We start from the raw sequence: 134,285 nt of genomic DNA, 5'->3' as shown, positions 1-134,285 counted from the left end.
TTTAAAGCTGCTGTAGGGAGTTTTGAGAAAACGTTGACTTGGCCTGAAAATTTGAACAAGCACAACTTACAGGTCCCACCCCCTTGCTCTCTGCTGCGCTACAGCCCTCCTTCCACAGCTCGTCCTCCACAGCGGAGCCTGTCGTGAACACGCAGGCTAGTAAACAGGGCCACCGATAACAGCGGATAAAAAGTTATATGGCACATTCACTAATAGGGACTAAACGTCAACAATATGCTTTACATTGACTATGGCCTGCCCATTCTTTGACTACAAACTTGGTCCTCAAATCATTATGTATTTTGCAATACATGTAACTTTATAACGTTGCACTATTTTTTATAAGTTATAAATAGCTAGTAAGATAACGTTAATATAACAGTAACTAACATTACAGTATGTAAGTAATTATTCTAGCGATATATAATGCTAGATAAGGTGTGCTAGTACATTATTTCAGCAACATGACAAGCCAGTGAACTCGCGCTGTGCAAGAGAGGGGTGTGATCAGCGTGTACACGAGAGTGATTGACACTGCTAATACATTCCTCCTGGCTCTGATTGATTGTTTCTGACCGGGAGTGTGTATTTCTGCAAATGGCAATAGGACCACTGGGAGGAGCCAGAAGAGCTTGATTTTTTCACAGATTATCTGTCTCATATTCTACTGTCAGGACATAATGACAGTTTTTAACAAATATGTAAAAAAATATTTTTTACAAAAGTTACCTACAGCAGCTTTAACGAACAAAAAAAGGGCTTTGCGTTTCACATTGTTTCTTAATCCCCTGGCATTCAGAGAAATGAACGATATCGACATTAATAAATGAACAACAGAGAACAGTTATTAACAAGAATCGAAACAAAGGCAAAAAGTCCAAATTGACCAATGAGAAGAAAATGGAAAAGAACAGAGCTTATGTGACCATTTAAAACGACCAAATTTAAAGGTCCAGTTGTAATTGGACGAAAACTCAAATGCCAAAATGACAGTTGTCACCTTTTTCGAAAAACAGTTATCATATACGTAACTCTCTTGATGAAATTCACAAAGTAATCTCCACACCTTCAATAAACGCGCACGCTCTGATGTAGCCTAATAGGCAGTTTTTCCAGCATCCCTCGCCTCTTTTACTCTCGGCCACAAGGTCTTTCCGTCTTTCCCGGTCTGCTGAAGTCAGATCCTCAGCGAAGTGCAAGCTGTTATCTTTAAGAAACTGGGACTTCTTGGTAGCTCTCCATAAGGCATCGCGTGAGGTAAACTGCACGATGATGATGAGAGGTCTCGTTGACGGTTCTCCTCCCCAGCCGATGCACAGTGTCAAAGCCGTCAGGGTAGGCTACTTGCTCCCAGATAGCACATGTACATCACGGAGAAGTGTTTACATCTGGAAGACGTATTTTTTAGAGTGTTTGCTCATCTGCAATACGTCTATAGGACGTTTCCTGTCAGATGTCAAATAGACGTTTAGAAAATGTCTTTAAAATTTAATGATTTAGAATGTATGTTAAACTGACATCTTAAAGATGTCTATCAGATGTAAGTAAACAGCAGATGCTTTCCAGATCTTTAACAGACATCTTGCAGACGTCTGGGCTCTTGGCCTCGGGGTAAGTCTCGCCGCAGATGCGAATTACCTCGGATCTGACATCTTCCTTGTAATTTTCAGACACCCCAAACAATCTCAAGTTCCACCTGCGAGAGTATCTCTAGATCAGAAATGCGTGTTTCACATGTGTCCGCGAGACGTTCTGCTTTAAGCCTGGTATCTACATCTTTCACATTCTTCTTTAAATCTTGTACTTCGGCACAAACAAAATCTACAGTTTTCTTCAGCCCTTCTATCTTGAGGGCATTGGCGCTAATCATTCCTTCAAGCGCGTCAGACCGAGTATTGATCAAAGAGGAGAGTGTGGAATGACGGCAGAGCCAGCCTGCTCATCTGGATTTGAGGGTTTACCTTTTTTATTGACAGGTGGCTTGCTTGGAGTTACAGGGAGCGGAGTCGCATAAAGATCTGTCTCTTTACCAGCAGGAGAAACATAATCGTGGACATCCATGCTAACGTCGACAGTATCAGCATCCAATCGTTCTTTGCGTTTTTCAAACTTTGGCATGTTTGCAGCTCTCGTAATTTGATGCATTGACAACTGATGTAGCAAAAGTAATAAGATACAGCTGGCCTTTCTAAAACAGTAAAGTTTGGCCAGGAGCTCTGGAAACTTCATCTTACTAAGGTGCCATCTTGAACCCCCTCCATCCGGGAAAGGATTTATGAATGGTAGTGAACCATGCAACTGACACTGGTCACATGATAATGACAACATGACGATTGTAGTACGTCTAGATTAGTCAGTATTCTGTAAAAAAGATATGGCTTCTGTTTCAGGTCTTTTGTATGTGCCTTGTTAAATGAGCATTTTCCTCAGAACACCTTTAAAAGGAGTGAACAAAGACAAACATAACTGATGTCCATTGCACATCCATATTGATTTCTAAAAGTTTTTTGTCTTCCTCACTAATATGGGGTTAGAACTGTTGCATTATTCCAAATAAATAGATTGAGATTCACAAATATTAATTAAATTCACAAATGAATATATTAACATCAGCGTGCTACGATCGGTCAGTGGATTGTGGCTGTTATCTGATTGGCTTAAGTAGACGGTGGGTGGAGTCAGCTTATCTGTGGATTTGTCTGCATGTCTTTGCTAGAAATGTTTCAAAATCCACAAATGCCTGCTGTCAACACTTGTCAACAAGTGGATCTCTGAGCTGATGTGAGTGAGTGGAGGCGGAGCTAACTTGCATATTCATAGAACCACATTAAAGCTTTTTAAGGCATGAAGAATTTTTCTTCAAGAAAATAAAACCTTTAAATATGTAATTTTTGTGATCAAAGATGAGTTAAGGGATAAAATTGACTACAGGGGGGATTTTAAATAGACAAAATAAAATAGAAATAATTAGCTAGGTTAGGGGATCACTATCAGTTTGTGCCATAGTGTTAATGGCAGCACAAACCCTTTTACTGTCTGTCTCCGACCAAGGGGGTAATCCACCAGCCGGAAACTGAAGTCTCCCCGGGCGCCGCCATTGGTTAACAAGCCTTCACCTGCTGTTAGCATTCCATTGACTCCCATTCATTTTGGCGTCACTTTGACAGCAAATAACTTTACATCTGAGGCATTTAAAGACTGAATTTGTCCATTTTTTATTGCTAAAGAAACACGACAATGTATAAAAGGCTCCATTACCTTGTATCTTACGTTATGGCCCCGTGCAGTTTTTGTAAAAATAGGCTAACGATTGCATCATAACATGCGACTGTCGCGCAGTAGAGAAATTACCGTATAGACAGGAGCAGAAGCTCCTGTCAATCAGGGGGACGTGGAGGCATAAAGTCAAGGGAGAAGCCCATAGAGTCATAAAGTTGCTCCTGCTGCTGCTCAGCTCCTACTCACGCTCTCCGGCTCTGCAAGATTCGGAAGGGAATGATTCAGATTCCTCTTGGCGCAGCTATTAGAAGATGTACAACTGTAAGTCAGGTTGCTCACGTCACATCTACGCCGTCAAGCTCAGTTTGACTCAGCCATCAGGAACTGAGTGCTTCGAATTGACTTTTACTTTTCTCTGTTGAAGTCTATGGGGTCGCTGTGTCCATTTCTTTTACTGTCTATGTCTCCGACAAGCGGATGCAATGAGACCCGTTTCCGCTTTGTTCATGTGACGTTCTGCATAAAGCCTAGAGGATTCATTTTCCCATTTAAGAAGTACAAAATGGGGAATAAAAGTATAGATTTGGAATGCATACTTTTAAGTCATAAAAAAAAAAACCTTTTCTTTGACATAGGTCAATAAAAACCCCAGCTCATTACAAAGCTGAAACAGCACTTTTAAATGGAAAACAGTTTAATCAAGTAAAAAAAAAAAAGAAAGAGATTAGGAAAACTAAAGTGATTTTTACAGCACTTTTTCGCAGAAATGTTTTTTAGCTATATAAATTCAACATGCAAAGACTTATTTTCTAAAATAATCTTGAACATCCTTAGTCATTGACATGCCTTTTAAACTTGACGTTGAAAAATTGTAAAAATGATTAAAACACATTAATTAGCATTTACAATTTATTCATATTTGTAAACCACAAAGCAGAAGACAAGACTCAAAATAAACTTTATAGAGATTTTCCTCCCATAATTAATGGAGTTTACATTTATGAGAAAATAAATAATCCAACAAAATAAAGTCTCATGAGAGCTCAGCATCAGTCAACCATCCAAACTCATCTTGGCTGACATTTCAAATATTTTAGTAATATTAGTGATAAAGGCACAAATAGCATGAAGTGAAGATCTTGAAGTCACATATAGAAAAATGTGAGTGATTCAAGGCACCAAACGAAGGCACTAAGACGAGAGTGTACTCGTTACCACCGATTGTTCTGAGCCGACCTGAACAATGTACATTGGTACGACACACTGTACGGTCATGTTGTTGAGATCAATGTCATCATCCGCTCCTGTTGCCATGGTGACCAGTGGGGCAGCCAAGCTCACGCCCTCAGATAGAAAGGGATTCAACTCCAGGGCCTGAGGAGGAGATCGAGGCGAACCACCGCATGCAGAGAGATTTCATAGGGAAAAAGGAAGAAATAAAGGTTTCTTGAGCAGCAAATCAGCATATTAGAATGATTTCTAAAGGATCATGAGACTGAAGACCGGATTAATGATGCTTAAAATAAAGCCTTTAGGCTACATCATAGGAATACAAATTTATTCTCAAATATATTCAACTAGAAAACTGTAATATCATTTTATTTTACAATATTACCAGTGTTACACTGCTTTAAAAGCAACATAGCTACTGTCAAGCTACTGAAAAATGTAGTTTAGTAGCGTTGCTACTTGTAGTTAGCTACTCCTCAATACTGAATATTACAGATTTACTGTATTTTTGATCCAACAATACAAAGCCTTGGTGTCCGAGAGTTAAATGTAGTTTAGTAGCGTTGCTACTTGTAGTTAGCTACTCCTCAATACTGAATATTACAGATTTACTGTATTTTTGATCCAACATACACAGCCTTGGTGTCCAAGAGAGAGAGGGGAACAAAAAAATCCAAACTTTTGATTTGTTAGTGTGACATCTGATTGAAAGCATTTACTTAAAACACATTTTACACACTTCTAGAACTGGAAAAATTCATCAATGAACTCACATCCTCCATGCTCCAGAGATCAGAACACTCACTCTCCATGCTTGAGTAGTTGATTCCAGTGTCCAGAAAAACATTTGCATTCCCATTTCCCTGCCACACACACACACACAGCATCAAGTACTTTGCACTCGTACTGCATATGAATGCTCTTGTAATATCTTGTAGGACAAAAGGGAATGGCGTGCATGGGGTTTGACTCACAGTGGCAGAGGTGTGATTGAGGACCGCTGAGAGGAGCCGGATGTACTCTGTTGCAGCCTTCAGCATGTCCACTTTACTGGGCTTTCGATCTTGCGGCATCACTGGCACAATACGGCGAAGGTACGAGAACATGCTGTTCAGGCTCCTCACCTGTGTGGTGCAGCAGATGACACCATTAACAGGCAAAATTTCACAACATCTTTGACTGAACCAAAGAAATAACACGAAAATGGAGCTGAGGAACAAACTGGTCTCACGATGATTTTGGGAAACGCAGCCCTGATGAATACAATAGGGTGGATCAAGACCAGTATTTTGGTTTTTAAAGGAAGTTACCCAATAGTGAAAATTCCATAATTTACTCACCCTCCCCTCCCAAACCCATACTGACTCACTCACATTTCTACTACATGCTTCTTTTACAAAATATAAATGACTTGAAAACACAGAAATGCTTTACTGTAGCCCAGCATCATGAACGACCATCACGGAGTAATTAAAGTGAACGTGTCACAATGCATTAGATCAACTCGGAGAAAGTCAGCAAGTCTCTCTAATTAGGCTATACATTTTTGAAAATGTCCATAATTAAAAATTGTATATTTGGAATCCTGAGAGCTTCCATTCAGAGAGAGCAGGCTTAAAGGAAACAATTATGCATTACAGCTTAAAAAGTCCATGGTAATTTTATCCCTTAATCATCTTTGATCACCAAAATTACATATTTAAAAACATTTTCCTTGAAAAAAAATTCTTCATGCCTTGAAATAGCTTGAATGTTATGCAACTACACCATTGCCTCATTTAGTATATGCGGTTCTATGAATATACAAATTAACCACACCTCCACCCACTCACACCAGCTCAGAGATCCAGTCGTTGACAATCACACGTTGACGTGATTGGTTACAAGGTAGTTTGTGACGTCAGAAACACCAGCGATTTCAAACCGTGTTTTTGAGACTGTCACTGCAGTTTTAAGGAGAAAATACTCAGCAATTTGTACATGGTTTGTCTTAAAGCATATTTAAAACACCACATTGACAAACAATATTAAAAGCTTGATTTTCACCACCGGGGAACTTTAAGACCTGCCATTTGAACATTTATTTCTGTCAAAGCTGTAGTTATTAAAATAGAAATGCATTTACTGAAATGTCAACGAAGCAGGAGAACAGCGTTCCAGCTGAAGCAGGAAGGCCTTTATTACACCATCACTGGCCCTGAGATTTTGAATAGCAAATCTCTCAGGTGAAAGTCAATTAAAGATCTAAGGGACTGTTCGTTATTTATTTAAGGGGCCACAGGAGGAGATTTTAGATCTGTAGTCAAAAAAGACTTGACATGACCCTCCCCGATAATTTATTAATTACTTTTGTACTGGTTTTGGCAAAGATGTTCAGATAGCCATTCCACGATAAACGACTAAACTCCTGCTTTCTTATCTTGCGGCTGTAACGATAGACCAAACAATTTGGTATCACGATTTTTGATTTTAAAAAAATCAATCAATCAATCATCTTTTCGGTGCTGATGCCGTGGTGACGCGTTCATGTAAAATGTAAGGGTGGCGCTGCCAGTATCTTAAAGCTGCCACAAATAACCGGCAAAAGTAATGATTATGAATAATTTCAAGGGGACATTTTAATTGTTTATTAATAAACAAGTCTTTGTCAGTGTGGCTGCAAATATAAAGGTGATGATGCTGACTCGCGATCTTCGCAGTAGTGAACTCGCCAGAGAGAAATGCACATTTACGGATTACAGAAGCAGAGTCTGTAGTCTGTTTTCTTTCGTTTTGAATTATTCTGTTAAAAAGTAGACATGTCAAGCTTTCTATATATTTATCTGTAAAAGTTTTAAAGTCACTTTCAGAGCGGTCATGTCCGTAACGGAGAACTGTCATGTCAGTAAAAAATGTTCCCTCATAAATGCGAACATGAAAAAAATAAAAAGAATATTTTGTGTTATTAACAGTCAGTCTCAAACCAGGACAATTCGATGATTGTTGTGGTTATGTCTCATTTCGACATATGTGTGCTGCATGCAACAATCAAGATGTGCATTTGTAAATCCAGCTATATTTGTTTCTTATTAATTAAATCCAGGTAATTGGTTGATGAAAAATTGATTCAAATTAAGATACAATTTATACAAAACGAAATTCACTTTTAAAGAAAGGCTTTCTACAAAACACTTAATGAAGTGGTCAAAATTATGTCTGGCCATGTCTCCCGATATATTGCGTATAGCCTATACTTTTCATAATCAACATAGATGAAAAAAAAACATAATAAATATGAAACTAAATGCGCTTATTATGGCTACAACACATAGGCTACAGACTCTATTTGTACAAATTGCTGCACATTCATTTCATTCAGAATTTTGCACACAAGTTGAAAGGCATTTGTTTGTGCATAGTAAAACATATCTGCAACATTTATCAAGTTCACTGATAATTGTGGGTGCATTTATTAATCAATATGATACTAAAATCATAATAAAGTAGTAGGGTTCCAAATTCGCGCGCTGCCATTTTCGTCTTCCTTCTGTGGATTTCTTCAGCTCCTGATTGGTCAAATTCAGATAGATCGACAAAACGGCTCATTCAACTGCACAGCGCACACACCTCACGAATTCAAGCCTACAGCTCCCGAACTTTTTAGACATGTTTAAAAATGATCGTGAGGATTTAGCCAGTGAGCAAACATTACAAGGTCGAGAGGTTCGGCTCGGCTCGGCTCGGCTCTTCCTAGCACACGACACGAGCCGCAACATGCGAGCACAAGCGATTTCCACGCGATTTCTCCCGAGTGAAAAAAATCATCTGCGAGCTCGTAAAAGAGCAAAAAAAATAAATCGCACCGTGTAAGCCCGCCTTAAGGGAGTATGAATATATAAACATACGTTTCAGTATTAAATGCATTTTCTGAGAATTTATATTTCAAGTTTTGACTGCAAATGTTACGTCCATAAGGCTGGAATTGCCCAATTTTAAAGAATTTATCCTCAACAAGTTTTTTTGGGTGTAGGTCTACGTATGCTATTATGTTAACTTCAAATAATACGAATAATTTAAAAATGTGGTAGCCCTATGTCCAACACATCACACTCCACTGTTATTGTGGCAATTTCAGTAGATTTGCTCACTAACATTGTTGTGGAAACACAATAAGAATGGAAACTAAAATAGTATCGTGCTACAGCGCACATCAGCTGCAGTTCTGGCGCCTCAGTCCCATTACTATAAAACTCGTCGTACATTCACATCACATGTTAATGCAGCGGTAGAGTTACACTCACAGGACACTGCACTTATTCACAATCCCAAAAGTTCATTATTTTCTCGTGCTTTAAAGCTTTGCCGGGTAAACATTTCATTCGCGTTCTGTTCTAATGCACTTTTTTTGAGCGCGTAGCCTATTGAAGCGCGCGCACTGTCAGACAGCGCCAAACTGGATTTTTGTTGGGTCAGACCCATCTGATAGCGATGGGGGGGCCGAGACCGAGAGAGCTGTAGCTACATGGAAAGAAATATGCACCAAACAAGCCACTTTGAAATTTCGCTGTTTTGATGAATACAAAAGTTGGGTGACCCTCCCCTATAGACTAAAAATGTTGGATGACCCTCCCCTCAACAAAGAATAAAAAGACATGACCCCCTCCCCTATTTCCTCCGGTGGCCCTTTCCATAAATACCGAACGGTCCCTAAAAAAAAGGGGGAAAAAAGAAAAAGAAAAAGGAACTGCAATCTTTCTGTAAAGCCATAAAAAAACGGATTTTGTCTCGCTTTTGTTACAGTTTAAATAAAACTGGAAACTTGCTCCTAAGATGATTTTAATGCACCAGGAAAGACTAGTCTTAAAAAGATGACAATCCATCACAAAGGATAAAATAAAACACTACAATATTTACTGTAAAAACCATTCAGCCCCTTTTACACAAAATTTCAAATATTTTAGTTGTGCTCGCCTTGCACCCTAAAGTTTTATCAAAAGTTAGTGTATTACCATGGATAGAGAGTCAGTGAAGAGCATAAGATGAAATGAGAATGAAATGAGAATATTTTTTACCAGTAGCCTTTTTCAGTCAAGCTGTAAATGGAAACATGCAAAAAAGGGCAAAACATTTATTTTTAGCATTACTTTTTGAAACGTTTAAAATTAAGTTTCCATCACAGAATGGCATCAAGTAAAACAGTACCGTGACTTAACGTTACAGAACTAATGAACTAATGTAAACCTGAGGCGCTTCACTCGCCAAAAGAGGGCAGCAATGTACAAATGCTGGAAACAACTTATTAGGCTATGCTTGCTGACTGTCGTGAACTTTGCAAACACTCACCCGCAGTCGCTCCTTTGCGTTTGCAAGCTGTCGTCTCTTAACAGCTTTATCTCGGTCCTCCGTATCGAGGTACTGGCCGTCGTCCAAACGGACAAATTTACCAATATTCACGTGAACGGGAAGTGAAGGTTCAGCGCTCTCGCACAACAAAATATCGCCCATAAGCTCGCGCTCTGGGACTTTCATGAGACCCACTATGGCCCTGAACTTCCTGCCGGTCATTTCACCTGACATTCGTGTATTTTCTTTAAAATACTAAATGAGAAAATTGCTCAGCAGGCCTATAATCTAAAATAACATAAAGCAAATGTTATGTTTGGAAAAAAAAAGCCTTTTAATTGATCATACTGTAGAATCTATTGGTCTAGAAGTTGGTCAAATGACTCATTAAAAATCTAATTCTAACTAAAAGCACCTGTGCGACAAACTCCACCCTAACCGATGTAGATTACGTGCTTTTCAGTCTTCATCGCTAGATGGCAGTGCAAGGTCATATTGAATCTGCATGAAAAGTCATTTCACCCTGAATCCTTTCCAAAACGACTGATGTGATTGAACGTAAAGTTCTTACTCTGCTGGCAGTAATGTTGATATCCTGATAAAACATTTTTTTTTAATTGAATGGGACGACTGGGATAGTTGCCACGTGGGGAAGTTCCAACGCTATCTCACGACCAAAATGTGACTAAGCTTCTCCTTTGTTTCAAACTTTCAACAACAGTGTTTCAATTTTCATTGAACAACAGCAACAACAATGTAGGCCAGCTTACCTCTGAAAGCTGTTCATGCCTGTCAGGTCAAGTTTTGTAGCATACCAAAATAGCAGATTTGATTTGCATAAACATTGCATCATCATTCCTATTTTTTTGTTTTGTTGCATTTCCTCCCTTTCAATAGATAGCCTACTACAGATCCATCCCCACTTCTTGACTCAGTGAAACTGTGTTTAAAGTGTCACTGGTCATAAACATAATTCACTGAGAACAATTACACACTTACACAAATACGCTCATTAGCCTGAGCGAGTGGCATTGTGCTGAACACATACTGTTTATCTTATCACCTTCTTTCTTTTGTAAGAAATCATCCTTTATGAACCAGTTAAGTGGAAATGCATCATACTGGTGAGTCATTTGTCTGCATATACTTTTAAAAACAATATCCTTTTTTTTCAGAGAGAAGATGTATAAAAATGTGGATTAATCATAAATATTCCAAGCAAAATTCAATAATAATTAACTAAACATCTTAGTGTGGTGAAGTCTGAAAATAATCGAATGTAAACATCCTGTTCATCTTTATTACTTCCTTGTTATAATTATAATTCGTTACATTTATATAGCGCTTTTCTGTGTACTCAAATCGCTTTAACAATTTGTTAAAGGCATAAAACCCCACCTAACTTTTAGGCTATGAATGGATAACCTAATGACGCATCACGGAATCACCAGATTGAGAGTGGATAAAGTTGTCCTGCATCGGTCTTACATCATACAACATAGGGGCTACATCTGACATAACCGTTCTGTAAAGGATTTGATTCAGTGTATTATATGCTGTTGTTCCCCATAATGACAAAGAACTCTTATCACACTTCTTATCACATTTGGTTTTGAACATAATAAAATGAAATAAAAAAGAAGCAAACAATGTCTCAAACTCAGTCTGCTGGACAGTAATCAGTAATTATCTCCATAATTCACAACTATAATGGGCTAATGTCCTACTTTCCAATGCCTTGGATACAATTGTGAAAGACATCAAATTGATTTTTCTTTTCTGTTTTTGGCTGTTATTATTTAAAAAAAATGATTAATATGTAAACAACAAGAAGAAGAAGTGTTATGAAAACATTCATCACAGAAGACTTTCATATGTTGCATTCATTTCAGCAAGTAAAGATACATTTAGTTTACAGCTTATATATATATATATATATATATATATATATATGAACAGTTTTGTTTCCATCACAACATTTTTAGCAGTGTGATATTACCATCGAGAAGAAATTACTAAATCAAAATACAACAAAAATACAACATTTATTCTATAAGACAAAAATTGAAAACAGATCAAAAAGTGTGCTCACAATTGTTCATGCAAGAGACTGTGTCCCCGCAGTTATGATTTTGAGAACAACTGAGGCCGTCGTGGGTTTGGAATCTGATCAGCTGCGGTCTTACATTAATGTGCCTGTGGGATGTCAGGAACTCAATTCATGCTTATCTGATGACAGGGGACCAGCTCTCTCCAAAGACATTCTGTGAATTCATAATCATACTAACCCACGTTAGAAGGAAAAGTGGTGTAGCAGGTATTTCAAAAGTGAGCTTCAGTGAAAGGAGGAGTACTGACAACAGTCACTTGAAGAACTGATTTATTTTGTACAACACTCTTGTTGCTTTTTATTTTTTTACAAAAAAAATCTCATATTAAATAATACAGTGACATAATGTCATCAAAGTATATGCAATTAGAAATATTCTAATTAGAATCTGCCAACAAATACCATGACTGTTTTTTAGACTGTACAAGATGGTCACATGGTTTTTAATAAAAAAAAAAAAAAAAAAAAACCAACACATTTTCAGTGATTTCTGACCTTCTGAACTCTCTCTAGTTCATATCATGTCTGAGCAATATGGAAAAAATCTTTTAGACTCCCAAATGTGTAGGGGGACAAATGCAAAGTTTGAAGTCAAGACACTGTTCTAATAAAGAAGTCATAATGAAACTATTGCTGTATTATGTCATACAAGGAGACGTGCCAAGTTGCACATCTTTCAAGGTTGTGTCATACAGACCAAACAAACTAATTCAGATGAAGAGCACTTACTCTTGCAGCAACCTAGACTCCTATATTCTTAAATACATAAAAACATCATCCCATTATCCGGTTTAACCAGAGCTTTCGCTGACAAATGATCTAGAAGTATGGCTACAGTAAATTGCAATTTTTATCATGTATTTTTTAATGCATGACATGATCAAACTGCTAAAAAATTAAGACATATGCTAGCCTACAGAAAATTTTATTAAAAAATACAAAATTATAATTTTATTATATCATAAATTATACTGGGATTGGTCGAGAGTCTGGGTGGGGGGGGGGGGGGGGGGTCCCAGAGTCTGTAAAGTTTGACACGCCTTCTTTGCGGCCAATCAGCAACAAGAATCTCAGTGACGTAAAACTACTCAAATTACTAGTGTGAAGTGGGTGGAATTAATAGTGACATCACTTTGCATCATCATTGTACCGGATAGCGCAAGTCCAAGAAAGAGTTTGAGAAACTTGAAGAACATGAGCTCGCACCCAAAGTGACTTACAATCAGTTCAGCTCACATTCAACACACTTAAGAAGTTTAAGACACCCCAAGCTGACAGAAGACGATGATCGCCTCTCATTTACTGGCATACTACTTCACTGAGCTCCATCATGACCACGTCCAGAAAGTAAGTAGCCTACAGTAGCCGGCTCGCGCTAAAAGCCGGCTTATCGTCATCTCGCTTTGTATATTGACTTAATGTTAATCAGGCCGATGGATGAGTGAAGATGATTATCGGTCAGTTACAATGTTGGTTTGTTTGTTTTTATTGTAAGTCGTTTACATCCTTTCGCATCCACACGTGTGTGTGTGTGACAGCGAGGTCAGTTTTACATCACTTGACACAAGATACTATCACGATCCTACTTATAACAGACTTTGAGATCCTTAGTTTATTGAATATTCCGTTAGGCCTAACGTTATATTGATGTCCTATTCTAAATTTCCCCCACATCGTGTATTTCCCCTTACCGCATGAGTCCCGTGCGTCAGTCGCAAAACGTCAGTTTCCGCATTTTTGAAGTATGAAGAGTAACAAGTTAACGTTACGTAGTTTGGGAGTTGGGAGCTGCTCCATACCAATAATAACATTAGATGATATTCGTGTCCATAATATACTAGGCTATATTTTTAGTATATACATAACCGTATGTCTGCCAGTTTGAAATAATGGTCTATAAAAACAATGATAATAAAGGTAAAAATGATATTGGATAAACTAGCTGGGCGAGTTTTTGTGGCGCTTCCTGCCACGACGTACCTTTAACTGAGCGAGTGTTGCTCTGGTAACCTGAGACTCGAGCGCCCTGCTAGTCACGTGTGTCATCACTCATCACCTCCTGGGCGCTCGACTTCATTATGACAAAAGCAAGCAGTGACTTCTGTGACCTCTGACAAGTACTTGCATTGCCACACTTAAAAAAAGAATAAGAACTGTGATTAAGTTAATTTGATGTGATGTCCTTCTCCCTACTCGTCAGAGCAACTCAGGAATTGACAAGATGTTTTCTTACCAAGATATTTATATTTTATGCACTCCAATGCCTTCATATTCATTGTGATATACGCCAAAGCTTAATCTGTGTTTGTTCACACATTAGCAGATTGCAGTTGACAGCCCTTTTTTATATAGGCTACGTAGACTGTTTGATTGTAAACAAGACTATCAACTGCATTCCTTTATTGAACTAACTGACTCACCTTTGTTTGGTTAACTAGTGCTGCGTGAATTAAACTGCACTGGATGAATAGTTGTCTGCCAAGTCAGCTATTACCCTCAGTGTCTTATACGTTATCAACAAATGGCCAAATGAATGGGATCATTGTACAAACAACAAACTGTATGAAATTAATATACTGTGGTTAAAAGTTGCATTTCTATTTTCAATTGTCCCTGGGATCAGATGATATTCACAATGTCGAATAGAACATTCCAGAATCAAACACAAATTCTTAATACCAAATGAAGAACCACTGCTATGTTCCTCATGCCAGAGTAGAGTAGGCTATCTCTTAAACATATTAAACTCACAAATATCTTATTAGTAGATAGGGATGGGACGGTAAGAAAATTTCATATCACGATTATAGTGACCAAAAAGATCACGATTATCAATATTATCACGGTTTTGTTAAAATGAGATAGAAATGTTCAAAAAGAACTGATACACACTGAAAACATTTCAACAAGTTAATAATAAATCACTTACTCTCTCTCACTCACACACACACACACACACACACACACACACACACACACACACACACACACACACACACACACACACACACACACACACACACACACACACACACACACACACACACACACACACACACACACACACACACACACACACACACACACACACACCCTTTAAATGAACAAAATATGTTGGTTGGGCCAGGGTGACTAAACAGCAACGATCAATAGCAACGCAAACACAGCGCACATCCATGTCTCGGACCACCGCGGGCGCGATCTCTAGTTTCATTATGTGTAGCTATGTCTTGCGTCTTTGGATTGTATTGAAAATGAAATAAGAGTAATTTAGAATTAATACTGCTATAATATTGTTGTAGTGATCATATTGTCTTGACGATTGTTTTGTATACTGTAACTTACATAATGAGTTTATAAACCGGTAAGATTTAAAAACATTAACGGTAATCTTCACAATTCAATTTTTCATGTCCCTGAAATTATTTCTGTGGTAAAAATAAATTAAAAAGCTGTGTAATAAGTTTACTATGAACAAATACAATACATTATCCCTTAAATGTCACCCGTAATAATTTGAACATTTTCGTTCGTCTTAATTGGCTCAAAGCCACTTGCTGTAAAACTTTTCTTCTCGGAAGCTATGCGTTAATTACAAGTTAGATAATGAAATATTTAATCTCTAATCAATATTTTTTGTCCAATTATTTGCCGAAGTAGTTTTGGTATTGAGGTAAAAGTTAACTTGCCTTGCATTCGCTAGATAACAGTGGGTGGTTGTCACTAAGATGACTTAGCAGATGTGAGGTGTTTCCTTCCCCCTTTTGCAGCGACTTTCCTCTTGCAAGATCTGCAGACAGCTGGGTACCCATCCTCGATTAAATTGCACTCAGGACTCTTGTAAATAGCCAAAATACGACCACACCTCAGATTTTGTCCTCTTGGATGGCTGAAAAATCTCCCGAGCGCTGTCACTGCCTTCCGCCATGTCTTCTCGTGCAAAAAACAACAACGTTGCATGCTCGCGCGGCATCGCGCCTAGACTGATTCTGGCTGGACAGGATTTACTGCGAGTTTTCAAAATCACGATAATCAAACTCGGTTTTAGTGATAATTAAATTTTAAACGATAATACTAACCGTCAGGAGATGTTATCATGGTTTATCGTGAAACCGGTAATCGTCCCATCCCTATTAGTAGAGACATCTATCATGAATAAATCAAATATGTTTTGATAAATTATTCTTAGAAATATCATCAAATCAGCATTATAGCTTTCCAGAGTTATTGGTCTATATGAAAAATTATAATATTTTCATTGCATTTACGAGCACTGCAATCACACTCACATCATACATAAGACAACACACATCAGTTTAACACAGAAATAATGAAGACTTAGTTACTTTTTTGTCCATCCTTCTTTGAATTTTTCGTTCTACATTATTGTCTTCGGTGTATCAGATCAGTAATTCAGCGTGTCATCGCATTCATAATCAGATGTACCGTAGGATCAGTATCCTTATCTGAACATGTCATATATTTAATTTGAAGAAGACATGATGAAATATGCCTATGTGTGCATTGCATACACAGTGCTGGTTCATGTTTGGAGCACTAGGAATGAAATATGTCTATAAAAACTTGAAACATGCTTGCTCTGGTCCAGTTATGACTTATGATCCGCATTGCGAGTTTTGTTAAGGACTGTCTGAAGGACAACAACACAAAGCTGAACAGGCAGAGGTGAACGAAAAGTGCTGAGACTGTCTTTTGTTGACATTTGAATTATCTGCTGTAATGTGGTCTCATATGGCACATTGATTGGATTAAAAGAGTTAATTCCTATGAATAATGCAGAGAAAAGCTCAAAAATTGATGACAAGACGCTCTCCAGACACCGCACCACTCTGAATTTACGCATATACCGCAATTTTTGTGACTTTCGTTCAACTTTGCTTTTCAAATGATACATTTTTACTCTATGATGGTTAAAGTTTGCAATTAATCCGAGAATCACGTGCGTTACGAACAGGGCTTGACATTAACTTTTTTGCTCACTAGCCAATGTGGCTAGTGGTTTTCCAAAGTTACTAGCCACACAGCATTTTTACTAGCCACATTTTTGTTGTTGTGAAATTACCTGATTAAAGTTGACTATGGCGTGCTAAAATTTACTTGAACTAGATTTACAACCCTTTTAAATCTAAAACCACTGTACACACGCAAATCAAGACTAGGTATAACAATACAGGTCATTATCATTAGCTCTGATAAGGTTGTGTGTAAAGCTCCTTTAAAGCTCCTATAAAACCATGTATTAAGATGAAGACATAGCTTCTTATTGCATAATAAAAGTGGTGCATGGATGTAGAAGATTAATAAAAAATATAAAAAACTAAACAAAAAACCTTTAGCATTAGAAACACTGTCTGTTTAAATATCAGAATCAGAATTACTTTATTGAGCCCCGATGGGAAATTCTTTGTTACAAGTTGCGTTTTCTGTGTCTTTGCACACCAGAAACGTGTCTGACTGGTGTCTGCTGGTAACGTACATGGAGGGCTATCTCGGGATTCGGGCGTTGCAGCATAGACGGCAAAATAGGCTATAAGAATATTTCGTTCTGTATTGACAGGTGCAATATTTGATTTTTTTTTAATTATATCTGCATTTGCCAAAACCTATGGACTTTCAAACATAAAAATGCCATTTATTAATATGTGTTCGTGTCAACATGACATATTTTCCTATTCTATTTAGCCTGGAAACGCTTCCAACAGGCTTGCGTGTCGCGTGAGAAATAGGCGTCGGTTTTTTTTCTAGCATGCACGCGTTTTCGGCGCGGCTCGAGACGCGCGTCACGCAGGCAGTGTGCAAGTTCTAACCTGTTAACATGGGAGCCGAAATAAAAACGGACACACCACGCAGCTGAGACGCGCACGCCACGCAGCCAGTGCGCTTCAGATGCCTTTTGAAAAGACTACAATTATTCAACCCGCCAAAGTGGCTAGTTGAAGTGACTGTGTTACCCGCCACGAGCAAAATCCACCCGCATTTGGCGGGTTGGCGGGTGTTAATGTCAAGCCCTGGTTACGAACCATGGTCCCTGGTCCGTGCACTGTAAAAAATGATCGTGATTTCAACGGTGAAAGACTGTAAAAATAGACTGTAAAAAATATGCTATAGTGCAAAACTGTTAATTGGTTAATAGAAAGTTTCCTTACTATATACGGTAAATAACTGTGATAGATCTAATGGTACATTTAATGCAGGGTTCTCAAGTTTGATCAAAAGCTTGGAGTGAGATCACATGCGGTTAGGGGAGGAGCCTTAATGGAGCCCCGCCCCCTCCCATCCCCGCCCCCAATTTGACCCATTGTTCATAATAACCAGCACAAATTGAAATTATAGCAGTTGGTAAATCTGATAAATGACAAAGCAATTCATCACATCAAATATAGGCCTACTCTTTAATGTTATATTTCAAAATTACAAATAACAAATTGTTTCAAACAGTTTGGAAAAACAAATCTTTTTGCATTTTTCCGTGACATCTTTGAAAAATACAAATGCAATAGCAATGATTAGGCTATGATTAGTATGTTTTGACAGGATATAAAATATTACCCAGGGCACTCTGCTTTAATACACGTAGCCTTAATGTAACTAGAAAGACTATTAATACAGTATAATTTAAAATAAAATTAAGAAATACATCTTAATTCCTTCCCATAACATTTCCCTTAGTTTCAGATAACTAGCCAAACTGAGTCAAAGCTTCTGGCCTGGTTGCAAAGTAGTTGTAGAGTTTTTGACTGCATCAATAATGTATATGAGGGGCTATATATTAAATGTTCTAGCCTAAAAATGTTAGGCGAGCTTTCTTCCAACTTACATTCTCCATGACGACGTGTGTTCGCGCGATGTTGCGGTGGCCGAGAATATGTCCGTCAACTTCCGTACGTGTGTTCGCGGACTTCACGCATCTATGTTGCCTAGTAACAACGCAATCTGGCCGAGATACAGACGCGCTGGCGGCAGGAAACTTCACTTTGTGTGCCTGCGCCTCGTATACAACGTTATGTATAAAGCTTGCAGGACAACTTGGTTGGCATTGCCTTTTCAGCGTGAGAAATACACTGTGTGGCGTGTGAGCGTGTGAACTGGTTGAATTGCGTGTGTCTCACGGCCAATGCGTGAGACTTGAGAACCCTGTTTAATGTAATTTTACTGTAAAATACTGTTAGATTTACAGTTTTTGGAAGTGAAAAAGGAAAAATTCATTGTATAATTTACAGTGAAAAAACTAGGGCTGCACGATTTGGGGAAAATGTCATATTGCGATTAATGAGGTCAATATTGCGATTGCGATATGCGATTGCGATATAATAAACAAATGGTTTCATGAGTCAACTTGCTTGGTTCTAAAGTAAAATGCACACACAGATTAGTGATCATTCTGTGTATTAATGTGTATTTCTCAACTCAAACTAGCAACAACAACTAAATGATTGATAACACCTATAATGATCAATAAACCATTGATGTCTGGATAAAAATGACGACACCCCCCACATTTTAAACGTTAATTATAGCCATCCAACATTACAGTGATTCCATCAATACAATTGAAAGCTATCAACTTTTAAAATATTTATTAGGCTTAAAAAATAATAATAACAGCTTTTAAATTAAATGAACTTCAAACAATCCTCACATAAACCCATAATAAATGCCATATTTATACTGTGCCCTTCCTGTCTTAAAGTAACAACAGGTAGTTTTTTGCTCTCGGGCTCCCCCTACAGTTGGGAAACAGTATTGTCCTCTACTACTGTCGTAAACTCTGTCATCCTACATGCACATGCAATTGTTGACAACCAGGATAGCCCTGAACACTGTAGGAGGAGGTCACATGCAGGCGTTCTGCTTGCGTCGCGTGTGAAATGTCTTCATCCCAGGTACAGTGGCATATATTTCAGCATGTCATATGAATATAATTTCATGGGTTTTATTTTTTTTTCTAACGACAAATGATCGCGATGCTCACGTTTACAAGCCAGCGTCATTATAGTAGCCTAGTCTATTGGTTACCGTTTTACTGGATCTATATGATACTTCAATGCAATGTTTGAGTGGTTGATAATAACCATATATCGTCAATATTATAATATCAAGTTACCATAAATGAATCTGCAAATTTTACAAATCGATTTGCATTATAGCTTGAGGCAAGACAATTAAACAAATATCACAGACATGTTAGGTATCCTAAAATATGATTTTATTAATAATCTTCCTCCTTTCTTTGTACATGTTGAGTAGACTACACTTTTTAGGTCAAACATTTGCTATTTGCATTTCATCGATTGCAAAGTTCAAATCAGAACGAGAATACTAGCGATAGCTAACCATCAAAAACTAGAATATCGTTTACTAGCTACCAGATTGATAATTCGCTACTACTCTAGCGAATTAGAGAGGTTAGAGAGAGGCATTCTTTTTTCGATGGGGGGTTCGATGCTCCCTGCACACGCAAGGTCTCTCGCTCGCTTTCTCTCTCTGCCGTCCGCGCGCGTTGGAGCACAGTCTCTGTCTCGCGTGCGCGCTCGCTCTAGATTCCGGGAGATTTGAACTAATTTGCGGTATAACTTGTCGATCACGAGTGGCTCAACAGGTAGATCTATAGATAAACTCATCTTTCAGGGATTTGACCGACCGGGTTGACAATTTAGCGTGAGAAACCGGGGGTGTGGCGTACGTGTGAGCGTGTGAAACCAATCAAATGCGGGTGTCTCACGGCCAATGCGTGAGAGTTGGCAGCTCTGCAATGTTGATCCTCGTTCTGCCTTTAACGCGATCACTTTCTCTTTTTGCTTTGCTCCGATAAAACCTTTGCTTTCTTGTTTTTCTGTGCTGCTTCGGCCATCACTATAACATTTGGCTCGCAAGTCCGATTTTAAGGAAGTGGGGGTGGTGGTGGAAGTGACGTATATGCCGTAAAGCAGTCGAATTTTGTAGTTCTCTTTGTTCGCCGGTTACTACCCGAAACCCGAAGTTTAAAAGTACGATTAAAAACGCTACAGACCCCGTCAGGCTATGGCAGACGTGTCATTCAACCTATTGTAAGTCGATGTACCATCACAAGAGACTTGGAAATATATTATGAAGGTTGAAAAGTTACCTGTTGTTACTTTAACAGGTAGGATTGAGGATTTATATACAGATTTATATAGGCTACAGAAATTGAATAAAGTTATCAAACAGTCTGCGCTGCATGAATTATAAATTATATATATATAGACTAATCCTTATTAAACCCACAAAACTTCTTTAGTCAAGAGCAGAGTAATTTTCTGTTCCCTTTGTTCTTTGATTAACTTTACTGACGGAACGCTTTATTCGCTGCTGGCCCTTTAAGAGCAGCCGTTGCCGAGACGCGGATCTTATGGCGCTTTTCCATTAGCTGCTACCAGTACCAGCTCGCCTCGACTCGACTCGCTTTTCGCTCCGTTTTCCATTGCAGAAAGTACCGCCACAAATAGTACCCGGTCGTCATAGCGACGCATTTCGTTCCTCGTTGCCCCATCAAGCTCTCGCTGGATCCTCTCTTCGGCAACCAAACAAAGGAATGTCTGCACCTCCTCGTTTGAGCACGGCGTATTCTTCCGAGTTGCCATAATAATAGTAGTAAGTTTAGTAACTATCTCTGGCCAAACTATTTAAAAATGGCGGGGTTATTCTGGATACTCCATCTGGCGCGTGCAATGATGACGCAGATTCTCTGTGACCAATCAGCAGTCGGCATTGTTTTCACGTCACATTTTAGTATCGGCTTAGCTCGCCTCAGCTCGCTTGGAACCTCGCCGGAGGTGGTACGAAAAAAAGTACCCGAAAGCAGGTACAGGTACAACTTTTACACAGTGGAAAACCAAACAAAGGCGAGTCGAGTCGAGCCGAGCCGAGCCAAGGCGAGCTGGTACTGTGTAGTGGAAAAGCGCCATTACACGCGCCTCATTCTCTCACAAGCACAACTCTTTTTGTCCATCATTAGACTGCTCTTATGTTATGAAGATAATCGACAAAACGACATTTTGGCATAATTGTGTGTGTTATTGTTCGTTCAAGCTCGAAAGAGAACTGTATTCTGGCACGCGGTCTGTGCATGCGCATTATACTGGCGCGCGTTTTTCTGAGTCACAATCAGGACATTCACAGGCAGCGCGCTCTCTTTTGACTTATTGTCGTGCAAAATGGTTTTAAGGCATTTGCACGAATAAGAGCGGGATCATGTAACACTAGTCAAAGGATGACAAAAAAGAAGAGATGCTGTGTTCATATACAATCGCTGCATTTTGCGTTATATAATCGCATAGGTTTGACATCGCGATTGCGATTCGATTAATCGTGCAGCACTAGAAAAAACGTAAATTGGCATTCCCACAATTTCCTGCGTGACACTTCACATTTGATGTATTTTTGTTGAAATAACTGTTTCTTCATAGTTTTCTTAGTTTTTTTCTAATCAGTTATGTACATTAGGGTTTTATGTTACATGTAATGTTGTTAAATTAGTGTATTGCATTTTTTAAATGTCATGTGTGTTACCATGATGGTGTTTAATGTTTGTGCGAATGACACTGTGCAGCTTCAACATACAGTAATAGTATTAACTTTCTTGTGGAAGAACTGCTTGAGCCTTGATTGATCATGTGACTCCCATCACTGTTGTGATTGGTGGTTTTCAGTGTATTACAATGGTACAAAACAGATATTAATACTTCAATATGTCGGAAAATTAATATTATTGCAGATAATGAAATACGGTTTATTACTGTAAATTTTTAGTTAAGTCTGTAAAACCAATAACGTTGCTATCGTATTTTTAACGGTAAAGTTCTGGCAACCACAGCTGCCGGTATTTTACCGTAAAAATTATGTTTTATTTTTTACAGTGTACAGATCAACAACAATACTTGACATCTCACATCCTGAGATGTGAGTTCTGCAGAACTTTATTCTGTTATTCTTTATTCTAGTAGTTCTACAATTTGAAGAATGTTTCAACTGCTTTTGTCTATACAATGAAATTCAGTGGGGCTCGAACAACACTGGACCTCATTTACATTCATTGTACGGACAAAAAAAAAAAAGACAAAAAAAAAGAATTCCATTATGAAGGCTGGGATACAGTCATTGTAACATTCTTTCTATTTTCTTGTGGTGGAGCAAGAAATGTACACATCAGTCCTTGGGCGGTCCAGATTACGAAATGTCTAAAATTACCCTGAATCATCCTATTACAATTATAATTTCATAAAAAGAATACCCTTGGGACTGTTTGGTAAAAGTCATTCAATATTGGCTTGGAAAAGTAAAGTTTAGTTGACAAAAGGTTTAATGAAATGAAACTCACTCGTTTTTAAGTTTCGAAATGCTGTTCGAGGCCAATGTGGTTTCCATTACACGAAGAGTAGATGTTAAAACTTCATGCTGATTTGTACTCGGCTTTCGCCATGGGAGTAATTTCACATGGGAGTAATGTGAATAAGAGCCCTGTCTAAGGTTGAGCTTTAAAAGAACTTGTATAAGCAAATGTGGTTTAAGCTCTTCTGATTTATGTTGCAACATCTTGTCTTTGTTGTATTTGTGGAGCTGTCTGTACATGAATGCAGTCAAAATTTCATTATGATTCAGATTCCTTTTAATGCCTTTAATGCATTGCACGCACTCGGACCTTTTTCATATCCTCACGTAATTACACACTTGTCTTGCGTTCAAGTGTTCTGAAACGTCTTGTGCAAATTATCAGAGTTTCCGGCCTCTTAAGGGTTCGCTTTTCTTCTGTATTGAAAATAGCCTACATTCTGAAACTCATTAAAGTGTCCTTGCATGCGTTGGAGTCAAAAGCAGGTGAAATTGGTGGTGTTGAAATTGGCATGTAATTGGAAAGGTGTTCAGTTCAGCCCCAAATAGAAATGGCCCCAGGGCAAGACATGAATTGAAATAATTACCCTTTTTAACTTTATTGTAGACCTATTGAACAGTGTTCTTAACTTATGCTACAGTAGGGTGAAATAACCCGGAATATTTTTTTAACGTGACTTTTTTTCTGACAAAAAGTGTCAACTACATACTGAATACAACCGATGCAGCTTAAACCTCACACCTCTGATATCTGATGTATGTCAGTATTTTATTTGCACTGAAAGGCTTTAAAAAAACTTAAAAAACTTTTTATTGTTGTTGTAAAGATAAATGAATATTATTAATTTTATATTAATATTATTTATATCATTCCATTGAGTGTAATGATCAAGATATATTTTTCACTAAATAAGCACAACGAAGTATATTTCATCATTTTTAAGAATCTGCTCTTCAAATGTCATCGAAATGAATCATTGAATCAGAGTTTTAAATTGATTTTTTTAAAGCAGATTTGAGTTGATTCACAGAAATGAATCAAACGTAACAACTGCAATGCTGTGTTTGCTCTTGAAGTTTAAACCAGGATATAATAGCGTCTATCTCTGTCTTAACGCGATAATTATAAACTCGTTTATCATAGCACTGTGTACTGTTACATCCAGTATGTCATGGACAGGACCTTGAGACCAGCCTGGGCTTAGAAAAGTTTGATTCCATAATGCAGATTGTATGTGTGTGTGACTTTATATACACTCACCGGCCACTTTATTAGGTACACCTGTCCAACTGCTCGTTAACACTTAATTTCTAAGCAGCCAATCACATGGCGGCAACTCAGTGCATTTAGGCATGTAGACATGGTCAAGACAATCTCCTGCAGTTCAAACCGAGCATCAGTATGGGGAAGAAAGGTGATTTGAGTGACTTTGAACGTGGCATGATTGTTGGTGCCAGAAGGGCTGGTCTGAGTATTTCAGAAACTGCTAATCTACTGGGATTTTCACGCACAACCATCTCTAGGGTTTACAGAGAATGGTCCGAAAAAGAAAAAACATCCAGTGAGCGGCAGTTCTGTGGGCGGAAATGCCTTGTTGATGCCAGAGGTCAGAGGAGAATGGCCAGACTGGTTCGAGCTGATAGAAGGGCAACAGTGACTGAAATAACCACTCGTTACAACCGAGGTATGCAGCAAAGCATTTGTGAAGCCACAACACGCACAACCTTGAGGCGGATGGGCTACAACAGCAGAAGACTCCACCGGGTACCACTCATCTCCACTACAAATAGGAAAAAGAGGCTACAATTTGCAAGAGCTCACCAAAATTGAACAGTTGAAGACTGGAAAAATGTTGCCTGGTCTGATGAGTCTCGATTTCTGTTGAGACATTCAGATGTTAGAGTCAGAATTTGGCGTAAACAGAATGAGAACATGGAACCATCATGCCTTGTTACCACTGTGCAGGCTGGTGGTGGTGGTGTAATGGTGTGGGGGATGTTTTCCTGGCACACTTTAGGCCCCTTAGTGCCAATTGGGCATCGTTTAAATGCCACGGCCTACCTGAGCATTGTTTCTGACCATGTCCATCCCTTTATGGCCACCATGTACCCATCCTCTGATGGCTACTTCCACCATGTCACAAAGCTCTAATCATTTCAAATTGGTTTCTTGAACATGACAATGAGTTCACTGTACTAAAATGGCCTCCACAGTCACCAGATCTCAACCCAATAGAGCATCTTTGGGATGTGGTGGAACGGGAGATTCGCATCATGGATGTGCAGCCGACAAATCTGCGGCAACTGTGTGATGCCATCATGTCAATATGGACCAAACTCCCTGAGGAATGCTTCCAGCACCTTGTTGAATCTATGCCACGAAGAATTGAGGCAGTTCTGAAGGCAAAAGGGGGTCCAACCCGTTACTAGCATGGGGTACCTAATAAAGTGGCCGGTGAGTGTATATACAGTAGTCTGCACTGTCAGTGCCTCCGGAGTCCTATTTGCCGTTTATATTTACATGATATTTAATCAAACAAGCTTCTTGTTTCATTAATTTTCACATAAATTGTGTAATTTTGTTGTTCTTTGAAATAATCAACAAGAAATATATTTTTGATGTTCATGTTTAGGATCAGTCACAGTTTTTGAGGGGAACCTTTAGCCCTGTTGAACCCTGTGTATTAGGCGACAGGTTGATTTGTTTCCATGTGATCTTGGCACCATATTTCTTATCGTGGGCAGCTGTGTGAATGATTCTGTCCCCTTGTGGTGTCAAATGTCATACAGTATGTAAGATATGAAACTCATAAGGCTGTTTCTATAATAAGTTCTTAGCATTTACCAAGACAGGCCATTTCTCCTGCTGAGGTGGAATGTTTGGGATTGTGAATGCTCTATGCTTTTGTAGGTATCTGTATGAATTGCGCCTCAGGACAGTGCTCTGTTCATGCTATTCACCAGGGCGAATTCATCACAGCGAATCGAACCGTTATTGAGCTAAAATTGCGAACAAAACTAGTTCCGTTGTCATTCATTGCCAATCATTAAACATAATGCTGCAGACCTTGGAGAGAGAGAGAGAGAGCTGCAATTCTTTTACAATCTGGAAGGATGTTGCCTAAAGAGACTCTTTCTTCATCCTAATATGACGGTTTTTGAGAGCTCCTCTAATGAAGTCAACATCTGACCTTTGAGTGAAATCTAGTACAGGACATTCCAGCTTCCCTTTCTTGTAAAAGATTCTTCAGCTGGTATCAGGACTATAAGAATAAACAGATGGTCTCAAGTTACTGTTGGCCTTCAAAGAAAAGCAGGTCTTTGTGATTAGCAGTGTCATACAGTGTTTATATATATATATATATATATATATATATATATATATATATATATATATATATATATATATATATATATATATATATATATATATATATATATATATAATGCAGTATGTAATTCCATTCTGAACGGAACCATAGGCACAAAATGTGAAAGACAGACTTTCGGTTTTATAAAATCAAAAGCTAAAAGCTAAAATACAACAGCATAAAATAGCACGTTCAGCCTTACTGATTACATTTTTAACAGAAAGTTACTCTGTGTTCCAAATGTAATCAGTAAGGCTGAATGTACTATTTTATGCTGTTGTATTTTAGCTCAGATTTAATAAAGTCGAGTATGTCTTTCACATTTTGTGCCTACAGCTATGTCCAGAATAGGGATGTGCCTACTGCATATATCAATTTGGCAAACATATTAGTAATTTGGTTATTCAGTGAAAAAAAGTTTAAAGTTGCGATATCCAGGCCTGGAAAATACGCTCATACCTAAAAATGATTTCCAGTTCTGTGAGTATGCATACCTAAAATATTTCATGCCTTTTTGTGAGTGCTTTATGAAATCATTTCAAATAAAATGCTTACCCATTTTGTGAGATCCCTGGTTAGTCTTATTCCATGTTTGCAGAAAATTGGTGGAGAGTTAATGTCATGTTGCAAAGTTATTATGAGTAGTATAGTAGTTTGCCATTATGATCATACCCCATGCCATGTTGTACATTTGAGAATATGTATTAGTGAGATTTGTCAAAAACGTTACTAATAAAAAGGGTATGATTATGAGTAAAACGGTGTTGTTCAGTAGAAGTAAATGTATTTATGTAATTAGACCTATATAAAAAAGAAAATAGGAAAATGTAGTCACCCTTCATTTGGTTTTCTCAGGTGGATAAGTACCTGTATCACATGCGACTGTCTGATGAGAACCTGATGGATGTCTCCAAGCGGTTCAGAAGGGAGATGGATAAAGGACTGGGCAGAGACACTAACCCAACTGCAGCTGTCAAGATGCTCCCCACCTTCGTCCGCTCCACACCTGACGGCACAGGTGATGATGAGATTTTGACCTATACAGATGGAAAAAAGCATCATCAAAATAGCCTAAGACATTAAAGTTGAGCTTTTTACAATCACAAAAGGTATCTGAACACTAACGCATTTACAAAAGTAGTATGAATTCAGGTAAAATAGGCCACTTTTAGTCCAATTTCCAATAAAGTGCCCCAATTTAGCTGAATCCATTGAATTTCAATGCATTTGAAAAGTAAGAAAAATCAAACCAAGCAACACCTACAAACAAAGAGCTTTTCTCGGAACTGACTTTAGTTTTCTTTTGACCTTTCCCCAACTGACCTCAAGGTAATTTTTTAGATGTATAAAGTCTGTTCTCCCCAAGTTCACATAGGCCTAGTGTCTTAGCAGAGTAACCACAGGTGGACACTACCTCTCAAAACCTTGGGGTGGTGGGTAAGATATTTTTTAAGTATTGAAAGAGGTCTCTTATGCTCACCAAGGTTGCATTTTTTTTAGTAAAATAGTAATATTGTAAATGTTATTACAATGTAAAATAACCGTTTTCTGTTTTAATATATTTAAAAATTTATTGAATTTTCAACAGTCAATACTCCAGTCTTCAGTGTCACATGATCCTTCAGAAATCATTCTAATATGCTGATTTGCTGCTCAAGAAACATTTTTATTATTATCAATGTTGAAAACTTAATATATACTGCTTAATATGTTTTGTGGAAACCGCTTTCATGTTTCTTTGATGAAAGTTCAAAAGAACAGCATTTATTTTAAATATAAAATCTTTTGATCAGTCTTTGATCAATTTAATGCATCCTTTTCAAAAAATCGTATTGACCCTGAACTTTTGAACAGTAGTGTAGGCTAGTTCCTAAACTGGATTGTGTTATAATTTCAAACTGAACAAACATCTTTTTGTGAAAGGTTTTGCTTAAAATGTTATTCATGATGATATGTAATGTATGTATGCATGTATGTATGTTTTGTAAGTGTGGCTTAAGTATCCATTTTAAGGCATTTGCATGTCAACAATTTTTATTACTAATTCTTAATCTAATTATAATGAGGGAAAAAAATGAATTGAATATTGGGAATGAAAAGCATTTGTACCCTGTGGGAATGTGTTGGCGTCAGGTTCCATGCGGGTCAAGTCATGGCTGGAGGTATATTGTTGTCTTTAGTGGCAAGCATCCTGTGGACTACATATTGTTCTGTCCAGTTGTGTTATTATCAGCCATCACTGTTGATGTGTTTGAGTGTGTGTTTCTGTCACAGTGACTGACACCAACCCAACGCTGTCACTGGCATCTGAGAGTGTTTGACTTTGCACGTGGGATGAGACAATGTCTCAAGTGGAGTGTGAAAAGAATAACTGTTCTCGGGTTCCTGGAAAAAGTGCCTTCACACAGAAAAGTAGTCATGTGGGTATGAGCCACAAAAGGGTGCTAGTAGGAAGTGTTGCCAAGGGAACGATATTGATCAATGAGACTAAGGTGGGATTGTGTCCAAATGAATGTTTGCCATCCCCGCTTACTCAGGGACTTTATTCTCATGTCATGACTCAGCGGTTGCTTTCTCTTGAAGAGATACATTTCTTGTTGCATGGTTGTAGATTTAAGCAACTTCCTTCTCGCAAAACATTTAGTTTGCACAGGCTATGCTTTCCGTATGTCAATTTGAAGTGAGGGTTGGGTGCATGAAGCCTGTTGTTATACTGACATTGTACGTTGAGGCAGAAGGTCACACCTGTACTGACAGACATCTGTCCTTACATTGAGAGTTTAACAAATTCTTTCTGAAAGACCTTTTATGTGTGTTAAGCATAGAGGCCATATCGTGTGAAATCCTTGGAAATAAAAAGTACTGTGAGCTTTAAAAAATCTGGAATTGCTCCAACACACACAGAAAACGCTCAGAAATGTAGCCCATCCAGTTATAAAGAGGTAATAATTAGTGTGCCGGCATTTTAGTACCACGTTAAACAATGTAACTTTACAAAAATAAAGTCAAAGTGTTGAGAAATAAATCATAACGCTTAATCTAGTAATAATTTTAATTATTCGTTGCAAAGCACTTTTCTTGGCACTCAAAGTGCTTTACATATTAAAGCAGGAAGTTTGCTCAACTACCATCAAACTGCTTTTTTTGACCGTATAGTGTCCCCATCACTGTACTGGGGCATTAGGACCCACACAGACAACAGGGTGAGTGGAGCGCCCCCTGCTGGCCTCACTAACACCTCTACCAACAGCAACCTAGTTTTCCCAGGAAATCTCTTATCCAGGACAGGTACTGACCAGGCTCAACCCTGCTAAGCTTCAGTGGGCAGCCAGTCTTGGGCTACAGGGTGAAATATGCTGGCATAATGCAGGTTTAATAAACAAGTATTGTCTGAGAACAGCTTTGTTCTCATAACAAACAGATTTTTTTGGTAACTTTTTATTTTAAGGTGACGGTTACATGTACTTTAGTACTATAGTAATAATAGTAAATTATGCATAATTACAAGCAACTAAACCTAACCATAACCCTATAGTAAGAACATGTCGTTAATTAATATTACTCAGTACTTGTTTGTGTAAATAGACTGTAACAACATCACCTTAAAATCGTAATCCTTTTATTCTCATAATTTTTATTTTATTTTCAAAATACTGTTTGTTCTGATGTTTCTGATGAAAACATGGACTATTTGTAAAATATTAATGTTGTAAAATTCTTATAATGTGATTATTCTTGAACCATGACCCCTTTGTTCTTGTAAAGTTGTCTTTTATTCTCGAAATCTATTCTCTTGAGTTAAATTTACTTTAAATTTGCTTGTAGAAACGGGCGACTTCCTTGCCCTGGACTTGGGAGGAACCAATTTCCGGGTTCTGCTTGTCAGAGTGTCCAGTAATGGGAAGCAGAAGGTGGAGATGGAGAATCAGATCTATGCCATTCCAGAGAACATCATGAGGGGAACCGGGACAGAGGTGAGGAGTGTGTGCGCAAGCCTGTGTTATTCTTTCTTATGCGGGTCTTCCGTTTTTTTTGGTTTTTTTTTGGGAGTGTTTCTTACTCAGGATCTCATTCTTGCCTCAGCACATATTTAAAAACCTGTCTTTGAAAATTCTCATGCAGAAAGTTCTAATCTGAAAGTTCTTATGCAGAAATCATGATGCATAAATCTTGATTCATTATTAGGTGTATTATATTTAGAGGGATACAGTATATCACCTGTCCTACAGTATGTGAAAATTCTGTAATTTTCCTCACCCTTATCTTGTTCCAAACCTGTTTGACTTACTTTCTTCTGCGAGACATAGAAAAAGATATTTTGATGGTTGTCCAAGGTTTTTTTTTTTTTTTTGGCTAGACACAATGGAGGTCAATGTTAACCCAAACCGTCAAATTTCAAAATCAGTCAATGATAACAGAATTAAATTTTTTGGGTGAAGTATCCCTATTCCAAAGTAACAAATATGATTTATATGATGTACATGTGTGGTCTGGTAAAGGTTCTACAAAACTTTTCTGTTGCTCAAACAGCAGAGGTCATGGGTTCGATTCCCAGGGAAAGCAAGAACTGATAAAAATGTAAAATGTGTGCCTTGAATGCAACGTAATTCGCTTTGGATAAAGGCCTCTGCCAAATGCATTAATGTAATGTATGTAAATAACAATCTGGCCAACCACATATATCTAGGCCAGACAGTCTAATTTAGAGGATGCACCTGAACGTTTTGCATGAACGTTTAACACCTAAGAACAAAGTAAATGAGACTCTATCTCTGCACATGAACATTTAACCAATTAACCATAACGCACAAGGCATCTGTTTTTATCTCGGGGCCTGTTTGAAAAATTATTTTAATTATGCATTATTAAAGGGATAGATTATTAAAAAATCTTTCTTGAATTTCTTTCTTCAGCTGAACACAAAAAGGATATTCTGAAGAATGTTGGTAACCAAACAGTTAATGGGGCCTATTGACTTCCATAGCAGGAAAAATAATATATCTTTAAAACATTCTTTTTTGTATTTATCTTGCAATATGTGTTGAAAGCTTTTGTTCTCACTTGAAGTGTCTCTCTGCTTGAAATAACCACTTTAGGCAAAGGCCAAATGAATGTGTGTCATAAGAAAATCATTTTAATGCACATTCTTTCTTCTACACACTTAAGCAAAAAAAAAGAAAAAAAAAAGAAGCAATTTGAGATACCAGAACTAACTTTTCATCATGATGATCATACAAACTGCCATACAAATAAAAATAATAGCTAAAAACTAAATAAGGTAACTGTTGTGCAGAACGAAAATGCACATAAGTGTCTCTTAGGTGGCTGGGAACTGAATCACGTCTGGTGTAAAACTAAACCAATGTTTCCTCACATACTTCATCCCTACTTCTCCGTGTTAGTTTGGCAGTGGATGTGTTCACTGTTTGGACTTCAATCATTGCAATTCGGCCACAAGAGTCCTTCATAAGAGTGCATGACCAGAGGGTGGAAGATATAGTTGGAACCCAGCTGTCAGAAAATGATGAGTTGCACCTGGTTCCTCACACACACCCCATGGGATTATGGAGTTGTGATTTCAATATAGAATGTATGACCTGAGGAGACTGCACGACATATTGATTGTCTGTCCCCATTGGATTTCCACATCGGAACTTTTGAATTTCGGTAGCTTTTCTGAGGCTTGTTTCCACTTTAGTTCAATCTAACGAGCTTTTCATTTCAAAACAATTATACTGTGCTTATGATTTGGTAGCCTTCAAAAATGACATACTTAAGAGATGAAAATAATGACACCTTTAGACTAACTTTTTCCTTTTACATAGACTTTTGATCCACATAATTTGTTTGCTATTGAACATATTGGGTCACTTTTGACTGTAATGGGTTCTTTTTTTTGTAATACTGTTTTTATTCCATTTTCTTAAACACTTACACAACAATGTACATCACATGTCTGTAACATCACATATAATGTAAAAAAAAAAAAAAAAAAAAAAACACCCGGGCTCATATTACATGAAAAGTGCAATAGCACAAACCAACATTGGATAATAAAGTATGTACTTTGGAAGTCAGAGTAAACAATACACTGCAATCAATAATAGTCACAGATAAGAGAAATAAAATAAAATAAAATAGGGTTAGTGCAAATTAAAATATATTTTCAAACGGATATAATACCTAATCAAGCATTTTGTTCCTCCTCTATTATATTGTTCATATCCCCATGCTCAATAAATAATAAAAAGGGACTCCAAATCCTCTTAAATTGGTCTTCTTTACCCTTAAGAATATATGTTATCTTTTCCACTGCAATGCATGAAGATATTTCTCTTAACCATCGAGTTATAGTAGGACTGTAATGGGTTCTTAATCTTAGCTAAGCAGTGCATTTAAAATGTAAATTTAAAAATCTGTCTTTTTTTCTTTTCTTTTCCAGCTCTTCGATCACATAGCCGAATGCTTGGCCAGTTTCCTTGAAAAATTGGGCATCAAAGAGAAGAAGCTGCCTCTAGGCTTTACCTTTTCATTTCCTTGCCAGCAGACTAAACTAGATGAGGTGAGATGAGAGAGACATTTTATTAAAGGAGGAAGAATACTTTAAAATAAGGAGCTCTTCAGCAAGAATGCCATGTCTCCATGGTTGCCCTTATTTCTGTGCAGAGTTTTCTGGTGTCATGGACCAAAGGTTTTAAGGCGAGTGGAGTGGAGGGGAGAGATGTTGTGGACCTTTTGAGAAAAGCCATCAAGAAGAGAGGGGTGAGTGTATGAATCAGTGTGTCATGCTTTTACATGTTAAAGCCATTGGTTTAATAGACCCTGTCCCAAATAGCTCACTTCATATGCACTTACTTACACAGTGGCCAATGCGTGCGCGTTCGAGCTGCACGAATAATCGTTAAAAGATTGCGATCTCGATTCAAACACCCACGGAATCTCATTCCTAAATGACAGCGATTAGCTTGTGTCTATTAAACCTTTGACTAAATCGCACCGGAACATTCAGATCTGCTTTGACTCTGCCGCTGACCCAGAGAGAGAGCAGTTGTCATATATAAGTAGAAAACAAGAGCAAACGTCACTCCTCTCCACACAAAACTGCACTGGTTGCCAGTTGCCGCTTGCATCAAATTCAAGTCACTTTTGCCTACAGAACAACCACTGGCTCTGCTCCCATTTACCTAAACTCATTACTTCAGACTTAAGTGCCATGCAGAAACTTGCGCTCTGCAAGTGACGCCGTCTTGTGGTGCCATCTCAAAGAGGCACAAAATCTCTTTCTTGGACCTTTTTCTGGTCTGTTCCCTGCTAGTGGAATAATCTGAAGATGCTTCTTTTTCTGCAACACTTGATCCATTAATACTAACACTTTATCCTCTATTCTACACTCACCTAAAGGATTAATAGGAACACCTGTTCAATTTCTCATTAATGCAATTATCTAATCAACCAATCACATGGCAGTTGCTTCAATGCATTTAGGGGTGTGGTCCTGGTCAAGACAATCTCCTGATCTCCAAACTGAATGTCAGAATGGGAAAGAAAGGTGATTTAAGCAATTTTGAGCGTGGCATGGTTGTTGGTGCCAGACGGACCGGTGTATTTCACAATCTGCTCAGTTACTGGGATTTTCACGCACAACCATTTCTAGGGTTTACAAAGAATGGTGTGAAAAGGGAAAAACATCCCGTATGCGGCAGTCCTGTGGGCGAAAATGCCTTGTTGATGCTAGAGGTCAGAGGAGAATGGGCCGACTGATTCAAGCTGATAGAAGAGCAACTTTGACTGAAATAACCACTCGGCACAACCGAGGTATGCAGCAAAGCATTTGTGAAGCCACAACACGCACAACCTTGAGGCGGATGGGCTACAACAGCAGAAGACCCCACCGGGTACCACTCATCTCCACTACAAATAGGAAAAAGAGGCTACAATTTGCAAGAGCTCACCAAAATTGGACAGTTGAAGACTGGAAAAATGTTGCCTGGTCTGATGAGTCTCGATTTCTGTTGAGACATTCAGATGGTAGAGTCAGAATTTGGCGTAAACAGAATGAGAACATGGATCCATCATGCCTTGTTACCACTGTGCAGGCTGGTGGTGGTGTAATGGTGTGGGGGATGTTTTCTTGGCACACTTTAGGCCCCTTGGTGCCAATTGGGCATCGTTTAAATGCCACGGCCTACCTGAGCATTGTTTCTGACCATGTTCATCTCTTTATGGCCACCATATACCCATCCTCTGATGGCTACTTCCAGCAGGATAATGCACCATGCCACAAAGCTCGAATCATTTCAAATTGGTTTCTTGAACATGACATTAAGTTCACTGTACTAAAATGGCCCCCACAGTCACCAGATCTCAACCCAATAGAGCATCTTTGGGATGTGGTGGAACGGGAGCTTCGTGCCCTGGATGTGCATCCCACAAATCTCCATCAACTGCAAGATGCTATCCTATCAATATGGGCCAACGTTTCTATAGAATGCTTTCAGCACCTTGTTGAATCAATGCCACGTAGAATTCAGGCAGTTCTGAAGGCGAAAGGGGGTCAAACACAGTATTAGTATGGTGTTCCTAATAATCCTTTAGGTGAGTGTAGGCCTATATCTATTATCTTTCTGAAAAAATAAAAAAATAAATAAAGTACATGTACTGCGTTAGATTAAACTGGGAAGGGTCATAGCACTTGCATATTGTTGTCCTATTATTAGTTTAACTGCTTCTATTGTTCTCATTTGTAAGTCGCTTTGGATAAAAGCGTCTGCTAAATGAATAAATGTAAAACAGCTTCACAAACAGTCTTTTCAACCTCACAGTATTATTTTCTGTTTTACTATAATTGAAATTATCACAAAAGTGCTGGGATAAGTTTTATAGTTCGGATGTTAACTGATGTCTATGGTAGCGATCAAAATAGAGTAAATCACCTTTTGAAAGTATTATGTCACTTCAAATAACGATTGTATCGATTACATCTTACACCACCAGATGGCGACAAGTGACTGTTAAAAAATGTATTTGTCATTGAATCATTCATTCAAGAGATTCGTGATTCATTCAGTAATAAACGTATTTGTGACCCATGCTGGCAAAATGAGTCAGAATGAGCAAATTTGCAAAAAACAAGTGCTTGTTATTGTGCAAGTGCATGGATCATATAATGTTATGCTCCATTAGCAAAGTCGGTTTTGAGAAAAATCCATTAAAGGAGAACTCCGGCGCAAAATTAACCTTTGGTCTAAAAAAACATTGGTACCTAGTCAACCGTTCTCTGAGATTTGTTTTCATGATAATAGAATGTAAAGAGTTTTATCTCTAAAAACTGTTTAGCGTATAACGCTAGTAATGGGGGCATCTATTAAGTAAAAAGAAATCGCTAGTTAATACCACTAACAAGACTCAAAATAGCCCCACACGACCACAGTGACATAATGAGGGTCCCTACATGCAAAACGAAGCAGTGAGAACTTTGTAAGTGTACAGACCGTTTAATAAGAAGATATTTTATGAAGACAGTCCACTTTGTGTATACAGACAGGAGCCATCTTTGGAAAACAGTCTCAACTAATCAAACCACGAACGACGTGCTAAGTGAGCTGAACTGTATGAAGTTCAGTGAACTTCTGAACTGTATGAATGGCGGTCGTGGTTTGACTAGTCGAGACTGTTTTCCAAAGATGGCTCCTGTCTGTATACACAAAGTGGACTGTCTTCATAAAATATCTTCTTATTAAACGGTCTGTACACTTACAAAGTTCTCAATGCTTCGTTTTGCATGTAGGGACCCTCATTATGTCACTGTGGTCGTGTGGGGCTATTTTGAGTCTTGTTAGTGGTATAAACTAGCGATTTCTTTTTACTTAATAGATACCCCCATTACTAGTGTTATACGCTAAACAGTTTTTAGAGATAAAACTCTTTACATTCGATTATCATGAAAACAAATCTCAGAGAACGGTTGACTAGGTACCAATGTTTTATTAGACCAAAGGTTCATTTTTCTCCTTTAAAGTTTTCTGAAGGTTCCAAAAGAAAATCACTTTGCAATCATACCTTAAAATCGCTGGTAATAACACCAAATTTGACACACACCAAGTCAAAACCCATATCTAAAGGGAAAATATATTCAGCTTTATTGAAAATATTTAGATACAGAATATTTAACATCATTATCCAACAGATTTTTCTGCTTAACAGTCAGTTTAAAAAAAGCGTGTCACTGGTTAAGGCTAACCATATAGCAATCCATGTAGCAACATTTAGCAACATCATATCAGTAATAACAATAATTAACAAATTGCCAATCTCATGTTAACAAGTTTATTAAAAAGACTAAATTCTGTGAAAGAATATTCATGATTTTTCCTGCATGGATGTGTTAATAGTGATCAACACAGCTACAGTAGCAAAGTTCATTTTAATACAGTCATGACAGATTCATTTTGTATCTATGCCCAACCATTGTTCAAGATTTGCTACATTAATGTCCACAATCATCTTGTTTTGGCGATGGCACATTATCACTGAGGTTTAAAGCATTAGCACCGACTGAGCACTCTCACGATCATCCAGTGAAGAACGAATCATTAAAACTAAAACGTACATCATCCCATTTAATAAGCCGATACTGCTAGAAAGAATTCGAATTGTGTATCTAAGTGTTCCAGTGGACCTATTTGTACCCAACCCTTTGCTGCGTTTCAATTGTCAAAAGTACGGACACGGGTCTAATGGCTGACAACAAACAACAAACACATCTGTTGTAACTGTGCTGCGGAAGATCGACAAGGAGAGTTGTGAAAAACCATCTAAATGTTGTAATCGCACAGGTGATCATTCAAAACATCTGCATCAATGTCCCATATGGATCAAAGAAAAGGAAATACAGAAGGTTAGATGTACAAAGAGCATCAGTTACGCCCGAAGCAAAGAAAATGGTGGCTGCTGCCCCTATTTTCAATTTGAATAAAACTTTTGCCTTTGCTGTCAAAAAAGCTGTAAGAACAATATATTGCCAGACAGATATCACCTGGATGCATAAAGATAAACCCCAAACTGTTAACTACAGTAATCTTATCTCAAAAACGAAAAATACAGGGATTCAGAGTGAGACTCTTTCAAATCTGACTTCTCAATCAGAGTTCAACAACTGAGAATCAAAAGGCAAATAAAAATAACAGAAAGGCAAGCTCTTCACAATCAAAAGATGAAACTTCAAAGACAAGACAAATTGAAGATGTCAAAATGAAAGAGAGTGAACACCATAGTAGAAGCCTATGTCCTAAAGGCAGAATTAGGACAAATGTTCCTATTCTTCCTATTAGGTAATGGGAAATGTTATCATCCAATGGAGCTGTCGTGGTGTCAGGGCTAATTTTACGGAGTTGCAGCGTTTAATTGCAGTTATTAATCCTCTTGTTGTATGTTTATAGGAGGTACAATTTTCATTAGATTGTACTTTTTCCTTTAATAGTCATAGTCACATCAGTATTAACAGCAATCTACAGGTGACAGCAGTACGATTGACACTGCAGAAAACCATTACAGTCTGTTCCACTTACATTCCTCCTGATTTAAATTTGACACACATGGATCTAGATCACCTTGTTACTCAACGGCCATCTTTCCTTTATTCTCATGGGAAATTTTAATAGCCATAACTTTCTGTGTACTTTCTGGCAGAAATTATTGCAATACAAAAGAAAAGATGATTGAAGATTTTATAGATAATCATACCTTATGTCTTTTAAATAATGGATCGAATAGTTATTTACATCCGGGACATGGAACATATTCCGCAATCTACTTAACAATCTGTCAGCCTGAACTATTTTTTAGACCTATCATGGAAAGTACATCACGACCCTTGTGGAAGTGACCATTTTCGAACAAAAAATCTAGATGACTTCCATGGTTTGATGATAAATGGAAGGATGTTATAAAAGAGAGGAAAAAAGCTGAAACATTTTTCTTCAGACTTTTCTTCTTATCAAACTCAAGACGAGTAGAGCACAAGCAAGAAGAAATAAATGAAGTTAAAAAGGAAAGCTGGAGAAGATTAGTTTCAAGCATGTCAACAAGTTCAAAATATGGAGCTGCTACTAAAAATAAAGGGCAAAAGCAGTGGTCCTTAAATACAACACATCAAACAGCATGATTCACTCTTGACTGTCTTCCTGCTTTCCAAACTTTTCATGCTCAACAAAGGAGGGGTAGAAAATAAACTTAAGCTTGTAGCGAACTAGCTCTATGAAATATGAATAATCAATCATAACTTGTTATAATTGATTATGAATATTTTGGATCAGTTAATCGGGTTAACTTGATGTAGCTACATTAACATTACAACCAATTACTCTGTTCGTCCCGTGAACACTCAATATTGGTTATTAATTAATTAATAGAAATGTACATTTCCGGGGCATGGGAAATGCCTTTCTTATTGAGTACTACTAAGAGCAAGTAGTCAAGATCTATGATTAGTGACTCCAGATATGAGAGACCCGGGTTCGAATCCACTGTGAGACACCAATGTGTCCCTGAGCAAGACACTTAACCCCTAGTTGCTCCAGAGGCGTGCGACCTCTGTCATATTTAGCAATTGTAAGTCGCTTTGGATAAAAGCGTCAGCTAAATGAATAAATGTAAATGTAGATATGAGCTTGAGAAACGGACAACTTTACGTGTGATATGAAAAGACTTTATTAACTAGACTAAACGTTTAAACAACATACACAAACATACATGCATACAGTTTACCAAGGGAAAGAGAGCTGAAGCAGAATACAGGAAAGCAAGAAGTTATAGCATTGTTCAGCAGATCAACAGCCTGAGCAAACCGTCAGTTTAGTTCTAACACGCCCTTATTAAAAAGAGGTAAGGATACTTGATGTATCAATTAATGAGACTAAGTTTGATACTTGCATGTCTCGTCCATTTGAATTAAACTGTCCTGATGCAATTTGTTGAGGCTCCAGTTGATCTTTGCTGATGTGGTCTTGATGAGAGAGAACCAGTGGTAGTCAGAGGATCTTTGGTGAATGGAAAGACAAGGCCGCAGCCTGGCGCAAGCTTGGGGAGTCCTTGAGAGACTTCTAGTTCAGCCTCATCTTCACGTTAGGATTTCTCAGGAAGGCCCAAGAGAGTCAGAGAGCCAGAGGCTAAGAGGACCAGAGAGGACAAGCGAAGAGCTAAGAGGACAAGAGAGCGCAAGAGAGCTGGTGAGGGTGCAATTTATAACCTGAGAAAAGTCCAACCTCTCAGGGTTGGCTCGGCCAATAAGAAGGGTGGAAGTTCCAGGTGGGAATTTGGTTTATTGCTCTTTGTTTTAAGGGTGCTCGTTGCATGTGCACGCTGGAGGGGTGGTGCACCTGCTGCTTATTATATGCGGGTGCCGCGATGCAGCGCAGCTGATGCAATTATTGCATGCCAATGTGCATTGGCTCGTTTTAGTTACACTCGAAGTAGATTGGGCTCTCTAGCGAGATTCCCATTCGTCGGTCTCTGACGTAACGCCGAGAGTGACCGACTGAAAGGGAACTTAAAACAGAAAACACATAAGTTGGTAGGTCAAAAAAAAAAAAAAAAAATTCAAATAAAAATTTGAGGGGGATTTTTTTTTTTTTTTTTTATAAATTAATGTTAAATTCAATTAATTAGACATACTTTTTAAATACTACCTGAAAAACCTGTAAAGCAATTTTATTTTATTTGTGTCTTTGTTCTATTGTATTTATAATCCGTGTAGTTTGATCATTTCTTCTTAGTTTTCCTCATTCTTATTTGATAGTAGTCCTTTTTCCCCCTAAACATAGCAAATACCGAAACGTACTGAAACCGTGACCCTTTAACCGTGAGTAATGTGAACCGTTACACCCCTATTGCAGACGTAACAAACAATGTAAATATTGCTCTTGAGCACATATTTCTGGATACAGGTTTTTTTTTAACCAACATTTATAAATGTCATTATTATTATTAAGAATTGTTTTACCTCCATAAGGTGTAGTTACAAAATCTACCAGCAGGGGTTAACTGAGCCATGAAAACCAGCCAACCCTTCAAGTCCATTTTCGTTTTAAATTCACCCTTTAACCCATTAAAATCGCAGTTACATATAGCTTTACGTGACTCATTGCTGTATTTGACCTTTTAAAAATTTTCAGCTTGTTTCAACCAAACAACATTTTTATTTGTTCTCTCTTCAGGACTTTGACATTGACATTGTTGCTGTGATCAATGATACCGTTGGCACCATGATGACCTGTGGCTATGACGACCATCACTGTGAGATTGGTCTCATTGTCGGTGAGTCACTGACTGTCTTACTTTTGCACTCATATTCTAGCTGATATTAGTGGGAAATATCATCCAGGGTGTCAGCAATTATTGTCAGGCAAATGATCTGCTTGGTGTGAATGAAAGGTGCTTTATTCAGACACAGACATTTTGTTCTGTCATTTCATTTGTTTAGGTTATTGGTTGAGGGAATACAAAAGCACGCATTTCAGGCATTTTATAGCCTGTTCAGGCCTATTATTATGGCCTAACAAAATTATTTTTTGCGCCATCTTGACAATTATAATCCTCACACTTCACTTAACGAACTAATTATTTTGATTCATTTTCCCCAATAGTGTGTCAAATATGTGTAATTATAGAGGCTAGAGCAGATGCTCCCTGAGTCTTTCACACCAACTTTGTATGCCATGCACAGCCTCAGTTATTATACTAGCTAATTTGTACATCATTTTAACAGTCTTTCACATAAGATGACAATTACAGTGGGCTAAATGTATTCTTGGTGATGTGGAAATACAGCCGAAGAGCGAGAACAGCTGAAAAGTGTGGAAGTGGTGGTAGTGAGCAAGGTGTTTTAGTGGGATTTTTTCAGGGCTGCTCAGTGGGATTTTATTTCTGTTAATTTTCAATTTCACTGGACCTTGGAGCAGTGGAAGAAGGCCGCCTGGTCCGATGAGTCCCGTTTTCTTTTACATCACGTAGACTGCCGTGTACATATGCGCCGTTTACCTGGGGAAGTGATAGCATCACGATACATTGTGGAGGGATGACAAGTCGCTGGAGGGAGAGTGATGCTCTGGGCAATATTCTGCTGGGAAACCCTTGGTCTGGCCATTCATGTGGACGTAGATTTGACACGTGCCACCTACCTAAACATTGTTGCAGACCAGGTACAAAAATTGTTGACAAATATTTTTGTTGTCTAATAGCCATTCAATGACCATAAACTCAGAAGTTAGGAAAATTAACTCTACAAAAATATGCACTACTCTTACTAAGTTATTATAACATTATTATCATAAAAATTGCATTATATGCAATTGTTGACAAATCAGTGGTTAATTTAAACCTTTAATATTATATGTACCAGCTTACTGTCCAGCCTTAATAAAAACACAGTACCAGTCATTAGTTATGTTTTCATTCAAAGTTGCGAATTTAAAATTGGAATATCATAAAGCATTTGTGAATAAAGCAGAGCTTCCATCCCATGTGCTCAAGAAAACAGAATTGTCTCTTCTTGGGAAATTGGCCTCTGTGTCTCTTTTTTTCCTACAATCATAAATTACTTGCGTCTCAGAGAGTACAGGGAAACACAATTAACGCTGTCATGTTTTCTTCCATTCAGATGCCAGAGTTAAATAAAATCATTTTGATGACAGAATTTGGCTAAGGCATTTCAGTATGTTCAAACCAACATTTGAGACGCTGTGCAATGAAATCGGTTTTATAATCACTCCAGTTATCCAATTACATCTATTGTTGAGGCAAAGTCACTGAAGTTTGTTGTTGCGAATCGAGGGATTTTTTTCCATATTATTTTATGTGCATGTCTTCTTATCGGATGAAAAATGTATCTGCCTCAATTGAGCGCACAAGTGTTTTTATGCATATTTTTAGAATTTATGCGCATTTAGCCATTTCCATCCAGAGTTTTTTCATGGAATATTCGAAGATGTGCATAAAATTAGGTGGATGGAAACCGCTATTTGTTGCCAGATACCACAGGACACCTTCAGGGGTCCAGTAGAGTCCATGTCTCAGCGGGTTTGCGCTGTTTTGGCAGCATGCGGAGGAACAACAGCATATTATAATAGTTAAATTATATTTATATTAGCGAATTAATAGAAATATAATCCAACAATATAAATATCCTCACCTGATTTAATATAAACATACATGCATTGAAAAATATTTTATTCACTTAGTAAAATGTAATTTATTTAAACTAATTTTAATTGCACATCTGTTAGAAATATACAAATGTGATTGCTGATTTAACATTTTGGTTGGGGGAGTAACTATCTGTTTGTCCAGTCATTAGTTTTGAAGTCCAAAATTGTCATGGTCATTTTCCAAGCTTCAGAATGTTTAGGATACAAATTAATAAGATGACAAGAGCTGTTACTATCATGCAAATGGGGAACGTCCTGTATATTTGAAGGCAGCGGGTTTATTTTGAATTCAAGGACAGTGTCGAGAGACTACAGTAAGCTTACTGATAGCTGGGCTAATAAAACAAGCTTACCCAAGGCTTACCTTGTCATCTTCCACAAAGCCAGACTAGCACTGTTGAGTGTACTATTGATATAATATATTTGAACATCATGAAGATCTAATGTAAATTCGTAAATTCCCTTGTAAAAGTAAATTCCCTTGCCTGCACCTTTGAACGTGTGTTTTTATTATTTAACGATTTGTAGGAATCTGTTGAGATGGTGCTTAGAAAACACATGGACTTCAGTGGATTTTAAAGAGGAATTGCATTGTAGAAGATGTGCGTGACTTACTTTGTTTGCATTTGCATTCATTTTAGAATATTTGCAGAAAGAAATGGTTACCGTTTTAGCCTTGGTAGTTCACACCTCAGATTTAAAAATAAATAAATAAATAAATAAATAAATAGGTGTGTGTAAAAGTGGAGTGTAAAGGGTGGCAAGAGGGGAGACAACCAATAAAACACAGACCAACAACAACATGCTCATTTTATAGACGAATATTAATATATGTGCAAAACAAACAACAAAACAACAGTTTGCTGGGGCAAAATAATGTATTTTAATAATACAACCCCATGACTACAAACTCTAAACTCTGTGGGGATAGAGCCTTTGCCGCTATGGCACCCAGATTATGGAATGCTTTGCCAACCAGTATTAGGTTTGCTGAGAATGTGGACAGTTTTAGGGGACAAGTGAAGACTCATTTATTCTTAGAAATACAGTACCAACAAATCAGCATAGCAGATGTAACAGTTTTACTCTGGTTGTGTTTGTTGTTCTCATCAAGAAAGATAATGTCGATGGAAGAGGTCTCAGGATGCTTTATTCGCTGCAGAAATAGACTGAGCACAGTGAATTATTTGGGATACACATCTCTCCCATTATACGCTCGTTAGAAGAGCGAGAGAAAGCACACCCGATCCCGTCAATGGCAAATGTGCTTCTAAACATGGTGCTGTTAGCACATCGCACACCAGTTGTTTTTTTTTTTTTTTATAGTTTTCATGTGCATCACCAATATGTGCCCCTTATAAAACTTTCTGCATGAATGGTTCCCAATAGAATTATGTACATTGTACCTTATAACTAAAATAATAAGTTCATTTTATACTTTTTGAACAATCTACACAGAGCTATGGTCTATATAAAAAATTAGGTAGAAGGTCTATAATAAAATTTTCATTACGTTTACGAGCACTACAATCACAACAAATGACACACATCAATATAAAGACACAAGAATTCTTTGAATTCTTGGTCTACATCATTGTCTTCTGTGTATCAGAATAATTAATTGTGTCATCGCGTTCATGATCAGACGTACCGCTGTATCATTGTCCTTATTTGCACAAATATATTTAATTTGAAGAAGACATGCATGAAATGTGTGCACATAAACGTTGCTGGTTCATGTTTGGAGCAGGAGAGTATATGAATTATGTCATAAAAACTTGAAACACGCTTGCTCTGTTCCGGATATGAACTGATTAAATTCAATTCACCTTCGTATAGCGCCTTTCACAATACATGTTGTGTCAAAGCAGCTTTACAGAAAATGCATGTCTACATTACAGTTTAGAGAGATCTGTTATCAGAGGTGACTATGTCCAAGTTATGTGTTTCAATCACAACAAATGACACCCATCAATATAAAGACACAAGAATTCTTTGAATTCTTGGTCTACATCATTGGCTTCTGTGTATCAGAGTAATTAATTGTCATCGCGTTCATGATCAGACGTACCGCTGTATCAGTGTCCTTATTTGCACAAATTTTTTTAATTTGAAGAAGACATGCATGTAATGTGTGCACATAAACGTTGCTGGTTCATGTTTGGAGCAGGAGAGTATATGAATTATGTCCATAAAAACTTGAAACACGCTTGCTCTGTTCCGGATATGAGCTGATTAAATTCAATTCACCTTCGTATAGCGCCTTTCACAATACATGTTGTGTCAAAGCAGCTTTACAGAAAATGCATGTCTACATTACAGTTTAGAGAGATCAGAGGTGACTATGTCCAAGTTATGTGTTTCAGAAATGTAAATATACAATGTATATGTACATTTCTACATTTCATATACAATGTATATATGTATGTATATGTATTCATTTAAGGCAGAAACAATGAGCTCATTGAAGTAATGAATACATGTTTGTTAACAAATGAATAGGATATATAGTAAAATGTAGCATTGGTGCATGATTCCGAGCTTGCTTCATCTGAAGTCTTCGCAGGAGTTTAGTTGGCGCTCTCTCTTCACAGGTGTTGGGTCATCTGAAGTCTTCATAAGAGGCTGGATATAGGCAGCCAGTGTAGAGATGATAAAATTGGTGTTATATGATCATACTTTCTTGACCTAGTAAGAACTCTAGCAGCTACATTTTTGACGAATTGTAACTTGTTTATTGAGGATGCAGGACAACCACCTATAATGCATTACAGTAATCTAGTCTCGAGGTCATGAATGCATGAACTAACTTTTCTGCATCAGAAACAGATAGCATGTTCCATAGCTTAGCAATGTTTCTGAGGTGGAAGAAGGCTATTTTTGTGACATATAAAATATGATGTTTGCTGTCTAATAGAACACCCAGTACATCCTTCTAAATGCAAATTGTATTCTGTGTACAGGTTTCTGGTCCAATAAGTAGTACCTCAGTCTTATCTGAATTTAATAGAAGAAAAGTACAGGTCATCCAATATTTTACATCTTTAACGCACTCTGTCAACTTGGATAATTTCGATATTTTATCTGGTCGTGATGAAATGTATAACTGAGTATCATTGGCATAACAGTGGAAACTAATTCCATGTTTTCTTAAAATATTACCAAGTGGCAGCAAATATATTTAGAATAGCAGAGGGCCTAACACCGATCCTTGTGGCACTCCATTTACTGACGTTATCTTAGATTTTTCCCTGTTTAAAAAGACAAAATGGTAACGGTCTGATAGGTACGATCTAAACCACCTTAATGCCTGTCCCTGAATACCAGTGTAATTTTGTAGTCGATCTAAGAGTATTTTATGATCTATAGTGTCGAACGCAGCACTAAGATCAAGTAAAACTAGTAATGAGAGACAGCCTTGGTCAGAAGCTAAAAGTAAGTCATTTTTTCATTTTAATGAGCACAGTTTCTGTGCTCTGATGGGGCCTTAATCTAGACTAAAATTTGTCATAGATATATTTATTTATTTTTTGTTAAAAAGAGAACAATTAAGCGGACCCAATTTTTTTTCTTGTATTTTAGACATAAATGGAAGATTTGAAATGTGTCTTAATGAGAGGCTTAGTAACTGCCAGCTTAAACGGTCTTGGGACATGACCTAGAGATAAATACAAGTTAATAATATTGAGAAGCTGCTACAGATAACAATTCTTTCAGTAGTTTAATGGATATTGGATCTAATAAATGTGTTGTTTGTTTAGATGCAATGATACGTTTATTTAGTTCTTCCTGTCTTATAGTTGTAAAGCACTGCAATTGTTCTTGAGGGGTGATAATTGAGGCTAAATCATAAAAAAAACCTTTCAAAGGTTGTACATTTATAATTGTATTTATGATGCTTTCGATTTTCTCAGGGAAGAAATTCATAAAACCATTACTACTAAACTGTAATGGAATAATTTGGTCAGGTGATGTCTGTTTATTTGTTAAGCTAGCCACTGTACTAAATCAAAATTTTGGATTGTTCTGGTTATTTTCTATTATTTATTATTAGTGCTTTTAGAGCCTTTTGATAATGGGAAGTGCTGTCTTTCCACCCGATTCTAAAGACCTCTAAATTAGTTTGTTTCCATTTACACTCTAGATTACGAGTTTCTCTCTTGATGGCGTGTGTTGTACCATAGTGCATTACTTTTCTTTCTAACTATTTTTATCTGATCGGTGCAACAGTTTCTAATGTACTAGAGAAAATGGTGGACATACTGCTAGTCATTTCCTCTAATTCAGTTGTGTGTTTGGGAACAGTGAGCAGCCGAGACAGATCAGGCAGGTTATTTGTGAATCTATCTATAGTATTTGGGAGAATGGTTCTTCCTTGCCCATAACGTGACACGACAAGGCAAATTTCAGCAGTACGTAGTATGCAAGTTATAAGGTAGTGATCAGTGACATCATCACTTTGTGGTAGAATATCTATATGAGTAGGATTGGTTCCATGCGATAATTAAAATCTAGTGTATGATTAAAACAATGAGTGGGTCTAGGGACGTTTTGTAGCTCTAGTGACGATTTGTAGCTTTGTAGCCCGTAGCTTGGCCTGCTTCTCTAGTAGGTCGCGGATCTGCTTCTCCACGGCTTCCAGCTCCAACTGCACCGTGTGCAGTTCGAACGTGTTCTCACCTGCATTCAAAGCTAGACACACATCCGATACATTCGCAATTATAACAGAAAAACAGTAATTTCTTAAATGATAAGAGGGTAAACAAGACAAGTGATAGTTCGAGACCACGCCAGTGATGCTAGCGGGCTACAGCTAGTTGCGGATGTTTGATACAGAGTTGGATAAAGTAGCGATATCAAAGCAATCCGATTGTTTTTCGATATAGAATATTATCGGTGATATGTTCACCCACTGTAAAAAGAGAAAATATAAAAATTGGTATAAATTGATGCAAATTGATAGAAAAATTTGGGGAAATCTCAGGAAAGAAGAAGGTATTTGAAACAGGGTTTCCACAGTCATAGAAAATCTTAGACCTGGAAAAGTTATGGAAATGTATATAGTTCATGTAAATTTCTGTTTATGCTCTGCATGGAGTCTCCGAAATTTCAATCCTGCATTGAGCCTTAATCATTATTTTCTCTTTGTGGAGATATTTATACATAAAAATGTTACGAAACCCCCCTTTTGTCAGCATGGGTCAGTTCTCTTCAAGAAATGACTTTAAAACTGCCTGTTAGAAGTTTCAGTTTAAAAAGTCCATTTAAAATAAGACAGAACTGCTTTTTTTAGGCTACTAATATGACTGGAGTCTTCATTTCATAGTAGTTTACTTTATTATTTATTTATTTATTTGTGTAAAACATTTTTATGAGGGAAAAATTACTTAGTGCTCCTTTAAAATGCAGCACACGTTTGCATGCAACATGCAACACATGCAACATGTAAAATTTCCAGGAATCTTCAATGTAAACAAGTTGCGTGTGTTTTACAGGGACGGGCACCAACGCGTGCTACATGGAGGAGATGCGGCACTTGGAGCTGGTGGACGGTGACGAGGGTCGCATGTGTGTGAACATGGAGTGGGGTGCTTTCGGCGACGATGGCTCCCTGGATGACCTCCGCACTGAATTTGACCGAGAGATTGATGCTGGCTCCCTAAACCCCGGCAAACAGCTGTGAGTGACAGTCCTGCACCTGCCACTCCCGACAGTTCTTTTGTTGACACCAAAAGCCATTGAGGCCTTTTTTCCCTAGAGGGCAACTAGGCAATTACGGAAACCGTTAACAAGGTTGTCACCATGGCGACACCAAGTCACAGGTGGTACGCATTCTTGAGTATGAATTTGTTTTTAGAAGGCAAGTGCGAACGTAGTTGGGTAGACCATACTGTATGCTCTTACTGCAACAGCTAGAAAGTGAGTCACATCATTCATTGTACGTTAGCCTGATTTCTGACGTTGTGGGTCTTGGGTGTTTTAAAGCTAATGTTCCTGTCCCTAATTGCTGGGACTCAACGTGCGCTTTCAATTCACTGTGAAGAACCAGCACTTTGAAAGCTCAGAAAATGCAGAACTAATCAAATACCATTATGCTACGAGTGCTTGTGGCTGAGCTCTCTACATGCCCTCAGTGGTGGAGTATGGCAATCGATTGCCTTATTATATATGCACATGCGTCTTTTTAGAGCTGCTTAACAGCAGAATTTTAATTTCTCATTGTGACGTACGCCATTTCTTTAGATTTGCAAGTCACTTTTATTGTTCTCTCGCATTCACTGCTCTCTGAGACATGAGGAATGTTTAGACCAGGGGTTTTCAAACTTTTTGTGTGTGGACCACTATTTGTAATCAAGAATTTCCGCGGACCACCTCATAATACACATAATAAAATATGTCTACACACAGTCCTACCTTAAAGTGCGTATGTCAGGTTAAATTTGTAATTATGATTAACACAAAATAGTTAGGGGCAATACACGTTTTACAAGTTGTTGTATTGTTTTTGTATGATTTTCGATACCTAAAGGCCGAATATAAGATGAAAAAGTTTGTTATTTTCAGTACTCACTTAAAACTGCTCCTCCCCCCAAATGGATCGCTTGACGTCATAAGAGGGAGACGTCTCCGGTCGCTGAGAAAGTGAGTTGTGTTGATAATTGTACGAGTGATAAAGTGAGAGAATTAGTGATTAGGACATTTATTTATTTAGTTAGCTATTTAAGTTAGGTAGTTAGTTAGGTATACGCAGGCGTATTTTCACGATGGTGAATTACTGCGTTTGTGCTGGGTGCAAAAACACTGTTAAAACCGGTCACAGAGTCCACTTTTTCCCAAAAAGCAGGTCTGTGTTGCGTGCCTGGGTCAACTTTGTTCGGACCAAACGCGCTGACTTCAGTGCTGCTTATCCAAGACTTCGGTCATTTGCAGCGCACATTTCTTCCAGTTTTATGTTTCCACTGTTCGATCGCGCCCGCGTCTCTCTCTCTCTCTCTCTCTCCTCTCCTCTCTCTCTCTCTCTCTCTCTCTCTCTCTCTCTCTCTCTCTCTCTCTCTCTCTCTCTCTCTCTCTCTCTCTCTCTCTCTCTCTCTCTCTCTCCACTTCAGTGCTGCTTCACACACACACACACACACCAACATAACATATTCCAGCATTACAATCTTGACATCGCAGCCTGTTCATTATAGCCACGGTCCACGGAGCTTCAGAGCTAAGGCGGAGCTACATACTGTCCCTAAATAACCCACGTATTTAACAGTAGTTCCGCATTAATTAATTTGCACGCGAGTTTTATTTATTTTTTTATACTCGTGTATATTCATACGCCCGTACCGTTTCGGTTCAATACGTATACATGTACCGTTCCACCTCTAAGTTATGCCTATATACACCTGCCCAACTCTCCACTGGTTCTCTTCACACCAGATATTTATGTTTCTTCGATAGAAATTATTTAAATTTCTGTTTGGCTCCTCATCTGTCTCACGCCTGCGAGGCTCAAAATTGTATGGCTGTGGGCCATCGCAGGTTTGAGGGGGATTTTGGATCTCCTTAGACTCAAAACTCTCCATACTTGAATAGAACTTTTTTGGAACGTCTCCCTCTTCTGACGTCACAGCTCAGCTGTGTTTTAAAAATATGATCTTGACGGAGATCTTGACAAATGGCTATAAAGCTTACTGTAGGGCAATTACAGTAATAATTTTAGTGATAATTACATTTTCACTCAGACATCTAACCCTTATTTAATATATCTAAAAAAAAAATTTAACCTGACATACACACTTTAATTAATCCACACCTCTAAATAGGCTTACTAGCACTAAAACTATAACTGGTCATCACATCAGTACAACAGGCTTGTTAAAAGAAAGTTAACAGCACACAACGGCTGCCACATATTTAATTTATTTACCGTATTTACTCAAGCGCCCGAGGGCATAATCAGGTTCATTTGAACAACAGGCTTATTTCCATAGCAATGGAGTATGAAATCTATACAGTAATAAGAACACTTGGATATAGTCAACATTTCAAAACCTTTGGTGATTTTAGGGGATTATTAATCTTCAGAGTTTTACAAGTCCTCAAAGTAGGCGTGAGTTTGTCCACTTAACAGCACATCCGCAAAACATTTCAGAAATGCGAGATCAAGAAACTAATTGGAAATTAAAATAATAACAGGCCTTATTCATTCCATTTATAAACATTTAGTTTCATATAAACTACCTATAAAGGGCTATGCGTGTGATGTGATAATGAGAACATATTTGCCTCTGCCTCTTTTCTCTTCAGAGAACCTGTTGCTATCCACCGATCCATGTTGTGGTTCTAACGGCACTGAACTTGAAAGTCACGGCAGAGCGCCACTGGCCTATTTTAGTAATCACACAATAACTTGACAATTTAATTTAAATTTTATATAAATATAGGCTACATATTCTTTTTACTTTTTTTTACTTTTTTTATGTGAATTTCCTGGTAAAATGAAGGTAAAAAAAATATTTTATATTTTATTTTGCCTTTCCACGGACCACCTGCAGTACCCTCACGGACCACTAGTGGTCTGCGGACCACAGTTTGGTAATGGCTGCTTTAGACTATACCCAGATCGAGTACTGCAAACATGTTCTTGTCCCCTCCCGGTCACCGTAACAACAATGAAAAAAACAACAACAACTGAAATTTATTTTCATTTGTGCTGTGCAGTGAAGCACAATATGAAGTCATCATTTACTTACTGTACATTTTCCAGTTTATTTATAGCAAAAACATAATTGTTTTTTTCTTTCTTATTTTCCTTCATAACTGACAGACTACTACAAATCTGCCTCCTTTTCATTGTATAAACATCTTAGACACTACCAGGGTCGCTAAGATTATTTAAAAAAGCTTTTGACAGAAGTCAATTATGCTCACCGAGGCTGCATTTATTTGATAAAAATACAGTAAAAACAGCAAAATTATGATTTTAGAATCTAATTTATTCCAGGCAAAGCTGAATTTTCTGCAGTCTTCAGTGTCACATGATCATGATCATTCTAATATGCTAATTTGGTGCTCAAGAAACATTTATTATTTTTTATAAATGATGAAAGCTGTTGTGCTGGGCACTTATGTGGCTACTGTATTGAAGGATAGTGCACTTTTCAAATAAAATATTTCACACAAATATGTTTGTTAGGTTAAAATGAAATGTTATGCCCTAATGTGGCTGAGGGAATGAAGAAAACACATAACTTAAAATAGATAAATCATTCTGCTTATACTACGGTTACCACACCTCAAAACATTGTTCAGATGATGTATTTGATATTTGTATGATGTATTTGTATAAGATATTTGTCAGGTTTTTGTCCTAATTTCTTTATTATGCATCTCATCCCAAGCCTCCGTTGCTAATTCCAAAACCTCATTTTAGAGCTAGTAACGGAGGCTTCAGCTATTGATAGTAGACTAATGCAGTTATCAATGCAGTTATGAGAGAGAGAGAGAGAGAGAGAGAGAGAGAGAGAGAGAGAGAGAGAGAGAGAGAGAGAGAGAGAGAGAGAGAGAGAGAGAGAGAGAGAGAGAGAGAGAGAGAGAGAGAGAGAGAGAGAGTGAGAGAGAGAGAGAGAGAGAGAGAGAGAGAGAGAGAGAGAGAGAGAGAGAGAGAGAGAGAGAGATCAAGCGTGTATGAATGCGTCTCTCAACAGTGTTTGGCAGCAGCGTCTCTAATAGCAAAACTGTTAGTTCATCTGCTCCAAGAACAGCGCCGTTATTACCTCGCTAGTGAGAAATTACATATAGCTTTTAAGTTGTTTAAACTATTTTACTGATAAAATCATCTGAGCAGCACTGACAACATGTTTCTGTTTGAGTGTGTGTTCGTACTGTATGTGCTCGTTTGAGTGGGAGAGAGAGAGAGTGAGTAGGCTATGTTGTCCGTAAATGAATAAAATTTAATTTTGCAGCAAAAAACATGGAAATAATAAAAAATTTAACCCATTTTTTACTGTACTTATTTGCTTGGTCAGTGTCATTGTGGGTTTTGGTTCTTTTGCTGTCCTTAGAACGTTCCTGAACCAATCAGATTCAAGCGTTCAATAGCCCCGTAGTATAAAAATTAATAATCAACACTAGAATGTACCCTGTGAATTTACCCTCTCTTTCTTTTTCTTTCTCCACAAATATTTCCTACACCCCTGAAGCATCCTGGGGTTAAGCGTCTCACTCAAGTGAATAATAGTGATTGGGTTCACTGGTTGCCCAGCATAGGATCAATAACCTCTAGGCGACCATCGTCCCATACCGCTAGGCTTGCCGCGATAGACGGTGTTGACGGTGTTACCTGTTTTAAGCCCCATCACCGGTGACATCACTTTCCCACCGTGACACCGCGATGTCTTGACTTTTTTAAAGTATTCGTTTTTGCTAAAAATATTTATTTGAATTAATTAAAAATAATAATTATCAATTATTTAGTTCAGAAGAGAGCATACATTATAATTAAAAACTGAACTGCGCAGTGCCTGCCAAGAGCCAGTCACGGCACAGATCAGCAAGCATCAGGAGTCAAATTCCATTTAGCACGTGTGGAGATTTTATATTCGTCTCTTATTTATTTGGTTTTATCTTATTTAAACTTTGTGTAATTTATTTAGGCCTATTTTATTTTCTTATTCGTTAATAAACGTTTTATGGTTCTTATTTGTTTGGGCCCACAGTTTGCCGATTTTCACTTTTTTTCAGCCTATGCATGGGGTTATTTTTATTCGTTTGTTATGCTAATAAAAGTTCGGTCTATAAATAAAAGTTTTATTATCAGCGAGTTTTGAATTGTCAGCGCTGAATTGCCAATGGACGCTTATTTCGAAAGTGAAAGTATAACGCGCAGGGACGTGCACAGGGGGGTTGCTCAGGTTTGCCCGGGCAACTGCCCATATGCCCTTCTCACTCAAGTTGCCCTTCTCACTCAAGTTGCCCTTCCGAGAAAAAAATTAAATCGTACAATGGATGCAGAATTTCACGTAGGCCTAGATTAAAAAATCGCAAAGCCTCATTCACTTCCATTCGGGCACCGAAAGTGAAAGTCAGTATGAAGGGCAAACGCTGCACGCGACCATAGACTGCATGCGACCGGCGTAGGGCCACGCAAATTACTTAAGGCCACGCCTCCATCTCGTGTCATAGTCATAGCGCGCCGTCAAATGTGTAGCTACAACATCTACGACAAAATGAAGCGAAACTATCCTTCTGGTCACGAAAAGAGGAAGAAGAAAAAAAACCATGAGAGTGAATTGCGGGAACAACAATCAGGTAAACTTGTGTTCTCTCCTCTCTAAGTTTGATGTCAGCAAAGTTTGATGTTTTTCGGTCTTGCTAACCTAGCTGGGCAGGCAGTGCGTCTCTTGCATCACTTTGTGGCTGACAAAAGTGAGAGTAAAATACAATTATTTATTACGTTTGATTTTGATAAACGACAAAGTGCAACGGTGTTTGTTTACTGCAGCTCGGAAAACATAACCGCGTCGCGTGTGTTATCGTGCGTTCATATGCGCGTTGCCTAAATGAAACTCGCATTTTTCAAGCAGAAATATGTGGAGACCAGACATACTGTACAATACATGCACGTGAATGATGCCACTCCCAATCAAAGTACACATTATACTTTCAAAACAAGACACTGATTATCTAGTCTCAGTGTAGTTAAAAACTCTAAACAACTGCACTAATTATGCAAGATAGAAAGCAATGTATTGACAATTTGACATTGATTGACTATTGATTTATAGGCTATATTGAATTAAAAATGTTGATTAGCTGGACATACTGGTCAAAATGGATGCACATCCCTCAGTAAATAATAACCATAAATCAAGAATTGCTTCAACATGCATAATAAAAAAAAAAAAAAAAAAATCATACTGATGCCGAAAATGCCCAGGCTGTAGAAAGAACCAAAGTTAATCCCAAAAGCCAAAGCTCAGGGTTATTATTTATTATTTTCTTCTTATTTATGTTTACGTTAATATTCACTTACTTAATAATATTCACTTATTATCTTAACATTCTATAGAAAATACTCTATTCAATAAATATTGTGTGTTTGAACCTCATTCTGTTCTACACTCACCGGCCACTTTATTAGGTACCCCATGCTAGTAACGGGTTGGACCCCCTTTTGCCTTCAGAACTGCCTCAATTCTTCGTGGCATAGATTCAACAAGGTGCTGGAAGCATTCCTCAGGGAGTTTGGTCCATATTGACATGATGGCATCACACAGTTGCCGCAGATTTGTCGGCTGCACATCCATGATGCGAATCTCCCGTTCCACCACATCCCAAAGATGCTCTATTGGGTTGAGATCTGGTGACTGTGGAGGCCATTTTAGTACAGTGAACTCATTGCCATGTTCAAGAAACCAATTTGAAATGATTAGAGCTTTGTGACATGGTGGAAGTAGCCATCAGAGGATGGGTACATGGTGGCCATAAAGGGATGGACATGGTCAGAAACAATGCTCAGGTAGGCCGTGGCATTTAAACGATGCCCAATTGGCACTAAGGGGCCTAAAGTGTGCCAGGAAAACATCCCCCACACCATTATACCACCACCACCAGCCTGCACAGTGGTAACAAGGCATGATGGTTCCATGTTCTCATTCTGTTTACGCCAAATTCTGACTCTAACATCTGAATGTCTCAACAGAAATCGAGACTCATCAGACCAGGCAACATTTTTCCAGTCTTCAACTGTTCAATTTTGGTGAGCTCTTGCAAATTGTAGCCTCTTTTTCCTATTTGTAGTGGAGATGAGTGGTACCCGGTGGAGTCTTCTGCTGTTGTAGCCCATCCGCCTCAAGGTTGTGCGTGTTGTGGCTTCACAAATGCTTTGCTGCATACCTCGGTTGTAACGAGTGGTTATTTCAGTCACTGTTGCCCTTCTATCAGCTCGAACCAGTCTGGCCATTCTCCTCTGACCTCTGGCATCAACAAGGCATTTCCGCCCACAGAACTGCCGCTCACTGGATGTTTTTTCTTTTTCGGACCATTCTCTGTAAACCCTAGAGATGGTTGTGCGTGAAAATCCCAGTAGATTAGCAGTTTCTGAAATACTCAGACCAGCCCTTCTGGCACCAACAATCATGCCACGTTCAAAGTCACTCAAATCACCTTTCTTCCCCATACTGATGCTCGGTTTGAAATGCAGGAGATTGTCTTGACCATGTCTACATGCCTAAATGCACTGAGTTGCCGCCATGTGATTGGCTGCTTAGAAATTAAGTGTTAACGAGCAGTTGGACAGGTGTACCTAATAAAGTGGCCGGTGAGTGTATATTGTTGTACTTATTATTTGACTGTTTTGTTTAATGGGAGGATGGGAGTGCTGAAGTGTCAGGTGTGACTGTGGCAATGGCAAATGGTTTACATAGCTCACGACATCAGAGGGCCCCTTAGCAGAATTTTGCTTAGGGCCACAGGGAGGTCAGGATCGGCACTGGGTGTAGCAGTCGATTCTGTTCCTTACCGGAATTCCTGTTCCCTTTACGCAATCATACTACAAATCATGCGTAGTTGCCCAGATGAGCAAAAAGCACAATTGAATGTACGGGAAGCCAAAAGGTTAAAAAAGGATTGTATTTTTTCCGAAATCTAAGCGTTTTATTTTATTTTATTAGAAGCGAGTTTTTCCCCATCTGTCAATTCAATCCAGATTATTTATTTAAAAAAAAAATAATAATAATAATAATAATTAAAAAACAATAAACAATAATATGAGGAACTCTTTTTCTCATGTGTATTTTGGTGACATTTAACATATTGTTAATACATTTTGTATACTGTTTACAAAGTTGTATATCATAAACCTGTCATCTTTGACGTTTGCAATCTTTATAAATAATAATAAGACCATAATATGAGGCATTGCGTTTGGAAATAAACACGATCAGATAAGGCAATTTGTATGGGCAAAATTCAACTGAATATATTCCTTCATATAGCCCGTGAGTTTTGGGGGGTAGTGCCCTTTTTTCAGGTCAGAGCAACTGCCCCACAAATTCCCTTGCACGTCCCTGATAACGCGCACGCATTTAAAAGCTATTTAACCCCCCCGCCCCGCCCCCCACGGTGACACCGGGATTACCGGTGTTGTCACACGTCGAATAACCGGTGGGAAATTTTCCTCACCGCCGCAACCCTACATACCGCCACACTGCATCATGACATGCGTGTTTATCGTGGTCACTCATCAGCCTGACTCTACGTGCTGTGTGTTTTGTTTTCATGCAGGTTTGAGAAGATGATTAGTGGGATGTACATGGGGGAGCTGGTCAGACTCATCCTGGTGAAGATGGCCAAAGATGCTCTGCTGTTCCAGGGACACACCACTCCAGATCTGCTCACCACCGGCCACTTCCAGACCTCCTTCGTCTCTGCCATCGAAAATGGAAAGTTAGTACCTTTTTGTTCTTGTATGTTTCTAGCTCTACTAAAATGGCTGCAGAAGTAAGCCAAAATAAAGTTAGTTAAAAAGGTTACACTTTACAATAAGGTCTCTTTTGTTAACATTAGTTAATGCATTAGCTAACATGATCTAACAATCTATTTTTTTTACAGCACTTATTAATCTTTGCTGATGTTAGTTAGTTAGATTCTTCATAGTTTGTTCATGTTAGTTCACAGCACATTAACTAATGTTACCAAAAACAATTTTTTATTTAAAGCTGCAGTCCGTAGCTTTTTTGGGGGGTTAAAAATGATCCAAAATACATATTTGAAAAAAATACATAACCAGCCAGTGTTCTAAACTATCTGCTTGCCTTGGCTCGATTCAAAGCAGTAAGCTTGTAATAATGTTTTTAATTCCAGTGGTACTGGTGGATTTCCGCGGGAGATTCGAGCATGTCTTTACTTCATTACGTCACATCTGTACACATAAAGAAGGAGTCTCGGCTAGTAGGCTATATTGCGTGTGAGGATGTTGGAGGTGGAGATTTATAGCCTTTTCTCACAGCACTTGATATTATTAAACTTATCAATTTGATGGCGGATCCAGAAAGGTTCAAACGACAATCACCAGTGACAACAGATTCACCCGCTGTAAAATGCAAAAGACTTCGTTCGGACTTCGGAGTGGCTACAGAGAGAAAGAGACTGCAACCAGACCCATGCGAAAACAAGGATAATATAGGAAGGACATTACATGTTGTCACGCAATGCTGACGTTGTTAACAAATGCTGACGTTGTTAACATTAACAATTTGAGAACGAAGTATAATTTGCATGGTTTTGCGTGATATGATTAGCGATTTTTAGATTTAATCAGCGCGATTTACTGCAATGTCAGAACCTGAACAAAAGTGGATGTTACTAGTTCAGATGACATTTTCCGGTGAAAATTATTATGTTGATCATACTTCCAAAAAGAATAATCTGTGATTCTGAATGACACTATCCAAACCGGCACGGCGACTGACAGCTGCACACTCTCCTCAAACATTGTGTTCGTCCACGCTGTGCCGTGTCGAAGTACAACTCACGTAAAGTTGATAATTCTGCGAATAACTGGAATTTGCAGATTTCGTACAGAGATGGCGACAAATAGAAAAAACTGCAGACTGCAGCTTAAAAAAAATTATTACTAAATGTTGAAATTAACATTAATTTTGACAAATGCTGTAGAAGTATTGTTCATTGTTCGTTCATGGCATTAGTGTAGTTAATGTTAATAAATGAAAACTTGTTAAAAAACATGTTAAAGTAAAAAAAAAAAAAAAGAGTTAAATCCTGGGGCTGTATTCACAAAGAATTTTATGAGTTTTTAGCTTAAAACCTATTCACAAAACTCTTTAAGAGCAAGTTTGACTAAGGAACTCTTAATATATGAGTAAGGCGGGGTTGACCTCGTTTCTCTGGATGATGTCACTTTTTTTGCATATATGGCTACATGAAATGCAAACCGTTTGTGTGTGCGTGCGTGCACGCTTGATTTCTATCCTGGTGGGGACTTCAACCTGAATGCACACTGACTCATGGGGAGTCGTCTTGTCACAGTGGGGACTTAAATTGAGGTCCCCATGAGTAAACAAGCTTATAAATCATCCAGAATGAGTTTTTTTTTTTTTTTTTATATAAAAATGCAGAAAGTTTTCGGTGATGGGTAGGTTTAGGAGTAGGGTTAGTGTAAGGGGGCTGAATATCCAGTTTCTACAGTATAAAAACCATTACGTCTATGGAGAGTCCCCACAAAGATACAGATTTGTGTGTGTGTGTGTGTGTGTGTGTGTGTGTGTGTATAGAACATTATCAAGTGTTGAGAGGCTATAGCATACATTATGTTTAACATAATCAAGTATTACACTCGCATCTAATTCTATTCATTATCACCTAATCAATTAAATGGCTAACAATTTTCAAAAACACTGTACGCATATAGTGATGTATAATACAGAACCACCAAGGATAAGACAAAGAAAGGAAAACTGGACTACGTTTAAAACTAAGAAAACACTTTTGCGATACAGATGATACCTTTGTAAAAGGTCGATGTCATTGAAATATTATTGTAATGTTATTGTCTGCGTCAGGAGGAACTTTTATCCTTAAGATTTTTTGTGAATACAGCCCCTGTTTTTAAGGTTGTACTTTCCTTACAGATGGCATCAGCTGATTCTTTGCCATGCTGCTCATTATTTTCATTGTTATATTCTATGTTGTCAATTTTAGGTTAAAAAATAAAATATTTAATCACGATTAATCTCAGAATTTTTCCACAAATAATGCGCCTAAAAAAGGCCTATGTGTAATAGTGTTGTCACGATACCAAAATTATTGTTTCGATACCGATACCAAGTCAAGAATTGCGATTTCGATACTTTTTCGATACTTTTTCTGAAAAGGGAGAAACACTCTCAAATATCATTGCTGTGCTTTATTTTAAAACTGGGACAACATTCCAATCATAACACACTAATAAATGAACATTTGAACAGCAGATAGGCTATAATAACCATTTGAAGAAAATATGAAATATGAAAAATATAAAAAATAAATTAGAGCAATGACATTCTCAGCCACTGACGATTCTGCTTATCGATCCGATTCTTTAACGATTCTCTTATCGATTCATGATAGCATTGTGTGGAAAAAAGTAGTCATATGCTTTTTCGGGGGGAAAAAACAAGTGTTTTTATTTGTTTTATGTAATTTATGTAATAAATGAAACCTTATTACAAAGTGTTAACGATTAGTTATACACCGATTCAGACAGATCAGTTGTTTTAACCATTCATTAAAACGAATCGGTTCAAATGAGTCATTAGTTCGCGAATTGGACGTGTCATTATCGGACGTGTGCGCGTTGTGTGATTATCCAGGCGGTTACATCCCACTGTCATCACAGAAAACATTTCATGACTGGATAGTTTTTTTCGTTTATTTAAAGTGTGGTTTATGTCAGCTGAATGTGCGGAACGATTCAGAGAAGATAAGGCAACGTATTTTACCACAATTTACACCCAGCGGTAATTCAAAAAAAAAAAAAAAAAAAACTCCGAATGCTCCACATGAAACTTTAGTCTCCCGACCTTACCATCGTGTCGAATTATTTTGATTAATATGTGCGAGGGAGAGAGAGAGAGCAAGACAGCGCTTAGTTTTGAGACGGTGAAGCCTTGTTTATACTTTCGCCCTGGCTCCGCAGAGAGAGTGCGCGCGCGCAACCGGGGCTCGCTCACTCTCTCTCTCTCTCTCTCTCTCTCTCTCTCTCTCTCTCTCTCTCTCTCTCTCTCTCTCTCTCTCTCTCTCTCTCTCTCTCTCTCTCTCTCTCTCTCTCTCTCCTCTCCTCTCTCTCTCTCTCTCTCTCTCTCTCTCTCTCTCTCTCTCTCTCTCTCTCTCTCTCTCTGCTCGTTCAGTTCACGCGCCCTGTCACACGCGCATGAGGAGAAAAACACAGACGTCCATAGGGAGGCACTGGAAGCGTGCGTTGCACACACCAACATGCAATACTCTCTTACAAATCTGGAACGCGGTCATTCTTAGAAGTATCGATACTAATAAATTTAGGTATCGTGAAGTTTTTAATTTCCGAGTATCGCGATACTTTTGAAGTATCGGTGCACCGTGCAACACTAATGTGTAATTATTAGGTCTGTAATTTGTTTAGCGGACATTCATGATGTAAATTTATACAACAGTGCTCTTTACAGTCTCACAAAATGTCACACTGAGTAAATGTGTTAAAGCGTTAAACATTTTTAATTAAACTACTTTTTGTTATGCAATGGAATGTAATTTATAAATAACTTTTGTATTATAATTTTGTATTCCTTTGTGTGAAGAGTTTGCTTTAGGTGTATGGGTAGGATTTACATTTAGTATTGAACTAACTTTAAAAAAACAGTATTATTGGTGACAGTTGTTTGTATGCTGCTCCAGAACTCAGTTGGGAGATCACCTCCCACAGAAGTAATTAGCTTCTCAAAATAACCTTATTGCCAGACCCACCATCAAGTCACAGACTGAGCACAAATGAGTGTTAAATTTGTACTGTGGGTATAACATTATTAACCTTTTAAGATTATCAGAATTTTTGGAGTTTGAAGTTGGCAGAAAAGCAATGTGCTAATTGAAATTTAGAACTACAATTGTAAATTGTATACAATGAAAATGTAATTAAATTAAACTAGAGCTTAAAGTAATTATGCCACCTGGGATGCACATTCTTGATGTATTGCTTAACTTCTCACAAAAACTTAATTCTGAGTTCTTCTTACCAAGAAACATACGTGTCTGTGAATATCTACTGTCGGGTCCAAATTCTCAGACCACAAGTGAAAATATTTTTTTTGTTCCTACAAAAAAGATCAGCATGACAATTTGATTGAAAAGTTGAATTATACAATGTTTTAGCTTTTGATTTAATGACAGCAACACAAGGACACAAACTTCACAAGTTAGATCAAAACAATAGGTTACTGTCGTAACCCTGGTTCTCTGAAACATCGAGTGGAGAGATCCACCTATGGGAAGGGCATCCGTACCTGACCTCTGCAGAAGCATCCAATTGCACCAAGTCTGGCAAGACAGACAGAAGCGCGCAGCCAATGCCAGGTAAGGCCCCACCCCCTTACCTGAGGGCATATAACGCCTGCAAGCACTGCTGTTCTCCAGGAAGTATATTCGCTTCTTGTGCAGCAAGCGGGGCAAAGCTGGTGGATCTCTCTACTCGATGTTTCAGAGAACCGGGGTTACGACAGTAACCTATTGTTCTCTTTCATAATCACGTGTTCGAGATCCACCTATGGCAGAGACATGGACAGCTCCCCGATTGCCCAATACACTCACAGTGAGGTTCTGTAAGCCAGAGAAAGACGGTCACCCAAAGGGACGGTGCCTGACACAATCCCATAATCATGAACCCACCATACAGACGCACACACATAACTGCTGTGTACAGGCAGGACATGAAACGTTTGTGGCACACACAAGAGAAGGAAGGGTTAAGACGACCCCACCCCCAAAACAGAATGTGCTACCGAGGTTCTAGTGACATCCAGCCTGTAGTAACACACAAACGTATGGGGAGAAGCCCAGCTGGCAGCAGATCAATGTCCTGTAGCGATACTCCCCTGAACAGAGCCCAAGAGGCGGCTAAGCCCCTCGTGGAATGAGCTCTGATGTCCCCTGGGGGCTGCACTCCCTTAGATTCATATGCAAAAATTATAGCGTCCACAAGCCAATGTGAGAGGCGTTGCTTAGATATGGGATTCCCCTTGCGAGGGAATGCCCATGAAATAAAGAGCTGGTCACTCTTCCGGAAAGCACTGGTCCTAGCCAAATATGTCTGTAAGGCACGGACAGGACACAGGGCATTCAGCCTTTGATCCTCCGCAGATGAGAAAGGTGGAGGGTAAAAAGCGGACAGCTCTAACCCCTCCGATGTGAACGCAGGGAAGCATTTCGGCATAAAGGCCAGATTAGGCTTAAGGAAAACCTTATCTCCACCAAGAGAGAATTTAGTGCCCGAGGAATGAACCGAGAGTGCATGCAGCTCACTGACATGTTTAGCTGATGCCAAGGCCAAGAGCAAAGCTGTCTTGAAAGACAGCAGTTTTAGGGAAATATTTCCCAGGGGCTCAAAAGGGAATTAAGACAGAGCCTCCAGAAGCCATGGAGAGGTCCCATTAGTGACCGCTCTTCTGATGACTGGCAAAGAGCGCCGGGCACCCTTCATAAATCTGCGGATTAGAGGATGCTTCCCAACCGTTGAGCCCTCAAAACCCACATGACAAGCAGAAATCGCTGCCAGGTAGACCTTAAACGTGGAAAAGGACCTGCCCTTATCCATGAGGTCTTGAAGGAAACACAAAATATCAGGAACTGCACACTGATATGATGTGAGACCACGCCCAACACACCACTCTTCGAACACTTGCCACTTACAGCCATATAAGGACCGCATAGAAACGGCCCTAACATTCTGTATAGTAGCAACTACACGCGGGGGAAGTCCTAGTGCGCTTAGGTTTGTCCTCTCACGGGCCAGGGCCAGAGAGCCACCCTGTCCGGATGTGGGTGATAAATCTCCCTGTTCGCTTGGGACAATAGGTCTGTATGAAGGGGGAGGCGCCACGGCTGGGCATATAACGAAGGGATTATCTCCGCCAACCATGGTGCCTTGGGCCAGTGTGGGAATTATCAGGCACAGGGGAGTAAAAGCAAACAGCAGCACTTTAGGCCATTGGTGGGCCAGTGCATCTACCCTGAGGGGTGCGTCCACGTCCTTTAGTGAGAAGAACATAGGACAATGGTAGTTTTGGAGGATGGAGGCGCTAATCTCCCCTCGATAGAAGGTCCGCGCCTCTATTCAGAATGCCTGCTTAAGGTATCCGCGTGCTTAAGGCCCAAGCAGACCACGCAGAACGGGTGAAGGTCCTTCGCGGCAATCAGCGCACCACACGCGGCCGGTCGTCGCAGGACTTTTTTTGGCAGCATCAGGCAATGACTGCAGTCATTGCCTGACTGCAGTCATTGGAAAAATCCGTGGCGGGCAGCCGTGGAAAGGGAAACAGGTGAGAAGATGCGAGAGCGTGGGAGGCTCTGAAGCAAACACAGCTAAACTTGGTAGAAAAACAACTGTCACGCCTGGCGGAGGCTGATCTGGCGATTTGTCCTCCTGCAGACACGTAAGGTGAGCAGCGTAAATCCAACCAAGCTGTATCAGTGCAGAGATCGCAAGAAGCGAATGTCAACTGGAGAACAGCAGCGCTTGCAGGCGTTATATGCCCAATGCTCAATTTGTCTCAATTTTTAAAAGAAGTCTCTTATGCTCACCAGGGCTGCTTTTATTTAATCAGAAATGCAGCAAAAACAATAATATTGTGGGATATTATTAAAATTTTGAAGAAAAATGTAATAATATAATTTTAATTTATTCCTGAAGGGCAAAGCTGTCCTTATTATTCCAACGTCACATGATCCTTCAGAAATCATTCTAATGCTGATTTGGAGCTCAAGAAACGTATCTTATTATTATATCAATGTTGAAAACCATTGTGCTGCTTAATATTTTTGTGGAAACAGTGATACATTTTTTTTCAGGATTCTTTGATGAATAGAATGTTCAAAAGAACAACATTTACTTGAATTTTATTTGTGATGTAAACGTTTTTACTGTCACTTTTGATCAATTTAAGTCATTCTTGCTGAATAAGTCCTTTCCTTCTTTTAAAAAAAACCTTGCAGTTACTGAACAGAAACTTTTAAACAGTGTCCAGAAAGGTTCCAAGAAACATTCAAAATCTTGCAACAGTGTTCATTATACAAGCATCTTTAATTCTCAAAGCATCTTACATCTTTAATATAATCTTTAATAATACCCTGTTTCTGTTTTTTAGAATAATAGTTGCTGCTAGGAAGGATTAATTAGTTTACTGTTTATTTGTATTTTCTTTTTTATTATTATTCTAATTTATGTTTTGATTGCAATGTAATTAGAATGATAGCTGTCGGGAAGAAGAAGCGCTTTAGCGCTTAACTGCAGAACTGTCCCGCAGTAGTTTCGATTTGCGCCATTCACATGCAGTAGGTGTTTGGTTTGCTAAGGATATTTAGATTAATATTCATTCAAACCTCCAAATAAATCAGAATCAACATTGCCTCTTCTGCAGGAATAACGAAGGTCTGGTGAGTGCAGAGCAGGTGTTGAGAGGACTCGGACTGGACCCGTCCCCTGAAGACAGTGTGGCCACGCAGCGTGTGTGTCAGATTGTGTCTACACGTGCGGCCCATCTCTGTGCTGCCACGCTGGCGGCTGTGCTACGGCAGATCCGAGATAACAAAGCCCTAGAGAAATTGCGCACCACTATTGGCGTGGATGGATCGGTCTACAAAAACCACCCACAGTGAGTCCATTCTCCAGTACTTGTGTGCGCTTGTTGTGGTACCAAATGATCACCATTTTCATACACCATTGTATTTACATGCCGTTGTATTTACAAGAATACCATGGCGAATGTATTGTAGATGTTAGATTTCCACCTTTTTCTGTTTCTTCTCAGTTGTTCAGATTATTCTAACTCAACAATATACTCGAAAGCTCATTATTGTAAGGTTGTACCCCTGGGTAATGCGTTTCAGTAAAGCTCTTGAGGATGTAATTAAAAAAAGTTTTTGCCACGTGTTTAACAGTAAAGGAGAAGGAGCGAGACAGAGAAAGACAGTTGCACTAGCCCCCAAATATGAAATTATTTTTTAAGCAAGTGATACTCTAAATAAGAAACTAAAACTCCCAGTGGCGGTAAGTGTCTAAATGAGAAAGTCAATGAGTCATTAATTCGATTCGTTCACATTATGAAATAAATGTTTTTCTCTAAAACACGTTGCCCACAATCATTGGCATCCCTAGAATTTTTTTATGAGTAAAATATCTCTGAAGTATATTCCCATTAATGTTTACCTTTTTTTAGCACACCAGGGTGACTAGGAACATGAAATTGTCTAGCTATGACTTCTTGTTTCACAGGAGTTTAAATATGAGGAAACACAAAGGCCAAATTCCCTCAATCATAGTTCTGATGTGCATCAAAAGATTGTTGAGCATCACAAAATAGAAAGTGGCTGTAAGAAAATAGCTAAAGAATTGAAAATCCCCATTTTGACCATCAGGGCAATAATTTATATATATAATAATTAAAATAATTAAAAGTTTGAGTGGCCAAAGACTCTCCAAAGATCACAGATGGAGAATTGCAGAGATTACTTGAGTCTTGGGGGTCAGAAAGCCTAAAAAAAATATATCAAACAACCCCTACATCAACACATTTCAAGAAAAATCCTCCTCGCTCCTCCCAAAAAATAAACTCCAGCATATTCATTTGTAAGACACGACCGGAACTTCAAAAGGGACCGGATTCTGTGGTCAGATGAAACAAAAAAGGGCTTTTTGGCAGCAAACCTACCAGATGTGTTTGGTGCAAACAGGGATAAAAAGTACCCCATGCCTTCGGTTAAATATACTGCTGGATCTTATATGTTGTGGGCCTATTTTTTTGCCGGAGGTCCTGGACATCTTTTTCAGATACATGGTATTATGGATTCTATCAAATACCAACAGATACAAAATCAAAACCTGACTGCCTCTGCTAGAAATCTTATAATGGGCCGTGGTTGGATCTTCCATCAGGTCAACGGTCCAAAACAAAAATCAAAATCAACACAAAAATGAGCACAAAATGAAGCTTCTGCCATGACCGTCCCAGTCCCCTAAACGGAACCCTATAGAAAATGAGTGGGGTGAACTGAAGAGAAGAAGCACCAACATGAACTTGTGAATCTGAAGGATCTGGAGAGATTCTGTATGAAGGACACAGGGCCTTGAGTCAAGTCAAGTCAAGTCATCTTCATTTATATAGCGCTTTTAACAATGGAGATTGTTTCAAAGCAGCTTTACAGAGATAAACATACAATTTACGGTAACAGAGATTGTTTTGGCTTTATAGCGATTTTGAATAATGTTATTTCCGGCTAAAGTTGGTTTTGATTGATTCACTTCCAGCAAAATTATCATTTGTTATTACATTAGGGGCCACTAAGACGACGGCGTTCTCTCTAAACAGACTTTAAACGCGAACCTGTGACCGGATGGCGTTCATATGCGCATTAAAAATTGATTCTATAGTTATATTCGTTTGAGAAAGTATTCAAACTTTTTTTCACATTTTGTTATGTGAAATTAACATTTTGTTCTTTTGAGAGGGTTTGTTACACTTACCAACTGTTATTTCTGAAATCTGGCCCCTGACTGAGCCTGTTTTTTTCTCCACTACTGTAACCAGATGTAGTTTTGGTTCTGTGCCACTGTCGCCTTTGGCTGGCTCAGTGGGGGTTTAAAAGAAAATTAATATTCAGAAATATTAACGATTTAACTGCATTGACTGATTGGATGAGAACAAAATCTGATCTGAATTGAACTGTCATACTATCATACTCCCTAATTGAAGACTGAAAAAGCTGACAGACTAAACAACCTCTGTTGTAATGGATTGACAAGAAAATAGACTGACCATCGACTAATCTAGACTGATCTTTAAATATGATTTAATTTGTTAAAAAACATAGATCGTACTGTGTCCGCATTTATACTTTATTTCTCATTTAAGTGTTTGACAATGCTAGAAAAAATGTTGTTTACAAATTGGCCATGGATAATCACTGTGGCGATATTTTAGATCCGAGCAGAGCAGGGCGACGGTTCTTCAGTTTATTCATGAACTCATTGTCATTGTCACACAAGAGCCCATTTCAATAACTCAGTGGCTCTCCTGAATGTTGTCAGAGAGTTTGGCAAGGCCATAAGCGCAGCAGGGAGTTGAAATTCTGGGGGCTTTTAACAACCACCCGCTGAGACACAGCTGCATGCATCAATTTTCTCTGATTCCTCAACGACTATGTAAGTGAAGTGTATGACTGAAAAATTACTGAAAATCTGTTAGTTGGTGATGTGCTGTGCAATTATACTTAAAGACATTTTCCTGGAAAAAGTGTTGATGAATTTTTATTGCTGTCTTGGAATTTCATTTATTAATATAATAACTCATTAATTTTCAGTTATTGTTGATAATTTTATTTTAAAGGAACTTAACGTCTGGTAATTTTTTTTATTTAACATCTATCTATCTATCTATCTATCTATCTATCTATCTATCTATCTATCTATCTATCTATCTATCTATCTATCTATCTATCTATCTATCTATCTATCTATCTATCTATCTATCTATCTATCTATCTATCTATCTATCTATCTATCTGATTAATTAATCGAATTAATCACAAATTATTCATCAAATTTGACTGAGAAATTACCCCCAAAAGATCATTTAAAGTCATTATTGCGTTAAATGAGAAAAGCATAACAGACATTGCAAAAACTTTAGAAAGAAATTTGATTCAACATAGAATTTATTACACATAAACTTTTAGGCTACAATGGCCATGTAAAAAATAACATCCGAATTGCTATTTAGATATATCTACAGACCAAAACCGTTTGGTCAGCATTCTTTAAAATATCTTCTTTTGTGTTCCGCAAAAGAAAGTCATAAAGGTTTCAAATGTCATTAGGATGAGTAAATGATGACAGAATCTTTATTTTTGCGTGAACTATCCTGTCTACTTTCGATAAGAACTTTACCTTGGTGTTGTGCAGAGCACTTATTTACATGCTTTATGAAATTAAAGCAATCTTCAAGCATCAACGTTAATTAGTTGTGCTATTTTAAGCTGGCACACTCAACTTGGGTTCACAGCTTTCACCACCTTGGGTGCTAACACATGCATTCATAGAAAGGGATCATGCTCGAACATTTTCTAAAGGTGTGGATGGGACTTTCAGAGATGACTGTACTTCTTTGTCAAGATACGTCTGTGTTGATTGGCTGTGCACAAGTGCCATCACGTGACAGTCATATGCAGTGGGGGGGCATGAGTGAAATTAGATAAACGTAGGGGGGCGCATGTCCTAAAAGTTTGAAAAACCCTGTATTAGATTTTGCAAACTGCAAAAGAGGAAAATGTTTCATTTGATGAGCCATATATCATAATTTTGACTGTTTTCTGACATGTTCAATTTAAATATTCCTCTAGCGATCTATCTTCATTTCAGTCTTGCTTCCAGTTTAAGTGGTTATTGAGTAACTACTTGATAGTAAGAAAAGGTGTTTTACCTCGATGTATGCATAGTTTTATATACAGCAGCTGCAATGGTAAGGGATTTTCCTTCAATAATTCAAATCTTGTTCCTAAATTGTCTGTTCCCTAGGGCTAGGCTGACTCAATATAGTTTTAAATGACTGATAGTATCTTTAAGCTTTTTTTTGTGTCAAAATGTTATGTTTTGCCAGAATTCCTTTATATTATAATTGATCAGAATTTTTTAACATGCCCTTACATCATTTTTACTTTAAGTTAAATTGAATTAAATTAAATTAATTCAATTTGAAGATCATTATGTTTGCAAGTCTAAGGCTTATCCGACTTTTTTTCTCCAAAAAATGAAAAATGTAAAAAATCCACACCATCACACATTATTCCAAAATCCACTTGAAGATTTATCAAGACCCTGGTCAGATCTTTATTCCAGGTTTTTTTTTTTTTAGTTCATATATAATTTAACTGAAGAATCACCAAACTACAATTACAAACATTGCATTACCACTCAAAGTAGTACTTTGAATGTATTCTCTACCAACTATTTTATTATGAACTAATGTTATTTTCTCCTGTTCCCCATCTTGTACATCTTTCACATTTTCCTCTCACCTTTCCTTTCCTTTCTTCTTCTTTCTTTGCTTTTAAAGCCTCTCATACACAAACACACTCTTTTGCTCTGTGGTTTTTCCGGTAGGTTTGCCCGGCGACTGAATAAAATGGTTCGATCATTGGTGCCTGACTGCGACGTGCGTTTCTTGCGCTCTGAGGATGGCAGCGGCAAGGGGGCTGCCATGGTTACAGCCGTGGCATACCGGTTGGCAAAGCAGCATGCAGAACGTCAGCGTATCCTGGACACCCTACGCCTCAATCGGGATCAACTCCTGGAGGTGAAGAAAAGGATGGAAGGGGAGATGAACCGAGGCCTGGCTAAAAACACACACCTTGCAGCCACTGTTAAAATGCTGCCCACCTTTGTGCGCTCTACACCGGATGGAACAGGTTAGAGTTAGAAACCGATTTTTTTCTAATAATTTGTGCAAACTAAAAGAAGTCAAAATGCCATGATCTTTTATTCACCCCCGTGTTCCAAAACCAGATTTTTTTTGTGAAAGCAAAACATTTTAACAATTCATAAAACAGTTCACAGTAGGGGTGTAAGAAAAAATCGATACACTTGAGTATCGCGATATTTTATTTTGCAATACTGTATCGATTTTCAAAAACGCAATATCGATTTTTTTTTTAGTTTACGTGCAAAAATATTCATACTATTGCCGTGGTTCGCGTTTATGTTGTGTTTAAATCCCTACCACTAGATGGCTAGAATGAGACGCACCACTAGTGTCCTCGCCTACAGTGTCTATGATTTTGATTAATATGCGCGAGGGAGAGAGAGCAAGACAGCGCGCGTGTTGTTTGAAGACGTGAGAGTGCGCGCGCGCGGCCGGGGCGCTCTCTCTCTGTCTCTCTCTCTCTCTCTCTCTCTCTCTCTGCTCGTTTGCGTCCTGTCAAGCGCAGCAGTCTTTCTATTCTACATCACTCACCGATAAAAAAAGGCTTTGGCGGGACACAAATTTGTTTTGGCAGCCGCTAAAAAGCGGACGATTTGACGGGTTTTAAAAGATTAAATACAACCCGAAACTAAAAAACAGACCCCTCCTCTATTTGAGACTGGCCTTTATTTACCCAAACCTGTCGCCACATCAGGCGTGTAAAAGAGACCGGCGTCTATATGGGACTCGCTATTATTTGAAGTTTTACGGTATGTGTTGGATGTACCCTGTATGAATAATAGTGCAAGCATTTTTTTAATGACAGATTGCCCCTCAGATTGCACCTTATGTGTTATGCATTAGCCTAGATGTCACAGTAAGGGGCTATGTATTTTCTTTAACTGACTATTTATATATTTGTTCCTCAATGTTTCCTGTAGGAATTGGGGATATTCAAATTAATTAACCAATCATTAATACCATTGATCAGCCCTACCTAACGTGGATGTTTTTTCCACTAAGAAACAAACATTGTTATGTTATTTTGATTTATACTGTGAAGCTTTGATAAAATTGTGAAAAGCGCTATATAAATATACTTGACTTGACTTGAATTGTGTTCGTGTTTTTGCAACACAAAACGTGTTGGATGTACCCTGTGTACTAGGAATAGTGCAAGCATTTATTTATTTTTATTGACATAGACAGATGTCTTTTCTTTTTTCAGATTGCACACATGTGTGTATGTTATGTATTGTGACAGGGGCTATGTATTTTCTTTTATTAAGGCCTACTTGAGCATATACAAATTTGCTCACTAAGAACCTGTGAACCACAATCCCAAACTGGCAGTTTGATTTTCTGTGTACTGAATTGTTTATCTAAAGTAAACTTGTTTGAATTTTATGCACATCATGTCTTTTTTTTTTAAATAATACTTTCTAAAATTGTAGTCCTACTTTAAAAAAATCGCAATATATCGCCTTATGCACAGTATCGAAATATATCGCAATATATTGAATCGTGACCCATGTATCGCGATACGTATCGTATCGCCAGATTCTTGCCAATACACAGCCCTAGTTCACAGTGAGCACATCTGTCGAGCTCTAAAATGAACATAAAACACGATGAAAGCACAATAATTGTGCTCCATATGACTACAGTATATTCCAAGTATACCGAAGTGTGAAGAACATACCAGAATTTACTGCAAGTTGCCTAGGATTCCAAAATGGTTTGATTGGTTTTTGCACATTGTTTATTTATTTAGCATTTACCTTTTTATTTATTTTGTATTTTGCTTATTGAGTGACTTGGTTTGCATTTTACTTACTGATTGAATTGTTTTACATTTTATGTATTTATTGATTTAATTTGCATTTGATTGATTTATTTGTTTGCAGTTTAATTATTTATTTATTTGTTTTACATTTTACGGAACACTTTAGTTTAGGGTCCAATTCTCACTATTAACTAGTTGCTTATTAGCATGCACATTACTAGGTATATTAGTACTTCTAAAGCACATATTAATGCCTTATTCTGCATGATAATATTCTACGTCCCTTAATCCTACCCAATACCTAAACTTAACATCTTCCGTACTTACTATTAATAAGCAGAATTTAGGAGTTTGAGGCAATTTGTTTGCATTTTACTTATTTATTGATTTGTTTAGCATTTTACTTATTCATTGATCGCTTTTGCATTTTACTTATTTATTTGTTTTGCATTTTACTTATTTATTGATTTGTCTTGCATTTTATTTTATTTGTTTTGCATTTTACTTATTTTATTTTTAATCTGAACATTTATTCGACTACATACAAGCTCTGGTGAATTTGATTCATCGTTGTTGTTGTTGTTTTCTATCCTCCTTGAACCCCATTGATAGATGTTGTCACTATGAACTGTTTAAGAAAACCGCTGCAAAAATGTATGCTTGTGTGCTCGTGGAAAAAAATACAGCAACAGCTTTGTAGTTCTGATCACAAATGGGAATGTAATGCATGCAAAATAAGATGTCATTCCATCTTGCCAAAGAATAAAAGAGAATTTGGAGGGGAAACTATTCTCAGAAACTATTTCTGAGAATGTTTTCCATGCATAATTTCATAAAATTCTATCCCTGACTGTGTACAGTATGTGGGCAGAGATAAATCATACAGAACAGAAAGTGTTCATGGTAACATAAACTGCTCCCCTGTCTTGCCTACACTTGACCACAGGATCTCACTTCACTCCCATGATAGTACCTGTATCACGTTGCTTCTTGTTTGCATAAAGAGCTTCTCGATTGCCAGTGGACCCTCTCACCTGTGTTGCTTCAAATCAGTCTCTTCTTTAAAAATAGTTTGCTTTAAATAAACAATATGATTGCTAACATTAGTGAAGCAAAAACACTTTCAGTCTCCTTCACCTCTCACTGTAGGTTTTGAAAGACTACTTGAAATATACATTTGTGTTGCTCTACAGTGGACATGTATGAAATCGATGTCTTGTTTCGTAACAGAAAGTCATATTTTGATTTGAAACCCCATAACATGTTCCTGAGATGTTTATTTATTTATATAAATCCAAAATGTGTCAGTTTGAAATAATTACAAAATATTATCATATTTCCATAAGTGTTGAATTTGATCACTAAATTAATGTCAGTCATTTTTAAAGTCCAAGAAGAGGCAGTTGTCATTGTGAAACGCCCTGAATCTGCTCTTTACAGGACATCCAGACTTTTGACCAATGCAGGACAAATAAAATAATAGATACACTGGACTGTATGTAAGACCTTGACTGGGATAAGACACAAATCAATTACCCCTCTATATCTACCCCTCTAAAAATTTGATTGGTGTGTGAGTGCACGTCTGAACAAGATGATGTGTGCTCTATCTTGTGTGTGTGAGAGTCATTTCGGTCTCTGAATCTCTTGTGCATGCTCTACAGAGCGTGGTGACTTTTTGGCACTGGATCTGGGCGGCACAAACTTCAGGGTGCTCTTGGTGCGTGTTCGAAATGGAAAACGACGGAGTGTGGAGATGCATAATAAGATCTACACTATCCCCCAAGACATTACGCAGGGCACCGGCGAGGAGGTACGCCCACTAATCATATTCCACATCATTAAAACCCATTCAAGATTTGAATTTGGTACATGGTGGATTCCTTTCATTTACAAGGTTTCTTTTTGTATTTTTTCTCAACTGAGCTGCTGAATTGAAATGAAAAACTAATACATGATGATATTGTATGTTTTGGATTGCAAGTCAAGCACACTAGAGGTAGTATGCACCTAATAACGATATCCCTGTTTTTGAACCTGAAAAACACTCACCTTTTTGCAATTTATTTGAAAGTGGTCACTGGCAGCACTCAAGTGCTACTATCCTGTTGTCTGCTGCATAGTGGTGTATTGTAGGATGGAATATCACATCCAGTCACTTTGCAGCGTAACCTGTTCTCTTGTACTTCCTTGATTTTCAATTCCATATTGGCATGACATTAATGGAAGTTGCTGTGACAAGTACATGTCATGGATAATGGACTTTGTTCATGAATGATCCTTTGTCTTCACCTACGTATGTGTGTGTCTGTGTGTGTGTTTATGAATGGTTCTCTGCAGCTGTTTGATCACATTGTGCACTGTATAGCTGACTTCTTGGAGTATATGGGTTTGAAGGGGGCATCCCTGCCTCTTGGTTTCACCTTCTCGTTTCCCTGCCATCAGACCCGACTGGACCAGGCAAGTACACACATACACATACTTGTCTATCTAGCTATCCAAATGAGGACAAACCATAGACTGATTTTGTTTCCAAATAAAGTTAAAATGAAGTATTTTTGGTGATTTTAACATTGAAAAGTGTATTTTCACGAATAGGGTACAAAATGGAGCTTAAACTCTTAAAAATTAAGAACTAAAATTGGTAACTTATAAACTTACATATATATATATATATATATATATATATATCGAAGTGTGAATGTATGTGTGTATATGTATGTGTGTGTGTGTGGTGACTTTTTTAACTGGGTATGTCAAAAAAAAGTGCCCGATGCAGATACATTGGATGGGTTTATTACAAGCGAGATGCTCCCGTTCGCTCTATAGTGTACAGAGTCTCTTACTCTCATGCCATTTTAATATGTTGGACCTTTTGCGAAAGGGCCGTTTGCAAAATATGCTGTATTTTTGCAATTCCGACTAGTGTCGTAGAAACTACAAACTTCACCTTTAAACGGTACGGCGCATCAGCTGAGGACATACAAAAGACTCAGATCTAAATCAGAGATGACAAATAAGAAACACCATGGCAAGTGTCAATTTAAATGCATGTCGGAAGTTGTTGTTTTTTAAATTAAGAATAAAAAAGTATAATATAATAAATATTAGTAGCCTGTAATATATAAAATAAGTAAAATATAATTATTATATAAATATAAGAATAGTACATACAAATATAAGTATTCTTTACAAAACAAGTTGAAATAATGCAATGACTTTAACAAACTCATAGACTATCGATTAACAACATTTTGATAGTTACAGTAGCCTAGGTTTGTCTTTAACAGTTTATAGTGTAAGTTTTAGATAAAATAATTTCCCTGTGGAGAAAATGAAATACTGAAAATAATTTCAGTTATGACTTTAAAAAAAAAATTGATTTAGTTTTGTATCAAATGCTTTGTGATTTCCGTTAATCGAGATCTGGCAGCAATTTTTCTGCTTGGGCGAGCGGTTCTTCGACAGCTTTCACTGCGCATGAAATCTCCCATATGCCAGCAAAACAATGAGAACGTGGGACAATGATGACGATACATATCAACCGAGCATAGGCGCCAAAATTGCTTCTTTTTACCTGTAAAACTTACTCTGTAATTTTATATTATATAGTAGACAGTGTAATGGGTCTCTCTCTTTTTTCGCTTAAAAAAAAATATAATGGGAGACCAATTTGTACCCTATTCATGGAAAGTTGCACATGTATTATTTAAGTAATTTTTCTTTTAAGATGATGTATCCAAAAGTTTTAGAAAAACTCTCTCTCTCTCTCTCTCTCTCTCTCTCAAAACAAAAAGTTGTCTACAGTGTTGTCCTGTGTCCACTATATTCCCATCTCTCTTCCTCACAGGGTATCCTGATAAAGTGGACGAAGGGCTTCAAGGCCTCAGGCTGTGAGGGAGAGGATGTGGCCACACTGCTGAAAGACGCCATCCATCGCAGTGAGGTCAGCACTATCACTCACCGCTGGTGCTCTACTGCTGCGAGAGCAATTTCTGCAGTTATTAGTCACAATTACCCTGCCTTTTATAGCAAGATGTAATTAGTAGATGTTCAGTCAGATGAATCGTGTCCTGAAAGACAGTGATGGTGGATTTGCTCTGCCTTGCTGGTAATACTTCTCTCTCTCTGTATGTCCTTTATTCCTCACAGGAATTTGATTTAGATGTGGTTGCTGTGGTGAATGACACTGTGGGGACGATGATGACGTGTGGGTACGAGGACCCACAATGTGAAGTTGGACTCATTGTCGGTGGGTGTGATTTCTTGGCCTATGTGCCTCTGATTAGCCTGTTTTTTCTAGATGACTTTAATGTCGCAAAAGGTTTAGTGATTATCTAGTTGGCTCAATAATTATTTGAACAACAAAGTCTTAATTTAAATATGCATTAGAGCTTAAAGCTAGGTAGCATACAAATTATGCATTTTGCAGAACCAAAACTTTTTTGAGCCATTTTTTGCAATTAGCTTTAAGCAACTGGTGTCAACATGATTTTTAGAAAATGCGTTAAGTCGGATCCCCTCACTGGTTTGACTACCGCAAAGTGCCCAAATATTTTTTATTCAGATGTGTGCTTTTGCTATCTTAATTATTAAGCAAGTCGATATTCTGATCATATTTTTTTCCAAGCACATTTTTCAAATTCCAAGCTGCGTTAATCTTAATCTTAATTTTGTATGTAATAATTTATAAGTGATTATATAATCGTTAACGAGGGCTGAAAGTGAAAAACAGCTTATATTCAGAAGTTTTTTTATTTAGTGGGTTTTCTGTTAAAGGTTAACAAAGGTTAAATGGGACCTTTATATAATAAAGTAGATAATAAAGTATATTTAACTCACACTGAAAATGTAGCTTTGCTTTCCATTTTATTACTTTCAGCACACTAAGTACTTCGATACCACAGCAAAACCTACTAGCCTAACTAATAAAGTTCAAACATTATTAAAGGCTAGTGAACAGTCAGTAATACACTAATTACATGCATAGATAAATACTGTATAACAAATAAAGTAAGGTCTAACTGTAGTGTATTCAGATACAGACATGTAATAATTAGGCCTAAATGTAAAATAACAATATAGTACTCACTGTATGAATTAAATATAGATTAATCTTTGTTAAACTTTGTTGTCTCATTAACATTAATGACTTAGACAGCAACAGGTATTTTTTAGGTTGCTGTCACTTTAAGACCGAATGCACGAATCCAATATAATGATCCACATCCAATTTCTTTCTCAACTGCACAGCGCCGCTTCAAGTCAAACACACCATTGTGTATCTGTCTACGGCACACTTAAATGTGTTTCTTTCTTCACCCTGTAGGCACAGGGACTAACGCATGCTACATGGAGGAGATGTCAAACATTGAGCTGGTGGATGGAGATGAGGGCCTTATGTGTGTGAACATGGAGTGGGGAGCGTTCGGGGACAGTGGAGAGCTGGGTGATGTTTGCACAGAGTTTGATCGAGCTGTGGATGACCAGTCCACTTACCCTGGGAAACAGCGGTGAGAGTTCAAAACTAGATCCCTTTATGCAATGTTGTCAACGTCCCGTTAGAGAAATGTCCATATCTAATGGGGTTTCAGATCCAGGTGCAGCTCATGTGAAAGTCTGCTGTTTGAATCACCCGAGGTTTTTGCATTGGCTTCCAGTCACACATGAAATAGATTTTTAAAGTGCTATTACTAATTTATAGATGACTCAATCAAAATACATTACGGATATGCTTGCAGGATTTAAACCTAATGGACCTCTTAGATCATTCGATTCAGGTCAGCTTAGTGCAATGCCAAGAGTTCATTTTAAATATGATGAAACAGCGTTTAGCTACTAAACTGCCCGCAGCTGGAACCAACTTCAAGAGGATATCAGATGTCAGTGTCCCAAAAGTAGTCAGACTCTAGTCTAGACTGTAAATACATCTTTTTATTTTTGCATTCTCCATCATAGGAATAGTCAACGCATTCTCATCCATTGGCGTCCTATAGCGTCAATATAACACGCACTGTTATGGGTAGGTTTAGGTCTGGGGTAGGATACGGTTATGACGCCTTGGGATCTGTGTCTCATATTCACGCTAAACAATGCCATGTGCGTTGGATTTAGACGAGCGTCACCTGTATGACGCCTTGGGTTCTGCGTCTCATGTTGATGCTAAAGGATGCCATGTGCGTAAGATTTCAACGAAATGTCCAAAGCGTCACATGTATGACGCCAAAGGATGAGAACGGGCTGGAATAGTTTACATGTACAGTTTTTGTATCTAATTGTAGCTTGAATACATGTTACATATACCTAAAGGATTATTAGGAACACCTGTTCAATTTCTCATTAATGCAATTATCTAATCAACCAATCACATGGCAGTTGCTTCAATGCATTTAGGGGTGTGGTCCTGGTCAAGACAATCTCCTGAACTCCAAACTGAATGTCAGAATGGGAAAGAAAGGTGATTTAAGCAATTTTGAGCGTGGCATGGTTGTTGGTGCCAGACGGGCCGGTCTGAGTATTTCACAATCTGCTCAGTTACTGGTATTTTCACACACAACTATTTCTAGGGTTTACAAAGAATGGTGTGAAAAGGGAAAAACATCCAGTATGCGGCAGTCCTGTGGGCGAAAATGCCTTGTTGATGCTAGAGGTCAGAGGAGAATGGGCCGACTGATTCAAGCTGATAGAAGAGCAACTTTGACTGAAGTAACCACTTGTTACAACTGAGGTATGCAGCAAAGCATTTGTGAAGCCACAACACGCACAACCTTGAGGCGGATGGGCTACAACAGCAGAAGACCCCACCGGGTACCACTCCTCTCCACTACAAATAGGAAAAAGAGGCTTGTTGCTTGGTCTGATGAGTCTCGATTTCTGTTGAGACATTCAGATGGTAGAGTCAGAATTTGGCGTAAACAGAATGAGAACATGGATCCATCATGCCTTGTTACCCCTGTGCAGGCTGGTGGTGGTGGTGTAATGGTGTGGGGGATGTTTTCTTGGCACACTTTAGGCCCCTTAGTGCCAATTGGGCATCGTTTAAATGTCACGGCCTACCTGAGCATTGTTTCTGACCATGTCCATCCCTTTATGGCCACCATGTACCCATCCTCTGATGGCTACTTCCAGCAGGATAATGCACCATGTCACAAAGCTCGAATCATTTCAAATTGGTTTCTTGAACATGACAATGAGTTCACTGTACTAAAATGGCCCCCACAGTCACCAGATCTCAACCCAATAGAGCATCTTTGGGATGTGATGGAACGGGAGCTTCGTGCCCTGGATGTGCATCTCACAAATCTCCATCAGCTGAAAGATGCTATCCTATCAATATGGGCCAACATTTCTAAAGAATGCTTTCAGCACCTTTTTGAATCAATGCCACGCAGAATTAAGGCAGTTCTGAAGGCGAAAGGGGGTCAAACACAGTATTAGTATGATGTTCCTAATAATCCTTTAGGTAAGTGTAGCTACAGTAGACAGAAAATAAATAAGGAAGGTAGTCTTGCCATTGTCCTCAAATCACATTTACACTTGTGCACATTCATTCCAAAAGGGAATGAGATATGAGTGTAATGGCATGATTTTCAGTGAAAATGATTTTGGTCTATTTTTCTGTGTGTTTACAAACACATGACTATTTGCGTTCCAGGAAGAAATAAACTCAGACTTCTTTTTAACAACATAAATACTAGTAAATTATGTTAATTTAGGTGAACTGTCCCTTTAAGATTCTGGAAAAAGTTGGATGGATTGATAAATTGGTCATTAAAAGTTGTAGTCGGAGATGCGTGGTCTAAATGTTGTCTTGAGATCATGCCAAAGCATCTCAGTCAGGTTGCCAAAAGGCGTATTTTCTTCTGTTGATACCATTTTGTTGTTGGTTTACTCATGTGCTTTGGTTTGTTGTCCTGTTGCATCCTTAAGTGTCTGTTGGGAATCATTTGGCAGACAGATGGCCTTACATTCACCTGCCAAATGTCCTGATAAACTCATTATTTTTCCATTGGTGATGGCTAGCTGTCTGACCCTGAGGCAGCAAGCAATGTCGCCCCAAACCATTATTATGTTTAAGGTGTATTTTTTTTGTGATTACAGTCAGGTACTTTTTTGCCTTGCCACTGTACTTCCATTTGAATGTTACACAAATAGACACTATTTAAAACGTATAGCCACAAGACTGTTAATGTATTAAATTATACATTATACAAATTGCCATTCCTGTGCAAAGTTGTAATCCAATATTTTCACTCATCACTTCAAACTTTTGCAGCAATATGCATTATTGGGGGACAAGGAATAATTTCCTTGTTTCTTTCTGTCACTTTCAGGTATGAGAAGATGATCAGTGGGATGTATCTTGGAGAGATCGTCAGAAACGTACTCTTGCACTTCACTGCCAAAGGTCTGCTTTTCCGTGGCAAACTTTCAGAGAGACTGAAAACTCGCGGAATCTTCGAGACCAAGTTCCTGTCGCAGATTGAAAGGTGTGTAAGAACAGTACTGCCACAGACAGGGCCGTAGCTAGAGGATTCGGGGCCCCCTGAAAAAATATTGATGTGGGCCCCCGCCACCCTCCACCAATATCATATACTGTACAATAGATGAACATGGAGGCCCACATAACAGAAGATGGTGATGTTGTTGTAAAACCTTTATTTTAAAAGTTAAATGTATATATAAAAATTACAACTAATAAAAAAGCAAGAAATTGTTAAATAATAATAAAACCAATTTTTTAAAAGTAATAAAAAAAATTCCCCATCAGTCTGTTATAATTCATAAATCAAAAAGTAAACATTTAAAAAATTGACAAGAATGCAGTCTAATTCAAAAAATAAAAGCATTCATTGTCTTATTTTTTAATAAAGATAATATGGAACTGGTAATATTATTAAATAAAGCGAATACATTTATTCATCCAAGTGCAGTGTGTTTTATTCGTGTTTTCTCGATGTTTTAAATATCATCAGCCGGCAGGTCAGATGCATAATGCAATGCGTCATGACTTGTGTAATTTTTTTAAAACTCTAGTTACAATACTGTAAAAAGACAGGAATTTAGACCACGTAATCATTCGGTCGATTGCGGCGCGCACCGATAATAAAAAATGACTGTACACGGTAGACTGTAGACGGAAGTTTTCTAATTCCCAGCGAAATAACAATATATAACCGGTCTTTAAGAACGTCTTGATCGACTGGGATACAACCACTCTCCTTGCCTCCCTCTCCGTCTTTTCCTGGCATTTCTGGTTCCCTGATTTGTTTTCTTTTCCCCGACATTTTTCAGTCAGTCAGTCTCCTGCTCTTCCACCAACTTCATCGTTAACTTCAGGCTGCCGCCTCAACTCTGATTGGTTCTGTTCACGAGCTGGGGCGGGACTTACAATTTTATTGGGTCCATCTGATGTTTGTCACTGACTCTGACTGAATAATTAATACATACTTTAGGTCGGACTAAACCATTTTTATGGAGGTAAGAGAAGCAGATATTTGGAAAAATATTTACCCAAATTGCACGTTTTTGTTGTTTTCATTTAAATCTCAGGCATACAACTAATATAAATATTAGAATTATTCATACTACAGGGGCCTAAATAGTATAACTGCTGGATTTGTTGGGGCCCCCTGGGCAGCGGGGGCCCCTATAATTGTCACCACCTTTCACCCCACTAGCGACGGCCCTGGCCACAGACTGCATGAATTGTTAACATTGGTGTCTGAGCCCCAGGGGCTTCTCTGTTGTAAGCATGCTGATTATGTCCAATATTATTTGATGAGCCTAAGGCGTCTTGGCGCATATAATAAGATGTGCTGTTTTCTTTTATGCTTAATCATAAAGGTAATATTCCAAGCGAGGACTGCCTGCAAATTTTGGTTTGATTTGACAATTCTTGCATATCTGTGCTGTAGTATTTGTATTCCATATTCCTCAATGTAACCGTAATGTTTGTTAACCTTGATTTAATTTACTACTAATTTACGACATGATCTACTTGTCATGTAGGAGGATATATGCAATACAATTTGCTCTGTGACTATTGATTATTAAAGGGGTCATATTTTTACATTTTTATTTTCTTACCTGTGTAATATTGCTGTTTGAGCATGATATAGGTCTGCAAAGTTACAAAGCAGAAAGTCACTCCAAAGAGAGTTATTCTCTACAACAGTAAGCCCTGTTTTAAAACTTCCTGAAACGCATCGATTGCAGTCTTGAGTTCTCTTCTGAGAATTTTCACGTCACAATATTCCTCATTTAAATAATTCCCGCCCAAGACAAACGCGGAAAAAGGGCGAGGTCTGTTTGAGATCCGTTAGTAGTGTGTTGAAAGAAACTTGTGGTTATGGTCAGGGGTGTGACATTTCTGAAACATGCTCAAAGCGGTTGACCAATCACAACACACTGGTCCAGCCGACCAATCAGAGAAAACTGAGCTTTTCAGGAGGGGCTTCATAGAGACCTGAACTAAACAGTGTTACAGACAGACTGTGAAGAGAGGTGCTGCAATAATGTAAAATATGTGAACATTTTTATTTTAGTAGACACTTTGAAAAGGGTCCCTTTTAACAATTGCCGTTTTTTTTTCACATAGCAGAAAAATAGACTTAAAATACTCTGTTGATTTTGATCGTACATATAAGTGTTATACATCAATCGATCCTGTTAATTGTCTATTATTTTTCTGTATACTCACAATAAAAACAAAGTTTTGTGCTTTTTGTCAAATAAAGAAAAATAAACATGAGTTTTGCCTTCTCTCTGTCAGTGCAGTCCATTCTGAAACACGTCCGAAAAATTAACTCTAACTCTGCAAATACTTGTCATACAGGCACGAGAGATTTTTCTTTATGAAGCTTGAATTCTCTTCTTTTCAATGAAGTAATTTATATAAAAAACAAATATTCTCAGTTTATGTAATCTGTATGAAAAGAGAGTGCTGTCAGAATTTTTTTCCCCAGCTCATTACACTTCATTACGCGTTAATCTGACACGCCCACGGAGGACGCGCGCTATTCAAACGCAAATGTTGAGGCAAGCCATGACAATGCCCACATCAGCCGTTCCACCGCGGCGGTAAAATGTGTGGTGTTTTTGCTGCCTTTTACCGCTAAGAGGCGCTACAATCATAGACTCTGAAAAGTGTTCGTTTATTCTTTCTAATGCGTAATCTGCCGCCGCACCGCGGCTCATTCAGAGCGATTAAAAGCTGGTAGCAGATGAATTCAACAAGTGAAACGTAGTTAAAATAATTCATAATCACAATACTGAAATTAGGCTACTGAAATGAAATTGAATAAATAATGAAAACATAAAACATTGCAATAAAAACATTTACAGACGTACAGACGATAGCTCAGTGGTTAACGAAACAACACGAGCTTCGAGGAGCTTCAAACGACCCGAGATCGAATCTCAATATAGCATACATGTTGTTAACCGATGTTGGCCAACAGCGTTTATATTTTACCTTCTTGATGCTTAAATAGCTAACTGTTTATAACTGTTTACTTATTTAAAGTCAAGAGTTTTGTTTAATTATCATAACATAAATTTGCTACATTCCTGGAACCGCAGCGCTGCACAAACGACAAAAACTGATGAAGGAAGATTGTCAGCCGATTGCATCAGAAAATGAAAATGAAGAAGCTCGTCTTTAGTCTGCTAAATTATTGTGTAATGTAAAAGAACACTAAAATTACTTAAGTTTGAAACCAAGTTCGAACATTTCAAGGTTTAAATAAAGTGTCGGGACAGTTTTTTTTATTATTTAAAACAGGGTTGCATCGGGTTTGGAGTTTATTTCTTTTGCGATGCAAAATAAGAAACACTAGGCTAATCTTATTCTTGCGACATTTTAAATTTGTATTGCCAAAGAAATGACAGCTATATTAAACAATTAAAACAGTAGGCCTACAAAACGAAAATTGTCCAAAGCAACATAATTAAATTAAAACATGCGTTTTTCTTTGCCTCTCTCGCGCTGAATCTCTTTTTAACAAGTTTATTTAGTCTCCCTCGCTCTCCATGAAAGAGGAACATTAACACCTAGGCCTATTGTCCTGCGCGCACGATACAGCACTGAACTGTCCCTCCAACCCCCCACCGGCTATCGGAGTCTGAGGCTGATTTAACACAAAGAGAAGTCGCAATTCACACTTAAATCGCTATTCTAGACAGTGTTGATAATGAAGGAATTAAATGATTTAAGTTACATGTAGCCTAGTGATATTTCTGTCATAAAAGTTTATTACTAAATATTTCATTATTTCAATAATTGATGAAATAAAACTGGTTTGGGCCAGCTTTTTCCAAGCAAAACTAAATATAATCTGAAAAAACGCATGTTAATTTGTTGTCATGAACAAAATGTTCAACTCAATATTAAAGTCTACAGGGATCTTTGGATCCTTTCAACCAGGCATGCAATTTGTGAATTAAGTTTTTTTTATTTTTTTTTTTATTCAAATAAATATCGAACCACGGTGCTTTGTGGTAATGCTGCTAAATTAAATAACATGTATAGAATAATTATGAACCTAAATGAAACAATATCGCAACATTTCGACAAATACATTATTTGATCTGTTTTTACATTTTAATTCAGGGCGATTTAGCCTGCTACATTTAATTAGAGCGAGATTTTCACCCTTGTCATTTTCTCATTGGGAAGCGCTTACAGGCTACATGTTTGAGTACATCCTCTGTACCTCTCGTTTTCATATGGATTACATAATCAGATAACATTTATTAGCCTGAATATTTAGACATTTAAAGGCTTTAGACAGAGCCGATTTCTTATAGTGACTGAGCTGAAGTGGCTTTCGGTTCATTTTTGTGACGCGCAGTTCCCGGAGACAGAGACGACAGATAAACTTTTGTCGTTAGCAAAAGTTCGAATAAAACCCGACTTTAGAAAAATGCACAGGGCCACTCGGCGTGGTCTGCCAAAACACTTAATTATAAACTTCAATATTTCATTCAAAATAATCTCAAAACGCTTTGTGAAATTTTGAAAAGCCGTGCATGCATTAAGGCCACTTGAACTAATGAACAACTGAAACGCTGGTTTTATTGTTTGTCGTTGTTTAAACGTGCTTGTTGCATATCTCTATTTTATATTTGATATGGTCTATTGGTGAAGTAGCCTATAGCATTGATTACTGTGGAGGGAGGGGTGTGGGGATTCAAATAATTCAGCAGAAGCAGGGATGTTTAGACCAGAAGGAAATCCCCGTCCCCCCTGGCAAATCACACTTTACTTAAAACCATGTTTTTAAAAACTCTAGGTTGTAGGGAATCAAAATAATAATAATAATAGGCCTAAAAATATATATATATATATATATATAGGCTATATATGTAAAATTACTTTTTTTACAGAACTGCTTTTGAAATTACGATTGGTAGCCTCGTACGATTGGTACAAATGCAACGTCGTTCTGTTGGATACTATTGTTCCTTAGTGTAAAATGGAAATGCATGGTAATTTTATTTTATAAATATAAGCAAAAAACTGTATGGTGTAACAGAGTTTTAGAGCTAGACAAATCTCTCTGCATTAATAAATATAAAATTTTCAGTAGACCATATTTGACCGGGATTTGAACCCGTGTCATCTTGATGATCGAACCGTAAGTTCTACCGCTCGGCTATGAATTTTCTCACTGAGAAATGCCCAAACGTTTGTTTCTCACATGAGCGAGAAAACGTTTTGTCGTTAGCCTGTGAGTGTAGGCCTACTTTAGCCTACATGAATAAAAGTAGACCTTTTACAGTTTTAAAAGATGATATCTTATCTGTATGACCAACAATTACGCAGTAAGTTCTTTTAGCTGTTAAAAATAAATCCAAATGAACTCGCCGCCGCGTTTGTCAAACTCTAATTCAACATGCCAGAATAAAGCCAGATTTTAGAATAATGCATAGCCACTCGGCGTGGTGTGCCAAAATACCCTAATTATAAACTTCAATATTTCATTCAAAACCATCTCAAAATGCTTTGTGACATTTTAAAAAGCCGTGAATGTATTAAGGCCACTGGAACCAAGATCGTAACTGAAACGCGCTGCATGTCTCAATACAGGAAGCGCTGGTTCAGATTGTATTGTTTGTTGTTTAAACGTGCATGTTGCATATTTAAAAATATTTGTTTAAAAATAAATGTTTCTTGTAGGCTTATTTGTAAATTACCATAACTTGTAGAATTTCATCCTTACTGTTAATTGACATTAGCCCCACTTACGTTTTGATAAATGTCCCTTTGCGCCACCTGGCGGTCATTTCGCGAGCGACTTTGAAATGCGACTGGTTTATTTTTATTGTATTGGTCTGCTTTAAAAAATAATACTTTATAAGACATTTATGGGAAAAGACTATTTTCTTTTCAAGATGTTTCCAACTGTAACTTTGAACCAATTCTGTAGACTGGCCCATATAGCATTTGACCAGGATTTGTTTCCAGGTATGACTAAAAATGTGCTTTTGGCTTTCATTTATATTTTGATTGTTTGTATATATATATATATATGTGTGTGTGTGTGTGTGTGTGTGTGTATATATATATATATATATATACACATGTAGGCTATATATATATATACAAGAAAGAATGCAATTACAATATATATATATATATATATATATATATATTGTCCTTACATTCTTTCTTGTGTGACACCCCTGAATGAAAGGCTCATTATTATGCAGGGTCACTGTCTGAGAACCACTTAATTATTCATGATAGGGGTTGGGCCGTTCCGCCCATCCGCATATTGCCTTGGCAAACAAAAAAAATGTTTTTCACAATTTAAAACAATCTATTGTTTTATGTGAATGATAAGGAAGGATGATTTTTAGATCATTTTGAAGCAAAAACTCTAGGCAACAACGCACATTAGTCAAAAGTCTTGTGGACTCATATTTAGTATGTTTTTTGTGTCCTTATTTCAAAAACTTTATTTTTTATTTTTTTCAATAACCACGCATAAACAATATTCTCTCAAAAATACAAACATGTACATACATGTTGCTCACACATTATGGTAGTCCTGTTTGTGCTAAATAGAGTGTAATTTCACCTGTGCCATTAATATGTTTATAAGCAACTGAAAAAAGCACAAATGTCAGAGCATGTCAAAACATCTCAAGGACCCCAAAAACACCTTGGTCCCCAGAGGGTTAATCATCATAATGAATATTTTTCTTTCTCACAGCGATCGTTTGGCACTGAGGCAGGTCCGTTCCATCCTGCAACACTTGGGCTTGACCAGCAGTACGTGCGACGACAGTATTCTTGTGAAGGAGGTTTGCAGCGTGGTGTCCAAACGGGCGGCCCAGTTGTGCGGAGCCGGTCTGGCTGCTGTGGTGGACAAGATACGGCGGAACCGTGGCCTCGAGCAACTCAACATCACAGTAGGAGTGGACGGCACGCTCTACAAACTTCACCCACAGTGAGTGACCACACAGCACGATGATGGGATAAGACCGTGAATCTCTTTTGCAGTTAATATTTGCCCCTGATTACTTAGGCAAGGCAAGGCAAGTTTATTTACATAGCACATTTCATAGACAATGGAAGAAATTAAAATAATCAAAACAAATAAGAATAATTAAAACAGTTTAGAATAAAAAATAAAATAAAGTCATTCTGGTCCACGCCAATTTGGGTCACAACTTCTTTTATTTTTCCCTCGGAATCATTCCTGATGCATCCCTGGCAAACAACCCTATTTTTTGTTAGTATCCCTAACTGCCTGATTTACTAAATTCGGGGATCCCCTATCTGAGATGGAAGAGATTGAGCCGGTTTACGGTGCCACTGGACCTCTAGCCCAGGGACGTACTCTGCTGGGGTGGTGCTACACCAGTAATGCCCAGCGGGGGCCCCACAGAGCACGCTTCGTGTGCGCTGTCTGCTGCCGTTACCCTTAACGACGCTCTCAGCGACTTCTTATACTGTCAGCAGTATAATTAACTTACTCCTTCACTCGCCTCATCGGAGTGAAGACTCTCCCGCTCTCCTTCAAAATCTCTTCCAGAGATTATAATAAAAAAATATACAGTATATATATAAAAAAGAATTAAAGCAGTACAGTAAAAACAGTCGGACGAACAGTGGCACAGTGCTCATTCAGTAAATGCATAGCTAAACAGATGTGTTTTGAGTCTGGATTTGAATGTGACTGTAGGAGCACATCTGATCTCCTCTGGAAGCTGGTTCCAGCTGCGGCTGGCATAATAGCTAAAAGCAGACTCTCCATGCTTAGAGTGAACCTTTGGTATTTCTAGCTGATGTGATCCTAATGATCTGAGTGATCTGTTAGGTTTATATTCAGTGAGCATATCTGCAATATATTGAGGTCCTAACCCATTGAATGATTTATATACCAGTAATAATACTTTAAAATCAATCCTAAATGTAACTGGGAGCCAGTGTAAAGACCTGAGGACTGGTGTGATATGTTCATATTTTCTGGTCCTGGTCAGAATCCTGGCAGCAGCGTTCTGTATGAGCTGCAACTGTCTTAGTTAAATTAGTGGTTTTCAAACTATGGGTTGACATTCTACTTGTAGCATGTGGGCTTTTGTGAGGGGCGTGAGAATTTTTTTTGCTTATGTAAGGCAAGAAAAATGTACCAGAGTAGCCTGAAATGAAAGATTGTCAGTGCCCCATGACGCTTGTTAATGTAGCAGAGGCGTTAAAGCTGAGCCATAAATCACAGGCGTTGCTGACCTTTTTGTGAGGTCTTGAGCTTCTATCTGTAACCGAGGCCAACTAGTAAGAGCTGGGCGAGTAAACCTCACTCCCCTGGCCTCAAGAGGTGCACTAGCTACTGAGGCTAGAGATGCAGGTTCAAATCTCGCCCAGAGCAGGTCAAATAGGGCCCGGATGGGAGTGAGGTTTAGGGGGGTGAGTGTAATGGAGGGCCAGCTAGTTAGAGCTGTGTGGGTAAACCTCACTCCACTGGCTTCAAAAGGTGCAGGAACAGATTTAATTTAGGCAGAACTATCCCTTTAAATAATGTGCTATCTTGTAGTTCCTCTTAGAGTTACTGGCTAACTTACCAAAGCCCGTTTTTACTAGCCAGTGTTTGTTTTGGACCCTGTCGATGGTGCTTACTTTATGGTAAATATAATTATGTGATATATATTTATATATATATATATATATATATATATATATATATATATATATATATATATATTTATTTATATATATATATACACACACTTGTAATTTCTTGTCAAAATTTATAGACTTTCAGCTGTTTGCACTGAACAAATTAAACGAAATATTTGTTGTGTTGAGCTATTTCAATTACTTTTAAGTGGTTTCCCCAAATTCAACTAAAAATGCAACATTTTAAACTATAGTACTTAGTAGAACACCCTTTTGCTGTTATGACCCAGAGCATATGAGTGGAGTGGTGAGAATCTCAGCTCCTCGCTCACGGAACTGTTCACCCCTCCGCTCCCCCGCTCAAAGCCACATCAGGCCACTCCGCTCATTATCGCTCAGCGCTCAACGCAGTTTGCTTCGCGCTCCACTCAAATCGCCCCCCGCTCGCTCCAAAAAAGGAAAAAAATCTGCATGTATTTCACTTTTAGCTTAGACCACAGCTTACCTCCCAAAGAACTAAAGAGCAACAACAACATTTTCCAAATAGAAATGTTTTCAAATTACAAATTAGGCCTAGCCTGTGTAAGAAGGAATATAGCCTACACAAAAAGTCCTGTGAAATTAAACAAATAAATGGACCTAATAATATAAATAAATGTTATAAACAAAAATATACATAAAAGTTTTAAAAGTAAATTAACTATTAGGCCAGAATTTTGATAACTGAACTTTTGCGCAAAGCGTACGATTAACATTTAAATTGGCTTTTAGGCTTATCCATTGTACACACAAACTGCTGTCAAATTAAACAAATAAATGGGCCTAATAATATTAAAAAAATATACATAGACGTTTTAAAAGTAAATTAAATATTAGGCCAAAATTCTTATAACTGAACTTTTGCCCAGAGGATTACAAATTAAATTGGCTTATGTTGTCAAACTTTAAAAAAAAAAAAAAAAATATTAATTGCTTTCCTTATCTACAGTTCTTTTGAGTTCACCTTCAAGAACACAAGTTTGGACAATATCTGAGGCTTCAGACTCATGCAGTGGTTTCTTGACAGCAGGCCAGAAGCGGAGAAAACCCTCTCTGCGCTCGCAGACCCGCTTGGGATCCTGAACACAATGCAAGTTACTTTAGCCAGACGGGGAAAGACGTGGAGTTTTCTTTCCAAAATTGTCTTCTTTTTGAACTCCATTATTGAGCCGAGTTTTGACTGAAAATAGTCTACTGTTGACTGTGCGAGACAGGCTTGACTAAGCATGCTTTAGACTCGTGGTGTGAGCGGAGCGGAGAGGGAAATAGGGCGACGCTCCGTCCTTTTAAAAATGCCGCTCTGCGCTCTGTCCAAGATCCGCCCGCTCGGCTTCAGCTTCCTCACTGACAGCATGACGTTTTTCCTAGGATTTACAGATGCATTTTGCCTTCCACACGCTGGTTTCCAGTGCCAGAGGATGCAAAGCAGCCCCAGAGCATCACCGAATACCACCATGCTTAACTGTAGGCAGAGTGTTCTTTTCAGCGTATGCTTCATTCTTCTTCCTCCAGACATACCGCAGATCCAAAAGGGCAGAAAAGTTCCAGTTTTGTTTAATCGCTCCACAGAACAGAATCCCCAAACTTCTGTGGCGTATTTATATAATTTTTAGCAGTTTTCTTGTGTTTTGGGGTCAGTAATGGTGTACGTATTGGAGTTCTGGCATGGAAACCGCATGCGTTTAGTATGTGCCTTACTGTGAAAGTTGAAACCTCAGTGACTGTTGCCACCAAGTCTTGCTGCAGGTCTTTTGCAGCCACTCAAAGATTTTTCTGAACCTGTCTTCTCAAAAATCTGGTTGCAGCCATTGATAGCTTCCCTTTTCTGCCCCGTAGCATAACCACTGTTCCTTTAACTTTGAACTTGTGAACTATGGTGTCTCTAGGAACCTTTATCTTCCTTCCTTTATATTATCTTTTTGTATCCTGTTCCTTGTTTGTGAAAGGCGACGGTACCTTCTCTTATCTTTTTGGACCATTCTTTTGACTTAGCCATATTTTTAACATGCAGTCAAACATGACATTCAACAAACCTAGGCCCTGTCCACACGAACAGGGGTATTTTCAAAATCTGCGGTTTGGCCGTTCGTCCACACGCAAACGCTGAAACCTAATCTTTTTTGAAAACTCCTGCCAGGGTGAAGATTTTCAGACACTCCGGTTGCAGTGTTGTCGTGTAGCCGGTGGAACCAGAGATTTTGGCTTGTGACGTCGGAGTGCGCGCTTTTATCTCCTTTGTTTACATGAGGCGAAATATTGCTGCTCATAGGGCTTATGACGTGGGCAAATACATGCACAGTTATCCCATTATATTGAGGAACAGAGATGTCAGAATGTAATACTACGCAGGTCACTGCGTATTACAACTTCTGATTGGCCAACATGGCTTTACTGTTAGGGTTATATCGCCACCTGTTGGTTTGGCATGCTCTTGACAGCGGTTCATAGCGTGTTTTTTCTTTTTTTTTATGTAGAGGGAGAAAAAATCTGTTATAAAAAAAACCTGTGTAGGTGTAGACTAGCCCCTAGCCAGTTCACATATTTCATGTGTTCTAGCTCAAGCACACCTGGTGCACCTAATGAAGCCCTTGATGAGTTGCATCAGGTGTGCTTGAGACAACACCTTTTTTGCAGATTTGTGCTGTTGTGAGGGATTCTATTCAGGGGGTTGAGTAATTTTGAGACTGCAGAAGTCATGAAAAGTTAAGTTGCATTTTCAGGTGAATTTGGGGAAACCACTTGAAACATTTGTTCAATTTATTTTGTTTGATTTGTTCATTGCAAACAGTTTAAAGTCTGTACATTTTGCCAATTAACCTGATTTGCAAGGGGGGTTGAATAATTTCGATTACAACTCTGTGTTTGTGTCTCTGTGTGTGTGTGTGTGTGTGTGTGTGTGTGTGTGTGTATACACAGTATGCTTCCTTGTGCAATGTCAGGAGTTTAATTAACAATTTGATGTAAGTGTCAATGACTGTATACTTTCGATCAAATGACTACAAAAACAGCCTAAACCTTGCTGGAGGAATGTACTGTGCTTTTAAACATTGTTTTAAAAAGTTTAAAACTTTTAAACTTTAAAAGTAGTTATATTTTTATTTTATTATATTATATCATATTAAGGCAAGGCAAGGCAAGGCAAGTTTATTTATATAGCCCATTTCATACACAATGGTAATTCAAAGTGCTTTACATAGGAGGAAATAATTAAAACAGTTTAGAATAAAAAATAAAATAAAGTACAGTAAAAAAATTAATAGAAAAAGAAGTGCAGATTTTTTTTGATGTGGGAAAACAAAAAAAACCCCAATAAATGCACAAAAGAGCAGATTTAGCTCATACTCAGATTTCCTCATTCAGATGTTTTGTTTTCTCCTCTTTTGTCTCATCAGCTTTGCCACCATCATGCGGGAGACCTTAAGAGACCTGGCGCCCAACTGTGAGGTCACTCTCGTCCAATCAGAAGATGGCAGCGGAAAAGGTGCCGCCCTCATCACGGCTGTGGCTTGTCGATTAAGAGATACGGGAAAGTAGTGACTGAACGGAATAATATAAAGGGGAAAAGATAATGTGGAAAAAAGAAAATTACGTACTGAGCTTCCAGATTTTTCTCTTTTTTTCTGTGCAACAATATGGCCTTACTGAAACAACACTCCTGTCTGTTCAAGAATGTATTTTATTTATTTTTTTCATTTTTTTTTGTTTGTTTGTTTTGCTTTAGGTCATTTATTGCAAGGGCTTGGAATGTGCCGGTGGGGGGTTGTTTGTAGAAAAGGGAATATCAAGCAGAAGAAAAACAAAGAACTAGTCTAGATCCTCTTGCACATATATATTATCATATTGTTACTGATTTGAAAAAAGCACAGCGATTTTATTCACCTTTTGACTTGTGAATGATGTAATTTATGTTTGTACCTAACTAGAGTCCATGCATGTGATTAAAGGAATAATTGTAAGTGAAGTAGGTGAGTAAACAGAATTGTTATTTTTGGGTGAACTGTTCCTTTAAATACATTTATTGATGATTCTCAAGTGAGGATGTTCTTTAGTTTAATCTTAATTTGTGTCGTGCTGCTCTTCCTGTTACTAAAGCACAGTCCCGCTGCTACTAGACTGACATGAAGCTAATCTCATTAGTTTTCTGAACAGGTCCAAGTGCTGGTTTGAGGAAAGCTGTCAGGTGAGGTGCTTTTAAGAGCTAACTTGATGGTGTGAGCTGGAAAATTTACTTTTATGTGCTGGACTGTACGTTTGTGCGCTGACCAAACTGAATTTGGTCTTTTATAATATTTTTGATCTACTAAAAAGTGCATGCAATCCAAAACATACAAACTGAAGTATATAATCTTGCGCTCTTTTTTTTAAATGCACAATATTCTGTAAATTGCGTTGGCACATTTTGGGTTAGAAATGACAGGTGAAATTATCACCGTTACATGTCAAGAGAGACTCACACTGTGAACATGAATGCATCAAATTGTGTCTTCCCTTGCAGCCCTGGTGGGATATTTATTAGTGATGAATGTCGCCATTGCTGATCAGAGCTGTGCATCACAGTTTATCATGTTGTGGATAATGTCAGGGTGTGAGGTGTAATTTTCTCACAGCAAATATTGAACGAGTGCCATTTTATCAGACTGTCAGTAATGAACCTTCTGTAAACTTTTAGTCTAGTAATCAAATTAGATCAAGTTGGTCATTTTATTTTCATATGATTTCACTTATCTATCTCCTTGATTGAATTGCTTGTAGGTTTGATTCATTTTACAGTGTAATTTCTGCAAATTCAGACATTATAAATAAACTTAATTTTTTTCATTACGACAAAAGAATAATTGTGAAGGATCTTTTTTCTATACCACTAGGACCAAAGATGTTAGAAAATATTCAATAACAGTTGTTCATATGATTAATGCATTCGAAATCACATAAAATTTTGTGTAAAGAGCAGGCCTAAATTTTAAATTGAACACATACTTACTGTAGGGTTAGAGTTTGGTTGAGGGTTAGTTGCATGTGATTATGCATAATAGTTGTTACTACAATAAGTACATGTAGCATATAACAAAATACACAGTAAAATGTTACCAAGTGTTTCCCTTGAACGACACGAGTAATTAATAAATAAAAATTCATTTTGTTTTGAACCTAAACCTATAGTCGTCCATATGCTTCTGGCAACTTGACAAATAAACAAATAAATATCTGCATCTTGAATGCTTTGATGGTAGCATCTTAAAAATACAAATTTATATCCAGACGGTGAAATATTCATAAATCTTTTCTCGTCGCGTTAAGAACTTTGGATGCTGTGGTTCTGTCATTGCTGCATGCATGTATTTTCTCAAAACACTGTCACTCACTTAGATTGATTCGTATGAATTTATGAATAACAGATTTTCTGTTCAGTATTCCTGTCCATTCTGTGCCTGTGAGCAGTCTACTTATTCTGTCCATTCTGTGCCTGTGAGCAATCTACCTATTCTTGTAAGGCTCCATGGACAATAACTCATGAATTCTAAGGTCAAATCAGGTCTGATATGCTACAGCTTTCAAATGTTCTTTGTGGCACCTGTACCTAAACACTGCCTTTTGCAGGGGAATTTTCACATATTCAGTGTGTCCGCGCTAAAGGCCATTTCAAAAATGCAATAGGCAAGCAAAGGTGATGTCCATCGCATATGTAGGAATGACCTTTAACACCTGGTGAATGTCTCTGTAAGCGTTGTATTTTGGTTTTAAGTAAAGCCCCCTGCAACCAACCCCACATATATGCAAGATACTCAAATGTCCATAGAGTGTTGTTGTTTTGTAATAAAGGTTTTTGAGTTTATTAATAATTCATAATTTAGTTTCTTCATCACCAGGGCTTTTTTAAATAAAAGGTTACCAATCAAAAGTTTTGGATCAGTAAGATTTTAAAAGAAGTCTCTTCTGCTCATCAAGGCTGCATTTATTTGCTTAAAAAAAACCCAGTAATATTTTGAAATATTATGACTATTTAAAATAACCGTTTTAATATATTTTAAAATGTAATTTATCCCTGTGATGCAAAGCTGAATTTTCAGCATCACTACTCCAGTCTTCAGTGTCACATGATCCTTTAGGAATCATTCTAATTGAAGATTTGATGCTCAAAAAAACATTCATTATTATTATCAATGTTGAAAACAGTTATTTCAATTTTTATTTCAGGATTCCTTGAAGAAGAAAGTTCAAAAGAACAGCATTTATTTGAAATAGAATCTTTTGTAACATTGTGTTATTTAACTTTTTATGTCTTTACTTTGTCTTAAATTATGTCTTTAACTTTTGATCAATTTAATTCATCATTGATGAATAAAAGTATTGATTTCTTTTATTTCTTTCCCCCAAAAAATAAAATAAAAATTATTACTGACCCCAAACTTTTGAATGGTAGTGTTTAATGTTACAAAATTATCTGTTACAGGATTATCTGCAAGCTTTCATAATGTACTTTTTTTAATTAATTGCATAACCGAAAGTCCAACACGATCTCATGAAACTGCGTATATACCACAAATTAAATTTCTTGTGCTATTTATACCCCAAAAATGTTTTTTTTGCGTGCATATGCTACGCACTCTTGGGATTAGGGGTGTTGAGTGCGTGTAACAACTATAAATGAGTCTTCCGGTGTAACCAGAGAAGTCCTGATATCCAACAGTTGTTTGATGCAAGAAGGAATAGAACAGAATCTGCTGAAGTTACTTTGAGCTCCTCTTCCCTCTTAAATCACAAATCCAATGAATGCCATTCTGCTACTGTTATTTAGAGTGTTTTTAACTTTGCTACCTAATTATTGTATCACTTCACTTCGCTATCTTATCATTGTAGCTCTTCAGAGACTAAAACATGTGTGAGAAATGTAATAATTCCCATCTATTCCTATTGTGTTAGGGGTCAATTTGATAGGCTTTTTTTTGTCATGACTTTTTTTTTTGCACTGAGGTGCAAATAACTACAAGTGTAAATAGTATCTAATATTATTTATACTGCACAGTCAAAAAAATCTGTCAAAGGATGTTTTTGGTTGTTAGGTTTTTTTAAAATCTCAATTACTAGAGTGTTGCAGCATTGAAAAGATGTTTGAAATCCCCAATACACTCACAAGGGCTTGAGAACCAGACATACAGTAACAAAAGGGCAGAAATAGCAATAAACTAGGGAGTTTCCTTTGGACCATTGAGGAGAGGAGTCTTCAATTTCAAGTAAACATTGAGTCTTGAATTTTTACAAGTTTTCATGCATTTCATATTTTAGTGTAAGGTTACAAAATTTACAACCAAATTTGTACAGCCTTTCCAAAACACATCTATGTTTCTATACTTTGCATTCACGTTCCTGACCCTAAATAGGAAATATTGACAAAGTTGTAAGATACATATAATAATAGAGCCTTTAGCTTATGTCCTCTGTGAACTGTAGTATTAGTCAGACTAAATTGTCATTATTCTTTACTGTAATATCTAATCCATATTCAAACAAGTTTCAAAACACAGTTTAAAATGAATCCCTCTATGAGCACTGCATGTTTTAAGGACTTATTTCTCTGAGCTTTATCAATCAAAAGGCACATGGTCCTTTTCTTATCCAACATTAACTCTTTCAATATATCAACATGTTTCACTTTATCGCATAATACTGGTGCTTTAGTTTTCTCTATTCAAGGTGTTTAGTGAGAAATGTTGAGGAGACGGAGGGCTATTGTGATTTATTTATTACATTTTCTTTCATAACTTATAAACATTATAAACAAACAGTAATGATACTTTGTTTTGTATTAGGAAAGACATAGGATGTTATGTAATGTCAGAGTATTGCTTGCACAAAAGCACTTTGTTGAAGCTTTTGAATTGACTTTCAACATGAACCTATACTTAATGAGTACAATGACAGCAGCCAAGTCATTTATTTATTTATTTTATGTCACAATCTAGTCTAGTCTATTCTATCTGTGCAAACTAGAAATTCAAGTTATCAAGACAATTTCATTTAAGTTACTACAACTTAAGTTTAATAAAAATGAAATTAACACAGAAATCTGAGTTTAAATTATACATTTAGTGTATATAATGATCAACATTATTGTCAACAGAACTCAATAAAATAATGTTTGCAATTTAAACGGGTTCCCTGAATTACTTGTCCAGTTAGTGTGTTTTCTGTAGCTGATCCAGTTCTGTATTCATGAGCTCACTGCGCACTCCAAGGCCCTTTGTGTCATGTATTTGATGAAGGATTTTATAAAAGGTTACACTAAACACAAAAGGGCCACAATGGAGAATAAATCTGGCCGAACAGTTGAGGATGAACTCCTCTGAGACAGAACCTTGGATTTCCTTGACTGCTCTGAGACAATCCATCCATTAAAATATCTGTTTGTTGAACTCCAGAGATACTTTTAAACGCCTTGCTTGATTTCAAGCAATTGTGATGCTGTATTGTGCATTTGCGACTGCTAAACCCTCAGATCAAGAATAAATATTCCTTAGTATGTATTCAGTGTAAATACAGACACTTCGGGGCATTAGATCTTGTTACAGTGGGTGTGTGTCAATCAGCTCCCGTCATGAATCCGTATATCATGTACACAAATTTGGGCACTGATAAGGACTCTGGTTTACCTCACATTGGGACTTTGATGATTCTACTTTTCTGCTAGTTGTGACATTTTTGACATTGAGCCCGTTTACCACACTGAATTTTTTTTTGCTACTTTTGGGTTTGGGTGTCATATATACAAATTTACCTGACTGCATTGCAGGTTATTTTTTTCAGGCAGCAGGGTGAAAAGACTCAAACAAACAAAAAACATTGGAGACCACTTACAAAAAGGTTAGGTTAGTAAGGTATAAATCATATATAGGCAATCATCCAAAATATGGGGCCACAAGTAAAAATGCTTATGTTTGGCAATTTTCTAGTTGCATTTTTTTTTTTTGTATTACAAGTTTCTCTATATACACAACCATTCAAACGATTGGAGTCAGTGAGATTTTTGAAAGAAATTAATACTTTTATTCAGCAATAACTGACAGTTTATACATGATTTATATTTCAAATAAATGCAGTTCTTTCAAAGAATCCTTAAAAATGCACTATAGTTTCCACAAAATAATAATAATAATCAGCACAACTGTTTTCAACATGTTTCTTGAGCAGCAAATCAGCATATTAGAATGATTTCTGAAGGATCATGTGACACTGAAGACTGGAGTAATGATGCTGAAAATTCAGCTTACAACACATGAATAAATTACATTTTAAAATACAGTAGTCAACATTTGAAGTCGACCAGAAAAATGTATCAATGTTGTCCTAAGAACGGGTATTGTTTAAAATTCATGTATAACTTTGATGAAAGGTTTTGATCCACTTCAAATGTTGACTACTGTATCCTAAGAGATGTAAATTGTAATAACATTGCTGCTTTTACTCTATTTTAAATGGTAGCTATTTTATATATATATATATATATATATATATATATATATATATATATATATATACATATATATATATATATATATATATATATATATATATATATATATATACGTATATGCAAATTATATCAGCATACCAATTTATATGAACAGTTGAATTGAAAAAGGAATTTCAGAATGTCTTAAATTTTTAAACTGAAACATTAAAACTATTTCCAGGCTTGAATTCAATTTGGATGAATATCAGGCTAAAATTTGTTTAATGGACCATATATCTCAACTGGCACTGATATTTTGATGCACATGCAACATTATAGGCTAGATTTGAATATGTATATGTGATTTAGATATAGTTCTTTGATTTGACACATGCTGCGTCCCAATTCGCCTACTTATGCCCGTACTGTTTTGTGAAGAAAAACTACTACTTTGAGTATGTAGCAGAGGAGTAGGCAAGCTTTGGGACATACTACTTTGTCATAATTGCATCTTTAACAGACAGCTCTGTCACTTATGCTCCATTCACACCCTGTCGTAATTACTGTAGGCTCGAGATGACGACAACACATGACGTTTTGCTCGCGTCCTCTGCGTTTATATGGAGACACTATCAAATCTGCAGCGTTCAGGTGGTACAGTGGTGACGTGGTACAAGAAGGAGCTCTCAGAAATGCCACATCTTACAAGCTGTAATCACGAGCTCTACAACAACTATTTACAAGTTGAAACCTCGAAATTACCGTAATTTTCAACATGGCATGAACGCACATTCAGTTGTGCATCCTGTCACCGTTTAAACTGCCCTTTCAATCATCTTGTCACAGTTAAAATCCTCCACATTCAACACAATTTAATTTAATACCGTTTTGGAGAGAAATGTAGTATCACGTTGATCTGCCAGTCGTGGGTCTTTCATGCAGTGACTTTCCTCGTGTGTTTGCAATTTGCATAATGATGCCTTTAAAAGTTAATGACCAAACGCATATTTAAAAAAGTTCACAGTGGTTCGATATACTGATTATTAATAACTCAAAACCCCTTTATCTAAACCTCTCTACATAACAGTCGGACTCACACATCTTAGATGTTAAGAGTGTGCAGTGCACGGATCTGCACGTCGGATTCTAAACGGTAAAGACCATCCGGTATCTGTGGAATACTCATTTTGACATAGCCTATGATTTGGGGACACTCATTCTAATTTCGAAAATATTTAGAAGGGATAGGATGCAGCGGTTAAAACAAGGAAGCACCAATTATTTCATCATCATGTGAGTGTCTCTAACAGTGACAGTCCCAGAATCCTCCCAAACCAGAGGTGTGTTTATCGTACAGTCATCATTCTGATTATCCCTCCTGAGATAGTTGCACAAACCTGTTTTTAGATACCTTTAGTTTATAAAATGTTATTTTATGAAGTCAATGAAATTCAGTGCAAGAGGAGCTTTCTTGTTGATGCCAGATGTGTAGGTTTGAATCTTATTTTTCGAAAGTTTATCTCTGTCACTCACTCACTCACTCTCTCTCTCTCTCTCTCTCTCTCTCTCTCTCTCTCTCTCTCTCTCTCTCTCTCTCTCTCTCTCTCTCTCTCTCTCTCACACACACACACACACACACACACACACACACACACACACACACACACACACACACACACACACACACACACACACACACACACACACACACACACACACACACACACACACACACACACACACACACACACACACACACACACACACACACACACACACACACACACACACACACACACACCTGACCAGGGCTGCTGTCCACTGGGAGATTAAGAACATAGACTCCAGGAGGTATGGTAGAATAATGACATGGAACTGAGGCATAATGAGGGGACACAGGGGAAAACGGGCAAGTTTCCATCCTTTTCAGTCTTGGGGGCAGGATCCAGTGGAAGTCTGAAAGTTGCTGATTATTTCACTGAATACTGAGCAGAGGCTGCGATCCAGAGCACAGGATTAGAAGTAGGGTTTCATCCCAATGCAACGAGAACCCTGTCTGGAATAGAATGACTGCATTTAATTGAACCATATAATTCCAGGTAGTTTAGGAGAAGCACCATCGTTATGTGCACATACAAGGCACGGATCGTGATGACAACAAAGCTGTGCCTTTGTTTAAATGTGATGCAGCGCACAAACAGGCTTCTCGCCTTCAGAATAGGCCAATCAGTCTACTGTCCTCAATGTTTTTTTCTGAGTTTCAATTTACAGAATGTGCCATAATTTGCATCTATTGAGCATCTCTTAAATGGAAGGACTTCATTTTAGTTGTCACACAATAAGATGGCAGATGGCAGCTTTCAAAGTACTTTGCACAGATTATCAGGAGCATGTCTCAGAGTATTTCAGAGTTCATTGTAGTCTTGTCACCTAGAACAAAAACATTTAATCTGCTGATTTTTCAACTTGACTTGCAACTCAGTGGTAAGGTTCTGTAAAGCTTCCTTTAACCCTCTGGGGTCTGAGGTGTTTTCTGGGCCCTGGAGGTGTTCTGACATGCTCTGACATTTGTGCTTATTTCTGTTACTTGTGACATTTTCATGGCTAAAGTCTAATTACACTGTATTCAGCACAAACTCTGCTACAATATATGTCAGCAGCATGTATGTAAAAGTTTGTAGGTTTGAGATAATGACATTTATGCGTGGTTTGTGAAAAGAAAAAATGTCACTGAAATAAGGTCATGAAACCCATACTGATTATTTCTTCACAAGACTTTTGACAGTAATTGTATCACGTAGCCTAGAATATTTGCTTAAAAACTATGTGAAAATCATCCTGCATACTCATTCAGATAAAACAATATATTGATTAAAAATTTGTAAGACATGTTTGTGAAAGAAAGCTATATGTGAGGAGGGTGTGAATCATCATGAATATTGATGTGTTTCACCCCTGAGAAAGATAAAGACCCTCCCATAATGGCCCTATCATGTGCTATCAGGCCCTATCATTATGAGAAACCTTGCACAAAGAATGAGGAGAGATTTAAAAAAGAATGGCTTTTTGATTGTTTGGATTTATTTTAGGGCCGGGACTCGATTAAAAAAAAATCTAATTAATTAGAGGCTTTGTAATTAATTAATCGAAATTAATCGCATTTTAATCGCATAAATATTTGACCTGAGATCTGTGAGAAGTAATTTTTTTCACATGGATTTTTAGTATACCATTGAATAATGACTGCATACATAAGCTTAAGCAACAAAATATTGTTTATTTTTGTTCAACCAAGTCCAGCAGACCAGTGCAATTTTTGCCATTAAGTGTAGCAATAGCATATTGCAACAAAATAGCATATTGCTACACTACACTAATAGCACTACACTAATAGCCATAATAGCCATTAAGTGTAGCAATAGCATATTGCAACAAAATAGCATATTGCTACACTACACTAATAGCAATAGCGAATTCCTTGTTGCATAGCTTGCACACAACCATGCTCTTATCGACGCGTCCATCCGTTCGTTTTTTGTAACAACATTTCCCAGCCACCGGCCAACCAAAGCGATCTCGTCAGCTTCTTCGTCATGAACGCTAGTTGGTGCGCCAGTATAATCGGTCCGCCGAAACTCATCTAGTGAGAAACGTTCCGCGGTGCAAAAATAAGTGCGATTAAAAATATTTTTTTGTGTAATTAATTAACGCGTTAAAGTGTGTAATTAATTAATCTTAATTAACGCGTTAAAGTCCCGGCCCTAATTTATTTACAACACAACATAATCCAAAGATAAACAATAAATGACAAAAAAGCACATTAGTAAACACACTGTTCTAAAGACAGAGACTTGAACAGTCACACACCGTTGTGCCATTCCTGAAACATAGTACACCTGTCATTTCCAATGTGTTTGATTTTTCACTTTACCATGTTCATGTACAGAAACTCATGTGAATGTTGAAGTCAGCAGGACTTATCAGTGGCACCTGTAAAAAAAAAAAAAAAAAAAAAAAAAACCCCGCTGTGAACATGCTGATATCAAGAGAAACTATAGGGCTGCATGAATTTGGGAATACATTTTAGATTTTTCTGGTTAAAATTGCGATTTAAAATGTACAAAATACAGACACACACACACACACACACATATATATATATATATATATATATATATATATATATATACACTGTATAATTGAACACCTGGTGTGTTGTGTAGTGCTGCATACAATAATAATAACAATAGCCTAAAGCAGGCAGCCTATAAATCGTTAAAAAGGAACATTTCAGTAACACTACACTAGAGAAAAATATATGGATTATCATGTTACTTCAAATGTTTCCATTCGTTATGAAATGAGATTGAAGTAAAAACATGAAGCCTAATGTTTGGCGCGTTTTGCTTTTCAAACAGCACAGCGCACAGCGTGATTGACTCAAACTCACAGCGCGTGCAACATTTACTGAAGCACCAAACTATGAAACATTATTATTACCATATTAAACATTTCTACGTTTGAGCAGATATCCACAAACACAGTATTTAACAGTAAACACGGGTCTAAACATTATATTATTCACCATATTAGAGTGAACACTCATACTAGCCTACTTTTAACATGCTGTGTTTTATTATCGAAAAACATCCTCATGTCGTACATGTAAATAAATTTAGCATTGCAAGGTTGCCTACCTTTCTAGTTCACATTTCAACATGTTTCTGTCTATATATATAGATACATATAGATGTACGACATTAGGCTTTATGTTTTTACTCCAATCTCATTTCATAACGTACATTTTAGTCTGGCACCAGTTTAACTAGTAGCTACAATGTAAAGTTTATACAACAATAACATGCTTACTATTATGAGTGAAAATGTCTTACCTTAAAAATCTTCTCATCTTCAAATAGTGTTCTTCTAATTCTTCTAAGGTAAATCCAAGGTAAACAGCACAGCACAAACACAGTCTTCCAAATTCGATGAAAAGCAGAGGAGTACGTTACTAGAATCTCTGATTCTTTGTTTTTGAGGTGATGGGCGTTTACAGTTCTGCATTCCTTCACGTGGACTTTTTGCATGTCAATCATGTCACATTAGAGTTAATGAGGAGCGTTTAAGAAACTGTATGTCGTTGCTTTCATAAGGATTACTTAAACAGAGAATATTTGTTTTTGATATAATTTACATCATTTAAACCTAGAGACTCCAAACTTTGTAAAGACATACGTCTCCAGTCTGTGTGACAAACATTTGCTGAGTTACAGTTCATTTTCTGTCGTGTTTCAGAATGAGCTTCACATTGAGAGAGACGGCAGAAAGCGCATCATGTTTATTTTCTTTGTTTTACGAAAAACACAACATTTTGTTTTTATTATGAGTGTACACAAATAAAAGAAGACATTTTAACAGTTTTGAATGATGTATAACACTTATATGTAAGATCAAAATTAACAGAGTATTTTGAGTCTCTTTTGCACTGATAATAAAAAAAGTGAGCTGGTCACGCCGACCCCAGAGGGTTAATTCTCTTGCAGCTCCACGGAAATTACTTCCTTGATCACAAAGAAACTCATACGGCCTACCTCTCCTGGATATGAAGCGCCGTAGGGCCATTAGAAAGCTGTCCACATCTAAACTGCTCAACAAATCAAGATGCAGACATCGGGTGGTCTGACACTTAAACAGAATGCCCCATCTCTTCTCCGTTCTACGGCCAATATAGGGTCCAAAACAGTCCATTCCGGTGGACCAAAAGAGAGCTTTGAACAACCGGAGCTTGGAGAATGGGAGATCTGCCATTTGAGGGATAGATGGCTTAGCTCTCCACTTCCTACATTTCAAACAAGACCACTGATGTTTACGGCTTGTCTCCCTCTAATTATCCAATAATTGTGCCGAAGTTCTGAGAAAACTCTCTCTGGTCCAGGAGGGAAAGGTTTCTCGTCACAGTCCTTGATAATTAAATGGGATAATGGATGACAGGACAGTTGTCGAATCGGACCATAGGACAATTTTTATCAAAGGATGAGTCAATTCATTCTGCAGCACCTGTTAGAGCAGCGCTAAGTTCAAGATGAGGGATGGATATTTGCCTTTTGGGGGCAACTCGATATCTTGCCATGATGAAGTAAGTATGTACCACACCCTTGTCAGTTTCCATTTGCAAATAGGCTACTGACCCATATGCGCTCTCTGAGGCGTCGCAAAAAATATGCACCTCTCTGGATGTGATTTGGTTGGAAGGTAAAGTTAAATAACAACGAGGAAGCTGTATCAATGATAGGTCGGGGAGCTCGGTTTCACAAGCCTTCCAGGCCTGTTGAATAGGATTTGGCATAAGGGATCATGCCAGCCCCGGGACTTCATCCAACATTGTTGTATAATGACTTTAGTTCGCATTGTAAAGGGGGTTATGTAACCCAAGGGGTCATACTGACTGGTGAGGACTTTATATATGTTGCGCAGGGTTGTTGTTTTATACTCCACAGTTTGGGATCGATGCCCTAATGAATCAGAGGGACAGTGCCAACTCAGACCCAGAGCTCCTTCTTTAGGATCCGAACGGTCTTGATTGATCCACAGTTCAGCACTCTCAGACCTGGCTTCAGGAGGAAGATGTCTGACAACATCAGGCTGGTTACTTGCCCACTGTTTGATTTCAAATCCTCCACTCATCAGTAAAGAACACATTCGGTTAAGGAAGTTCTTAGAGGTTTGCACATTTGGGAAACTATCTAAACAATTGTCCACATAGAATGACTGAAGTACAAAATTCACTATATCTTCATATAGTTCTTGGTGATCATGGACATGCCTTTGTAGAGCATATGTTGCGCAACATGGACTACATACTGTGCCAAAGGGCAAAACTTGCCATTCGCAGATGTCTGATGGATTTTATCTCTGCACATTGCGCCACAGGAAACATAGAAGAGAACAGTCTTCTGGTAGTAGCCTAACTTGAAGGAACATAGAATTTATGCCCCCACTAATTGCCACTGGGCTCTGACGAAACCGGAGTAAGACACCAAGTAAGGAAGGGCCCAATTGTCGACCAGGAAGAAGTTGACTGTTAAGTGACACACCTTTATATTGATAGGAGCAATTGAAGACTATTCTTTTTTCCCCCCATTATGCTCCGCAATATGATGAGGAATATACCATGATTCATTAGATGAGTCATGAGGAAGTTCCACTTTGGAAACCTAATAGGACTCCTCCAATTTCTTGGTCATACACAGCATCAGTTTTAGGATTTCTTTAGAGGCATCGCTCGATACATCTGAGAGAAGATGTTCTATAATTCAATGTTAGGCTGCATAGATTAGGTCAGCCGGAACTGGGAACACTTCCCTTAAATCCTGATGTACTCGTTACATCACAAGAAGAATGGCATCTACGCTAATTTTAGTGTCTTTGTTTATCCCGAGGTTTTCCCGCAGCCTGCCGGACCCAGGCCGTTTACAGATCTGACAAAGGACCTTCGCCTGGACTCGATGACAACGCAGTGCTGAAGTGCCAACTAGCCTCTCCCTATGGAGGATCCCTATACCACTCTACAGATAAAGCGTTGTGAAATTTCGGTTTGCGTACCAACCCTGAAGTGATAAAATAAAATAAAATTCTGTATCAAAATTTATAGGCAAGACAAGTAGTTTGTTTAGGCATGGTTTGTAGGGAATTACAAACTTGCGCACATATATTCAAACGCACATAACTATAGAATCAATTCTTAAATGCGCATGTGAACGCCATCAGCATTTATCACAGGTTCGCGTTTAAATTCTGTTTAGAGAGAATGGTGTCGTCTTAGCGGCCCCTTATTTAATAACAAATGATCATTTCGACGGAAGTGAATCAATGAAAAAACTAACTTTAGCTGGAAAATAACATTATTCAAGAACCACTATAAAACCAAACCAATCTCTGTTACCTTACATTATATGTTTATCTCTGTAAAGCTGCTTTGAAACAATCTACATTGTTAAAAGCGCTATATAAATGAGGATGACTTGAGAAGACATAACTGCATTTGGTGAGGCTCGTAACCTTATGGCGGAGGCAGCATGCAATAACGGAGTGGCATATCTTTGCACACCATCCACATAAACTCTTTTAGACCATACAGAACTGTTGCCACTGAAACTGCATATTAACGCACCAGTGGGGCTCGACAGCCTTAGTCAAACGGGTTGGCGCGTATGGTTGGGTTGTTGGGCAAATACTGTGTTTTACGGTAGGTGGTATGCCATATGGAACCGTTGCCACTGAAACTGCATATTAACGCACCAGTGGGGCTCGACAGCCTTAGTCAACGGGTTGGCGCGTATGGTTGGGCTGCGGAGAGATTGTGAGATTGTGGTTAGGTCTCAGCAGCAGGAGGGATGTAAAGGTCAGTAAGCTGGGCTGAGTTGAGTGGGGGATGGAAGGGGGGTGACTCTGGGACGCAAGAGTCACTGTCTTCATGTTTTTATCATCTACGCTCGTGTTATGGAAATCATTATGAACAGCAGCTATGCTAATTATTTTCCCTTTTTGCTTTTCTGCTGTTATCTGAAAATGGCGTTCGTCAGCTCCAGTTTGTATCCAACCTCTCACGGAGACTTCAGATGCACCAATCACAAAGCCTGTGAAGAGACGACTCAACGCCTGCGATATGGTGGACGGCACTGATCCTCAACAACTCGTCTCCATACCGGCGTGATTACTTCGACTTCCAAAAAGATGGAAATGGATAAATACTCTAAATGTTCCGATCCAATCTGACTTGTAATGCTGCCCAAATCATACACTGTTCCTTCGTTGGCCAGAGGAGAACTGGCCCTCCGACTGAGTCTGGTTTCTCCCAAGGTTTTTTTCTCCATTCTGTCACCTGATGGAGTTTTGGTTCCTTGCCACTGTTGCCTTGTCTTTTGGCTTGCTTAGTTGGGGACATTTAATATTCAATAATATTATTGATCTGCCTTACTTAAGGTGGACGTTGACGCAATTTTCTTTTAGAAACAAACTCTGTTGTATTATTTTCATATTATCACTTTGAAGCTGCTTTGACACAATTTGTATTGTAAAAAGCGCTATATAAATAAAGGTGACTTGACTTGACTTGACTAGACTTGAAGGCCAACAAGTCCATAGCTTCTTGGTCCTGCTTGGACCTAGTAATGACTTTCTCATTTCTGAAAGGAAGGATGTCTACTTTCAATAATTTCTCCACATCATGGCAAAGTTCTTCTAGTGGATTAGCGATGGGAAAAAGACACTGCATCTCATCAGTGTTACAAATTGGTATTAGGCCTTGAAGTACCCAGCCTAACCTGGTCTGGATTGCGGCTGGGGAGTTAGAAGGCCCGAAATACACCTGATCAATTGGATTTATCAGGTGTGGGTAGTCTGCACCAATAAGAATAAGTGGTTAGACATTAGCGAAGGCTGTAAGGGGTAAGTCTTGAAAATGTCTGAAATGTCTCTTCAAGATCTCAACAGGATAAGGCTGTTCTGCCAGTCCCAATCTGGCAGCAGAAAAGGCATTGGAAATGGAATACTTCTTTTCTGGATTGGCATTTCAAGTGTGTGACGTCCCTGAGTCTCCTGATTCTATTGGTCCACCTCATGGGAGTTCCTGATTGGTTTTCCTCATGCTAATTGTTAATTAGTTAGAGTATATAAGAGTGCTGTGCCTTCTTAGGGGAGGGCACTCTTTGGGGAAACTCTCCTCATGAGTGGCTTCTGGTATTTTCTTACACATGGAGCGTCAAGATATAATTGTTTGTTATCTCTTTGTTTTCCCTTATCCCTAGACTTCTGTTTATTATTATTATTATTATTATTGATTGTGGTATGTTTAATCCAATAAAACACGCTTTTGATTGCAACGTTCAAGTGTGATCCCTCTTTTGTGTTGCGGCTTGGTACGAGCTGGTCGTAACAAGTGCAAGAGTATCTTGACGTACAGTTCTAACAATTAGGGACTCCCATTGAGGCCCAAAGAATCAGATGCTCGAGGTAGCAACATGGTACGTTCTGATCCATCATTCAGGATGGCATAGATTTGCAAAGATTTGCAAGGATCTGCAAATCTATGCCACTTCAACAACTTTAAGCAGTACCTTGCCAGAACCTCCAAGGCGACTAAGATATAATGTACTGTTATCCTGGTCACGACAATTGACTCCATGAAGGATACCAAGATGTCTGCCTTTGCACTGTGGACAGGGTTTTTTCAAGTCACAGTTGACAGCTAGATGGTTAAGCCCGCATCTCCAACATCTTTTGTTCTCTCTAATCCATGCATCCTTCCTGGTATCTTCTAGAGATCTAAAAGAGGGGCACAGGCCAATTAAATGATCTCTACTGGAACAACGTACGCATGAATACTTGGAACTCCATTCTCCATCTCTCAAATTCTGGGGTTGCTTATTTGTGGATCTTGGCACAACAGAATTACCGTTGACTCCGTACAAGACTGTTTTAGTGTTAACGTAGGTCTTTGGTTGAGTTATGCATGAATACACGTGAACATCTCAATTGTCAGTCAAGCAATGAATTAATGCATACATTAAATAATTATATTTTATATACTGACAACAATAAGAAACATGAATAAATGAGTAAAAGAACAAATAAAAGTAACCATCACACAATAAACAAATGCATATACAATTCAACAACACATGAAACAAATCTTTATTCAAACTACAAGCATGTATTTACAGGTGCTGAACCCCACATCCTACTGCTATCTCAACACAGCGGTTCCCATTCTGCGGCTTCATTCTGATGAATTCACCAGAGGTGACCGTGCCTTCGTGCCGGAGCTTGTTGCTGCGTTGCGCTGCGCTTCACAATCTGAGGCGATAAGGGCAGATAGAGAGATGGAGCGTCTTATCCATGGCACCGTTTCCAGGATTCAGCTCTGGGCTCCTCATCCTTAGTGCTCACACCAGTCTGAATAAAAACATGTTTAGTTACTTTATAGATTTGTTATTTACAGCACATTTGTCTAATGTCAACAGTGTCGACAACAGTGAATTAACGTTATCCTATAATAATGCCACACATACATCACTCAGATGTCTTTTTCAGTAGTTTAACACATAAGGAACCGTGTTTACTCACATTTGAAAACCCCCGGCAGATGCTTGAGGTAGCAACATGGTACGTTCTGATCCAGGATGGCATAGATTTGCAAGGATCTGCCTTTATAATGGAGAAGTACTTCAACAACTTTAAGCAGTACCTTGCCAGAACCTCCAAGGCGACTAAGATAGAATGTACTGTTATCCTGGTCACGACAATTGACTCCATGAAGGATACCAAGGACCAGCGTCGCTGATCTCCGTGATGTTTGATAATGACGTATGCTCTCGCGTGGCCTCCTGGGATAGAAGAGTATCCATCGGTTGAGCACTCAAAAATCGGGCCGGAAGCAGTAAGCCATCCGGGAACTTCTCCCCTACTCTTTTATGAATACTGATGTTTCGAACGTACTGCTTCCTTCACGTACTGTTTTCGCCTACTATATAGTAGGAAAGTAGGCATATTCAAACGCACTTAAGTCCGAATCTCGAGATAATTAGTACGTCACCCAGGTAATTCTCGCCTACTCTTTTGGATTCATACATTCTTTTTCGCTCGCCTACTCTTTTTTCCATACTAAATAGAAGGGAAGTATGCTGTTTGGAACGCAGCCGTGGGCTACGTGCCAGCTTTGCAGGTCATGCATTCTGCTTCACACGGATCCCGACCGAGACGAAACCGGAAAATTTACATTTGGGCTTTTTTTACGCTGTTCAGGAACCATGTGCCACTCTTGACAAGCAAGGGTTGTTTTGTGTCTCTTGACTGTTGCCGTGGTACTGAGGGTAATGATTGAGATGCAGTTTGACCATCAATGTTTACGTTACGTACATGACCGACTGACCAGTGCCGTGCGAGAAGGCAGGACCTAAAGCAATGCAATAACGCACATCAACCCGGGGCCTATAGCTCTGTACCATGATCGTAGTTGAACAAACTCAGGGTTACAGGATTAGTTTCGAGTTGACAAAACCAAACCAATCCAACCAGGCTTTGTTGGTACCATGATGCTGATCATCAACTTTCTCCATCAACTCAGGCTTTGATCCTGAGTTTAGGAGTTTGGGTGGCGAACAGCCAATCACATGCTGAGAAAGAGTGAAACTGCAATTCATTTCTCGCGAGAGAAGCAACGCGATTCACTTCTATTTTCTGCAAAATATTAAGAGATTGAAAAACATTAAGAATTTAAACAAATTTACACAGCGAGAACACAATAGCTGTCTATGAAAGAGGACAACTAAAATAAAAAGTCTTTCTATATCAGTGCAAGTAAAAGTTGTGAAGTTAGTTTATACAGTTAAGGTATAGAGAGAATTGAACATTTATGCTTACATGTAGTCATTTTATAGCTTAATCTATTAATTCTAAAGCGTATTTATATTGCCTTTATATAATTATGCCTTTAAACTGTGTATAATAATAATAATTGATAAACAAAAATTTTACATGTGTGATCGATTAAGGGTATAATAAATCATAAATAAAATCATACAAAATTATTATTCTAAATAAGCATTACTAAAAGCCAGACGATTTGGTCTTTAAAGTGGCACTTGGCAACTATTTCAACTTAATACAACCGTTTAGAAATCATTTGGATGGTTTAATAACCTGTTCTGGGGAGCGGGGCCGGCGCTCCGCACACGCACATCACGCACTGCGCGTAGGGCACCAAGTGCTTGGGGGGGCACCAAAAAATCTGGGTCGTAAAAAATCATCACAATAGGCTACTAGTATAAATAACAAATAAAATATGTCTAAAGCATGTTAATATACAAAAGCAATACAAAAATAATATAGGCCTAGACCAAATTAGTCGAGAAAAAGGTGAATCTCCTGTGCCAGTCTCCCTCTGGTGCCCCCCCTTCCCCACCTCCCAGTGGTCTGTTCGATTATGCCTCAATCAATGTCAAATTTGGCAGACACCGACCTCAGACATGGCCTCGAAAAGGCACCAAGAGTCAGGGGCGGAAAAAGAATAGACAGCGGGATGATACTCGCGCGTCGCTTGCAGGTAAGACAATGTTTTAAATAAAAATGTTAGTTTTGTAGCGCGGGCGCCCTTACGTCGTGTATGTATGTCCAGGGGGGCGTCGCTAGTAGTGCAAATGAAATTATCCGGGGCTTTTTTAGCCCGGAATATTGAATCTTTTATTTTAACGGGGGTCCGGGGGTTTCTCCCCCGGAAAAATTTGAAACTTGGGCTGTTTAAGATGCAGTTAGTTTGTTTGAGAAGAAAAGGAAGACCGCTTAGATACGTTTTTTCGTTGTTGTTCTATGCGGATAATGCGGTCATTTTCAAAAGGGTTAATAGGCCAAGGCCCAAGGGCGACATCTGTTGGTGAAACTACAATTAGAAAAAAAAAAAACCCCACAGTCTCAGTGTTTGTATATTTTCATATTCACAGAGTTGTCAAATTATTAGGGCTGGGAAAAGATTAATCGCATCCAAAATAAAAGTTTGTGTCTACATGATATATGTGTGTGTACTGTGTATAATTATTTTGTATATATAAATACACACACATATGCACGTATATATTTAAGAAATATTTGCATGTATATACTGTATATATTTATATATAATTTATATTATATATAAATTTAAATATTTTATATATAAATAACAAATATTTCTTAAATACATAACATGCAAATGTGTATTTATATATATATACAAAATAATTATACACAGTACACACACATATATCATTCATGTAGACACAAACTTTTATTTTGGATGGGATTAATCTTTTCCCAGCCCTACAAATTATGTACAGAATTATTATATTGTGCTTCATCAGACTAAGAAATTCTGAATGGTTGTCATTCCTTGGGTGAGTGGGTGGGTGGTTGGGAGTTGGGGGTGGGGGGCACCACCAAGCATTTGTGCTTAGGGCACCCAAATGGCTAGCGCCGGCCCTGCTGGGGAGAATGGTGACTTTCCCCGCTCCCCCCAGCGTCCCCAGGCGGAAAACCAACCTTGCAACATGGGGACTAACGTCCCGGTAAGTTGGAAATTGGAAGTCTCGTGAGAAGCGAGAACGAGCTAGAAACACAACTGCTTTATGGCAATTCTACATAATTCTATGATACTGTGTATGATGTATTACCCACCTCGGTAGACATTGCTCCACATGATAAAGTTGGCTGGGTCCGATAATAACAACTGCACATAAGCATTAAGCAGCGGTAGAAAGCGGGAAAGCCGCAAGTGAGTTTTTTTATGACAGTGTTGTGAAAATATACGCCGCACAGCTGTAGGGGGAGCTCGATGAGAAAACATGCGACAACAAAAGTGAAAATCAGCCAAGAAATGGCTAGAGTTGCCAAGTACCCCTTTAAAAAGCATTTGCTATGTAGTGACCTTTAATTTGGAGTAGAAACAGGTGAATATCACATCAGACATGTCATGTGTCACTTTGCTCACAGCTGATTGGTCCAAGTTCGGTTTGCAACTTCTTACCTGGAACATAATCTGCCCCGGACTGTTAGCTGTGGAGCATAAGTTACTATGGCGAATCGATGAACACTGCTAAAAGCCAAACCACTATCATGGTGCCTAAAACCCAGGGTTGGCGCAAACTAAACTGAAACATACCTGGCTAGCCACCTAAACCGGCTTCATGTATAGGCCCCAGATCACTTGTTTATTGGATCAGATCACTTGTTCTTTTTGTTATAAAGGTTTACAATATCTATAGTTTTGTTTGCATCAATTGTTTATCGTTCATGTAAACAGTACATTCAGATTCATCAATATTAATGAATTCAGTCCGATTGAAACAAAATGTGTGCATGTAATTGTAAACATAATGAATGGTGACAGAATGCAAAAGTCGAGTCCCGAACATTTTGGGCGATCTAGAAATCGACATGTCCGGGAAAAAGAGGACGTATGGTCATCCTACCCTAGTAACTAGCTGAGAGTGAGGAGTCGGGGTGGTCTGAGGAGTCAGAAAACTGTAGTGGAACGAAGGTGAGTCGGCTATACATACAGTATATAGGCTTCCAATCGTACTGATTGGGTAGATCATTTGAAAGTGCTCCTCCCGAACTTTGTTAATATAACATAATTTGAAATTTCGGTTATTATTATTATTATTAATATAATATAATTAATCAATTATATTATTATTGATAATTATAATAAATAATTAATGTAATATCGTTATTATTTATAATTAATTATATTATATTATATAATTAATTATGTTATATTTATATTATTATTATTATTACTTGCTCTCTTCATTTGTAAGTTGCTTTGGATAAAAGCATCGACTAAAATGTATGTAGGCCTAATGTAATTACGACATGGTGTGAACACACTTAGTTCAAATGTTACGTTTTTTTTTTAACTATTAGGCAAGGCATTGCAAAGCCAATACTCAAGAGTTTGTCCCGACAAACATTCCATTTTTGTAGTTATAATAAAATGGATGCTTTTTTTCTTTTTGTTATAAAGGTTTACAATATCTATAGTTTTGTTTGCATCATTGAATCTTATTTGCTGAAATAAAATGCCATATGAGAGTTTGTTTACCACTTTCAGGGCTGATAAGAGATCAGTTTGCTCTGTGAAGTCTATTTTATTAGAATCTTGAGCTTATTTGAAAATTAGAAAATTAGAAAATGTGAGAAATTGGAGTGAAGCTTCAAACATCATACTGAATGAATCTGAGAGCACACCTTTTTACCTTTCCAAAAATATGCTAACCAGCCACATTGTCTGTGATTATAAATCGTTTTACTTCAATTGTTTTTCAGCAATACAGTGACATGTAAAATCACACTTTCATAGCCCCAAATTGCTTCTGCACCTTCACATGTGAGATTCAAACACCTTTTCAGTTTTTCATCTATTTCTGTATAAGAACTGTGACTGCATATGCCAGAGGATCCGTGACCTTTTTTCACTGACAGTGTTTTCAGTTGTGTTTGGTTCTTTTATTTTAGAGGAGAGAACAACACAAAGGACTTCAGCCAAACCAAATGCTTCTGTCTCCTAACAGTACTCTTCCAGGCTCAGTGTGAGGTCTTTAGAAAGGTAAATACTGTGCACAAAGCTTCCTTCATCTCAGCAATCCCAGGTTGTGTCAGGGAGAAAAATATTTCGTTAAACGAACTGTAGGTTTTGCAGCACACTACCTACTGTGAAGCTGCAAAATAGTGATTGGAGGCCAGCTGGGATTGATCTCACAGGAACATGTTTTGGTAAAACTTTTCAATATTTTCGTGAGACAAGCCATTCCTTATATTACATTATTACAGCGCCTTTATATCTTACATTGCAATGTCTACCGTTGTAAGAATAAATTTTATTACATTAGCAAAAACGTCTCGGGTTACATATGTAACCCTTGTTCCCTGAGAAAGGGAACGAGACACTGCATCGGTGACGACACTATGGGAACGCCCTTCAGGGTAGCACGTCTGAATTTATGAATGAAAACTAATCCAATCCTATTGGCGTTGCGTGATGACGTAGCGTGTGACGGCATATACGGATGTGTACAAAAGCACGCCGGCACACAAGAGTCAGCTTTGCTATGAAGCAAGTCACTCCAGGCGGGGTAAGGCGTGGCGAACCGACCCAGACAGTGTCTCGTTCCCTTTCTCAAGGAACAAGGGTTACATACGTAACCCGAGACGTTCCCTTTCGAGGGAACTCGAACTGTGTTGGTGACGACACTATAGGAACGAGATACCCACTATGCTACAATGAACCCGCCTGTGCCAGTGTGAAGCTGTCTCCAGGCACAACTAGGACGAGAGCACTCGTGCACCGGGTGTGGAGGGAAGGTCCAGACTGTAGAATCTCATGAATGTGTGCGGAGTTGCCCTGGCAGCCGCTTCACATATATCATGGATAGGGGCCCCTGAATGGAGGGCTTTGGAGGACGCCATGCCTCTAGTAGAGTGAGCCCTCACGGCCATTGGTGAAGGCGAATTGCGCACCTGATAGGCCAGGGAAATAGTCTGAACAATCCAGTTGCTGATAGTTTGCTTAGAGGTGGAGAGCCCTTTCTTGGGGGACCCGAAACACACTAGCAACTGGTCCGCTTTCTTCCACTGTAAAGACCTCTGAACGTAAATGCTCAGTGCTCTGACAGGGCAGAGCAGATGAAGTCTTCCGTCTTCAGCCGTCACATGAGGTGGGGGATGAAACGCCTGCAGAATTGTAGACCTCACCAGAATGGCCGGCACCTTAAGGATACAGCCCAAACTGGGGTGCAGGATGGCCTTGACTCTCCCAGGAACAAACTCCAGGCACTGAGGAGATACCGAGAGTGCCTGGAGATCTCCTACCCTCTTAAGAGAGGTGATGGCAAGGAGAAAGGCCATCTTGAGAGTCAGGTTCTTGGCCTCGGCCGACTCCAGGGGTTCGAAGGGGGCCTCCACCAACGATTCGAGGACCACTGCCAGGTCCCAGGTGGGAACCCTGGTGCGAGTCGCAGGTCTCATCCTCCAGGCCCCACGGAGGAAGCGTACGACCAGCTGATGCCTCCCCAGAGGTCCATCACTCAAAGGAGCATGGAAAGCCGCAATGGCAGCCACATAAATCTTAAGTGTGGATGGGGTAAGCCCAGCAGAGAAGCGGTTTTGGAGAATCTCCAGTACTGAAGCGACCGGGCAGTTAACTGGGTCCAATTCACGCTCTCTGCACCAAATGGAAAATACATTCCACTTTAGGCCGTACAATTTCCTCGTGGAGGGAACCCTGGAAGTGAGTATAGTCTCAACCACTCCCGATGACAGGCCGGCTTCTAGATACTGTGCCCCCTCAGGGGCCAGACCCACAGTTTCCACAGCTCTGGCCAAGCTCTGGTCTTCGTCGTGTTGAGCCTCAACCCCAAGCGCTGAATATGGCAGCACCCGATATTGGTATGCTTCGCTCCCGATAGCAAACCTCAGGAACCTCCTGTGAGATGGAAGGATGGAGACGTGAAAGTATATTGGTGCCCGCCAATATACTTTTGATTGACTATTGATTGACAAACTAATCCTCGGATTGAATTTGACTCACGATGATGGGGATAGTGAGCATCTTGAACCTGAACCTCCTCAGATACCGGTTCAAGTGCCTTAGATCTAGAATTGGACGCAACCCTCCATCCTTCTTGGGAACTATGAAGTACCGGCTGTAGAACCCGGACTGGTGGGGGAACATGCTCTATGGCCCCTTTTTCCAGCAGTGAGTGAACTTCCTGTTCCAACACCAGACCCTGCTCTGGGTGCACTAGCGTGTCCCGAGGCGTCAGAGACGGCGTGATACTGATGTCAGCTTCCTGAGGGCCCAACGAGAGAGGGGACCTTGATCGCTCTCTCTCGGGGGCGGCCCTCCGAGGTCTTATAGGAGTTAGGACCTCTTTCCCTTCGCCTTCCTAGACTGAAGGACGGTCCTCAGATCCGTCTTCTCGGAAGGCTGTGGGTGAGAGCGCCGCCTAGAGTCCCAAGCTCTTTGAGGGGTACCTCTAGAAGCGACACTCCCCTTCTGGCTTTGGCGGTAGGAGGAGCTGGATGACGGCTGTGGTTGTTTCTCTCTAACAGCCGCCCTCCCAGACCTTGACCGGCGAGGGAGATATTGCCTAAATGCTTCACTCTGCTTTTTGGAATCTTGAAATCTGTCGACGACAGCATTGACCGCCTCACCGAACAGACTAGAGGTGGCAACGGGTGCGTCAAGGAGGAAGGCCCTGTCCTTCTCCTTGATGCCAGAGAGTTTAAGCCACAGATGCCTCTCCGTGGTTACCAGTGCTGACATGGAGCGGCCGATGGCACGGGCCGTCTCCTTGGTAACCCGGAGAGACAAATCTGTAGCTTTACGGAGCTCAGCAATATCTTCCAATGTAGGGCCCTCGCCTTGGTCAATGTCTCTTAACAGGTCGGCCTAGTACGCCTGCAAGATGGCCATTGTGTGCAGGCTCGCACCAGCCCGACCCGCCGCCATATAAGCTCTGCCCACCAAAGCAGATGTAGTATGACATGGCTTGGTGGGCAGTGCCGGTGTTTTAAGGGATGATGCAAGGTCGGGTGAGAGGTAACTGGCCAAAGCTTCCTCAACCCGAGGCATCATCCCATATCCGTTTTCTCTAACCCGCATAATGTTACTGTAGTTTAACATCGGGGGGTTAGACAGGCGCGCTGAGAAGGGCCTGTTCCAGGATTTACACAACTCATTGTGTAAATCCGGGAAGAACGGTAGAGACCGCCTTGGAGGCTGTGCGCGGTGCTGCAGGAAGTGCTCATCGAGTTTGCTTTTGACTCGCGCTTCCTGCCTCTCTTGTGGCCAACTAATATTCAGTTTGGCCACAGCCCGCGTTACAACATACAAAAGCTCATCATAACTGGGCACAGACTGGTTGGGATGATGTGTCTCATTTAGATCCCCCTCCACGATGTTGAGCACGTCTAATTCCTCGGAATCAGACAGCTGCAGCACCGGGTCTACATCCCGATCGGGAGAAGCCGCAGGGCGGGCTTCTGAACGGGGGATAGGGGAATCTGAGCTTTCAGATGAGGATTGGGAAAGTGCCTCGGCAGTCCTCATCCCCTCTGAAAGCTCTGGGGAGCACACATCCGGCCATCCTCAGAAAACAAAGCCAGACGGGAACGCAGCACTCTCATAGAAAGAGACTCGAGGTGGCCGCAAGCAGCCCCCTCGAGGTAATGTAAAGTGGGACGGGAACACACACTTCTTAAACTGCTCGGCCATTTCGATATATATATAGTATAACTTTCAGACAAAACAACACTAAATAAGACAAACTGTTTTCACACACACAGAGCGCTTGCTGAATAGCAAAAAGCTGACTCTTTTGTGTGCCGGCGTGCTTTTGTACAAATCCGTATATGCTGTCACACGCTACGTCATCACGCAACGCCAATAGGATTGGATTAGTTTTCATTCATAAATTCAGACGTGCTACGCTGAAGGGCGTTCCCATAGTGTTGTCACCGACGCAGTTCGAGTTCCCTCGAAAGGGAACATTGACAGTGTGGAATTACATGCTGTTACACAAAAAATATAATTCTGTAAGATTTGTAAGTGTTTTTGAGAGTCTCTTATGCTCACCAAGGCTGCATTAATAATAAAAAATACAGTAAAACAGTAATATTGTAAAATATGATTACAATTTAAAATAACTGTTTTCTATTTGAATATATGTTAAAATGTAATTTATTCTTGTGATAGCAAAAAATTCAGTCTTCGGTGTCAAATGATTTAATGAGAAAAAGTCTAAAAGTTTATATCTCGCAATTCTGACTTTATAATCTGCAATTCTGACTTTTTTATTGCAATTGCGAGTTTATATCACACGATTTTATAATTTGCGATTTTGACTTATTTTTTCAGAATTGTGAGATATAAACTCACAATTGCGAGTTATACAGTCCAATTCTGAGAAAAAAAGACAGTATTGCGAGATGTAAACCCACAATTGTGAGATAAATAGTTTTTCAAACAATTGTGTCATTATTTACTTACCCTCATGTCATTCCAGGCCTGTTTGACTTCTGTGGAATATTATATTTTTTAAATGCCTTTAGTGTTTTTTTTAAATGCTTGGTTACCAATATTCTTTAAAACATCTTATTTTGTGTTCAAACATCTTATTTTGTGGAAGGAAGGAAGGAAGGAAGGAAGGAATTTTATTCCATGTCAAACATGGAATAAAATTATGATAGAAATGTCATTTTTGGGTGAACTGTCCTTTTAAGACATAGAGGTGGTAAATGCCAATGCAATGTTTACATGCATCTTTATTGCATTGACAGAACTGATCACCTAATTTTGGATTCATAAAGGACATTTTTGGAATTCAGTGTGCTTTCTGATCTAGGTTTAGGACCTCTAAAAGCAATTCTTGAAATCATTAAATTGATCAGATATCAGTCAATAGCATTTCAAAAGCATTTCATTTCTGTAGTATATGAGTGGTCGGTATTTCTCTCCCTTAGTGAAGCTGATCTGTAGGCTCTACAGTAAATGCTTCATGGCACATTATTGTACATAATATGATTTTGTTAAGAGTGATAGGCTGCCATGAGCAGACTACAATAAATGTATACCTGCTGATACAATCTGTTAAAGTGCAAGTGAGAGGTTCATACCTCTATTAGCTGATTGAGCCATCTCCATGAGTGAGAAATGCAGCCATGCAGATCATATAATTAGGAGAGGTTAATGACCAGGAAAGATGTGCTTTGGTAACCTTCTATTTCAACAATACTGTGTTTGGTATGCAGACAATCTTAGCTCTCCTTTCACTTCCTGTGAGCTGTCCTCTTGATAATTACTCTCTTTCTGCAATGTGCTTATTAACATTTTCTGATAAATGCCTTTCTGAAAGAGATAAAACCTCATCTGTTTGCGTAAGGAATGAGAACACAGTCTTGTTGGCAGGGCAATGTTGATGTGAAAGTGGAGGTTATATCAAAATAAAGCTATTATATAAAGGACAGTTTCCTCTTTGCACTGTATGCTGTAGGGAAAGAAGCTTCTCAGCTATGTGAATTGGCTATATGAAAGTGTCAAAACTTATAGTGATTTTTTCATGGCCGCTGTCACATGGCTTTCTCGCTTGGGGGTTATCCAATCCTTTATACAGAAAAAATATTTTGTTAGGTAAGCTGAAAAATGTGCTTCATGTGGTAACATCTGAATAACCTGGAAACTGAAGTATTTATTTTTAAAAGGCTCAATGAGAGGAGGTTAACCTTCAGAAAATCAGCACCTCACAAGGTCAAACTAAATATTCATGATTTTGTCATTTTCTCGAAATGTCATTAAATTGTCAAAGCATACAATTAAAAATAAAAACTACATCAGAACAGGTTGCAGAATGGGTACATTAAGCCTAAATTAAGATAATTAAAAAACAAATTAAAAAAATCGTTAAAGCCAATGTTGGTTTACGGTTTCTTGTAAACATATACTTCTCATAATAATAATAATTAAAAAAAAATCTTTATACTACACAGTATGATTGAGTCAACTGGAGGCAAGTTGAAATAGAACCCATGTGTAGTTTATTGATATAATCCAAGGTAAACAAGACAATGACTGAAGACAATGACAGCTAACACACACATTCTACCTTCACTCTGAGGCAGAAGTCTCAAAACTCAACCTTTCCAATCACCCTACTAACTGTCTACTAGATCTTATCCCCTCTCATCTCCTTCAATCCATTTCTTCTTCAGTTGTACCCACACTCACTCATATCATCAACACCGCTCTTCACTGGTACTTATCCCACAGCATTTAAGCAGGCTCGGATAACCCCACTGCTTAAGAAACCCACTCTATATCCAGCACATCTAGAAAATTACAGACCGGTATCCCTTCTTCCATTCATTGCTAAAACACGAGTTGTCTTTAACCAAATCTATACTTACCCCTGAGAAGAAATGAAAACAGTTACCTGATTCCTTTACTTGAATGTCTCAAGGATATTAAAGCCTGGATGTCTTTTAATTTTTTACATTTAAACGAAGAAAAAACTGAGGTCATTGTGTTCGGACCCAGCCGGGTTTGTGATTCCACTCCCGTAAACCTTGGTTCCCTGCAGCAATATGTAAAGCCAGTAGTCAGTGAAATTGAATAAAATTGACAGTGATTTTAAACTTGACAAGCAAATAAACACGGTGGTTAAATCCAGTTTTTATCATTTGAGGCTTTTATCTAAAATTAAACCTGTTTTATTCTTTTTGAGCACGTGATTCATGCTTTTATTTAAACCAATTTGGACTACTGTAATGCACTTCACATTGGCGTGAACCAAACCTCCCTTTCACGTCTACAGTTAGTCCAAAATGCAGCTGCTCGCCTGTTAACAGGAACCCGGAAACACGAGCACATTACTCCCATCTTGGCCTCGCTCCACTGGCTCCCTGTACAGATTACATTTTAAGATTTTAATGTTTGTTTTTAAGTCACTAAATGGGTTGGCACCTCAGTACATCTCTGAGCTCTTGCACACTTACACCCCTTCAAGGTCACTGAGGTCTGCTGATCAGTGCCCAGGACCAGGCTGAAGACCAGAGGCAACCGCTCTTTTTCAGCAGTTGCCCCCAAATTGTGGAATGACTTACCTCTGCACATTAAAGCTGCGCCCACCCTCCACACTTTTAAATCGCGTTTAAAAACATATTTTTATTCCCTGGCTTTTGATTCACCACGAGAGCTGCTGTGGTCTTCGTTGTCGCTGTAATTGTTGATGTTATTTTTATTTTTTTATTTTTTATGTTTTATCTCTGTAAAGCACTTTGGTAACCTTGCTGTTTGTTTAAATTGTGGGATTTGGAAGTCTCACCTTTCTTGGACAGAATAACCTCCTGAACAACAACCAGTCTGGTTTCAAAAGCGGACACCCAACTGGATCTGTCTGCTGCTTTTGACACAGTTAACCACCAGATCCTCCTGTCAACCCTCAAGACAAATAAGGGCATCGCAGGAACCGCACTCCAGTGGTTCAAGTTACCTCTCAGGTAGGTCTTTCAGGGTGTCATGGAGAGGGAAGGGGTTCAAGTCGCAACATCTAGCTCAGGGGTGCCCAACCTTTTTTGACCCAAGACCTACTTTTCAAGTAGCCAACCTCCCGAGATCTACCAGTCCAGTGTCAACATCGCAAACCCACACACATCGTTTTCAGCCTGCAGTAACTAATCTCACAACACTTTTTCTTAATAATACGTTTATTTTTTATAGTGCCTTTCAAGAACCCAAGGTCGCTTCACAAAATAATATCAAACAGTTGACAGACAAAGAGACAAGCAATCTGCTTATTATAACAATTAAACAAGCAGAAAAGCAGATGGAGACAACCAATAACAACAAATAATTAACATGAAAAGTTATATAATCAAAGAAAACATACACTTTGATAAAGAAAGCATGTAACATAAACTACTAGACATCACAACACAAACCCTCCCTCTCTCAAACACACACAGACAAATTCCTCTCACACAGTTGCCAGTTTGCATAGTGCTCTCTCTCTCTCTCTCTCTCTCTCTCTCTCTCTCTCTCTCTCTCTCTCTCTCTCTCTCTCTCTCTCTCTCTCTCTCTCTCTCTCTCTCTCTCTCTCTCTCTCTCTCTCTCTCTCTCTCTCTCTCTCTCTCTCTCTCTCTCTCTCTCTCTCTCTCTCTCTCTCTCTCTCTCTCTCTCTCTCTCTCTCTCTCTCTCCCTCTCTCTCTCCACACACACACACTCTCTCTCAATTCAAATTCAAATTAGCTTTATTAGCATGACTGTGTAACACAATGTTGCCAAAGCATCAACATATAAATAATGAAACAAACAAACAAACAAAACATATATAGATCATGTCATAAGTGGCATAGAAATAAATAGATAAATAAACACAATCAATCTTAATAAATGAATAAATACAGTGGGTCACTCTAGAGAATTAGCTGTTTCTGGCATTGTGACTAGCTAACACATATTTAGCCGCTAGTGCAGCTGTACTATCATCTTCTCCAAGTAAGAAGGACATTTTTTCAGTGTCACTCAGTTCAAAGAATGATGGAATCAAGGTTTCAAATCTGGGCAGAAAAGTGTCTCTTACATTGGTATATTTTGAACAGAAGAGCAGAAAGTGTTCCTCATCCTCTATGTGCTGTAGATCACAGTGTCTACAGATCCTCTGCTCTCTCTCTGTCCATGTTTGTCTATGTCTTCCTCTCTCTATCTCTAGATCATGGTCACTTAATCTGTATTTGGAGAGGATTTGTCTTTCTTTAAAATGTTTAATAAATAGATAACTGGCCAATTTAGTAGTTCTATTGAGTCTCGAGTAACATTGGAGTTTATTTTGGAGGTCAAAACTTGCTTTTAGTGATTGATCATGAGTGTCTTTTAGATGTGTGTGTGTTTCTTTAACAATAGTTCTGGGGCTGTAGCTGTGGTCAGTGGGGAGTGTAGTCTGATGGACGAGTTGAAGAGCGAGTGTGTTTAGAGGATGAGGTTCTGCTGAGCTTTCATTGGCGAGGAGGGCTTTATATTGGACTGACTCTGGATCAGACTGATGGAGGTGATACCAGAACTGAACACATCTCTTCTGGATCTCGATGTTCAGCGGGTACAGGCCTAGCTCAGCCCTGCAGGCGGCAGTGGATGTGTTTCGGTGAACCCCTAAAATATTTTTGGCAATTTCCAATTCTAGTTTCTCTACTGATGTTTCATTTAAATTTAGTACTGGTCCCCAAATTTCACATCCATATAAAATAATTGGTTTAATTATTGAATTATATAATTTTATCCAGGTTTTAATGGGTAATTTTAAGTGCCCGCATCGTGATTTTATTGTATAAAAAGCCCTCCTAGCCTTTTCACTCAATGTTTTGACAGCCAGACCGAAGCGTCCCAAAGCGCTGATGTCGATGCCCAGATAGCTATAGCTCGTGCTGTGCTGCAGGACTTGGGGCCTCATTTATAAAACTGTGCGTAGAATCCTTACTAAAACTGTGCGTGCGCCCGAAAGCCAAAAATGGCGTACGCAAAAAAAATATTCCGACTTATAAAACCGTTCGTACGCCAGAACCTGCGCAGAATTCACTTTATAAATCCCAGCCAGCGGAAGATTGTGCGCACATGCGTCTCCACCCCGAAATAACCATATATGGAGCTTACAACGCCTAGTTTTACTATGCATATCCTCATCTGCATATCATTTGCATATGATTATTCATCCACGTGATAACATGTTTAACGGTACAAGACATTAGGAAAATATGAAATATGGATGTGCCTTCACATTACATTAATAAAAATCATTTAGTAGCCTATCCTTGCCTTGTTTTTGAATAAATTAATCAAATAGTATAAAATACATTTCAGAGAAAGTTTTTCTCAATCTTTTCCACTGGCCAAATAGTATTTTTTATTGATTTATATTTTTAATGGACAGATACAGATAGGCCTTATTGTGCATAATTTCCACGAAAATATTTTCTCAGACAATCTGCTATGATCATGATAAGCAATTATCTCTGTAAAACATTTAAACACAGCATGCTACAGGAAAAGTGTTCAAAAGCATCGCATCCACCACAAATATTTCTATTGATTGAATATAAAAAAAATGTTGTAACTTCTCAGTAATGATTTCATGTAATTTAAGTGTTTAACTCAATTAATGAGAATGGAATATTTAATCTAAATGTTTATATCAGGAGTAAAGCTTGGTTTAAATAATTTTTTTATTTATTTAAACTTTTATTGTGAACATGCACTGTATTTATGATTAGGACTCATAATGAAGATTTACGGTTTTACTTAATCTGCCGTTAGATAGCCTACACATTCGTCAGTTTCACTAAAGGCCCAACGCGCTCACTGGCGCAGACATTTAAGAAGGGATGGATATTAGCTTCAAAGTGAAATAATATTTTTATTATCTTTCTGTATATGTATCATTTTCTTTAAATTTTCTGTCTAAAAGTGACCAAAAAGACATTTAACTCCAGCTCACCATCGGTGTCGCCAATTCCCTTTGTCTCCAGAATGTGCGTACGCGGCCAAGAGCATCCTTACAGTGCACACTTATTACGGCAAGTTTATTTTTTATAAATCCCGATATGTGCGTGGAAAAATACGTACGTATTTTGTGCGTACGCAACGTTTATACATCAGGCCCCTGGCCTTTATACAGGAACTGGTGTTTGTGTTCCTGAGATTTGGCCTTCTTCCGGAACATCATGACTCTGGTTTTGTCCAGATTGACTGTCAGGGCACAGTCATGACAGTATTGTTCCAGCAGGGACAGGCTCTGCTGAAGGCCCTCAGGTGTGCGGGACAGCAGGACCAGATCATCTGCGTACAGCAGACATCTGACCTCTGACCCCTGACCCCTGGCCTGTGTGTGGTGTAGAGTGAGGCCTGTGCATTAAAAGTACCATTTCAGCAATGAGAACATTTCAGAGCCAAATCAAGATAAAGATGTGTTCTGGTGACTGGCGTGTTTATTGAACCAATCAGATCAGAGTAAATCAAGTGTCAGCGAGAAGCTCGTTTGATTGGCTACATGATGAAGGTGGACCCGCCCTCCTCTTCGCGCTTGCAAAACTCAGTGAGTGAAAGAATCGTGTCAAAACTGTGAGCGCAGAATTCGGAACTGTGCAAACCAGGTTACTTCGGGAGCATTTACCCTACGCACACAACAAGTAATTTATTTAGACAAGTCCAACGTTTTATTTTTTTACGCCTACAGATTGGTTTTACACTTTCAATCCGGTTTGCAGTTCTTTAAACTGTTGTTTTCGGTTGCAAATCACTGTTCACAGGCTTGCAATGATTTTGGCCGTATTTCGGTGAAATAAATGTGGCAAAAGTGTAAGCGCGGAAAAATGGAAGTCAGAAGAGTACAGATAATGTTTATTTTGCGTTAACGTGAAGCTGCAGTTTCACAACACATTAATTACACTTGCGAAAACCAGCAAAACGTTGCAGTTTTTTTTCTCTTACGCTTGAAACACAATTTACACCTTTACAAATCTTCTCTTGCACATGCAAATTTAATTTACGCTTGCAATCTTATGCACACTTTCACAAATCTTACCCTGCGCATGCTATTCTTTTAGACATCATTTTACCTTCATAGTTAAGGCCACAATCGAAACATCAACAAATAAAAAAAAATCGACTGGTTGGGCACTGATGATCTAGCTACTGGGGTGCCTCCGGGCTCAGTGCTTGGACCACTTCTCTTTTCCATCTACATCACTAGGATTTGTCATTCAGAAACATGTTTTTTTCCCATCACTGCTATGCTGATGACACACAACTCTACCTCTCATCCGATGGTAGCTGCTCGTATCTCAGCCGGCCTAACAGATATTTATTGCTGGATGAAGGCCAACCACCTTCAATTAACCCTGCGAAGACCGAGCTGCTTGTGGTCCTGGCCAACCCAACATTCCATCAAAACTTCTCCATTCAGCTGGGTTTGTCAACCATAACTCCATCCAGGACAGCCAGGAACTTTGGAGTTGTGATTGATGATCAGTTGAACTTCACAGACCACATTGCTAGAACTGCCTGGTCCTGCAGATTTTCCCTATACAACATAAAGAGGATCAGACCCTTCCTATCAGAGCATGCTACACAACTACTTGTCCAAGCGCTTGTTCTATCCAGACTGGACCGTTATAATGCTTTCTTTGCAGGCCTTCCAGCTTGCAGTCTCCTCTGCAACTGATCCAGAATGCTGCAGCAAGAGTGGTCTTTAACGGGCCAAAGAGAGCGCATGTCACACCTCTCTGCTCGTACTGATGTTTTCCTAAAGAACAACCACTGGCTCTGGACCCCTATACCTAAACTCACTACTTCAGACCCATTTACCCTCCAGAAGCTTGCGTTCCGCAAATGAACGGCGTCTTCTAGTGCCAACTCAAAGAGGCACAAAATCACTTTCACGGACCTTCATGGACTGTTCCCTGCTGGTGGAATGACCTGCCTAACTCAACCCGAGCTGCTGAGTCTTTTGCCACTTTCAAGAAACTGCTGAAGAGATCTCTTTTGTCAAAACTTGACCCATTAATACTAACACTTATTATTCTATATCTATTAAAAAAAAACTACAAAAAACTTGCTACGTGTACTGTGCTGGACTAACTGTTGTTAGTTTGATTGCTTCTATTGCTCCTCTCATTTGTAAGTCGCTTTTGATAAAAGTGTCTGCTAAATGAATAAATGTAAAAAAAATAATGTAAATGAAGTAAACTTGACTGAGAACACAACATAGACATGAATATAAACATGAACTAGACTTGAGGTTACACTAACTGACTAACGGCAGAGGTTACAACATCAAGACACGACAAGCCAACAATGGAAACTTGAGGGCTATTAATACAAAAAGGACTAACGACTAACAAGAAACACCTGAACACAATGAAAAAATGACGCCTGAAATAAGGATCCGCCATAATAATAACAATCCGCCATGCAACATGCGCACCTGCTCTTAAAGGGTATGTTGGATGACGCTCTGATTGGTTTATTTCACGTTACGTCCAAACCACACCTATGACTAATGAAGCTATTTCAGACCAACCCCTTTTAAACTTGCGTTGGGCGCAAGAGTCATTTATCCCGCCGGTAAAATAGCAACAGCGCCCAAGACCCGCCCACAAAGTTACTTGCGCTTCGAGCTTGATACTTGCGGCCATGCAGCCATGCTGAGGGGAGTGCATGCCAAATTATGTCTGTGACAAAAAAACGTCAAAAAACGGCAGTTTCACTGAAATGCCAAAAACCCTCCCCCTTCGGGTCACATACAGTTTTCCCTACGGCCACTGCTCAAAGGCTTTGGAACCAACAACTTCCGTGGAAGGGGTTCCTTTAAGGGAATATGGCCAGGGAGTCCAAAGGAGTCCCGTCCAGTCACTTTCTGAGGGGGACATGAAGTCAACCCTACATGCCACCAGGGAGGCTGACCTGGTCTAATTTAATGACATAGTTTTGGCAACAACCTGTCTGTTTCCTAAACAGAGTCTCTAACATATTTTGGCTCACCTGTGGAGGCATCCAATAGGGAGGACTGCAGATAGAGTCAATGATCACTCACAGACTGGATCATAGAGACGGGCATCCTGGAGAGTAGAATTCAGCATAGCGCTTTCTAACCCTTGCTTCAAAAACATGTGGAGGCTGGGCACTCTGAAAGGTACCCTAATAGGGGAGCGGCTCCAGCTCTAGGGCTGATCTAACAGAGAGGCCTCGTGAGAGTCCTTTGACCTTCCAACCAGACTTAGGGAGCTAAGTATTCATACAGAACGATCCTCAGGTAGATTCTGGAGCACTATACTCAAAACCTGATAAGTATTGACAAGGCTCTGGGCAAGGTTTTGCCATTGCAATGCTAAGCATCCAACTCGTTGGGGATCCGCCTTCAAGGGGACCTGTCACAAGGGGAGTACTATCAGCATGACCCAGAGGAATGTATCAGGGTCGAGGCCTATTATCTTGTCTTTTTTACACGACAGATTTTACATTCTCAAATAAACCCAAGGAAATGGAGGCCACAATAAGTGGCCAACGACATTCAACCTTATGACTTGAATTATTTTATTCAAGGTGCTCAGCGAAAAAAAAAATCCTTTTTCAATTTTTAAGGCCTAGCTGGATAAACTAGCTACAATGCTCAGCTCGGGCAGAGGCCTGAGCATACTGCTTACTTTCTAGAGAGAAAAGGCCTGATAACGCCCATGAGAAATCTGCATGGGAGGCTTTTTGAAGATAGCCTGCTACCTATGCTGCTATCTACCCTGTAACACCACTAGCATTTTTACATCTAATGCAAAAGGCGGGTCTTGGCTAGACGACTCTTGTAGTAAGAGGAGGCCAGTACTAGGAACAACTAGATTTACAGAAATAATTAATCCTGATGGGCTATAGCTCTAAGGAACCTAAACTCAGATACCGAGAGGCTCGAGGCGAGAATGCTTAACAAACCGCCACCAATTTCCTAGTTACTAAGCCTAAGCCAGAAATCGAGGCGGCCCTGTGAGGGCCAACACACAAATATAAAGTGACTGAAGTTCAGAGTTATAATGTCAACGACTCTCTAAAGTGAGAGGAGAACTGCTGCTCTAGTATAAGGTGGCTATCAAGGTGGCCCGAAGAGGGCCAATGCCTGACTTTGTAGTTCTATCTGGAGCTTGACAGAGCTGTGGCCTTAGTAGAATAACTCCCGATAGGGAGGAAGCCATCTCACACAAAAAAATGTCTATTAGGTGCTCGGATGAACGGTGGCCTCACTAGAGAATTTTCCAAACAGCCAACCTGTTCACTACTACAGATTGGTACTACCCGTTATATAAACCTGACGACTCTAACATAATCATAGATAGAACACATCACATTTTTGTATTTTGCACATGTCTGTACAGCTAATGTGGCTAAATTGTCTTGAGTGTACCCATGTTCTTGTATGTGTTTTTATGTTATCTGAGCCGGTCTTGTCAAAGACAAATTTCTGTCACTTGTGACAGACAATAAAGTTTTCTTATCTTATCTTATCTTATCTTATCTTATCTTATCTTATCTTATCTTATCTTAAGAGGAGTCCTATGGGAAGGGTATGCATAGCCTACCTATTTATGGGAACTTCAGGGCCCTATGGAAACTATATTTAACACCCCCTTAATACTTCCTTACAGGGAACTGTGGCCTATTATTCAACCTCACTAAAAACTCACGTAAAGGGAGAAGACCTACAGAGCTCAACCTGCTGCCCATAGAGCGATGGCCTAAACGACATTCACAAAATGGAGGCCTATCACCAAAAGAGCACGAAAGAGCGCACTTCCTACCAAACCTGACTCCAGACCTACATAAGGGTTCCAAATTGAAGGAATAACTCATAATAGGTCCAGCCTCAGGCTGATGCAAGAAGCTCTTGGGGTGAGTGATTTAAATGCTTCAAATCTGTCAGCAGATCAGCCTGGTATGCTTGCAACACCGTCATTGTGTGCAAGGCATCACCAGCCAGACCAGCCACCGCGTATGCCCCGCCATTTAAGCGTGCTGTCATATTTTAGTTGCTTAAGAGGCAGGGCCGGATCACTTAGTGTCGATGCCTCTCCAGCCGTGAGATGGTTTGCGAACATCTCGTCAATTGGGGCATCGACACATACAAGTGTTCGCGTATCCCCTCAACATCAGCGTAGTTCGCTGATGGCGATGAATGCGCGGTGAATACGGGTTCTTCCTTTCCGATCTAATTGTGTAGATCCGGTAGGAATGGAAAGCTCACGAGAGCTGGAGCTTTATGGCTGGAAAGAAACCATTCGTCAAACCAACGACAGCAGAAGCCTCGTTGAAGCACATTCCATAACACTCAACAGCTTAACATAGGCGGTGCAGGGTGGCTGTGAGGGTTTGGGTTGCATATCCTCTTCACCCTCATCAGCCATCTCCTGCTCTCTTAGGCTGGTTGTTTTTATACACAGCAGAGCACTCGCTGCTGGATCAGAGGATGTTAGTGACAACACATCCTCATCCTGCAGCTCACTCTCGTGAGTCTCTGAAGGGCATGAGAGATTAACAACTCTCTCAACCTCCTCAGCGAGCTCCCTCTGAAAAACCCCACGATTCCAGTCTCTGCTCTGCCTCAGCGCGAGCGGGACCTGAATCGCCTGGTACAGATGTCTGTCGCTCTTGCCTCGAGAAGAGAACAGACGAGATGGGATTTTTCTCAAGGGAAAAAAACTCACAGTCGCACAAGCAGATCCCGCAGGAACTGATCATGCATGCTCTGAGCCCAAACAATAAACACACAAGTTGTGTGTCATCAAATATCAATATCTTAGACACGGATGCACACACTTCCTGAAGCATTTTTCACAAGCCATGATTACATTTTTGAAGTTTTTAGGTTACAGCTTACAAACAAAACAGTCCCTGAAGACGAAAAAGCTGTTGACATGTTCTCCAGGCTCCCCTTATATACTTCCGGGTCGCACTAGTGATGATGCCATAGGCTGTCGCTGGCCAATAGAATTGCCGTGATTAGATAAGCGTTTCAGACACCGGTTCACGCGAAGGCGTTCCCCATAGCGTTCTGACCAAGCGTGCCGCACAAGTCCTGAAAAGTGAAGCCAAAACGTCTCGATCGCCCCCCGGTGGCTGGTCCTAGTATAGGTCATAAACCCCACCTCCCCATGTTATTTAACGGCATGTGAGACCAACTAAACAATTAAATAACACTTCAAATATCGTTTTACAGTAATTTACTGTAGTTTTTATCACGCTGATGTAATTTCAAGTGTTTGTTTTTAAAATAAGTTTGTTTTTAGATAGTTATTTGATGCGGTGGTGGTGACGTCATGATTGACAGCTGTGATTGACAGGTTCTCTGAGCGAAGTAGTCACTGAAGCACCAACAGACTTTTTTAGGGATCTTCGGAGGACTGAGAAGATTGGAGCTTTAAATTTAATATCTAAACTTCTATAATTAATTTAAAAAAAGTGCAGGAGCGTGTGCTTGCGATTGATTCTGCGAGAGTGAGGGCGGGGCCTTGAATTCACGGCTTTACTTCCTGCTCACTATACTGCACATGTCTGGTCCCGAAATCGCTACTGCGCAGACTCAAGTTCCAAGATGTCAGCGCCATATCGGGATATTGGCGGCTTCAGTTCTGACCAATGGAAGAGAGCGAAGGGGGCGTCATCCATCTTTTTTTAGAGTCTATGGTTCTGACACAGTGAGAGTTCCCTTTGAAAGGGAACAACCACAAAAAAGAGTGACCTATTTGTTTGATACTTTTTTTTCATACAATACCTTTAACAGGGTTAAATGGTTGAGCTTGACAAATACATTCAACAATACAATAATGTGTAAAGTTGATAAAATGGAATATGATTATTTATTTGTTCTCCTGTACTGCTAGTAAAATAAACCAAATGATGATACATCTTTTTTTTAGAAGGGTATTTTACTGGTTTGATGCCAAAAAATGGCAGACAAACAGCTCATAATCAGATACCTGGTGGATGGTGGATGTTTGAGTAAGATCTGAACATAGATGATACACTAAAATGCAGCAACTTTCCCCCATGATACAAGAAAGCACTCAACCATTTTCTATCATTAGTTCATGGGCACTTATCTAGATCTCTGTTCATGATGAGGCTGGAGGCTTTTTTGTGTGTGTGTGTGTGTGTGTGTGTGTGTGTGTGTGTGTGCGTGTGTGTGTGTGTGTGTGTGTTGCCAGTGTGTGTTTGGGGCTGAGTGGTTACATCTAGAGATGGTATTATGAAAGTTACTGATTTGATCCCTGAAAGGCGAAAGCTTTTAACTGTCACTATGAGTAAAGTACTCAGAGCAAAGCAGATTTGTCCTTGCAAAAGTGTATTGTGTGTCACTTTTTTGATAAATTTGTCAGTTAACAGCATATAAGGAACGTCTCGGTTACGTATGTAAGCCTCGTTCCCTGAAGGAGGGAACGGAGACGTAGTTGACGTGTCGACTGATTGGGATCACGCTTAGAGAGCCTGTCATCTTCGAGTACTATTAAAACGAGCCAATGTAATTGGCGGTCGTGAAATGAAGTACACACTCCGCCCCCACGGCACGGGTACAAATACAAATACTGTGGAAGTGGATGCACGCACTAGTTGTTTTTCACTGAGGAGCCGAGTAACTCGGAGTTACGCTCGAGTTACGCTCGAGTTATGCTGGATCACTATTGCAGTGGTCCAGCAATAGTGGTGACGGGACTATGTCTCCGTTCCCTCCTTCAGGGAACGAGGGTTACATACGTAACCAAGACGTTCCCTTTCAGTCGCTCACGTTCAACGTAGTCGACGTGTCGACTGATTGGGATCCCACTTAAAACGCCATCTAGTGCTGCCACCTTCCAGTGCCTAGACAAAAGCCTCCAGATCCCCCCGCAATTAAGGCGGGGAAGGGACAGGGCTTAGGCCAGGGAAGTCACTGCTGTTCCTACAGGACCACTGGGAAAGCGTTCCCTGAACATGGAAGGAAGGGACTCTACGGAAGCCACATCGTGCCCGAAGGGAGGTAACATGTGGAGAATACACGTATGAACTGGGCGGATGACCGGGCAGTAGGGGTGTAACGGTTCACAAAATTCACGGTTCGGTTCGATACGATACACTTGTGTCACGGTTCGGTATGTTTTCGATACAGCAAAAAGAAAGAAATGCCAGAGAAATTTTCCTTGATTTAAATTTTTTAAATTATATTTTTATTAAAACTAACATCATAAAGTATGATATTTTTTTACTTTGAGCAATGATTAAGCTATACTTGAATTTTCTTAGGAGCATATAAAACAAAACAGCTAATTCAATTCAAACAGCTATGAAATGTAATATTGTAGTAGTTACAAACAAAGATTTATTTTAGTTCAGATTAACATTTGAGGGCACCAATTGTATTCATAATGTCGAAATAAAACCGACATAATGTTACTTGAAAGCATTATAGCCTACTATTCCTGCCAAACTTCAATGGTTACAGTTAGTAGTGTTACTACAGGTAATCCATGGTGAATGTTGCTGATCTGTGGACACAGTCCATTCATAGCACAATGTTTCTTCCTGGTTTCCATGTCAGCGCTGTTTGATCCGTTAATAATGGAGAAATGTGAATGTTTCTCACTAGATCTCGCAGCGATGTTATTACTTCAGTGGCGAATTAAATTTTTTTTTTTACTGGACAACATATGGAATGTCACTGGGGTGGCTCCAGCCTAAACAGGAGGGAGACTCAACCGAACAGTGACGGCAGAGCAGGCTCTGCCAAGGGAAGACACGGGCTCGCCGCAGGGAGCCGTACCGTGGAAGAATACACATATGGGATCGCCGTAGGGATCACAGCATATGGACCCAGCCTAACACAGGTACCACCAGTGCATACGAGTGATAGGCCTGGCTTCGGACGTTCCGCAATGTCCGTTGCCGAAGGGTATGGAGGAACTCGACAGGGTTAAATTGCATAAATTGCGCACATATCCAGTCCATAGGAGGGGAATGGCGCAGCAGGCCGACACTGTCATGAGCTGGGTTTGTTCTCTCTCTCCTTCTCTCTCGCTTTGGCCCTGCCTGTCTTTTCCCACCTGTTCATTATTGTAATTAGCGCTCGCGCTGCTTCTCTGTTACACCTGTTATCACTTTGTTCTCATTACCTTCTCTCTACTTCTAGCGTTTGTTCCCCTTGTTCTTTGTCGGATTATTTCGTGTGTACGTGAGTCTTGCCTGTGTGATATGTTGTCTCGATGAAGAATTACCTTTCATTGTCTT

The 134,285-nt window shown here is 38.8% G+C and overlaps 2 protein-coding genes across 3 annotated transcripts; one reads left to right on the top strand and one right to left on the bottom strand.

Moving 5' to 3' along the window:
* Positions 1–4,403: 4,403 nt before the first annotated feature.
* Positions 4,404–10,078, bottom strand: figla (folliculogenesis specific bHLH transcription factor). Its single transcript, XM_056254696.1, has 4 exons — positions 9,772–10,078; positions 5,424–5,573; positions 5,223–5,312; positions 4,404–4,593 (listed from the first exon to the last, which is right to left on the bottom strand). The coding sequence occupies exons 1-4, from the start codon at positions 10,003–10,005 to the stop codon at positions 4,411–4,413; spliced, it is 657 nt and encodes a 218-aa protein (XP_056110671.1). The 5' UTR covers positions 10,006–10,078; the 3' UTR covers positions 4,404–4,410.
* A 2,933-nt stretch (positions 10,079–13,011) lies between these two features.
* Positions 13,012–92,768, top strand: hk2 (hexokinase 2). Of its 2 annotated transcripts, XR_008807437.1 has the most exons (19): positions 13,012–13,228; positions 27,478–27,640; positions 30,448–30,596; positions 33,065–33,184; positions 33,289–33,384; positions 40,836–40,935; positions 48,320–48,503; positions 57,099–57,260; positions 64,979–65,212; positions 69,715–70,019; positions 73,463–73,611; positions 74,139–74,258; positions 75,649–75,744; positions 75,951–76,050; positions 77,128–77,311; positions 80,132–80,287; positions 87,020–87,256; positions 92,358–92,670; positions 92,702–92,768. XR_008807437.1 is itself a non-coding variant. In XM_056254695.1 (18 exons), the coding sequence occupies exons 1-18, from the start codon at positions 13,166–13,168 to the stop codon at positions 92,497–92,499; spliced, it is 2,760 nt and encodes a 919-aa protein (XP_056110670.1). In that variant the 5' UTR covers positions 13,012–13,165; the 3' UTR covers positions 92,500–92,728. The 2 variants fall into 2 exon arrangements, 1 of the variants encoding a protein (XP_056110670.1); XM_056254695.1 differs by having other exon boundaries at positions 92,358–92,728.
* The last annotated feature ends 41,517 nt before the right edge of the window (positions 92,769–134,285 follow it).

This window comes from Rhinichthys klamathensis, unplaced genomic scaffold (genome assembly GCF_029890125.1).
Source record: "Rhinichthys klamathensis goyatoka isolate OS25496 unplaced genomic scaffold, OSU_Roscu_1.1 h1tg000114l_1, whole genome shotgun sequence".
In the NCBI taxonomy this organism is placed as follows: Eukaryota; Metazoa; Chordata; class Actinopteri; order Cypriniformes; family Leuciscidae; genus Rhinichthys; species Rhinichthys klamathensis.
Note: the sequence above shows the minus strand (reverse complement) of the source record. Positions and strands in the feature narration are given on the sequence as shown.

What these genes read in the sequence shown, in the direction of transcription:
- figla (XM_056254696.1), bottom strand. Translation starts at nt 10,005, where the DNA reads ATGTCAGGTGAAATGACCGGCAGGAAGTTCAGGGCCATAGTGGGTCTC. An exon ending in TCAATCACACCTCTGCCACT is followed by an intron (nt 5,313 to 5,423) that starts GTGAGTCAAACC and finishes TGTGTGTGGCAG; the next exon opens with GGAAATGGGAATGCAAATGT. An exon ending in ATCTCTGGAGCATGGAGGAT is followed by an intron (nt 4,594 to 5,222) that starts GTGAGTTCATTG and finishes TCTCCTCCTCAG; the next exon opens with GCCCTGGAGTTGAATCCCTT.
- hk2 (XM_056254695.1), top strand. Translation starts at nt 13,166, where the DNA reads ATGATCGCCTCTCATTTACTGGCATACTACTTCACTGAGCTCCATCAT. An exon ending in GTCTACAAAAACCACCCACA is followed by an intron (nt 65,213 to 69,714) that starts GTGAGTCCATTC and finishes TTTTTCCGGTAG; the next exon opens with GTTTGCCCGGCGACTGAATA. An exon ending in CTCTACACCGGATGGAACAG is followed by an intron (nt 70,020 to 73,462) that starts GTTAGAGTTAGA and finishes CATGCTCTACAG; the next exon opens with AGCGTGGTGACTTTTTGGCA.